The 121,896-nt window shown below is 50.5% G+C and overlaps 7 protein-coding genes across 8 annotated transcripts; 3 read left to right on the top strand and 4 right to left on the bottom strand.

Moving 5' to 3' along the window:
- The first annotated feature begins 28,975 nt into the window (after positions 1-28,975).
- On the top strand, positions 28,976-54,418 carry MASP1 (MBL associated serine protease 1). The gene is made up of 11 exons (XM_009903497.2): positions 28,976-29,206; positions 31,802-32,027; positions 39,941-40,118; positions 40,368-40,499; positions 40,752-40,948; positions 41,272-41,419; positions 41,925-42,043; positions 42,893-42,971; positions 48,422-48,559; positions 49,577-49,651; positions 53,061-54,418. The coding sequence occupies exons 1-11, from the start codon at positions 28,998-29,000 to the stop codon at positions 53,954-53,956; spliced, it is 2,397 nt and encodes a 798-aa protein (XP_009901799.1). The 5' UTR covers positions 28,976-28,997; the 3' UTR covers positions 53,957-54,418.
- Positions 54,419-57,859: 3,441 nt separating this feature from the next.
- On the bottom strand, positions 57,860-63,599 carry LOC104303001 (receptor-transporting protein 3). Its single transcript, XM_054166561.1, has 4 exons — positions 63,457-63,599; positions 62,101-62,419; positions 59,857-59,901; positions 57,860-58,021 (listed from the first exon to the last, which is right to left on the bottom strand). The coding sequence occupies exons 1-4, from the start codon at positions 63,597-63,599 to the stop codon at positions 57,860-57,862; spliced, it is 669 nt and encodes a 222-aa protein (XP_054022536.1).
- A 9,654-nt stretch (positions 63,600-73,253) lies between these two features.
- Positions 73,254-84,447, bottom strand: PDCD1 (programmed cell death 1). The gene is made up of 8 exons (XM_054166562.1): positions 84,386-84,447; positions 82,586-82,782; positions 80,375-80,483; positions 78,648-78,895; positions 76,061-76,390; positions 75,335-75,490; positions 74,692-74,726; positions 73,254-73,472 (listed from the first exon to the last, which is right to left on the bottom strand). The coding sequence occupies exons 1-8, from the start codon at positions 84,445-84,447 to the stop codon at positions 73,254-73,256; spliced, it is 1,356 nt and encodes a 451-aa protein (XP_054022537.1).
- DYNLT2B (dynein light chain Tctex-type 2B) lies at positions 84,410-89,503 on the top strand. Its single transcript, XM_009903577.2, has 5 exons — positions 84,410-84,513; positions 85,095-85,228; positions 86,825-86,894; positions 88,258-88,321; positions 88,933-89,503. Exons 1-5 carry the CDS (start codon positions 84,446-84,448, stop codon positions 88,978-88,980), a joined length of 384 nt encoding a protein of 127 aa, XP_009901879.2. The 5' UTR covers positions 84,410-84,445; the 3' UTR covers positions 88,981-89,503.
- Positions 89,504-90,698: 1,195 nt separating this feature from the next.
- Positions 90,699-91,344, bottom strand: LOC128897669 (basic proline-rich protein-like). The gene is made up of 2 exons (XM_054166563.1): positions 91,282-91,344; positions 90,699-91,208 (listed from the first exon to the last, which is right to left on the bottom strand). Exons 1-2 carry the CDS (start codon positions 91,342-91,344, stop codon positions 90,699-90,701), a joined length of 573 nt encoding a protein of 190 aa, XP_054022538.1.
- PCYT1A (phosphate cytidylyltransferase 1A, choline) lies at positions 90,906-111,623 on the top strand. Of its 2 annotated transcripts, XM_054166437.1 has the most exons (9): positions 90,906-90,999; positions 97,931-98,071; positions 100,990-101,089; positions 103,010-103,126; positions 105,273-105,424; positions 106,223-106,301; positions 107,045-107,187; positions 108,214-108,402; positions 109,116-111,623. In XM_054166437.1, the coding sequence occupies exons 2-9, from the start codon at positions 97,955-97,957 to the stop codon at positions 109,320-109,322; spliced, it is 1,104 nt and encodes a 367-aa protein (XP_054022412.1). In that variant the 5' UTR covers positions 90,906-90,999; positions 97,931-97,954; the 3' UTR covers positions 109,323-111,623. The 2 variants fall into 2 exon arrangements, with proteins under 2 accessions (XP_054022412.1, XP_009901800.2); XM_009903498.2 differs by lacking the exons at positions 90,906-90,999; positions 97,931-98,071; positions 100,990-101,089 and having other exon boundaries at positions 102,611-103,126.
- A 1,471-nt stretch (positions 111,624-113,094) lies between these two features.
- SLC51A (solute carrier family 51 subunit alpha) lies at positions 113,095-115,826 on the bottom strand. The gene is made up of 9 exons (XM_009903499.2): positions 115,583-115,826; positions 115,291-115,385; positions 114,727-114,881; positions 114,538-114,611; positions 114,304-114,462; positions 114,064-114,175; positions 113,827-113,973; positions 113,549-113,654; positions 113,095-113,424 (listed from the first exon to the last, which is right to left on the bottom strand). Exons 1-9 carry the CDS (start codon positions 115,615-115,617, stop codon positions 113,288-113,290), a joined length of 1,020 nt encoding a protein of 339 aa, XP_009901801.1. The 5' UTR covers positions 115,618-115,826; the 3' UTR covers positions 113,095-113,287.
- Between the last annotated feature and the right edge of the window lie 6,070 nt (positions 115,827-121,896).

The raw sequence follows: 121,896 nt of genomic DNA on the forward strand, positions 1-121,896 counted from the left end.
CTATGGAGGGGGACAGACATTGCTGTCAGCCAAGAGCACAGCCCAGGGATGGGGGCAGAGGCAGAATCACAAATATTCAGATTAATTACCCTAGCTGGTGGGGAAGCCTGCAGCCCTGTGGGGTCCTGGCACCTCCAGAGCACTCGGAGAGCACCCCGTGGGCGGTCTCCGGAGCGGAGCTGGGCAACACTTTTTTTTGGTGAATCAAAAAGGCTGGTTTTGTTGCAAAGCAGACTTCCAGGAGGGCTGGAGCTATTTGAGAATTCAGGTCAAATGCAGCAAGGAGTCTTAGTGGAGACAAAAGGAGGGCGTTTTGAGAGAGAATGTCAAAACATTTTCTCTCTTTTTTCCCCCTGTAACAAAGTAATTTTTATTTTTTTTTTTCCCTTCAAAAATTGCCCTAATTTTCTGGAGACACTGATACAAAACACAAACAAACCCATCTGCACTAGAAGATAGGGGCTGATTGGAAAGCACATTCTCCTATCTTTGTTTTCACTTGGGGAGTGCATGGGGGCTCATGGAGGGGGAGCAGCTCTCATAAAGAGGGAAAAAAAACCTCCCCTGTTTAGCTCACCCAAATCATTCTCCACAGCCAAACACTGACCTGACCACTCTGATAGCGAGTCAGCTCCTGTCCTGGGTTAGATTGGACAGAGTAGGTAAGAAAATGTTTTGTCAAAGTTTGGAGGCTCTGATTCATCAGTTTTTCAGCAAAAATAGGTAGAACTGCCACCTTTGCTGTGGACTGGCTGTGCCTGCTGAGCCAGCTGCCCGGGGAGCAATGCTTCTGCTGTCCCTGTCCCCACGATGTGGTGAGGGAGAGACTTTCAGTCCTCCCTTGCTATCACCTCAGCACCATCCACCCCTGCTAGAGACTGGGAAATTAAAATAATAAACAAAGCAAGCAATGCTGTGTGCAGAGGCTAATGTACCATAATGCTCTGAAACACAAGCAGCCACTACCTCACGCTGAGCACAGAGAATGCACTTGGAAAATGTATCTTCCTCTGACAGCAGTTATTTCAGCATTATCTTTCTTTTTTTAACTTCAAATAAGACATTTACTTTCCCCCAGCTCATCATCTCCTCACAGAGAAGAGTGGAGGGGGGTGGGGAAGGGCAGAACAATTACACTTTTTAACACAGTCAAGGTTGGCGGGATCGAAGTCATGGGAAAACAAACAGGATTTAACTGCCTGTCTAAAGTTGCATTCATGTTGTGGGCATCTATGGCAATAGTCACTGACAATGGGAGGAGATTAGATTGCTAAGAGCCTGAGTGCTGACTGAGGAGCAGGGGCTCCCTGCCCATGAGAGCTTTAAAGCAAGGATCCATGGGTGTGCATGTGCACACAACATCCCTCTGTGTGCCCAGGACTGTGTGGTTCTGGTTTGCCAAGGGTGATCCTCCTTCAGCAGCCACCCCATAAGCCAGGTGAGCACAAAGCACCCCTCAACATGTGTCTGTTGGCATATGCAGTCTGGAATGGGTCAAGACCCAGCTTTTTTGTTTGTTTGTTTTCTTTCCATGCAATGCAGAATTGTTAAGAGACACCTAAATGAATTTATTGCTGGAAGGAGGCAGCCTGGACACCTTTCCCTGTGGTTTAGATGGAGTGAGTGTGGCCAGAACCAATGATTCTGCAACCTCTAAATACCAACTGCTCACTTTCCTGAGCATCTCCCCTCAGCCAGCTGAGCAGAGTCCTAATGGGTCAGTTCCCCAGCAAAGGAATCTCATCTCCTCTCCAGGTAAATAAACCTCATGCAGTCAGAACCACTGAATTGTTTCAAAGGATAAAATCCACTTAGAAATCCCCCTTCTCCAAAACCCAAACAAACAATGCCCATGTTAATAAAGCAAAGTGCTCTCACCCAGAACAGTTCTGGCAGGGGAAAGTGTTTTAATGCACTGAGCAGGAGGGAAAATCAATTTTCAAGAACAGCAGCTCCGGCTGGGTCCCCTGGGCCTGTGCAGGGGCACAGTTTAGAGACCTGTTTTAATCAAATTGTTCTTAAAAAGCAGAAAGGGAAAAGCTCTCTGCTAAGTGTAACCCTTGGGCACCTCAAAAATGAGGGCACAAAACTGTATGATATACTGAATCAGAGGAAAGAAAACAGGTGGAAACGGCCTGGGTTTCATTTTGCAGGTGGAAAGTTAAGGAGGGAACAGGACAAATAGATCATCTGCTGGCTGGTGGAGTGGGATTCAAATCCATCTCAAGGAAGGTCTCTTCCAACCTGGTTTATTCTATGTATTCTATTCTATGTATTCTATGTATGATGGCTCCAAGGGGGGCCCATAAGTCATGCCCAGCTGTCAGCTAGACCTCAGCATCCCTTTAGTCAGCCCCCTGCTGTGGTCATACTCCACGCTTGAGTTTGTGTTGGAGGCTCTGCAAGGAAGGAAGAACGTGAGAACATAGTGCACCTGAAGAACCAGCCAAAATAATTAGCAACAACATCAGTGAAAATAAATTATACATGCACCAAAGGAATGGGAAATCTCCATCCCCAGCCTCCACCCTCTGAACAACACTCTGCAGATTGGAGACAGAGGCTGATGTATAAAACTATCTGTTGCAATGTGAGTATTGAATTTCCAGAGGCACCAAGCACATCTGCACAGATGGGAAAATTACAGTCACTGTGCTTGGGTGGTATGACAAGTAATTTTTTTGCACCCCCCAAAAAAAAACCCCCACCCAACTCAAGGGTGGGAGGAATGTGTCAGTTGCAATTCCATAACTTAATGAAATAAATCAAGCAGATAGAAGGAAGAGATGAAGATGAGCCCACGCAGTCTCATGGGAACACAAAGGCCACATGAAGCCAGCTGCTGAGAAGCTGAGATCTTGTCTGGAAGATTTCAGAGCCACCCTTGGGGTGATGACAACAGATTCCCCAAGTGAGGAAGAATCTTTGCATTTTCTCCAGCTTCTGGGGCTGAGGTTTCAGGAATGAATGGCAGAAGAGTTGGAGAAAGGCTTGGCAAATTTCGCCCTGTCATGTAAAGGAGGCAGAAAATGTATGGCAGGTAAACCAGGGGCATCTCTCCCTAGCAGAATACCAAGGCAGCACATTCTTTGCCCAAGAATACATAACACTGCCTGCCTAAAATATTGCCCAAAGGCCCGCAGCACCCAGCTCTCCAGAAAGGAAATTTTGCAGCAGGAAATTGATTTCCAGAGGCTCTCTCATTAATTTTTATGGCACCCACAGTGTGGTTTTAGAACAAGCAGAATTCTTAATGTTCAAAGTTACCCAAGCACTGTCGGGAACACAAGAGTCTTCAAGAGTCAAAGCAGGGCTGACAAATTAGGGAAGAAAAAGTCAGAATTGAACCCCCTTCATGGCTTAGCTGGGCCTGTCCTGGGAGGCAAGCAGAAGGGGAAAAGCTGAAACTTTGGAGAAGTCCCATGCCCTCTTAATGGCTCTTCTCTTTGGAAGGAAAAAAATTGCATAGAGCTTTAGCTTTTGAAAGGGGAGAAAATTGTCTAATTGCACTAGTTCAGGGCTGCCCTGCTGCTGGGTTACTCCAGGCATCCAGGGAGCAAGACAGCAGGCAATTAGGAAAGGCTAAATCTTCACAAGGGGTAGCACTCACCACTGACTGGCAACGCTGCTCTTGCCCTCAAAATCACATCTGAACTTTGATGATGTCTCAGCCAATTAATGTGAATGCCAACCCAATTCTCCCAGGCTGCAATGTTAGTCCTGGTCAGACATCAGCCAGAAAGGAGGATCAGAGCCCAATAGTTGCAAAGGCACCTCTGTCTAGACCTCCTCCATCTGTCTTTGCACAAACAGCCTCATTTAGGGAGCTGGGGTTGCTCAGCCTGGAGAAGTGGAGGCTCAGAGGAGGCCTTATTGCTGTCTACAACTACCTGAAGGGAGGCTGTAGACGAGTGGGGGTTGGTCTCTTTCTCCTGGGTGGCCAGCACCAGAACAAGAGGACACAGTCTCAAGCTGCACCAGGGGAGGTTTAGGCTGGATGCTAGGAAGAAGTTCTTCACAGAAGGAGTGATTGGCCATTGGAATGGGCTGCCCAGGGAGGTGGTGGAGTCACCGTCACCGAAGGTGTTTAGGAAGAGACTGGATGGGGTGCTTGGTGCCATGGTTTAGTTGTTAGATAGTGTTGGGTGATAGGTTGGACTCAATGATCTCAGAGGTCTTTTCCAACCTGGTTAATTCTATTCTATTCTATTCTATTCTATTCTATTCTATTCTATTCTATTCTATTCCTGAGTACCTTGGTGGTTTGGGGTGGTTTGGGGCTGTCCCACACCCTCAGCCTGCTCCTGCCTGCCTCCAGCTATCCCCAAAAGCCAGCCACTTCTTTGTATCTCCAAACACAAGAACCAGCCACTGCAAACTGGAGGATTTTGCTTTGCAGGGGGTACTTGTTGGCTCACACCATAAAGCCTGTGATCTTCTCCATCAGAGTAAGACTGAAAAAAAAAAGAAGAAGAAAAAAAAAGAAAGAAAGAAAGAGAGAAGAAAGCAGCCCCATTTGTTAACATGCCAGTCCTTCTTTACACTGCCTGATTAAAAAATAATTACCCACAGCCATTATTGAGCACTCTTGCAAATGAGCTGTGGGAAGCTGTGACCATACACTTAGCACACAGTGTGTCTTGCTTGTTTCAATATTATTTTAATTAAGTGTCTGGGTAAAAGGCCCTTCTAATGTAACTTTCTTTTCACAAGCAGAGAGCAGGGCTCCACGCTTGGCTGAGCAGTGCCGGACTGCTACAACCTAGCATCGCTCCAGGCTGCTTCCAGTGTGGTGGCACAGCAGGACCCACTGCTTATTCAAATTCAAGGGCTAATCTTAGGCAAAGAGAGCTCATCTGCACCCAAGGGACATGGCCATAGCAGATATCTGGAAGGCATCACTGCCTTTGGACAGATCAGCTGGAGCCACCTCATTCAGGCTGGGATAAAAACAGGGCAGAGGAGGTGGCTAAGGACATCCCTTATGGCTGGGGGTGCTTTGGGCTGGTTCTGCAGGCACATGGGACCAGCACCGTCAAGGCAGGCTGGCCCTCCTGGCTAGGGGAGAGGAGAGGGCATCAGGCAAAAGAGCTCCAGAAGAGATTCATCCAACTGCAGGACCACAGACCCCCAGCGCAGCTTCACTTGTCATAGACTGGGTTTGTTCTTACCACAAAACACTTTGCAAAAGAAAGCGCAGGAGAGGTAGGGGGGAGCTCAGATGTGCTGGTCACCCATCCACCTCCCACAGCTGCCTTTGTGCATAACTCAAAGCAGTCACATCAGGCAATCCCTTTATTTACACGTTTCTCCTTTGTTGCATCCCAGGCGGGGCTGTGTTTAGCAGAACACACAGCCACTGTCCTTTATTCTGGCTGGGTGCTTGCCCTTTCACATGTGCTTACATTCTCTCACGTAGCATTTAAGCTGCAGCGTTGGTTTCAATTATCTCTTGTTTGCAACCGAATTAACTCAGCAAACACACTTCAGATCCTCAGCTGGTGTAAAATTAACATTGCACTGGAAAACCTTCTCAGATTCAAGCAGTACAAAACCGCCCCCAGAGGTTCCTCTTCATCTCTCGGCTCTCCTGTCGCTCAAAGGGTGACAAAGAAGGGCAACAAAGCTGGGGAGGGGTTTGGAGCGCAAGCCCTATGAGGAGAGGCTGAGGGAGCTGGGGTTGCTTCTCCCAGATCTCTTCTCCCAGGCAACCACCAACAGAACAAGAGGACACAGTCTCAAGCTGTACCAGGAAAAGTTTAGGGTCGAGGTGGGGAGTAAGTTCTTCACAGAAAGAGTAATTGGCCACTGGAATGTGCTGCCCAGGGAGGAGGTGGAGTCCCTGTCCCTGGAAGTGTTCAAAAAAGGGATTGTATGTAGCACATGGAGCCATGGTTTAGTTGTCATGAGGTGTTAGTTATTAGGTAATAGGTTGGACTTGATGATCTCTAAGGTCTTTTCCAACCTGGTTGACTCTATGATTCTATGCTCTTCTATGATTCTAAAAATCCACTTCCAGTTATTCCTGTGGGGGTGAAAAAGCCCTTCAGCAGATGAACCCTGAAATCTCTTTCAGATCTGACAACAGGGAATTGCAGCTGGGCTGGGGCTTGGTGCCGAGCCCTGGGGTGAGTCTCTGCCACAACCTCTGTCCTGAGTGATGCAAAACCTGGGGGAGAATAAGATTATTTGACACAAGGAGAAATTTTCAAGATGAGAAAAAAAATAAGCCTTCAGAATAATCTCACCCAGAGAAGTGATAGATTCTCCATCACTGGACACTTCTAAGCTCCAGCTGGTCAGGGCACTGGGCCATCTCAGCTAGACTATGCTTTTGCAAAGAAAGGTTGGACCAGATGATTCTTCCAACCTGGCATTCTGTGCTTCGATGAAGACCGCAAGAAAGGTGCAGCCATAACAGGCCATGAGTTCACAAAGAACTTGCAGCAGTGTGGATGAATGATCTCAGACTTTTTATCTGGCAGAGTCAGGCTGGTTGTGCTCTACTCCTCCAGCAGTGCAGAAATGACAGGTTTTTGATCAAATGGACACTTAACATTTCCCCTGACTATTCCTCTTTAGGAGTAGAGAAATGTGCCAATTCCAATAGACACTGCAGAAACTTGAAACCCTGGGCTTCAGACTTTGAGCAGACAGAAATAAACAAAAATCAGAGGGGTTTTCCCTTGCCTCAACAAAAACATATGTTCTCACCAGACTCTTTTTGACAGAAAATAACACATCTCCCAAACAGCTCTAGCTACTGCAGGCAACTTCGTTTCAGACACCGCCGTGGCAGGAATGTAGAAAGCAGAAATTATTAGACCAGCTTAGATCAAATAGGAAGCCTGGTGATGAAGAGCTGCTGCTGATCTCTCCCTACCAGTTGGGGGCTGTTAGCAGCCTCCTTTCCCCTCAGCCAGGGATGCTCTCCCATTGTTGAATTGTGCTCTAAGCAGCTGCCCCACATCTGAATTTTCTCCCGGCAGCATGGTTTTCAAGCACTTTTTTTTTTCCCCTGGTGTGTGCTTTCCCCATTGGAGGTGGAGCTCCAGAAAAACAGGAGGGAGTTGTTGTATGCATAGTTTGGCATCCCTTTGGGATCCTTTGGGATCAAGCTTTCTGGATCAGTGCACTTTAGCATTACAAGGTTGCCGGTGACCAGCCTGCTCTCCCCTGAAAGCCAAGCTAGCAGATTCCAAAGCCTCTTCTATTTTATTTTTGTTTAATGCAATAACACTTCCCTGTAGCTTCCCCAAGGTAATCATTGTTTCCAGCGTAGCTTCTCACTAGGTCACCCAGATAGCCTGGAAAGAGCCATTTGCCAGCCCCTCCTGCCTTCAGCATAAACCTGCTGTATCTTACTCGCCATTGCATTAAGCTGGCCGAGATGGGAGCAGGGTTGTGGATGCAGCACAGTTTGTTCTAACAGTCTCTTTTTTCCCCTTGGATAATTTCATGGTCCATTAGTTTGCTGTAGCAGCTCCTTGCAGATACAGACATACTGGCATGGTGTATGAGCTTCCCTTTTGCTCACACAGGCACTGGGCAGGCTACATGAGTAGTGGTCACACTTGCTCTGGGGGCACAGGAAAAGCAGCTCACCTGTGTCCAGGCTGGTACAAAACAGGATTCCCTGGGATGCTGACATCCATCACAATCAGCACACACCAATTGCAGGCATGCAAGTGCCACAGAGTCTTTCACTTGCACAGAGAGCAGCTGAAGCCTCATATGAGAGCCCTGTACTGGAATGGATGGTACAACATGTCCCTTATTTTTAAATCAGCTAGGAGGGGGGGAGGGGGAAGAAGAAAAGAAAATCTGTGCATAAAGATTTTGCAGCTGCATTACAATGTTCAGTTCCAAAACCTGCAGAACCAGGGGAGCACCTGCCCAACAGCAAGGTTGGGGCAAACCCTGCGGACAGGCATAGTGTGGGTGGAGGGGACAGATACGACTGAGGTCTCTCCCAAATGACAGCTTTGCTTGGAGTTTGCTTGCTCTCTCTGGCAATGGAAATTTGGTGGGGAAAACAGAAAGAAAAAAGGAAAACAAATAAAGTCAGAGCTGAATGTGAGTCCTGGCTGAAAAGGTAAAAACAAACCCCGACAAAACCTCAGTGAAACAAAGGCGGGAGGGGGGCGGGAGGGAGGGGAAAGGGAGGAGAGAGACTTGGTAGATCTAGACCACAAAGAAATGTTATTCATGGGCATTATTGATTAAGTTTTTCTCACCAACACAGACGTAAATACTTATCTCTCAAATGAATAAGAGGCTCTGTAATGCCAGAGGGAAGAAGGGAAAAGATTATTGAAAACGTGAGGGTCAGAGCAGCATCCGGCTGCAACGGATGCACCGAGAAGATAAACGAAGACATCTTTGTCAACACACTGGTCTGCCAAAGACCAAATGTGACAGAAGGCAGTGATTTTCAGGCACTAGAAGCAGTGCTTGGGCTTTGATAACAATGAAATAGAGATTAGGGAACAGATCCTGACTTAGGCTAATTCAGTGCCAGGGCCCCAGTCACAGAGCAGCTACATTGATTTATATCACCTGAGGACCCTGGTCACTCTGGACAAAGCAGCCCATTAGCAAAGGGAAGAAGCAGATATTTATGACCACCCCTGTAAGGCAGGGAGGAAAGGGAAGAACAGCAATGAGTGGGATCAGAGGGCAAAGAGTAGAAAGGGAGCCTCTGACCCATGAGCAGCACCAAACATGTCTGATGCCCCAGGTACTACCCCATGCCCAGCACTGCCTTGCCTTCTGCCACAGCAATGATGCCCACAGGTACTTGTCTAGAAACAGCTCTGTATGGGACACCAAATAAAGGTGCCAAATCCAATGAGGCAAGGTCTAGCCCATGAGCTAAACCAAGTAGCTCATGTAGCACCATGTGAAGTGGCTTTGGCAAGCAGAACTGGACACCACCCTCACGCTCTGTGAAAGGAATGGAGCAGACAGGAAGGTTTGGTGCTGAGCATTTGGTGATCCCAGACCAGAAGCACTTGAGCCATCTGAAGGCTGTGAGGGAACATCAGGGTAATCTGTTTTGGTATCCAGCATCCCAATGGGATCAGCTCTTGCATCCTACCTGTAATATATGATTCACCATGTAACAGCTTAACCCACCTGTTTCCCTCCAATAGGGAAGTGAGGAAAAAGGAGCACAAAAAAGGAGACCAAACCACCTTCCCTGTTAAGATAAAGAGTTGTACTGAGAATAAATAGATAATACAATGTGCAATTACCTCAGGGCAGCAGGACTGTCTCAGGGATGTATGCAGCCTGCTCAGCACAGCTCAAGTCTTAACTTTGTATATCTACATCTGTACATCTGCCACCATGTGGGGAGCAAATGCTCCGCACCATGCAGGCAGGATTTCCCTTGAATAGAACACTGCCGTTGGTGTGCTGGCAGTGAACACCTACCAAGTTAAGAGGCATCAAAGCTCCCCCCAGCATGGAGAGACTTAGCAAACACCAACATGGTCTTTGGGCTTGCAGAGGTGTATGAGTGCAGGACTGAAGGTAGATGTGTGCTAGGAGACACTGCAGTTCCCCAGAGAAGCTCTGCTACTTCAAACCTGTTGCATGCCATCAGATCTGTCTGGTTGTACCCATAATCAGCAGATGTATGGATTTTAAGATAGGATAGGATAGGATAGGATAGGATAGGATAGGATAAGGATAGTGATAGAATTAGAATCAAATTGAATCGAATTGAATTGAATTGAATTGAATTGAATTGAATTGAATTGACCAGATTGGAAAAGACCACTGAGATCATCGAGTCCAACCTATCATCCAACACTATCTAATCAACTAAACCATGGCACCAAGCACCCCATCCAGTCTCTTCCTAAACACCTCCAGTGATGGTGACTCCACCACCTCCCTGGGCAGCACATTCCAATGTCCAATCACTCTTTCTGTGAAGAATTTCTTCCTAGCATCCACCCTAAACCTCCCCTGGTGCAGCTTGAGACTGTGTCCTCTTGTTCTGGTGCTGGCCACCCAGGAGAAAGAGACCAACCCCCACTCGTCTACAGCCTCCCTTCAGGTAGTTGTAGACAGCAATAAGGCCTCCTCTGAGCCTCCACTTCTCCACACACAGCATTTATTCCTGTCCCCTCCTGTGTCAGCAGCCAGAGCCAAGTGCTGGGCTTGCCCTGCGTTAACGATCCCCTCTCCCTGATCTGCTTACTATAAGCTAGGCCTGACATTTCAACCCAGCTTCTTGTGCCTCAGTTTCTTTGAGAAGGGGCACTACTACATCCTTGAAGGTCCAGCTTTGTTGTGACACCTGCTCAATCCATTCAAGAAAGAAAGAAAAGAAAGAAAGAAAGAGAAAGAGAGAAAGAAAAAAAAAGAAAAAAAAAAAGAAAGAGAGAAAGAGAAAGAAAGAAAGAGAGAAAAAAAAAGAGAGAAAGAGAGAAAGAAAGAGAGAGAAAGAAAAAGAAAAGAAAAGAAAAAAGAAAAGAAAAGAAAAGAAAAGAAAAGAAAAGAAAAGAAAAGAAAAGAAAAGAAAAGAAAAGAAAAGAAAAGAAAAGAAAAGAAAAGAGAAGAAAAGAAAAGAAAAGAAAAGAAAAAAGAAAAGAAAAGAAAAGAAAAGAGAAGAAAGAAAAGAAAAGAAAAATAAAATACTTCAGGGCTCTTTTCAGGGCTCTTCCTACCTCCTTTTCCCAGTGTCCAAAATACAGGCAGCACCGCTGCTGTCAGCCCCAAGGAGCAAAGGCTTAGGTGCTGGAGCAGGGCAGCCTCTAGTGGCTGCCAGCCAGGAAATACTGGTCCCCAAAACTGTTCAGGAAATATTTGCTCTCCAAAGCAGCCAGCCAGAACAAACCACAGCCTGTACTGTTACCTTGCCCCACAACCCATAAATATTGTAGTCCTTGGACTCCCCTTCCCTGGTTTACATCTTGTCCTCACTGCTGCTGCTGCCATCTCTCACACACTGCTTCCATTTGCTCACCCAAAAACCTCTGACCCTGTAGGCTTCTGCTCTGCCCATGCAGCCACAGGTACCAAGAGACACATATCTCAGGGCTCATTAGCAACCCTGAAAATGGGCCCAGCCTCAGCACAGATTATTTATCCGGCCAGCTGACTGTGGTTAGTCACTGGACCTGCAGTCTCTAATTGCTGGAGCTGACTATTGGCAGTGGATCCATCCAAATGTCTTGATGCCCCTTTTGGAGATGCACAGCCTTTTCTGCTGCTGGCCCTGAGAAATGCACAGTAGCCTCTATTGCATGGAGAAGAAGGCTCCCCAGGCATGCCCTGGGAAGAGACTGTCAGGAACTGAGAAAACTAGTCCTATTCCAAACATTGCATCTATGGCCAGAACCACCAATGGCTCCTTTGCTGTCCTGACTGCACCTCTGCCAACAAAACTTTGTCTCCTATATCAAAAGCTCATGCTCTGCAGCTATCCTACATCTCTGTCACAGGCCTTCAGCTTCCCCTCCTACAGAACATAAAAATGAGTAGGACAAGCCAAGTGAGACCGAAAAATCCCCCTGGCTGACTCCAAGAGTCATTTGGCTTCATTGCAGCACATCCCCATTCCCTGCCTCATCCCAGTTTTACTGGTGAGTCACAGCTCTCCAGCTAACAGTTGAGCATCAGGGTAAGAAAAGCAACCAGGGACCAGCTGTTTGTGGGACATAGAGGACAGACACCTAGACAGACAGACAGTCAGGTAGCAGATCAATCAGAAGATGAGCTCTTCACACAGCAGTGTGTGATGGTTACTTGCCATGAGTTGGTGCAATGTTTTCCTGCCCATGTTTCAAGGGCAATGACCAGTAACAGAGCACAGCATCAGCATCAGCATGAGGGGATGGCTAACCTCTGGCTGCTGCTTTTGTCAATACAAGCAATTTAAACACAGTTTATGTCAATAATTCAAGCAGCAGCTTTGCATTTAGAACATCCTAGAATGAAAAAGAGGTGGGGCAAGAACTCATGCAAAGAGGTCTCTGCAGCAAGAGGCCCCATCCTTCACCTTAAGTTGCACCCAGGGAGCCAGCATTCATCCTCCTGCCATGCTGCCACTGCAGCTGCTGTGGAACCCTCATCTGTCACCAACCTGCCCCACTACATCTTTCTTGGAGAGCTCAGGTTGTACCATAAAATTCATGGAGAGAGCAAGGGCACATCCAAAAGCAAAAAGAAGGAAATGCCTCGAGGACTGGAAATATGGCAGACAAATCCCATTCATGACTGCAAGGTTTCCTTCCACACATTTGGCTTTGGCCATTGCACTATGAGATGCAAGTTTCCTAACTAAGCAGCACTGGCCCTTTAACGTACCAAACTGATCACATCTGCCCTTCACTCCTGTTCCTCAAAGCCACAGTAGGTCCAGGTATTTGGTTTCTCAAGAGCATGGAAAGATTATGTTGGACCCACATCTTCCCTGGAGTTGCACAGCTTTTCAGATCATACACAGATTACCTGATCTGTCCCCAAAATTTGCAAGACTCCTTCCAAGACTGGGTTCAGCTGTTTGAATGTATAGAAAAAATTATCTTGATCAAAACAGGAAAGAGAGCAACACAATTTTGTTCCCATCCAAGAGGTTGTCAAAGCTGTTCAGAAGAGGAGCAGAAGCTGCATCCAACTCATTCTATTCACCTGACAACAGCATCAAGGCAGAATAAATGCAGAAGGCTGATGGTCATAGGGTTTGGCAGCTCCCACAATGTCTTCCCATGCTACCAGGGCCAACTCTTTCCCCAGCAGAGAAACAAATCACCCAAACACCCCCTCCCACAACTCCCAGTAAGCTCAACCTGCAGAGATGCTGCAGGCAAACAAGCTCCCCAGAAGCTTGGTTCTGTCACAATCAATTCACATAGCCAATAACTAGATATCCCCAGACACCGAGACACGGCATATTTGGCTCTGTGTTAATTATCTCTACTGCACTGTGGGCAGAGGTGTTCAAAAAGCAGATCTCATGGTCCAAACCAGAGGAAGTGTGCCCTCTGTGTCTCCTAGCTTTCTGGCTGCTGAATTTCTGGAGTTAATCTCAGGCCATGATTTGCAAGCTTTTGTTCCATGATTATGAAGCATAAAATATCCTTTGGTTTTTTTGTGGTGGTTTGTTGTTTTTTTTTACTAAAAGCCTAGAATCACAAGAATTCATCTGAATCCAGAATCCAAAGCTTTAGAACAAATGCCCATTCTTACAGACATCACAATGAAATTATGTGAGCCAGCGATACTCGAAATGACGCCCAATTTATCTTCCTGCTTCCCCTGGATGATTATGGCTTTCATTTTGCTGGGGTAGGAAACCTTGAAAACAAATGAGTCACTTGGATTTTTTTTGTTTGTTTCATGGAAAAGTTCCTTTCCTGGCTCCTTCACTTGCTCACAACATTCAGCTGGTGGTCTGAAAGACTTTTGCAACTTGGGGCTTTGTGGGCCAGGAGGGCAAATTCCTCCTGCCGTGTGGGCTCCAGGTTTGCATTGGCATCCCAGCGCCTGTGGTACTCAGAGCGCAGGAATTTTCTCCTGGCCTTCCACCAGGCTCACAGCTTTCCTTCTCATAACCTTCCCACTGCTGAGCCCAACACAGCAGGTGAGTGACACGCTGAAAGTTTGGCAAAATTCAGCCAAGACATTTGAAATACAATTAGCATCACACAAGCCTGTGCTATGGTGGTATGAGCGGAGGCTTGTGAGCCCTTCCTCCTGTTGTGTAACCATGACCGCTGCCAGAACACAACTACAGAGCACCATTCTCCCCCTGGAAATCAGTGGGGACAGACCCTTTTGCCCCATCCTGAGGAAAAGCTTTTTCAAGGTGACTCTGCCAGGGGATGGAACATTCCAAGCAATCCTGAACCCTACCCTTCTCCAGATCTTTGCATTCTACAACTACCTGAAGGGAGGTTGTAGCCAGGAGGGAGTTGGTATCTTCTCCCAGGAAATCAGCACCAGAACAAGAGGACACAGTCTCAAACTGCACCAGGGGAAGTTTAGGCTCAAGGTGAGGAGAAAGTTCTTCACAGAGAGCGCTGTTAGCCATTGGAATGTGCTGCCCAGGGAGGTGGTGGAGTCGCCACCCCTGGAGGTGTTCAAGAGGGGACTGGATGTGGCACTTGGTGCCATGGTTTAGTAATCATGAGGTCTTGGGTGACAGGTTGGATTTGATGATCTTTGAGGTCTATTCCAATCTCATTGATTCTCTGATTTTCTGATTCTATGCCTTAGATTTGTTCTGCCAACAGGAGCCTTTCACCCTCATCAGAAGGTTAATTGTATCTCAGAGGGCATCCCAAGACTTGCATGTAGCACTGCTCACCATACCTGTGGGAGCAGACCTGCATCAGTCTAGTTAAGGAGGCCCTTGAAAATTTCAGTCTCCCCTCCTGCCTCTCCCAAGCCCTCAAGGGTTCATTTCACCCATGCAGCATCCTCCACAGCCTTGCAGTCTTCCCCAGCCTGGCGAGGAGATATGGCCAATATATCAGTATAACAAATGCATGTACAAAAAAGTTCTGATTCAAACACTTCCATTAGCTTTAGTCACTGGCTCCCAATCCAAAACGACGGTGACACCAATTCCTTCTCAGCCCGAGTGACTAATTGCAATACAGAGGCAATTAGGCTCGGCTAAATGATCCGTGTCCCTTCAAAGTAATGATGTGTCAAGCTGCATTCGCCCAAAATAATCCAGGATTCACTTGACAATCAAAATATCTGTTTCTTCAAAATTAATATAAAACCCCAGAGCTACTTGTTCTCCACCATGCAGCTGCAAAATGAAAGGGCTGCCTCACCGTGCACGGAGGAGGATGGGCCCAAGCCTGAGGGAGGTGGGAACAGGCATTAGAAGGCTAGATGCTGTTAGGTGCAGCAGCTATCACAAACTCCTTGCTACAGGCAAAAAATAGCCAGGATAGAGCTGGATAGGGTGCAAACTTTCCTTTAGTCTCTGGCTCAGGCAGATGCTGGAACAGGGGAAGAGGAGACAGGCAAGGGTCTCTGGCCAATTGCACCAGGCTGTTACCGCAGATCTCCTCCAAGCCAACAGCAGAAGCTTTGCTAGTTGCACCTTCAGGCCAATTCTCCATCTCTGGGAGCTTCCCCCTGAAGAAGTCCTGCAAACAGGTATCTGTTGCCCATGAAGTGACACTGCAAAAGCCACAGCCCCATGGGAAGCAGATGGGCCAGATCACAGAAACACTGAGTCGCCATCACTGGAGGTGTTTAAGAAGAGACTGGATGGGACACTTGGTGCCATGGTTTAGTTGATTAGATAGTGTTGGGTGATAGGTTGAACTTGATGATCTTGAAGGTCTTTTCCAACTTGGTTAATTCTATTCCATTCTAACACAGTGCTCACAGGGATTGTATGACCCTGTCCACCTTTGGGACAGGGACACTGAGGAGATGGGAGCTGAGTTTCTCTTACAGTTCACACAGCAGATTCCACAGTACTCTGTGCTTCCCCATCCAATATCCTAACCCAGAGTTAATAAGGATCAGTCCTCAAGTCTGTTACCTAGTTATCTGCCTCCACAGGGAGCTTCTGCTAATTAAGCACAGTGGGTTAATTGGAAGAACCCACACAGACATCCCTAAGGAGCAAGCCCCAGGAATGAGCTTCTCCAATCCTTGCTGCCCCATCCCTCCTCACAATCTGCAACCCCCCGAGGGTTCATTACCTCTTGCTGCACACCCACAACAGTGGAGGGCACCCAACTTCAAGGGACCCCATCAAAGGATGCTCTGGCACCTTTGTTAATTTCTACATCACTCTGCCAATGCAGTTACCATCCACTCTGCACAACTCACTGAACCTATCTGTGAAAAGGGAAACACAAAGCAATTATCCACGTTAATGGAAGCATATTCTCCATCCTTCTCTCTCTCTACCCCCAAGAAGGTGCCACAGAGCTAGGCGCAGCTTCTGACCTGCTTGCATCTGCATCCCTCATTTACATCCATTCTCCCACAGGCAGCAGAACCCACAGAGGTGGTTTTTCAAGAGCTTTGCCAAGTGGATTCTCATGTTTGATCTGGCAAGCTCACTTCTTAGAGACACCAGTTTTGGTCATTCTCTCCCCTTTCATCTAACTGAAGGGAAACTTAGAATATTTGAGGCTCTGTTCCATGACAGCTTTGGCTGAAACGGGACAACTGGCCCAAAGTGCCTGAGGCTGGGGTGAGAGATGAGGAGCCAAGCTCCTCATTTCATTTCAGGCATATAAAACTGGAAAATGAAAGCTTTCACATCTAGAGAAAATTACCAGCTGGGAAACAAGAAGTGGCACTGCCCCATCCCAAAACCATGGTCCATCCCACACAATTTCTTCCTCCATGCAACTACTTGCATCAGTGCAGACTGAGGGCAAAGGTCCAGAGGGAGGCTGAGCCTCATATCTGCACACTAGATGAGCCCTTGCCACCAGCAAAAAGTGAAGGAGGGATCCCCAAAATCTGTGATGTGCATGTGGCTAAAGCAGATCACAGCTGATGATGCCTCAGATCTCTCACCCCTGCGCTCCACAGTGAACTCAGCAGCACAGTCAGTAACAGACAGAAATAGCAACTTACTACTGGGAGAGATTTTTCAAGCTGTCATTTCATCCGTGACTCGCTGGGCTGATCTGCAAAGAAACTGTAAAATATTTCCAAAATGATAAGGGAATAAAAATAGTTATAGAATCATAGAATTGTTTCAGTTGGAAGAGACCCTTTAAGACTGAGTCCAGCCATTATTGAATTAGTTCTACCAAATCTGGGGCTAAATCAAGTCCCCTGGCACCACCTGTGCTCCTTGTCCTCCACTGCAAAACTACAGACCCCTGACCCTTCTAAGTGATAGTGGTTTATTCATGCTAGTGGTCTTAGCATGTTGTAATCTCTCTTCCCCCAGCATCTTCTCCATGTTTTAAAGAGATTTATTTCTTGTATCCCTCATTTTCCAATGCAGAAAACTGGCCTATTGCTTCTGCTCTGGCTAAGCCTTTCTGCTCCACAGGTACCAGTGGCTTCAGCTCTTAGGCTAAATGGATCAACATGCCCTCTTAGGATCAAGATGGTTGCTTTCAATTTATTCACAACTTTAAGGCTTCCTTCTGCCAGATAGCGACCCAGCCAAGGCTCCTAGTGCTGGATCTCCATCCTCTGACACCCTGGGGCTCCTAATTGCTCCCAGATACCAGAAGGGAGAACCACAACCCTAGGCACAGCCGGAGGTGGGCAGGAAGGTGTTAAGCCTGGAGCTGCACTAGCTCTTCCCCTCCTGCAGTGGAGGCTTCATTCTTTATTTATGGGCCAGCCTCCTCTGGATAGGAGACATTTAAATTTTTCACAAAGGTCCATGTCCCATCACCCAGGGCAGTTTAAATTCTCACTCATTTTACCATGCACAGACATTGGTGCAGGCGTCAACGGGTGGATAGTAATTACAGCAGGGAAAGGATGGAAAGAAAGAATCATTTCTGCAATAATGATCCCCTATGTAAAATAGAATGATGTATATTTTACAGGATGAAAATGCACTGCTCAGCCCTACCCACACAGAGCAGAACAGAGACAGTAAAAGAGCATCTCACTAAGGTGTTGTCTCAGCCAAAGGACATCTCTGCTGAAAACAACCACTGATGTGACAAAGGCACTTGGCTTCTTTGAGCACTACGTGACTAATAATGCTCATCAAAAGGCAGCTCAAGAAACAAAAGTTGTTTGACACAGGAGTCTCCAGAGTTTGTAAACTTGGGATGTCGCTGTGTAGGGTGCTGACATCTTAACTCTAAGGGGTCCCATTTTCAAAGACTTGGGAAAACCCAACTCAGTGACAGCAGGAGAGTCATTGTGAATCCATGGGAAGTCCCCCAGCCTTGCTGCCTCCTGTCACCTACCGCAGAAAGAGCAGAAGCCACCACTGCCCCAGCTGCCAAAAAGATGCTGATAGGGAACATCTCATCTCTTCACCAGACTGAGTTTGATCAGACACGCTCAGACAGATTGGGTTTGTGTGTCTGTGAAGGTTCAGGCTCCCAGCAGAAGCTCCTGGGCAATTTGCACAGCTCAATATAACAATTTGCTTGTGGATAATGCTAGGGAAGGGAGAAACAACACTGCCTGAGTGCTAAAAAGGAGAAGTGGTCATTGTCTCACCATCAAAGCATCACACCCTAATCATTTTGCCAGATTGGATTTAAATGGCTAATTACTACTGCAGGAGAACAGACAGACTCTCCGTGCTGTATAAGCAGGAAGACTTCATTCAGTCAAACAGGAGGCCAGGCAGCACGAGAGGCCAAATTCTTCATCATTGCTGAGGAAACTGAGGCACAGAGCAACAGTGATTTGTTTGCATGGGGAGGCTGCTCCAAGGGGCAGAAATAGAAATCCCATCCCACAAACCTCATCTAGGAACCCAAACTATTTTTGTTAATTCCTATCCAAGCCATCTATCCCCACCTGCTGGACCTGTTGCATTACATAGAAAAAGAAAATCTTTTAAATTGGAAAAGTCATTTAAGATGAACCAGGTCCAACCATTAACCCAACACAGCCAAGACAAATGTGTCACTAAGCACCACATTTACACATCTTTTTACCACCTCCAGGGATGGTGACTCCACCACTTCCCTAAGCAGCCTGTGCAAGTGCTTGATAACCTTTTCTGCAAAGAATGTTCTTCTAATGTCCACCTTCTCAGGCATAGCTTGAGGCTTTTTCCTCTAGTCCTATTGCTTATTACCTGCTGGCAGACACTGACCCTTACCTCACTACAGCCTCCTTCCAGGGAGTTGTAGAGAGCACAAAGGTTTCCCCTGAGCTTCCTTTCCTCCAGACAAAACAAGCCCAGGGTCCCTCCCTCATAAGACTTGTGCTCTAGACCCTTCACTACCTTTGTTACCCTTCTTTGACACCTTAAGGTCCTTCTTGTAGTGAAGGGCCCAAAACTGAACCTTGTATTCAAGATGTGCTAGTGCAGAGTACAGGGGAACCATCACTGCCCTTAGTTCTGGTCACACTATTGCTAATACAATCCAGCTGGCTTCTGACTGACATCCCCAGATCCTTTTCTGCCAGGCAGCTTTCCAGCCACTCTTCTCCAAGCCTGTAGCGCAGCAATTTGCACTCTTCTCATACCACCAGGCCACATCAGAGGGCTGCAGATGGTCACCAAGCTTTGTAGACTTGGGCTTGCTATTAACACAGCAGGTAGGTGGCACAGCCCACAGGAATACAGAAGGTGCTGTTTCCATGCCATCACAACAGCAGGAAAGGGGATGCCCATGGGAACCCTACTTGGCACTTCTGGAAGTGGAGGCAGAGTTTGCTTGGTTTTCTTTCATGAACTGGCAGGTCTCTAATTGTACTAGGCTGTTTCCTGGAGAAGGGTGTAATTAAAAAAGAATGGCTCCAAGTCCTTTATTATCATGAATATTGAAGAAAGATAAACATTATGTCAATATTCATGTAAGGAGAAACAGCAAACAAAAGGCAGAACTCCATCCCAGCTGAGACTTCAGCAGTTTATCACACAGCTAGAATCACAGAATGATAGGGGTTGGAAGGGACCTCCAGAGATCATCTAGTCCAGCCCCACTGCCAGACCAGATTCACCTAGAATAGGTTGCACAAAATGGCATCCAGGAAGGTCTTGAATGACTCCAGAGATAGAGAGCAACCTGACAGCCTGTTCCAGTACTCCGCCACCCAAGGCAAAGCCTGACGCAGTGCTACTGCAGGGCTGACTGCTCCCTCGATGTCACACCCAGCCCAGCCTTGCTCTCCTCACTGCTTACTGCAAACTTTAGAGTCACACTTCCAAATCAGTACCTTGGGGTCAGCATCTACTGCCTCCTACAGCCCAGCACAGCCATGCGTGTGGCTCATGGGCAGCGTGCGGCTGGTGCATGAGCAAAGGTCTGTAGGTCCCAGCTCAGTCCCTACAAGCACTAGACAGGAGAAAAGAAACATAGGTAGCTTGCAAGAAAATCCCCCATGTCAAGACCAACTTTCTCCTTCAGGAGGTCCCAGGTGCCCCCACCCACACCACCAGGCTTTCCTAAGGCACATCACACTTCACCCAGACTGCACCCATCCATTTTCCAAGCAGCTACTCATTCTCCTGCATGCTCTGACTCTCATAGAACAACAGAGGGGAAGAAAGAGCAGAGGGATCACGAAGAAAGGAAAGCCTTCCCAAGGCTCAGCATGACAACACAAGCCATGGCTTCACTGTAGCTATTTATGCAATTTCAAGGCTTTCTCTAACTGGTCCCAAGACAAATTCAGTGCACATGAGTCAGACCAATGAGCAGCACTAACCCCTGGTTTCCAGCCACCCTCAGCACCCAGCTCTGTAACAGCAGCACAGTCCTGAGCCATGCCCCGAGGCTCTGTCTGAGGTGTAAACCTAATGTTTAAATTTCTTCTATCTGTAAGCAAGGGTGCAAGTGTGTCTGGGACACTGGCAGATGATGCTTCAGACTTCACCATTGTGTGCTCACTTTGTTTCTGGACTGGACAGGTGCTCTCAGTACCTGTACTCTGCCCAGAAGTGGCTGCATCCTGACAGAGAGTGAAATCACCTGCATGCAAATTACTTTGTGATGCTAGAAATATCAGCATCGATTTCTGCTGCTCTAACACACCCCCAAAGGTCGTGTTTGTGAATGGATAATGCAGAAATTGCTCTCCACAAATACAGCCCCGGGCACTACCCCTCTCTGCCCACTGCTGCCCTCCGGAATAACAGTCTTCTGCTTCTTGCAAATACATGGCTCATCATCAGCTGAGAATTTTGTGTCTTGGAGGGCTTGACTGGGGCATGAGTAAGATCCAAGACATGACTGGAATGACACTGTAAATATGGTTGTGCATAAAAAGTCAAGCCATAGCAGATTTTGAAGATAACTAATGGCCCATTGCTGGGTCTCACAAATGTGGGTGGATTGTTAAAATCCATCCAGCACTCCTTCAGCTATAGGATCTAGAAGCTGTGCTCCCCCTCCAGCCTACAGAACGTGTTACACGTGTCCTGCCATTAGCTGGGTCTCTGCACGCCTCCTAACGACAGGTGGCAGATGATTAACAGGTTGCTAATGGGAGCAGAGCTGATGTTAGTCGATAATGCTCCACAGCGAGACTCACACAGACCACATAAAGAATGACTGCTGCTGGGCTGGTTTGGAGTACTGCACAGAGGCAGGCAAACTGCTGGCAGTCCTATCCCTCCCTGTCCCCTGCATCGAGCCCACTCCTACTCCCCTGTCTGTGGCTTGCCACAAGTTTCCAGTTTTCAATTTGCTGCTCCAAGGGATGGACAGTGGAAGAGTTAAATGTCCAGCCCTTCCTTGGATGGGGGTGCTGGAAGGCTGGAACAGTTGGCCCTGCAGCTGACCTCATTAAAGGCAGCAGCTCTGTGAAGCATACTTACCAGTGAGAAGAGCAATGACTTCAACCTTGGTATTGCTATCATGACTAATGGCTTGGCCCTTCCAACATCAAAGCATCTCACATAGAATCATAGAATTACAGAATTGTTAGGGCTGGAAGGGACCTCAAAGATCATCTGGTTCCAACACCCCTGCCATGGGCAGGGAATCCTCACACTACATCAGGTTGCCCAGAGCCACATCCAGCCTGGCCTTAAAAACCTCCAGGAATGGGGCTTCTACCACCTCCCTGGGCAACCTGTTCCAGTGTCACACCACCCTCATGGTGAAGAACTTCTTCCTAATATCCAATCTTAATCTACCCATTTCTAATTTTTTCCCATTCCCCCTAGTCCTATCATTGCCTGACACTGCTAAAAGTCCCTCCCCAGCTTTCTTGTAGCCCTCATTCAGATACTGGAAGGTCACAGTTAGGTCTCCTTGGAGCCTTCTCTTCTCCAGACTGAACAGCCCCAACTCCCTCAGTCTGTCCTCATAGGAGAGGAGCTCCAACCCTCTAATAATCCTTGTGGCCCTTCTCTGGACATGTTCCAGCACCTCCAGATCCTTTCTGTAATAGGGACTGCAGAACTGGACACAGTGCTCCAGGTGGGGTCTCACCACAGCGGAGTAAAGGGGGAGAATCACGTCCCTCAACCTCACACCTCGACAGTCTTCCTCACCATGAGAAGGTGACACTGAGGAAAACTGATGTAGGGGAAATTGGGCCCCCAGTGTGGATGCCACACTGTGTATGAGGTACAGCTTTCTTATGCAAGGTACACATCTAGCCATGGCTTTGGGGACCTGGAGGTCTCTTCATCAGTAACAGGTTGTGCACTGCCATCAATGATTGAAGGACTCAGCTGAGACACCACCTTCTTGACATGCCCCCCCCACACACACACTCCCAGCCTTAGCAGATCTACAGCAAATCAGCTGCCATATGCTTTGCTTTGTTGGACCTTATGATATTCTCCTCAGCCCACCTCTCCAGCCTGTCCAGGTCCCTCTAGATGACATCTCTCTGGATGGCATCCTGATCCTGTCCCCAGCTCTGGTGACACACAGCAAATTGCCTGCCTGCCCCAGCTCCACCGTGGACAAAATGGCAACACCAGGAGCCACTGATCATGGTAAATTGCGCCTTGGCATCATCCTTCCTGTTGCCACCATAACATAGACCCCAGCAAGCAGACAGTTCCAACTCACCAGCAGCAGGGATGGGATTGTTCATCACTGAGCTAGCAAAGAACAGCAGGCTTCAACATTTATCACAGCCTCATCACCACCACCTCTAGAAATTATGGCTCAGTTAAGCTCAGTTAAGCTCAGTTAAGAGGGCATCCCCTTTTGTGGGAGCTTGGAACATCATCTGATACTAAGAGAAGATGGACGTCCATCTTCTTCAGTAGAAGGAAGTCAGGTTCCCAAGGCTTCCCAAGACAAGAACTCAGGGCAGAGTTACTCACCCAGAACAGGGGCTGCAGACCCAAATACAGGGAGCTACAAGCTACGGTGAACCCTGGGCATGTGAGCAGAGGCTGGAGGTGTCAGGCCCAGCAATGACACACGTCATGGCCCAGCACCCACCAGCTTCAGCCAGACCAAGCTTTAGGAAATGGAAAAAAACCAAAGCAAAACAAAACAAAAACACAAAGAGAGAAGGAAACAACGTTAGGATATTTTTCTGGGTCTTATTTCTGGTTTATTTTGCCCAGGGAAGCAAGGTCCTGCAAACAAACTGTTGATTGAGTTCAGCTGTCTCACGTTATCTGTGCTAAGGAGCGCGGCACAGCGAGCAGTCCCCTCCAACCTCGCGGATTTGCTATCATCCCCTGCCACCAGCGTAATCGCTTCAGTCACGCCACACTCAGCCCCTGCTGCAATTTCACGGCTGCTCAGTCAGGGGGAAATCTCAGTGATTTGGGCTTGCCTGAAAGCATTAAAGCCGTGCACTGCGTTTTTAGTCGACGCTGGTTTGCGCAGAGAGGGATTTGACACAGTGGGACCCTTACAGGGTCTAGAGCTCCCCAGTGACTCAGTTGCAACTGAGAAAAGGGTTTGACCCAGCTAATGGTGCTGGGTCAGGATCTTTGTGGATGCAAAACAGAGCCCTGCCCTTGCCAAAAGCTCCCCCGGGCTAGGGAGGATGTGGAGGATCAGGCAGGACTGTAGGATTCAAATGCTGTTCCTGCCCCAGGAATACTAATTGTTGCCCTAACCCAAACCCTAACTCTAAACCTAAACCTAACTCTGACCCTAGCCCTAACTTTAACACCCAAACCTAACCCTAACAGTACCTCTAACACTAACCCTGATGCCCTAACCCAAACAACTCTAACAATAAAGCTATTTCCAGCCCTAAACCTAACACAAACACTAATAGCCTAACCCTAAATTTAATGGCCTAAATCTAACCCTAACTGTACCGCTAATCCTAACCCTAAGTCCAATGGCCTAACACTAAACCTAACCCTAACTGTGACCCTAATCCCTAAATCTAACTTTAAACCTGACCCTAAAACTAATCCCTGAACCCTAAAACTAATCCCTAACCCTAATTCTAACCCTGACCCAGACCCTAACCCTAACCATAACACTGACCCTAATCCTAACCCTAACTCCTAACCCTTAACCCTAACTCTAACCAAAAATAAATTCAGAGGTCTTTTTCTCTAAAAGGTGTGCAAGGGATCCTGGGCTGCCTAAGTCCTTCACAAGTTTTGTGCCTGACTTCCAAAAGTAGCCTGGGCACATCCATGCCGGCATCCCATCATGGTGGATGATGCTTCAGCACCTTGAATCTCATACACTCAAAAGCATTTTGGGAGGGGGGGAAATGAAATCCAAGTCAGAGCCAACACACATGGTTAAATCCCAGCACAAAGTCACAGCTCTGCAAGTTGTCAGGTGTGATGCAGTGTTTGGGACCCAGGAGTAGAAGAAGATATATTTGACTGGGCCAATGTATGACACAAAATCCTGATTTCTCTGATTCTTTTCAGTGTTATATGCATTTTTTCCCCCATATAAAGCCTTTTGGGTTCCCTCAGTCTCAGCAGAGGAGGGAATGCCAGGCTGGTGAAACCATCCCAACCATCGCATATCTGTTGTGAACCTGCTCTCATAGTCAGGGTGCATCTCATGACCTGTGGTGCATGATGGGGCTGAGAAGGGGAAAAAACAGGGCTCAATATTTCCATCCACAGTGTTATGGATCTGATTTTTCTCTTGCAGCAAAGCAAAGCATCGATTTATTGCAAAAAGCCACTGGGCTGTGCTGACAGTGCACTAAATTATTTTTCTAGGTACCTTCTAGTCGATGCCGTGTGCTCCCTGTCACCTCTGTGCCTGGAACGCGGCGCCCTCCGAGCTGCCCCGGGATACCCCACAGAGCGCCGTGCTCCGGGCGCTGTCCCCAAGCAGAGATTCAAGTGCCATCTAGTGGCGTGCGGGCCCCCTGGGACACACGCACTGTCCCCCCTCTCCGTCAGGGAGCCTTTCCGTACCCACCTGTGAGGGTTGCCTCCGGGCGTCAGTCCCCTCGTCTTCGCAGAGCCACCCTTTGCCTCCCCGCCCAGCCTCTGTGCATCCTCACTTCCCCCTCTACTTCTTCAGTGTCATCTATCCCCGCTCCATGCCCGTACATCTTTCCTCTCCATGCTTCCAGGTCAGGGACACCTTCGCTTGGGACCGCGCAGCAGACTCCAGAGGGCAAGGACAGCAAAGCCTCCAAAGGACCTGTCTCATGCGTAGCTCGCAATGCAGGGCTTCGCAATGGGGCTATGGGCCCTGTTCAGAACCCTGAATGTCTCGGTTGTCACCTCTGTGTCCTGTCCCCCAGTGAAATACACAAGGTGGGTTTTGCTGCCACCCTAGCACGGGCTTGAAAAGAGAATCTTCGGCAGGACGCTGGGGCAGGGAGCGGGAGGTGGGGAATGCTGGCTTTGGTGGAAACCGGTCAGCGATAAGGGCCACGAGGGGGCTCCAGGAAGCCATCTGAGCTGGAGGAGAGATGCCAGGAGCAAAGCTTTCGTCTCCTGGAGGAAGGAGGGGAGATGATAGAAACACTGCTCACATCTTCCAGAGGATGGAGTCTTTTCCAGCACGCGGGGGGAGTAGGACAGGAGAGATGGCACAGCTCTGTCAAGGAGCTGGATCTGCCAGAACCTTTGTTCTTGTCACATACATCATGCCAAGGAGCAAGCATGTCTCAATGCATGCAACACCTAGGACTGAGAGAGGCTGTAGCATGGTCTGTGTTGGACTAATCCAGTGGTCAACAGGGCCACAAGGTCTTGCAGAACACTGGTGTCTGTTATAGGACCACTTACACTAGCTGTGGATTCACCCCAAACTCTTCTTACTGCAGGTCCCCATTCATCCCTCAGAACTATTCTATCCCTGTCTAACCCCACCTGTTGTAAGGCTATTATTTCCAGGAGATTACTCTGACACCATCACTAAAGAAATGCTTTGGATAACACTGCTGAGCTCAGTTCTCAGCAAGCATCGTGGAAACACAGAATTCTAGGGGTGACTTTTTTAAGGATGGGAGGCACTGGTGAGAAAGCAGATCCAGGACTGTCTCCACAGGTTTGTCACAATCTAACTCCACTGTCCCATCTGAACCTGGGGAAGAACACACTCCTCATTAAAGACTCATCACACCCACTCCTGTTACTGTATGGTGAGGCCTCAGATAACATTTTCACAAGTCTTCCAGTAAGGTGGGGACAAGACTCAACACCTCTGGCATGACTGATACAGCTCTGTGTTGCTGGATGTTTGAGGCAAAGGGCAAGTAACAACACAAATGAGACAGAGGCATCCTTGCCCAGCATTCTGCCTGGCCAATACTAGGTCCTGCTCTCAGTGACCTCTTTTTTTCCTTTGCCCTTGGTGAGCACTTCACATTGTCAGATCTGGTCACAGCAGACCCTCCACTCAGACAGGTGAGGAGCAATGCTGGAGAAGGTGGTGGAGCCAAAGCAGATTCTCCACCACCTTCCATTTGCAAGCCCTTTTTTGTCTCCTCAGTAGCAAACTGCAGCACTGGGTTTATATTGCTACAGAGGCTGGATACAACTTGGAGTAACAAGTCCACGTGGCTGTGGCATGGCACCATGGCTTAATGGGTAGAGCTCAGCCCAGCAGCCCCAGATGCACAGCAGCAGTGAGGTGCAGAGTCCATCAGGACTGATCTGCTATAACTGAAGAAAGCAGAGCAATTACCCAGACCAGGTAATTAGGCACGGAGCACTGTGCCACTTAGCAGCGGAGTGCAGGGGCAGGGATTTGAAGCAGGAAGGAATGAGGATGCATGAAGCTGCAGGTAGCTTTAGGCACTTGGGGACAGCAGAAATGGAGCTGTGACCATTCAGCTACTGCCTCTAAACCTTCTGTAGGAGCCCACAATTCCTCAGGTTAGATTGGGCCAGGAAAACCTTGATCCCTGAGATGGTCAGAGTAAGCATGCAGGGAGCTACAGTTCTGCTCACCAAGGTGTTTTGGAGGCTGGTGGATAGGGGCAACCACCAGGATAAGGAAGTTCCCCAGGATAGGCAGTCTGGTAGGGGAATAAGCTTGGGGAGTTGCTGATGTGATTTACAGTGATACCTTGTGAGCATCCTCTCCTGCAGGCATCCTCTCCTCCTTGTGGGCATCCTCTCCTGCCCTCCAGGGCCTACAGGGTCAGTGTGGATGCTTTAAAACCATGTTACACATAGCAATATGGCCCAAATCATGTTAAGCTTGTTCTGCTGCCTTACAACAGTCCAGTCCAGTGTAAACTGAGACTTTGACCCTCAATGGTCTGGCTTGAAAGAAGCACCAGAAGGCAAAGAAAATTTCATTTTAGAATTAAAGGTGCCCCTGACTTAGAAGAGCTGCTCCAAAAAGGCTATAGAAAGATGTTGTGATGGAAAAATGAGTGTTTGAAGGACCCACCCTGCAGAACAGGCAGGGGAAAAAATAGATCACAATGTATTCCAGGCTCAGACAAGACCACACTTGTCTGCAAAAATAAAGCCTTGCTTTTGACACATTGCTTACATATTAATTAGTTTGATCAGCTTGCCTGGGTGTGTTAGCATGAGTGAGAGCTTGTGTCTGTACAGTGATGAGCTGTTAAAACTTCACAAATGGAGCTACAAATAATGGCACACTGAGATCTTTCCTTTGCCTAGAGTGTTTCTGCTGGTTTCCTAATGCTTTTCCACTCATGTTTTTTCTGTTTTACTTGATGAAGTCTCCTAGGTACCATTTATTCCCCAGTGCAGAAGCAGAGACCCACAGGAGCAAGAGAAGTGGCTTCAGCCAAGGAACCATCACCACCCAGAGCCAAAAGACAAGCAATTGGAAAGGAGGCAAACCCTATTTTCTCCCATCTATCCCCTCCCCTCCCAGCTTCTGCGGGATGGCTGAGATGCAGAGGACTGAGTTAACATCGCCCCTTTAACAGCAGTGCCGCAGCCTGACATCAGCGAGCTGGGGAGTCCGGGGAGGGCTGGGAGCTGCTGCTCCAGGAGTGCTGCCAGCACATCCCTGTCTCCCTGCCTCTTCCCCGCTCTTGTTTGTGTGCTCCTTTTAACACGCCGCACATGTATCCGTGCCTGCCAGGGGATGTCTGCAGGGTTTACATTAATGAGCTCAAGCTGAAGCTGGTAAACAGCTATTAAAGTTTTGTTCTTCGTGTGTCTCCAAGGCTGTCATTTCTGGACAAGGGACTCACTTGCATCCTTTTACTTCCTATGGGCAGTCCAAATTGATCTTCTTCCTTGTTTGCAGTCCTAATAGATCTTCTTCCCACTTAGCTATGCAGACAAGAAGGGTTGGGGTTGGTTCGTGCCTGGCACAGGAAGGGGAAGGAATCTCCTGTGGCTTAGTAAGAAGTGTTTATGTTTTTACCTGTTTCCTCAACAGGAGGCAGTCAGGATCAAAACCTGTAACTTTAGTGTTCAAAGTTTCCCCTCCTGCGCAGAGTCCACATCTAAAGCCACTCTTTTGCCCTGGGACAAAATGATGAACCCAGCAGCTCCTCAGTTCTGCAAGTTCTGCAGGCGCTGCAAATGAGGTCTTGATTTTTTCTTTGAACTGTCACAACTCGAAAGTTTCTTGGAAACCAGATTCCCATCCCAGACGCTGCCTGGCACTGAGCTGCAACCAAGTCCCAAACACGGCTCCCAACTGCAGCACCACCACTAAAGCTCTTTATCCCTGCACAGGTTTTGTTGGTTTTGTTTTGGGTTTTGGTTTTTTGTGGGTTTTTCCTTCACACTTTCTTGCCTTCTGTTTTTGCTGGAGCCTCCGACCCTATTGAGAAGCAAATTTAGCCATCTGGCAAAGCAGGCTGGGGGGGGGGGGGGGGGGGAGAAGAAAGGGAGAGAAAACACAGCGTGCATGGGCACACACACACACACAAAACTCTGGAGATTAGGGAAGACAAAAACTTCCCTGAATGCCACGGCGCTTGCCGGAGCGGCGGGAGAGGCGGGAGCGGCGGCGGGCGGCAGCGGGGAGGACGGTTCCAATGCGGGCAGGTCTGCATGCGTGCCTGTGGGGATGTGGGGAACGGTTGCAGGCAGGGGAAGGCGTGACCTGCATGGAAAATGCCAGACAACTCCAGACGCACACACACATAGGCACACACACGCTCACAAAGCTCCGGACAGAGATAAGGCGGACAGCGGAGCGTTTGGAAGGAGGCAAAGCCGTCCCCCGCAAACCAACCAGCGATTCCGTGCGTCAAAGTCTCCCAGCAGCAACATGAGGTGAGTACCTCCGCTACGGGCGGACCCCGGGGTCTCGCACGTGATGGTCTGGGGGCACGGCCGGGCAGGGGACCATCTGGCTGGGGAAGGTTTCCCTCTGATGACCGTGGCTTCGGTTTCCCCACCCGCGAGCAAACGAGGCGTTACCCATGCCTCGGCTTTGTGTTGCAGTCCGGCTTGTGTGCAGGCATCCCGGCTCGTATGCTGGAATCCCGGCAGAGCCCCGGGGAGCCCCGGGTGATGAGCATGCAGCCTGGGCGTATGCTCCGCCATGGTGCATGGGTGAAAGGTGCGAGAGAGGCTGGACACGCTGCATGGGCTTCAGGTTTCTATGCACACCATGGTAGTTTATCACTTTACATGAGGCCAAGACATTCCTGGCATGGGAAAGAAGTTTTGATGTTTTCCTCCCATGTTTAAAAGGAAAGCAGAGAGCTGCACTGGCAAATGGCCTGTTCTGCTCAAGGAGGTTATGCCCATTTACACCCAACTGAGCATCCAGCCCTGTACATGTACTCTGACCAGAGGAGAAACAGATTTTCCCTTCACACATTTTTGTGGTTTCAGACAAGCTGTCAGAAAAGGGCATGTTCAACCTCACTCTGCTTGAAAGAAAAATCTATCCAAATTTCTCAGCTCCTATTAACTTGGCTTTGTAATGAAGAGCTGGGAAAAGTGATGGCACTACACAAATGAACCTCAGAAATCTGCCACCCTGGATTTGAGACAACACAGACAGGTTAAAAATTATCTACTTATATAGCTTCAATTTCTTCACCCACATACCTAAATCAAGCCCTGATTTTGAAACCAGGTATATGTGTGCATGTGAGCAGTTCCAATGCCTGAAATACACACCTACAAGCCTTTGCCAGGCCTTAGTGCCTGATTTAGAAAATGGAAATTTTTTGTCTCTAATGGCTCCAGTTTCCTGCACGTTTCCTTTGCTTTGTGCACTGCACTGGGCGTAAAGAGCCTGAGGTCTGCTTCTCTTTCTGGGTCCCCCACAATGGCACAGGATTTTCCACTTGCACCTCCAGCACAGGCAGTGTTCTCCCCTTGTACAGAGAAGTATTCCATTTGTGCTCACTTTCATGCTCAAATGGAACTCGAGGCTGGTGTGAGGTCAGATGGGCTGCCACTGATTTACCTGTACTCTCTGTCCTCCTCTGGGACAAACAAGCTGGTAACAAGTTTGGGCAAACTCTATAGGCTGAGGTTTTTCTAAAGGCTGACTGATGACAAAAGATCTCAACCTCTGTGTGCTTCTCCATATGGGGCAAGTGATACCCTAAGACTGGAGAGAAAAAAAAAGAAAATAAGAAAAGAGATGAGAAGAAAAGAGAAAAAAAGAAAGATGAGAAAAGAGGAGAGGAGAGAAGAAAAGAAAAGAGGAGAAAAGAAAAGAGAAGAAAAGAGAGGAAAAGAGGAGAAAAGAGAAGAAAAGAGAGGAAAAGAGAAGAAAATAGAAGAAAAGAGAAGAAAGAAGAAAAGAAAAAAAAAAATAAAAGAAAAGAAATTAAAAGATAAGACAAGAAAAGAAAATAAAATAAAAGAAAAGAAAAGAAAAGAAAAGAGAATGAAAATAAAGGAAAAGGGAAATAAAGTAAATAAAAGAAAAGGGGGAAAAAGAGAAGAAAAGAAAAGAAAAGAAAAGAAAAGAAAAGAAAAGAAAGAAAGAAAAGAAAAGAAAAGAAAAGAAAAGAAAAGAAAAGAAAAGAAAAGAAAAGAAAAGAAAAGAAAAGAAAAAATAAAAGAAGGAAAATAAAGGAAAAGGGAAATAAAGAAAAGAAAAGAAAAGGGGGAAGAGAAGAGAAGAGAAGAGAAGAGAAGAGAAGAGAAGAGAAGAGAAGAGAAGAGAAGAGAAGAGAAGAGAAGAGAAGAGAGGAGAGAAGAGGAGAGAAGAGGAGAGAAGAGGAGAGAAGAGGAGAGAAGAGGAGAGAAGAGAAGAGAGAAGAGAAGAGAAGAGAAGAGAAGAAGAGAAGAGTAACATGCTGGGTTATGCTGCTGAGCCTGCTGTCCATCTTTGCCCAGCTGCAATGATGTGTGCCATGTATTGAGAGGCAACAATCCCAATTTGGCAGGATGAGGCTAAGCAGTATTAATCGTAATGATACTTCCCAGTTGTTGTTGTGATGCTTTCATTAAACTGGTTTAGAAAGTGTCATTATTTTATTAAGCATCCTTATGTTTATTCTTCCATTAAATGAAGATTTGCCCATCAGAGCCCCATTAGTTAAAGGATGTATTGCCAGCAGCTGTTGCTACCAGAAGAATGAGAAGTGCCAGGCTCCTGATAGTGCCTGGAGCTGTCTGGGAGCTGTGAAGATGGTTTTGCATCACACATGGAGCCTGCATCACCCACATTTCAAAGGGGCTTTCACCTCCTGAGAGCCACAGACAGCTCCCACCCTCATCTCCACCTCTCTGTGGCTTGGCAGGGGGATCACTCGTGGTGACAATCCGTTGCACCTCCTCTCCCAGCCTTTTCACAACGTGTGACCTTACACGACCCACTTGGGAAAAGAGACTGAGTCCTCACCAGGTTGTAGCATTGCCAGAGTTTCATTCCATTTCCTCCTGTATGTTTTCCAGGTATCCCTTGACCTGGTCCTTTTGTGCCTTGCTGCTCTGTGCAGCAGATGCTATTGAGCTGACAGACATGTTTGGAGAGATCCAGTCTCCCAACTTCCCCGACTCCTATCCCAGCGACTCAGAAGTGACATGGAACATCTCTGTGCCTGATGGATTTAAAATTAAGCTGTACTTCATGCATTTTGACTTGGAGTCATCCTACCTCTGTGAATACGACTATGTGAAGGTGAGCTGTGGTATTATGGGGCAGGTGGTGGGGTAAACAGCAGACCTGTTTGGCCAACTGAGAGAGGATGGTGCTGGAAAAGCTGGGGAGAAGCTGTTCTTCATTTATTGGGCACATGGGTTGTCAGTCCAGTGGACAACAGGGAGAGCACAGGTAAGCTGACAGCATCCATTGGACTGACAGTGAGTGGGACACAGATTCAGAACTTACCCACTGAGGATCTGGAGGTAATTTGGTACCTAATTCTCAATGGACCCAACAGGATTTACACATCTATGGGCTGATGAACCTGCCATGACTAAACTCCCACTCTGCCACTCTGATGCAAAGAGAGCCTCTGTATTAGACAAAAATCAGGGCATGGCCACAGGTGCACCTTGCAGACAGCGTGGATCCCTGGCCATGGCTTTGCAGACTTTTGGGACACCCTGTCCAGACCCCAGGGAAGCAAAAAGGAAAGCCTAAGCCTGAGCTCAAGGCTGCAGGTTGAGGTCTCCAAGCAGAGCCTCCCACAGGCTGCAGGCCACAGACGCAAAGGCTCCTTTGGGTTCCAGGCAAACCCATTTCACAGCTGGGATGCAAATTCTGGGGCTACTGCTGGCAAATACCTGAAGCACAAACAAGCTATGGAGATTCCCGGGAAGCTCCATGGCCAAACCCACAAAATATTTCAATGATGGCCATTAACCCATCAAAAATGGTGGTAGGCCAGACACTGCAGTGCCTCTTGCCTCTTGCACCACAGATCTCGCTAAGCAAGGCTCTCCTTAACATGCAGGACAAGCTGGATTTGAACTTGCTCTGGTTTGGTGCTTCCTAGCAGCCCAGAAGTAGCAAGCAGGTGCTTTCTATGTTTGCATGGCTGAGCAAGCCATAACTCATTGCCCAGCACAAGACCCACCCTGCCCCTCCACACAGAGGCAGGTGGAGGTTGCACACAGGTCTGGAAAAGCAAAACTCAGTTGCCAGCTATTTGAAATTATTATTTTATTCTTGCCCTAAGAAAACAAAGCAAACATTTGTATTTTTTTTTCCCCTCTAGGATCTGTTGTTCACTGCTTTAATTTCCCCTTTGTGCTGGCACCCATTCTGCAACTAACAGCTCTCATTGAGGTTTGATTAGTTCTTTCTGCTTCTCCTGGATCTTCTCCAAGCACAAGGGCCAGGAGCATGTATAGAGATATATTGCTTTAAAAACCCAGCAAGCACAAGGAGCAAATTTCTTGGAAACTTTCCCCATTCCACACTTTACCCCTCCTCCTCCTGCCCTTCACCCTCTGCTCAGTTTTCCTTTTTCATAAGGCTCCTGTTATTTGGCTGTGGTGCCAACTTGGCACCATGTTGCTCTCTGCCTCTGGATTTCCATAAGAAGGTGGTATTTTCCACAGGGATTTAGATCTCAGCTGTATAAATTTGCTCGGGGCTGTAACTCAGCTTGCAAAGCCTCCACCACAGAATTACATTTGAAAAGTGCTGAAAATGGATGAGAGCTCCATAGGCTGCCCTGCTGGGTAGGGGTGCAATCTTGATGCTGCTAAACCACCAGCTTAAAAGATGTTAAGGAGATGAGCAAATGACTCCATAGCTATTTTCCTCCCTGTGTCCAGTCTCTGTCTGCCTCAAGACAAGATGTAGAAATAGCACCAGCCCTCTCCCTGACAGAGGCTCACAGTGCATGGCTATAGGATATAACCATAGAGGCAGCACAGAAAAATGCTCCTCTGTAATAGTCTGTCAACAAAGATGTTCAGAAAGCCACAGGTGGTACTTCTGCATTTGATGGATTCCCATGCTTTATGAACTCATGGGTGACTTTAATCTCTGCAAGCATCCTGTGGCAGAGAGTTGCACAGGTTAAACCAATGATTATATGTCTCTATGTGCACAAAGGAACACTTTGTTCTGACCATGGCTCTGACTGGGCTCTCCACCAGGGTTCTTCATCATTCTTACAGCCATAAGAAGAAGGTCAAAATGGAGCCTGAGCAAGTCTGATGCAAGGTGGAGACACAGCTCAGAACAGGCAGAGAGCCACCATGACCTGACCTTCGCTTGCCTTACCCACATGCCTGAGCTCTCCAGCAGTGCAGTCACCCTGAGTGGAAAGCTCAGGGGGAGCCAAGCTATAAACCCGCACAGACCTCTGCCTTCGGGGTGGTCTTCAGAAGGGAACAATTTCCAGATCTCTGAAACAATGGCTAATTAAAACAATAGCTGTTTATTTATATATATGCACACACATGCTTGTCTCTCTCTGTGTGTGTGTGTGTATATATATGAAAAGAAAATGGCTTCTAGAGAAATGCTCACAGGCCAGGAGGCTCGTTTGTGCAAGCAGGGATGGCAGAAAGGGGAGATGGTACTTCAGTAAGGAAGTGAGCCAGGAGGAATGTGAGGAAGAGCCACCCTCAAAATAGCCACTCAAAGAACCCCCATGCATGTAGGAAATGCTGGATGCCTTGGGAAGCCAAGCTCCAGGTCCCAATGCATTGGAGACAGCCTCTCCCCAGCTTTTGGATGACCACCTTCAGCTACCTGCCATGTCTAGGGGAATGGGGAAGGAGCAGCCATCCGCTTTCAGGTCCTGCCCTCAGCAGTGCTCCTTCCTCCTCAGGCTCATTGCTGTCCCTGATTTAGGGGTTCCTCATTCGTGGAAGGTCTCACTGCAGTTTGCTCAGCTCCTTGAAGTCACCCAGCACTGCACACAAGCCTCCAGCACTGACATCAAGGGCTCCTTGAAGGCCACAACCATGACTGGGCAATCAGGTTAAGAAATTTTGACTAGTGTCACTGAGGAGCACTGCAGCAGGGATGGGGAGATGGAAGATGAAATCCCAGTGGAGGGACAGAGAGGATAATCCTGACTTCTGAGGAGCCTTCACAAGTAAATCCTTGAGCTTATTAAGGAGATGTTAGCCTACAGTCCTGTCCATGTGGTCAAGCCCTGGAATGAAATCAGGCCCTGAAGGCTTAGGCTCTAGCTTAGGATCAGATCCTTGACTGTAGTGAAGATGAAGCCTGTGGTGAGAAGAGATTATTTCCCCCAAGGGAGCCCATGGCAAGTCCTTGCTGGCTCACAGTCCTCATGGGGTTACATCTCTTCTGCAATCCCTGCCACCGGGTCCTGATCCAGGATGGCACATGCTTGAGACCTGGCAGGTTTCAGCACACGATGCAGGGATTTGCCTTCACTCTCAAGTGCAGGGGCTGTCTGTGATGGGTCTTTGCAACTGTATGTGAAGGCAGGAGGGCAGAGGGGTCTGTGACACTTTGTGGGTCTGCAGGTCCCGTCTCTCTTGATGCACCCCAAGTCTCCTTTGGATATACCTCTTCATGATATGTTCAGACTTCTGGCCACACATGGCACTTGAGACACTTCTCTGCAACTGCTACTTACATCTGTGTCTCCAGGGAGGATCTGTGCCATTTGACTGCTCACCCAGGCAGAACTCCTACTAACCCCACATGTGGGTGCTCAGGAGGTATCTCAAGCAAAAACAAGGGCTGAAAATAAATTTGCTTGAGGGTGGCCCAACCAAGCACAGGAGTCTGTCTTAGCTGTCCCCAGTGAGGGGCTGGTGAGGGGTATGGGCCAGGCTGGTGAGCAGTGTGGGCCAAGCTGGTGAGGCAGAGCTGCAGCAGGTGCCACCTCCCTGAGAAGTGGCATTTGGCAGGGGGATTATGAAAGATTCACGATGTGACAGAGACACGTTCCCCCAAGGGTTTGCACAGTGCTTAAGGTGTGTAGCAGATCAACCTTGCAATGCCACATCCTAGGCTCACAGGGGGTGTGGGACACATTTACCCCTTTCTCTGCTCAAAAGAGAGGTAAAAGCACAAATCAGGGCTCAGCATGAACTGGAGGTTCAGAAGAGCATCCTCTTCTGGAGCTCTCAGATAGCCTCAGCCAGGGTATAATGCATACCCTGAGGCTGTGTGAGCTCAAGAACACCACTTCAAATTCTGAGAGGCAGATTGGAGGAGGGGAGAACCCAAGGCTTTGTTGCTCACTTTTCCCATCCTGCTGGCTCTTCACAGAGAAGTCTGGTGGCACCAGACACCTTCTGCTTCACTGGGGACCACAGTTACTCCCCATGCAGGGAAGGGAGAAGGATCAGGCATGGGTGTGAGCCATCAGTTTCCTCAGTGCCCCAGCATCCCATCTGGACTCTCCTTGCACCTTCAGCCTTCCCAGGGAACAGGCCTGGTCCAGAAATATGTCATGTGGATGCAACAGTCCATGGAAGGGGACAGTCCCCAGACACCAAGCCAACTCCACAGCAGCAGAAGCCGTTCTTCCCTTTCCCCCACTGCACAGCTGCTTCCATGCATGTTCCTGTGGAAATTCAGTTGCATGTTTGTACACAAAGGGATTTTTAACTTATACTGGGAACAAATCACATTCATTTTGGGGAGAGGATCTCCAGGAGACCTGGAGTGAGGCTCCTGCTGGGAATGTTCCATACCTGCCTCATTTCCAACAGGCAGCAGCAGCATGTCATTTTGCAGAAAAACCCCAAACAACCCATGTTCATCTGAGTGTTGCCTTCTTGTGTGCACTTGAACTGCAAGGGTGCTTGGCAAGGGCTGTTTCATGCCCTTCCCTGTCTCTGATCATCTCCTCATCTTGTGTTCCCAGTGCCTTCAGCCCAGCACTGAGATTTCTCTGCCTAATGAGCCAGTTATATATATTACGAGTGGTATGTTTGGCCTTCATCAATCCAATTAGTGCATTCCTGAAGGGCTGGAGGGGGGGTTGGCTGCTGCATTTCCGTATTGCTGGCTGCCTGCTCCTCTCCAGCAGCAGATACTGAACTGCAGGGCCAAATTCCCCTCGACGTTCCTGGTGTTTCTTTAACCCACCCACCGCAGGAGGGAACCTCTGGAGCATCACTGCTCTGGCATCCCCAGTAGCCCACGCCCTGGGGCAACATTTATTTGCTGCCTAGCTGGGGCTCCCCCAGCCTCCTGCCCTGAAAGCCCAAATCAATAAGGGGCAGCAGGAGGACACACAGCTTGGGTCACCACTTTTCTTAGCCAAAATGTGGGGGGGACAGAGCCACAGCCGAGAAGGACACACACACACACACACACCCCATTTGCCTCCATCCAGGAGGGCAGAAACCTCCAGGAGGGCATGAGGAGGCAAGCAGAAGGAGGGAAGAGAGCGGGAGGCAGCAGCAAGAGTAAATTGAGAGGCAGAGGAGTGTGGCTGTGTTTTACTTTTCAAAGGCAGATTCTTTCAGCGTATTTTTATAGGGCATTTCTCCGCGGCGATTGATATTTCCCTTAGGGACACATCTTCTCTAGTGAAAACGTCGACATCGTGACCCGAGAGGGAGAAACTCCAAACAAACAACCAGGATTTAATTACCAGCCTGCTCACTGGATGTAAATGATCTACGAAAAAGTATACAGTCCTCAGCAGAAGCAGCAAATATTAACCAGGGAGGATGACCTCTCTGTTTAGTTTACTGCCGGAGGGCTGTCTCTGCTCCCTGTGGCTCGGGGCATGGGACCCGTCACAGATAAGGGGCCGTGGATACCTTTGGTGAGGAGAACTCAGCTCTCCCGGGCCTCATCCTGCCACTCTGGGGCTCTATCCAGGGATACTGTGGGCGGTTTGGGGGCTGGACCCATGGCAGGAGCATCCTTGGGCCAAGACGTAGGGCGCTGGGAAGGTCTTCTGTGCTGCAGGTCCTGCCCTAGCTGGGACTGGAGGAGAGGGATGGGAACTCATGTGGTGGCTTGTGTCTCCCTGCAGAGGTGACAGCTACCAGCCCTGCACAGAGGAGCTGGCTCCTTCCCACAACTTTCCCTTCAAAAAAGCAGTTTCTACAGAACAGGCTGCGTGCCACACAGCCAAGGCTATGTCGGGGCCAAAGTGTCGCTTTCCTTCTCCTTTGGTGATGCTGCTCCCAGTTTTCAGTCTGAAACACTCTTTCATCTCAAAACAATCTCTTTCAGATTTAAAAGAGATTCTAAAGCACCACAGTATATTTCAAAGGGATTGAAAACAGATGGATCCCAAATGACTTGTTTTCCTTTCCCCCCCCCTCCCCCCAAATGCTTTGTCACACGCACACAAATAATTCCATTGAGTTTTTGTCCCAGTGCTGGGCTCATGATTTTTCCTCCAAATTCTCAAAATTTATCATCAGAAAGTCTCTCTCTTTTCTGGCCAGCTCCAGTTTGCATGAGAGGATGGAAAATATCTGGAGGCAATGTCAAGGCATGCTGAGCTGCCATTTCCACGTTGGCTTTCCCTGGTGTGAGTGAGTTTCCGCCTGCTTGCCCGGCCCTGGGAAATTTCCCTTTCAGCTCCAGGCTCTCTCCAGATGATGCATCCTGAGGGTCTCCAGAAAGCAGGGGTGCAGCCAGAGGAGAGCTTTGCCTCATGGAGGCCATGCAAGCCAGGGATGGCATTGCAATGCCTCTGGGTCCCCATGGGTCCCTGAGCAGGCGACAGGCGTCCTCAGGCATGGGCTGGGGGACTGCACGCTTCATCAGGCCCTCAATAGCGCTGGTTTGGCATGAGCGGTGCAGGGCTGGCCTGGTGGTGTTCCTCACATTCCTCAGCCGAGGGGTTATTCATATTTAAATCTCCTGGGGGAAAGCTGGCAGGGTGCTGGGAATGAGCTGGGAGAGGTTGTGGTCGAGACAGGGGCTAGGGGTGGGATTTGCAGGAGATGGAGTCAGCACAGAAACAGTCCTGGGGAAAACATCGAGGAAAAAGGAAGGGAGGGGGGGTTCCGGGGAAACCCAGAGGGCTTTCTGCAGGGCGTACGGTGCTTGAAGGCATGGGCACGGCTGTGCTTTAAAGGGACACACAGAGACTAGTGAGCCTGCTGACAGGACCCATATGTCCCCTGCTGTAGCTCTCTAGGTGCATGGCTCCAAGCCTGGTACTGCAGCTCTGGAACCAGACAGGAACTCTGGGTGGTTGGGACAGGACCAAGCTCATCCAAGCAAGTCCAGGGAACAGAAACACTGTCCAAACTACAGATGCTGTTCTGATCTGATGCAAAATCAATGGGCAGAGGCTTCTCTGGTGCCCCAGTGCCCTCTGAGCAGCACAGCCCTCACACAGATGCTGTCACCCTGATCAACACTTGGGCTGAGGGAGGAGACAAGGGGGAAGCATTTCACATACCGGCAGATCTGACTGGGAACAACATAGCCCCCGGGCTGATTTTCACAGCCCTTCTTCAGAGACACCTGCCTATGTCCTCACCCCACATCCCAAACAGGCTCCTGCCCTGCATCCTCTCCTTACACCTCCCAGCCCCTCCTCACATCCCACATGTTACCTGCTCTCTCAGCATCTGCTTCAGAGGGTCAGCACAGGCAGGAGCAGGCAGACCTGAGTCCCTCTGCTCATACTGAAGAAACTATTTAATTGCTTTACTGCAGTAACAGCACCTCAGAGAGCCAGAGCAGTGGGAGTCAGGGCTGACATGCTCTGTCCTCTGCAGGTGGGTAGATGCAGCAGGAATGGCTGGAAATTGATTTTTAGGACCAAGGCAACACAGTGCTGAGCAGGACTGGGCACCCAGGGTTACAGAGCTGCATCCTTAGGCAGTGGCCATCACAGGCTTCCAGATGGGCCAGCCTGCCCCGTGGAGACACTGCTGAGCCCTGTCAGGGGACAGGCTGGGCAGGAACAAGCAGAGATCTGAGCTCTCAGGTGCAGAGCATAACTCCAAGCTCAGCCTGACCTCCCCTAGGAAAGTGCCATGGGCTCTCCATGATCACAGACATGCACAGCCATATGCAGAGAAAATTCAGAGGTGACCAGCACTGGGGAGCACCCCAGGGGCATGTTAAACTCCCACACTGTCCAAGTGCTCAGAAGAATCCAGGAGGTAAGTCCCAAACTCTGCCAAGCACTCACCCACTCTTTCTGCTAACAGATTGAAGCTGAGGACCAGGAGCTGGCAACCTTCTGCGGCAGGGAGACAACAGACACAGAGCAGGCTCCTGGCCAGCAAGTGATCCTGTCCCCAGGGCCTTACATGGGGCTCACATTCAGGTCTGACTTCTCCAATGAGGAACGCTTCACTGGTTTCGATGCCCATTACACCGCTGTGGGTAAGCAGCAGTTAACCCTGCAGGACCATTTTGCTAGGCCAGCATAAAAGAGTTGCTAGGACCACATCTCAGGACAGCCTTGGGGACCCCAGCAAGAAAAGTCCTTGTGTGCAGCCCTTGGACCTCATGGGATTTGCTGATGTGTCCCACCATGTGGGACAACTCTCAGTGCTGCAGCAAATGTTCCCACAAGAAGTGGTGCATGGGGGGCTTCCAGGTGACCTCCCTTCATTGTTTTCTCCTTCCTAGATGTGGATGAGTGCCTGGAGAAAAGTGATGAGGAGCTGGCATGTGACCACTACTGCCACAACTACATTGGAGGCTACTACTGCTCCTGCAGGTTCGGCTACATCCTCCACTCCGACAACAGGACCTGCAAAGGTACCACCCAGACAAATTAAAAGGTTTAGTCTCTGAAGCTGCATCATATAGATTAGCCTGGATTAGCTCTCAGACCAGGACCCTCTAAGCCACAGGCATATTTGGAGGTTGCTGTGGGAGGTTCTCCTTGCATGGACCCATGTGTTCCATGGACCACCCAGCAGACCGCACTCCACTGGAAGGGGCTCCTCAGCATGGTCAGGGCTAGGATGTGGCTGGCAGGGCCCTGAGAGAGCCATGGCTGTGTTTCAGTGGAGTGCAGTGACAACCTCTACACCCAGAGAAGTGGAGTGATCACCAGTGCTGACTTCCCCAGCCCCTACCCCAAGAGCTCAGACTGCCTGTACCGCATCGAGCTGGAAGAAGGTTTCTTCATCACCCTGAGCTTTGATGACAGCTTTGATGTGGAAGACCACCCTGAGGTGACCTGTCCCTATGACTACATCAAGGTGAGCTGGATTTTCCACACTCTTCCTGTCCCAGCCTCCTGCCATTTCCCCAATGTCCTCACGATGGGGCCAAAATTTCCCTGTTCTAAACAGAGGTGAAGAAACCAACAAGAGCCCTGTGCTCAGTCACTCCCATCTCTCTCACCACATTTGATTTTGACCCTTTCAGCCAACTGTGACCCTCTTTCACTTCATATCCCCCCAACACATGTTGCTTAAGCCCCACTGACCCCACTGCAGCACCATCCATCAGCCTCAGGGTGAAGCAATCCTCAGGGATCAAAGATCTCCCTCAAACTGCTCATTCTTCTTTGCCTTGGCAGATCAAAGCTGGTCAAAGAGAGTTTGGCCCTTTCTGTGGAGAGAAGTCCCCAGGACCCATTGAAACCCAGACCAACAGCGTACAGATCCTCTTCCACAGTGACAACTCAGGAGAGAACAGAGGCTGGAAGCTGTCATACACAGCAATTGGTAACTCCTGCTGCTTTCCTCTGTTTACTGGTTTGGGCTAATGTGAAAGGCTTCCTAAACCCTTCAAGTGGAGCCCACGAGTTTGGTGGTCCATGATCCTGTCTCCAGAAAGAGCCTATTCCAGAAATCAAAAGAAAAGGATAAAATAACATGGAGTCCTCCCTTCAGCAGCAGCTTTTTTCCCCTGTGCCAGATGGGCCCTGAGACAAGACCACATGGCAAAGCAGAGCAGTTTTGGGCAGGATAATCACACAACCTGTTGTTATTAGCTCCCAGCTTCGTGATGTTCAAAGCAAGAGTAGTACAGACTGGAGGTAAGTGAGCCCTGCAGCCTTTACTCCTAGGAGAAGACCAGGGCTGAGCCATCCCAGTATAGGCTAATAGCAGGAGCAGGAACAAGATTCTCAAACTGTGGTATGTGGTCTGGATTTCAGAGCTAGGATTCTGCATCTCCTCCATTTATTCTTCTGAGTTTTGCTTTGCTTCACTTGTTTTTTATTCAAAGGAAACCCGTGCCCACTGGTGCAACCACCACTCAATGGGAAAATCGAGCCTTCCCAAGCCAAGTATACCTTCAAAGACCAGGTTGTCATCAGCTGCAACACTGGATACAAAGTACTGAAGGTATGGGGTGACAGCGTAGAGCTGGGCATCTGGGTAGGAAAGGGGGAATCCTTCCTCCCAAAGCCATGGCATCTCTGGGAAAGGGAAGACAACCTACATGCTATCCTTACCCTATTCCCAGAGGCAAGGAAAAGTCTCCTCTGAGAGCCACAAAGTTCCCTTTCCAAAGGCACAGAGGAAGAGAGGAGATGGCACTTTCCTGAGTGCCAGACCTGGCACCTTGGCCAGAGGTAAAGTCAGCAAAAGCCCTGGGTGCAGCTGCCAGGGCTCTGCCTGCTCGCCACCTCAGTGGGCGAGAGCTCAGTTTCCCAGGCAGCCCCACAGAGGCCAGCCTCCAGAGACCAAGCTGTCCTCAGAGACTTTGGAACAGCTTTGGCAAGCCAGGAGGATTTTGGAAGTCAAGAAGATTTGGGATTTTGGCAGGCTCTTTCCAGGAAACAGCTGAGAACTAGAGGGAGTACAAGTGATTCACAGGGTGGCTGTCTTCCCTCCAAACTGGTAGCCTGCTTTGACTTCCAACATGGAGCTGGCTATTTCCCTGATGTCCTTCCAGACTCATCCTCCATGCAGAGCTGCCTCTTTAACCAGCCCAGCACCTAGAAACAGGAATAAGTTGTTCCAATTCTTTTGCATTCAGCACTCCACTGAGTTGCTGCAAACAAGAAAATTCTTCCAAGTTCTTCATTATGACTGCATTGCAATTTTTAGCTGGAAAAGTCCTCTCCCAGGGGGGTCTGGATATGTTTTGACTAAATTACTGAGAAATTTCCTTTTATTGAGAGGTTAATTTCCATGGCTTGCACACTGATGGTAGATTTTTTTTTTCTTTTGCTGGCATCTTCTGCACAGGATGACCTGGAAAGTGACTCCTTCCAGATCGAATGCCTAAAGGATGGGACATGGAGTAACAAGGTTCCTACCTGCAAAAGTAAGGACACTCTTCCCTACCCTGCCCGTGTCCTTTTCCTGCTGAAATAATTTCATGCTAAAGGGAGCTTCCCTGCCAGAGTGGAATTCCTTACTCAGCAACACAAGCCCAGAGAGAGGCTATGTAACCCTGCAAAACTCTTTTGGCTTGTTCTTGGATAACATTACGGGGCTCACGCCAAATGCCACAAGCAGGAGATTGGTGCTTTTGTTTAGATTACTCATACAACTTGATTTGCCAGCCACTTTGCTGTTCCTCTGTCAAGGAAAGAGCAAGCCTGGCTGTTGAGAACTGGCTCAGCTGGACAAATCTTAGACATGTTGGGATATTCTAGATCCTGGTCCAAGTTTCCTTACCAACAGAGGCTACTAAGACATAGGGCACTAGAGAGAATAGGATAGGATAGGATAGGATAGGATAGGATAGGATAGGAATAGAATAGGATAGAATAGAATAGAATAGAATAGAATAGAATAGAATAGAATAGAATAGAATAGAATAGAATAGAATAGAAATTAATTGAAATTAATTGAAATTAATTGAAATGAATTGAAATGAATTGAATTGAATTGAATTGAATTGAATTGAATTGGAATTGAATTGAAATGAATTGAATTGAATTGAATTGGAATTGAATTGAATTGAATTGAATTGAATTGAATTGAATTGAATTGAATTGAATTGAATTGAATTAACCAGGTTGGACGAGACCTTTGAGATCAAGTCCAACCTATCATCCAACACTATCTAATCAACTAAACCATGGCACCAAGCCCACATCCAGTCTCTTCCTAGACACCTCCAGTGATGGTGACTCCACCACCTCCCCAGACAGCCCATTCTAATGTCCGATCACTCTTTCTATGAAGAACTTCTTCCTAACATCCTGCCTAAACCTCCCCTGGCACAGCTTGAGACTGTGTCCTCTTGTTCTGGTGCTGGTTGCCTGGGAGAAGAGACCAGCCCCCACCTGGCTACAACCTCCCTTCAGGTAGTTGTAGAGGTTCCAGGTACTAGCCTGAACCATGCTCAGCTAAGTGATAAGGGAGAGGAAAGTTACCCAAACATTTACAAACCTTGAAACAGGAGAAAAGGGGAAAAGAGAGGAGATACCTTTTGAAAGGCTGGGTGACTATTTGCATCATCTCTTCTTTCATCTAAACCAGCTCGTCTTTCAGCTCAGGCATGGGACATGTACCTGATGATATCTTTTCCCCAAACACCCTTAGTCTTCAGGATGGCTCTCATTGCTGCTCAGTCTACTGTAAGGCTGGCCCAGAGAGGAGAAAAACAGCAAACAGGCTCAGAAAAAGACCCTTTCAGGGGAGGCAGGACAAGATATCTGCTCTTGAGGGATGTTGGGATTCAAGCCCTTCTCATCTGGGCAGATGCTTTTTCTGTTAGAGATATTGTGGCTCTTACCTTAGAGTCTTAATACCTGTTTGCTCACTCAAAATGGAAACTGGGAGGCTCTCAGACCTACTAAATAGATCTGTATCTGAAAGGGCTCCGTAGAAAGCGTGGGGTTTGTGATACCAGATGTGGGTTAGTGATACCAGGTGTGGGTTAGCCCTAGCGAGGAACTCCCCATTCCTATAGCTTTCACTACCACAGTCACTGATTTTATCCAGCTTGAACAGTGACCAGACACAAACTGGCATTGGGGGTGGGGGGGGGTGGGGAAACAACCCAAAACAACCTAGATAAATATTTTTAGCACTTCCCAGATTTTATTTTATTTCTTTTTTAGAAAATTGAAGTGATTGTCTGCATTGTACCAGCTGGGCTGGAACTGATCCTTTCATGTGTGATGTGACTCACTACACACGACATGGCCAAGACATTTTTTTTTTGGAAAGCCCAGAAGCCCCTAAATGGGCAAATCAGGCCTCCAAACTGCAATGCCTCCCACCTCCTCGGGATGTCTGGGAGTATCAGGGCACGAGCTAAAATGGTTTTAGAAAGCAATGCAGAAAATAGAACACTTCTCAGCCAAGGTGGATGAAATCCAGCTCCGTGGCCTGGCGAGGCCAAGCGCAACCCCGTGACGGCTTCTCCCAGCCACTGTCCCCAGGTTGCCCCGGCCAAGCGGAGTGAGCAGGTCCTCAGCATGGCTGTGTCTCCGCAGTATACCCAGCACCCTGGCATGGCTCACGGGGCGCTCATTAACGATTTCTGGTGGTTTGGGGGCTGGGTTTCCTGCATGCCTCTCTCTGCTCATCTACTAATTGGGCTTTCTCTCTCTGCTCTCCTCCTTCTCCTCTGCTTTCGGTGCAGCAGCTGCAGATAGAGCCGACAACCAGACAGAGGGAAGAGCTGGCTCCGAGCAAGTGGCTGCGTGAGGCCCTGACGAGCAGCCTGTCTCAATGTCCCTTTCTGATCTGTCCAGTACCAAGGGCAGGTCCCTTCTGCCCCTGGCCCTAATGCCAACTCCATCTCCATGGCTTGTCTAACTGGCATGGCACTGTTAACCCTCCTGCTCCTGGTGCTTTCTGAGCGGTGCCTGCCTGGCCCTGGCACCACTGCCTGGGGACTGTGTGCTGCCATCGGCTCCCGTCACGTCCTCCCCATCCCTCCCTCTCTGCCCAGAGGCCTCGGCCTGGATCAGCTCCAAGGCGGTGGTTGCGCAAGGAGCGCAGCATGGCCGCCTGGTTGTTTGTTTGTTTGTTTGTTTGTTTGGATTCAGCTTCCCACTGCCCTTCCTCCCTGGCCCAGTGTCACAAATAAGAAACACTCCTTCCTCTCCTCTCTCCAAGAGTCCTGGTGCCTTTCAGATCTTCCGGGCAATGAGGCCTGGAGGATGGGTGGGCATCACCGGCCTTGTCCTGCAGGCACCAACCCCTGGCACTGGCACGAGAGCTTGGATCCTCCTCTGTCTCCCCTTTGCTTCCCGCTGCTGGCCCTGTGGAGGGGAGGACAGGCTGGCCTCAGGCTGAAGGAGGTCACAGCCTGGTGTCTGGCTGCATTCATGTCCCTGGAAGCCCACAGCATTCACCCTGGACTCCCTGAGGCATCAGAGGCTTTGCTGGGAGGATGCTGAGCTGTGGACCAGATTGGGAGAGGAGGAAGAATACATGTTGGGGAGCTTGGGCCACCTCCGATCCAAGGATGACAGAGATGCTAAATGGTCCCTTTCCCAAGGGAAAAGTCTGGAAAGGCTCACAGCACGAACTCCCTCTCCTCACCCTTTTGGCTGGACCTAGGACACTGGGAAACACCTCTGTGCAAGAGCTAGCCATCAGGTCTGCCCCAGGCCTGGCAGACACACAGGGAGGGGACGGGCTGTATGGGCCAATGGGTGCTTCCTTGTAGCCATAAACAACCCCAGAGCAGCTGTGCAAGCCAGGCAGATCTATCAACATCCATTTCATCTCCCCTGAGAGCCCTAGCATCCTCCAGTGCCTTATAAAGGTCCCACCATTGGTCATACCCTGACACAGAAATAGTGAGCACTGAAGCAGCATGGGAAGTGAGCAGGAAAGCTCAGGCTGGCTGGGGTTCTGAGGGGCTGGTGAGAGGGATCTGTGTCCCCTCCTCTTCCCCTCTGCAAGGTACAGATACCCCCAAGAACTTCCTCCTGATCTGGTAGTACCCACATACCCATTCCATCACCTGCTATCCTTACCAGGCAGGTGGAGGGAATCCTGGTGAACAGTGAACTGCAGCATATTGCCACAAACCATGGTTTTTTTCAACCAAGCATGTGGCTAAACCTGGGCATTGCACATGTCCCTGGTGCCAGCTACTGGTTCTAGTGAATTCTCTCTTTATTATCCTGGATCATTGCATAAGGAGTTAGGGCTCCTGTCCTTGCTCCTTTCCCATCCTGGAGCAGAAGACTCCCAGAGCCCAAGTCTTCCCTGACCCACAGGACTTGCTTTCTGCCAAGCCATTCATGTCCTACTTACCTCTCATAAATGTTATAGAATACATCTCCACAAAAGTGCACTTGCTTGCACAATCAGATGCTTGCTTCTGCCCTTCTCTGGCTCAGGTGCCCAAGGATGGGGCTGGAGAAGGCTGCACAGCATCCCCCAAGTGTGCTGTGAACTGCCTGCATGATGGGGAGACACAGGTCCCATGAGGCCACTCCTGGATTTGGAGAATGAACCAGCTTGCAACTCGAGGTCCTTCCTGGGGTGCACAGCACAGGCCCAGTGAAGGGGACAAGCTGGGGAGAAGAGGTTGGGTAGGGCACTGCAAGGAATGCAGGGAAGAAAGGGGATTATGGACAGGCCATCCTGAAAATCCTTCTCCCTTCACCAAACCCCAAGCCCACACCAAGGATAGATGAAGCAGAGCCAAAATTGCCCATGATGGAGCAGGTGAGATCTGCAGACCAGCTAAGCCACACTCTCAATATCTCATCTCCTGCCATCACAGGACACCCAGGACCTAGGATTGCTCAGCCTCATCTGTAAATGCTTATCAGCACTGTTGGATGAGCGAGACTCAGAGTAGGAAGGATGGGGGCAGGCTCTCAGCAAAGCCTTGTGCACAGAGGGGATGCATGGCATAGGTTGGTGAATCGCTGCCTGCTTTTTTCCTGGCTGCTCCTAAGGGAAAGCCACTGAGGTGTGGGAGTGGGTCCAGAGAAGGGCAATGAAGCTGGTGAAGGGCCTGGAAAACAAGTCCTATAAAGAGCAGCTGAGGGAACTGAGGTTTTTAAGTCTGCAGCAGAGGAGGCTGAGGGCAGACCTTCTCTACAACTACCTGAAAGGAGGTTGTAGGGAGGTGGGGGTCGGTCTGTTCTCCCCAGTACCAAGTAACAGGGCAAGAGGAAATGGCCTCAAGTTGCACCAGGGGAGGCTTAGGTTGGACATTGGGAAAAATTTCTTCACTGAAAGGGTTGTCAAGTACTGAAACAGGTTGCCTGGAGGGATTTAAAAGACATGAAGATGTGATGCACAAAGACATGGTTTAGCAACGGACTCGGGTTAATGGTTGGACTCAATGATCTCACAGGTCTCTTCCAGCCTAAACAGTTGTATGATTTTGTGATGCTAAGACATACCCTAGGACCATCTCTCAAAAGATGCAGAGCAGGTTTCTTCCCTTCACAAAGGTATAGCACTAGCTGAAGTGCACAAGAGGAGCTGTAGGACTGGGGTCTCCACCCGTGCAGTGGTGCTGACTGTACAGCTGTGGGTGAACTGTGCTGCTGGTGTGCAGCAGTGCCACCAATGTGCCCTGTAAAAACACCAGGGTGGCTGTGGTGGAGTTTCACAGGGTCAGTCAATCTTGCCTGGGGACAGCCTCCTGCTGCTATCTAAGACTGCATCAGGCTGTGCCTCCTGCAGTGCCCTGGAGAAAGTGTATACAGGACTGTACGGCCACTCGCTCTGCCCCACAGGGCCATGTGCCAAAGCCCAGCATCACCTGTTCACTGCCTAGCTGGACACCCCATGAGACAGCACAGAGCTCAACCCACCTTCTCTGTTGGCTTTCAGTTGCTGACTGCAAAGCACCACCAGAGCTGGAGCATGGCTTTATCACCTACTCCTCCAGGAACAACCTGACCACCTACCGAGCAGCCATCCAGTACCACTGCCAGCATCCCTACTACCACATGGCCCCCAACAGCACCGGTGAGCAGTGGGGCTGGGCTACATCCCCGTGGCACAGTCTGGGTGGGTGAATGGCCATGCATGTGTGCACATTTGGAAGTGGGGGGAGCTTGGGATGGCCACTCTGGGACATTCTGCAAGCAGCAGGCTGTGGATGTAGCCTGCACACATCATAACCTGCATCTGCCCTGCTTGGACTATCAGATTGGCCACATTCTGCTCTACAGTGAGGTAGGATGGAGTTAGCACTGACAATTGCTTTGTCTGTGTGTTTCACAACCTTGGCAGAGCAGTGTGGTGGTTCTTCAGCACTCTGCCTTCTCACTCTGCAATCCGCTCCCTGCAGCATATGAAATTTTCTGTGTCTCTATGAAAGAAGGTGCTGCTGAAAAGAGCATCAGGTCCAGCAGTCTCAGAAAGGTCTCCCCAAGGCTCCCCATCCCAGCACTCAAATGTCCAGCATAGCCAAAGCTGAAGAGCTGGCAGTGGCATCATGGCAGAGTGAGTTTCCCCTTGATCCACATGGTCCACAACCAGAGACACCATAAGGTGCCAAGCACCACAGGTCTCTGCACTCTTTAGACCCTGCTCAGGGCTACAGAAGGGCTGTGCACACACCTCAGACCTTCTTCCTTCTCCACCCTCAGTAAGCAAAGCCAAATGATTTCCTCACATTCCTGTCTCCCTGCTCATATCCCTCTGCACACCCTCTGGCCCCATGCATCTGGTCCCAGCATTCTGCATGCATTTGCAGAATAGGCACTGGCAGCATGAACAGGGCAGCAGCTGCCAGCTGAGGCTGAGGGAGCAGCACAGCCCTCCCAACAGCCCAAGGCAAGGAAATTGAGGACAGTGGCATGTCCCCTTCATGGGGACAGGGCTGCCCCTCTCACCAGGGAATGAAGTACAGGGAGCATAAAAGAGAGATTACCTCCTGCTCTGGAGGTGGAAAAGGTCCTGGCAGCTGTGCAACATCTCCTTGCTGCAAATGACAGCCCCCCAAGCCCACAGCCCAGCTAATGCTTTGCTCTCTTCCAGCCACCTACACGTGTGATGCATCAGGAGCATGGAGGAGCGAGGAGCTGGGGACAAAACTGCCCTCCTGCAGACCAGGTACTAGCAGCGGGGTGGTTGGCTCCTGCAGGAGGGGGTGTGGAGCAGGAACACCTCCATGCCCGACCTGACCTGCTGCTGCCCTAGGCAGGGACTCTGCTTCCTGGTGACAGTGCCATGTGCCCTGGTCATAGGTATCAGAGAATCATAGAATGTTTTGAGTTGCTTTGGATTGTGTAGTCCAACACTCCTGCAATGAGCAGGGACAGCTGGAGCTGAGAGCCCCATCATCCAGCCTCACCTTGAATGTCTCCAGGGGAGGCATTTCTACCACCTCTCTGGGTAGCCTGTGTCAGTGTTTCACCGTGCTCACTGTAAAAACTTTTTTCTTTTATCTAGTCTAAATCTCCCCTCTTGGAATTTGAAACCCTCACCCCTTGTCCTGCCACAACAGGCCTGGCTAAAAACACTCTTCCCATCTTTCCTACAGGCCCTTTATCAATATTCTAAGGCCATAATGAGGTCTCCCTTGGGCCTTCTCTTCTCCAGGCTGAATGACCTCAAAGCAATAGCCAGCTGCTTGAGCACTGGGGACAGAGCCCTCCTGCCCTCCTGGCTGGCCCAGCTGCTCAGGGTGCAGTGGTGGCACTGGGCAGCAGTGAAAGGGGCATGTCTCCCTGTCTTTATAAAGTGGCAGTGGGGTCACAGTAATCCTGGCTGTCAGTGCTCCCTGAGCTACCTACACCAGCAGACAAGGAAACCAGCAGCCCCAGCATCATTCAGCCCTTAGCATCACCACAGATGGCTCCAGCCAAGAGCAAAACGTTACCTACCAAGCACAGCTGGCTGCCAACTCCAGTTAGCAGTATGTCCACATGCAGGAGCAATTAGCATCTCTCTAAGCCTTTCAGAAACACCCAGCTGGTTTGTAGGGAAGGAAAAGCCCCAGGCCTTTGAGCAGCAGCAGCAATGTTTGCAGCCAGCAAGTTTCCAGGCCAGGTGCCCACTCAGGATTAAACAAAAGTCCCTGGGATGTTGGCTGGCCATGGCCAAGCCTGGGGTCAGGTCTTGCTGCTTGGAGGGGGGACTGGAGACAATCCCAGCTGCAGGCTGTGGTCAGATGTGCAGGGATAGCTCTCCAGAGAGGGGCAGGGATGTGGCTGCCATATAGCAGCTACAGCTGCAACCATGAGGGGCTTGGGAGCTGGCTCATGTCCATGGAGGGTATCTGCTCTCCAGCTATGCTGAGCAACTGCAAGGCCCAAGGAGGGACTGCCTGGGATTGTCTGCATCCCATGGAGCTCCAAGACCAGGGCTATGGCTGCTTTGTTGCGATGGCTGCCCCCTGCATCTCTCCTCGATGTTTCAGTCTGAACTAATTTGACCTGGGAGCATATGGGGACATTTTTTTGGGGCCATAGCTGCTTTCATGGGCCACTTCCAGGCCTCCTGATTAGTGACAGAAGCCAGAGAGGCTTCAGGAAAATGGAAAATCCCAGAGAGAGGGTGACACTCTCCTGAGATCAGGATCTGCAGGCAGCATCTGGCCAGCTGTTCCTCAGATTTTCCCCCACGTCTCACGCCACATCCCCATCACCAGCAGCTCCTCTTCCAGGCCACTCCACGCCTGCCTCTGCCATTAGTGGGAGCATTTGCAGCCTGGTCAGCATTTTTGATATGTAATTTAATAGAATACATTTTTGGCTGGATGTACTTCCTCTGAAAGCCTCTCGCTGGGACAGCTGCCCGGCAGACCCGCCGGCCTGGGACGCAGCAGTGACTTGCCTCAGGACAGTTGCTGCTCCTTGCAGCACTGGGAAAGGCAGGGGAGCGAAGCGCAGGTAGAAACACTCACCATGCTCCCCCACTGCCAGAGCCACAGTTTTTCTAACCTCAGACCCTGGCTGCAACAATGCCATGTTAGCAGATCCTGGGGTTCCTATCCTGGTTGCACGACTGACTGTCAGCCTCAATCCTATCATCCTGGGGGGGAGTCAGACCCTCTTTCTGTGAGGGGTGCATAGATGGGGTGATAGTGTCACAGGGAGCATCAGGGAAGAGTCTTAGCATTTTCCACAGAGCATGTGGGTTTCCTTTGAAGGCTTGGGGGGATGAGACCAGCATCTGAGCTTCTGTTATTCAGGACTTTGCCAGCTGTAGAAGCACAAGCCCAAATTGGCTCCCACAACCTACCAGTGACATCAGGACCCTCAGGCAACCTGGGAGTCCCTCTCCACAGTGCTGCCATAGGTGTGAGTCAGCCCCACAACCCACAATCATGTCCCAAGGTGTAAGTTCCTCAGAGACAGTATTGTCCCTGCCCACCCTGTCCAAACTTCTCAGAGTGACCTTCAGCATGATGAACCTCTCTTCTTCCTCACACCATATGACAGTGCAGGGATAAAGGTCCTGGAGACAAACCAGGCAGCACAATAGGTCTCTTCAGACATTAATTCCAGGTCTGTAGAGGAGATGAGCAGAGGAATGCTGGTTTGGCTGCCAGTATTGTGGTGAGGAATAAAGCCCATGGTGCTAGGCAACATACCACAGCTGAGCCTTCTCCAGCCATAGTCCCTCCAGGAGGGAAAATGCTATGGCCATGAGACCACAGAGCTCAGGATGGGTCTCAGAGAGAGGGGTGAGGCTGGGCTGATGTCAGGCTCCAGCCCTCCTGCCTGTGTTCCCTGGGGTTTCTTGGCACACTAAGCATGAGCTGAGCAATAGGGGGGATGCTCTGGGAAGGGCTGAGTGAGCTCACAGGGCACAGTGAGGCTGCAGGATTACTCATTTGGCCCTTCTGCTTCTGAAGTGATGTGGATCCAGCCAAATCTTTCCAGAAAGTGAACTGCAAAGTGAGGAATTGCAAAGTGCAGGATAGCCTTCAAGCCATTTTCTTGTCCCACCTACCAGCTCAGCTGTACAACCACCCTTTAAGTCACAGCCCTGTTTTACTGCAGTCCAAGCTTGGCAGAAATCATATCACCTGCCAGGTCTTTAAGATAGCAGAAGATTCCTCTACTTGCCCTTCCCTAAGAAATCTGTTAACATCATGGTCCCTATCTGGAGCACAGATCACATAGATGTAAACCAAGACTAAGGTCTGATACTGTTTAAAGTGGTCAAAGTCCCACCCTGGCTCACATATTTTGCCGAGTCCATTCCTTCAGTGTCAGAAGATTTCATAGAGCTTCAGTGTAGCTAACCCTGGATGAAAGCCTCCACAGCCCAGCATCCAGCAGTGTGCCATACACAATTCTGATTGTCCATATTCGTGCACAGTGGGCCATAGCTCACTCTTGACTACAGATGAGCTCACAATTTGCAGGGTAAATCCTCCTCTCTGGAGCAGAGGTCCAGCACACAGGACATTGGCAAGAGCCTATCCTTTTCACTGAGGGCTCTCCAGCTTCCTTCATGTCATATGGGCCATATGTGGTGGGAGTAACTGTCCTGTGCCTTTTGTCTCCAGTGTGCGGCCGTCCAGCTCGTCCTCTGCCCGGCATCATCAAGCGCATCATTGGCGGCCGGAACGCAGAGCCTGGCTTCTTTCCCTGGCAGGCCCTGATTGTGGTGGAGGACATGTCCCGGGTGCCCAATGACAAATGGTTTGGCAGCGGGGCCCTGCTCTCAGACTCTTGGGTGCTGACAGCTGCCCACGTGCTCCGCTCTCAGAGGCGAGACCAGACCGTCATCCCCGTCTCTAAGGAGCACGTCACTGTCTACCTGGCCCTGCACGATGTGAGAAACAAGATGGAGGCTGTGAACCGGACGGTGGAGAGGATCATCCTCCATGAGGACTTTGACATCCAGAACTACAACCATGACATTGCTCTGGTGAAGCTGAAGGAGAAAGTGACCATGGGAAAGTACGTGATGCCTGTCTGCCTGCCCCAGTTTGAGCACGAGCTGGAGGGGCCCCACCCCAACACTTTGGGGCTGGTGGCTGGCTGGGGCATCTCTAACCCCAACATCACGGTGGATGAGATCATCAGCTCGGGCATGAGGACACTGTCTGATATCCTGCAGTATGTCAAGCTGCCAGTGGTGCTGCACGCAGAGTGCAAGACCAGCTACGAGTCACGGTCAGGGAACTACAGCGTGACCGAGAACATGTTCTGCGCTGGCTACTACGAAGGAGGGAAGGACACCTGCTTGGGAGACAGTGGGGGAGCGTTTGTCATCCAGGACCCGGCAACTCGGAGGTGGGTGGCCCAAGGGCTGGTCTCCTGGGGTGGCCCAGAGGAATGTGGCAGCAAGCAGGTGTATGGTGTGTACACCAAAGTCTCCAACTACGTGGACTGGGTGGAGAAGAAAACAGGCTCCTCGGAGAGGTGGACTTTTCTGGAGCCGGAGCTGGAGAGATGAGTGACTAAGCAGCCTGCTGCCACAGATCCCTTTCTTCTTTTTGTTGCTGTTTAATGTGCTCCAGACTCTGGTCTTTCGCAAGCAGTAGCCACGATGCTCAGCGCACGTCAGGCCTTTGCCAGCCCTCCACCACGTCATTCGCTTCACTTGGTCCCACACCCCTTTGCTTGTGCTCTTAGGAAACGCTTGCTAGGAAGCTGGGGGAAGGGAGCAAAGGGCAAGATCTCAGCTGGCATCCTCAGCTTGTGCTGCCCATCTCCAAACCTCACCCAAACTCCCAGGGAGCATCCCTCCAAGCCAGGACAAAGGCACAGTAATGGAGACAGCATTTCCTGGCCAACAAAGCTTTGGGCTGCGCACAGGGAATCGCCCGCATCCTCCGGGCTCTCCCTCCACATCTTCCCATCAGATGGCACATCTGCAGGAGCTGCAGAGGTTATAGACAGTGCAGGACACCCAGCTGAGCAGGGCTGGGCCTCAGAAGTCCTTCATGCTGTGGAACACCTTTTCTGTGTAAGAAGTAGGGAGTGAGCCCTGGAGGTTTGCTCATATTTCTATTTGCAAACAAACGTCCCTACCTGATAATATCTCAAGTGATGTCCACCTGGCCCTGGGGATGTGAACATGCATCCACATTTTCCCTAAGCTTCAGCCATGTCTGGAAAGCTAGTGGCTGCCAAACTGGCACCACCCCCACCATGTAGGATGGATGCCCCACAGAGGACACAAGGACAGGGAACAGGGTCTGGATTTAGTGTTACCCTCACCTATGGCCCTTAAACTTCTCCAACCCTCCATCACCCAAACCCCTCTCTAGTACTCCCCTCAGACTAACTCTTGGAATGGTTTCTGGCCACAGCAGACCTCTGAAGGCAAGGTTTCCACACACAAGGCTGTATCATATCTACTGTTCTTAAGCAATACTTGTTTTCAGCAGACTCCTTCCAGATAAAATGCCTTTCCTTGGGGTTTCACCTTTTAAGGGCCTGGGTAGTCCTGCATGGCAGTGCACTCATCCTTGCAACAACCTAGTGCCTTTTAACTGTGTTTAAAGGTATTGATTTGATTGATTTACAGGTTACTGATAGTGTTCAGTGTTTGTTCATGACACTTCTGGTCTATTGCAAGTGTCCAAGTCATTCTAAATGGGCCACAACTCACCTAACACACCAGAAGCATTCATATCTCCCCAGCCTCTTCCATGGCCCATGTAGACAGATCAGCCCCACCAAGGAACAAGGTTAGGTGAGCTTACCTTCCTTCAGCAGGGACATCATCTCCTTCACTTTTCAGCAAAGCCCTCCTATAGCTGTAAGCCACATGCAAAAATTGCCTGCTGCCCTCTCTGAGTGCCTGTAGCCTCCTTTGAGCCTGTCTTCCTCCTCTTCCTTTGGTTTTGCCAAGTCAACAGTGAATTGAATCATTCTGCCATTTTGTTGTCATCCAAAAAGCTATTTGTAGAACATGCAGAGGAACAGAAGGCCTAAGGAAGGTCCAGCTTTCAGAAGAACTGTACTCTTGGCTATGTCATGTAACTACAAGCTATTTATATACATACACACACATATATATATGAAAAAATATATATATTTCTTTTTTTGATACTACATTCTGTAAAGTAGCTGATGTCATGGAAGGATGGTTCTGTGTAACCTTCCTCCTGAGAACAAAATAAAACTTTGATATGTACTGAGTTCTGCCCTGAAGTTCTTACACATGATCAAGGCTAGTCACTTGTCTTCACCACACACACCTGCACAGCCCAGGGGATTCTCACACTGTCCCTCACCCCAACATCTGCACAACCATGGCCTCCCCAGCCTCATGGGCAGAGACAGACCCTGGCCAGCCTTAAATACAAATTGCAAAAGCCAGCAGCAGATGAGATCCTGCCCTTCAGCTACCTCTCACTTCAGCACATCACTGAAGAGGGGGGCAGTAGCAGGAGCAGGGTGCAGCAACCTGTATGCTGGTAACAGCACTTAAATCCGGGTTCAACACACGGAAGAAAATAACAGGTATGTGACTTTTGCTTTAGGAGGGGTGAAAAATCAGCCCATCCCTGCTAGCTGTTGGACTGAGAAAGCACAGCTTCACAGCAGATGCTCTGCAGCAGGCACAGATGGGTTTGAGGGAGAACATAGCTCTGCCGGGCATCTCTTCTCTGCATCACAGGGTGTGAAAATCCAGCCTTTGGGAAGAGCTTAAAATCATGAGCGCTGTTTCCTACCACGTGCCTGGATCCAGGGCTGAGGGGTGGCTTATTGATTCCTGTTTTCCTGTGACACAGAACAGAAATAACAGCATTGGGCTCCTCTGGGCTGAAAGCAAGGAGGAAGGTGGTGGGTCTGCCTCTCTCGCTCATGGGTTTGCTAACACGTCCACTAACATCAGAGGGATGAAGGGGAGGAGAGAGAAAAAGCAAAACCAAGGCATGGTCCCCTGAGCATTAAACCATCAGCTGTAGGATCTGAGGCTAGACAGCTCTGGGACAAGTTAAAAAATATTGCTGTGTGATAATAGATCAGTCGTAAATACGGAGCCTCCTCCGCCTCCCGTCGATAGCTCTGCTGGGAAATCCCAACGCAATTCAGCCCTCACCGCCGGCTCACCAAGCTGCCGGGCTGCCAAGCGCCAGCCCCTTGAGCCCCGCGGCTGCTGTGGCTGCCTGCTGGGAGGGCTGGGAACAGGCAGCGGAGAAGAACAGCAACATCAGGCTTTGCATTTGCTGGCACCTTGTGACCTGCTGAAGTGGTGAGAGCTTCTCTCCAGGGAGACAGGCGCAGAGACGGCAATTTATCAGTCTGGCTGCGGTGAAAGGCCAGCAAAAATGTCTCTGGGTGAGGTTTGCCCATTCTTGGCTGTGTGTGAGTGTCAGGCATGAGATGTGAGTTGGCTGCAGCAGAGCCCAGCCCAAGATGGACAAGGAGGGCAGCCAGGACCTGTCCAAGACCCACGAGGACAGAGAGCATCCTTTCTCCCTCAGCTACCTTCCCTGGGATCAGTTTGCTGCCCCCATGCCAGCTGAGGGCTGGCCACAGCTCACCATCCCTAGGGGCTGAGCTCAGCCATGAGGGCTTGCTCTGGGCTCCAAAAGTGTCAAGAGCCATGAAAAGCAGCACTTTGGGGAATATTTGCTCAGAAAGAAATGGGGGATGGGCACAGCTGCATGTCAGTGAGGGGTGTCCTGGAAGGACTCCAAAACCTGGGCTGGAGTCCATGTATGCATGGGTGTCTCAGAGTAATGGGGAGGGGATGGAGGGGATGGAGAGGATGAAGGGTGGAGGGAACATGCATGCACGGCACAAGGAGACAGGCAGGCAAGCAGGCTGCAGCAAAGAGAAGACAAGGGTAAAAGCAGTGTATGCACACAAAGCCATGGGTAGGGAGGACTGGGTGTGTGCAGAAGGCATTGCAGGGAAGCAAGAGATGGCTCTGCCCTTGTAAGAGTGGAGAGATGCAAGAAAGAAAATAAGGACCCCCACAGGGATGTGGTCTCCACCAGAGCTGTCTTCTCAGGCGGAGGCAAGGGAGTTTCCCCTTAGTAGCTGGGTGGCTGGGGAGGCTGCAGACAGCTAGACATGATGACTAGAGCTGGGAAAACCTCAGCATGGAAAGAAGAGGGCTACAATGGCAATGGCAGCAAGAAACTTGGCCACATCTCTTGTTCATGACATAACACCAGTGGGGAGAGGGTGGACTGCTCCCAGCACAGGAAGAGCCACAAAGGATGGAAGAGAGATCATCGAGGCTGCAGAACCAGCCTTCTCCTTTGCAGCCAAGCCACTTACCCCAGGCCACCCCAGACAAGGAGAGACATACTCATTCAAACACAAGCCCCAAGCACTTCCTCAGACACTGTCCCCTTGACAAAAAGCCTTGGGACATCACTGATACTCCCTCCTAGGAGGACAGGTCGTAGTGGCTCTCTTTCTTCAGGATGTTCTTACTGATGACACCTAGCCCTGCTGCCATGGCACCATTGCCCTCCACACGAAGATGGGTACCAGCAGGGCTTTGAGAGCCTGCACTTTGCATCATGTGTGCTTCTCTAGTGCTCTGAGACTGGAAAACCACAGCAAGAGAGCAGTTCATCCACAGACCATGGTCGTACCCATGAAGGATATGGTTTAGGGGGATCGCGCTGCAGGAAAACAGCTGGACACAGGGTGTAGCGGAGGGTATCCCCTATCTGGGGAAGCTGGGCCGTCCCGGTGAGTTGACAGAGATCTCACAGCTCCATCTGCTGGTTCCACGGTTAGGGCTGCAGAAGCTGCAGAAGAGGGAAGGATCTGAAGAAAGGGGGTAATTTGTGCAGGACAGAGTGCTAAAGAAGAAAAAGCCACACGGTCCCTGGATCACACATGGTTTTCTTGTTATTTTGGGGGTTTTAACCAATAGCCTGCAGGTTGCCTTCATGAAAATAAAGGAGAGGCTTAAACCAGCAAATAAAAATTCCAAGCCCACAGTAAGCAGCGTAATAGGCTTTTCAGGACACAGCAAGGATGAGACCACCTGAGAAGCTTTGTAGCCAGGGCTTGATGCTATGAAAGCTGTTCTGGCAATGCTGGTTTTGGTGACTGCCTTTTCTTCAGCCCATCTTTCTTATATCAGTTCAGTTGGGAAATATTTTCTATCACATCCACCTGCAGCACCAAATCATTTGCAGAGTCAGGAGGCAACAGAAATAGCTGCCTTGGCAGCTCTGCAGGTCTGGCCCTCATTGGGCTTGTCTGACAGCTTGAAAAACAATTTCAGCAACTCTCCAGCTTGCCCTCAGGCTTACTTCCTCCAACCAGACAGAGGAGTTTGGTTGCAGCACTCACCACACTTCATCCCCCTCCTTTTATGGCGACTCTCCAGTGGGGAATTAGGCCCAGTTCTCCACCTCCTGCAGGATGAAGCCCTCTGTATACTGGGGATGGACTCAGGTTGCCACTGCTCAGTTCTGTGGTGTTTCTCACCTAGCACAGAAACCTGACCTGCTTCCACCCTCCTTCCAAAATAGTCCCCCACAGGACTACCCCAGAGAATCTGAATCAGTAGCCTTGGTGGACCAGTGTCAGTCAAACTCCAGTCCCACTGCAGGTGCCCTGGGCTGACTGCCTTGGCAGTGGAGGAAGAGTCAAAGTTCAAGCACGAGAAATGAAACCAAAATTAGTTGCCCACTGTGCCCAAATGGTTCTTCTCTGGCTCATACATGTCTTTTTTCACCTACAGGAGCAGCAAGGGACAAGAAGTCCCTGGCCCTGTTCACAGAGTATCATCCAGCAAGGACTGAAGAGAGTGCTAGTCCTGCCCAACACAAAACCTCAGTCAGCCACCACACACAAAGAAGAAGGAACAAAAAGAAGCATTTCAGCAATAAAGTTACCCTGGGGGACTCCCTGTCACAGGAAAACTGGGATTCACAGTGGCAACAGGAGAGCAATCAGGCTGTTGACATGAAAAAAGGAAAAGCAGGAAAAGTTTTTGAACTTCAGGTCAGGGGAAGATGATCCCAGAGGAGTCCCAGCCTCAGCTACCTCACTTCTGATTTTCCCCACCGTTTGCCTGCATCAGGGCAGATGGATCTCAATAGGCAGGGTTGGATTTGAGGCTTAGGATGTGAAGGCAATTTCAAAGGCTTTTACAAGTGTTTACAAACCAGTTTCACCTTGGTTTTCTGCACCAGGACATGCTGTCCCCATGGGCAAGTCCAGCAGCTCCCCTGTAGGAAAAGTAAGAAGCTAAAAGGGTACAGGGTGCAGGAGTTTTTCTCCTGACTCTATGATACCTATTAGGTCCTCTGAGCTCTGCAAGAGGCAAGAATCAGAATCCTCCTCTTCACCCAGACCTTGTAGCTCAGTAAATGCAATTTCCCCATGAGTGACCTAACAGAGGAGAGACTTGGGACTTACTGTCACAGTCTTCTTGCACTTGCCAATCTTGGGCACTGTCTCAGTCTGGAGAGGGAAAGAGACTCAGTTCTTTTGAATATTCCCGTGTTGTGAAATGAGAGGCACAAACGAGGCCAAAATATCAACAGCTAGACTATTTATTACATAAATAAAATGGAAATAAGAAGGGGAGAGGGAGAAGATAGAGAGGGAGAGAGAGAAGAGAGAGAGAAGAAGAAAGGAATTCTATTACTACGCCCCTCACCCCCCCAAGACAGTTTGAGTCTGTGGAGGAAAGGTGCTGCAGGAGATGCTGGGTTTGTAGAGAAACGGTGCTGAAGCTTTGGCTGGAGAAGAGATGTGATCCCTCTGGGCAGCCTGGGTCTGTAAAGAAAGGGTGCTGAGGCTTTGGCTGGAGAATAGATGAGGTCCACTGGGCAGCCTGGGTCAGCTCCATGAGTTGCAGTAGACGGGACTTAGGACACGGAGAGAGGGTTCAGTCTGCTTCCTTCCTCCTCAGCGGCATGGTCCTTCTTCTGTGTTTTTCTTCTTCTTAAGCCAGTAGTGGTCAAGTCTTTTATACAGTTTTTAGTCCTTAGGTATGTGTCCAAGCACTGTCCCTCAGGAATTCAGGAGCCAGGAAATCCTCCTTAGGTAAATATCCAGGTATCGTTCCCCAGGAAATCTTTCTGTGTATTCCTGTGTGTTTAGGCAGGGGTCTAGATGGAGGGGGGGAGGGCCTCCACCTTCCCCTTCTCCACCTAACCTGCCCACACACCCATTACACCCATTGTCTCGCCATCCTCCCTTCCTGGAAATGACCTTGTCCTGAAGGCGTGATGGCTGGGTCCTCGGGCCACTGTTGTAGGCCAGCTGCAGTCAGTGTTATCACGATGCAATCGCAAGGTGATTTGCATCCAGGATTGGTCTTTGCACCTTCTTTCCAGTGGCTCTGCCCAACAACATATTGTCTGGGCAAGCAGCACGTGATTTTATCTTTGTTGAGTCATACAAGGAATTTAGACTCTCACAGGCACCCTTTGCTCCCATCACTGGTGCCCAGCCAGCTGGGAGGGGTTTGTCTTTGCCAGAGTGTTTTTCAGAACCATAGTCACAGAATCATAGAATGGTTTGGGTTGGGAAGGACTTTCAAAGATCACCTAGTATCAACCCCATGCCATGGCCAGAGACATCTTCCACAAGACCAGGCTGCTCAAAGCCCCAGTCAGCCTGGCCTTGAACACTTCCAGGGAGGGACCATCCACAGCTTCTCTGAGCAACCTATTCCAGTGCCACACCACTCTGGCAGTGAAGAGTTTCTTCCTAATATCTAATCCAAATCTATCCTTTTTCATCCTATCACTACAGTCCCTGATAAAGAATCTTCTTGTGAAATCTCAGTACCCAGATGTTTCTGGAGGACAACACAACATCCAGGTCCCTGGTAACACAAGGGACATGCAATGGTGCACAGGGCCAGAGCAGATGCTACTGCATACAGCTCACAGGAGACAATGCCAATGTCCACTGGCATCATCTTCCCATGACTTTGCTGCAAGCCTCCAGCTCTATGGGCCCCTCAGCTGTTTGGGTGCCCAATTCCATCAAAACCAAAGGCAGGGGAAAATAAGGATGCATCTGCCTATGAACCCAGCTGGTGGATAAAGGCAGTCCTCAGCTTCCCTCCAAGCTGCTCACATGTACCTAGAAAAGGCTTTGAAGAAATTAAAAAGCACAAATGCATCCTTGGGCTGAAGAGAAAGGACCTGGTTTATTCTCATAAACACACTCATCCTTTGCATGGCCAGCTGAGGGTTGTCCTCATGAAGAATTTGTCCCATAAGAAACCCCAGCAGGCTCCCCAAGGCTGTGGGCACCCCAATGTGTCCCTGTGCTCCTAGGAGCCAAGGAAGCTTTGCCATGACACGAGCAAGAACTGACCTTGAGCACCCAGCTTTCCAGGTGCTCCATCAGCTCTCCCCAGTCATCACCCCAGTTCCTCTTTGTGGTCCTCAGCCCCCACTACTACATAGTGAAATAAAACAGGATGAAAAGGAGCACTCCCAAAACAAAAAGCAAAGAGCTGCCAATGCAGCAGCACCATTTCCAGGAGAATCTGCTATTGGAGAGGGAAGGGAGGTGGGTTGGGATAGTGTGGAGCCTCATGCCATGGCTTTTCAGGGTGTGGTGGGTCCTGGGCTTGCCCACATCCACCAAGGGCTTCCTGTCATCTGATGCTGGGGCCAGCTGTGCCTTGCTGCAAACGCCAAGCTGGCAGCCCTCACAGCGGGTGCTGTCGTGTGGCCCTGACACTGGTACATCCACCACAACTTCCAGGAAATCGGAGGCCTGGATGCTCACATGGTAGAAGTAATTGAGAATCGTTAGCACCAGGTTGTGCAGAACCTTCTTTATAGTCTCCTGGCTGAAGTCAGGCTCCTCCAGCTGGGGGTGAGGGCACTGTCTGCATGACTGGCGGAAGACTCTCATCCGCACCTTGCCTCGGCCCTTGTGCAAGCACATGTGGAACAGGATGTGCACTTTGGCTGAAGACCACTCATGAAAGCACTGGGAGCACTGAAACCTGTCAGGGCACAGAGGAGATCGGCTCATTCCAGGCTCCCTGTGCTAAGCCAGTGGCTCTCTGCACAGTCAGAAGGGACCAGGGCAGCTGCAGGCCTGATGGGTTAACCTCATGCATGAAAGCTCTACACAAAACTGTCCTTGCTCTAACAGCATCATGCCAGTCTGGGGATGTAAACTCAGGGCTGGCTCCAGAATTAAAAGATTTTGGGAGCCAGGCTGTCTTCTGGGCCCACCCTAGTCCCTATTCCCAGACCCACTGACAGGAGCAGAGGTCCTTGGGGAGGGAAGCATCAAGTCCCAGCTCCATTTGGGGCTTCAGGCCCTTGCCTGTGCTGGCTCATCACAGCTCAGCAGAAAGCCAACATCAAGCCAAGGTTTGGGGAAGTCAAGAAAAAAAAAAAGAAGAAAAATAGAAGGAAGGTGTGGGTAGAGGCTGCAGGGCAGGTGAGGACATGTCTTGAGGAGTGAAAAGACACATAACCCACAGCTCTGTGTCTTGCACAATCTGTATGGGGGCTGGCAGCCAAAGTCTTTGTTTGCTGTCGCCCAGGCAGGATGTCTGGCTGATGCCCAAGGTCCTGCCTGGGTTGGAAATGGTTAAGATGGGGCCTCTCATCAGTTATGCAGAGCCACAAGTGCTCCATTCTCCAAGATCCCACAGCCTAGGGCAGGAGAAGGAATAGTGAGATGCTAGTCCATGTCCCAGTAGACAGCAGCTTCTCATCCTCGGGTGTGTTACAACTACCCCTGCTTGCTGAAGAAGCCTTTTGTATCTTGACACCAACAAAGAGAAAAGATGTTCTTTGGCCCTGTGGAGTTGCCACACTCTCCTCCAACTATCATGACTTTTTTCTTTCAGTTTGGAAATAACCCACCAAGCTTGGAAGAAAATGGGAAAACCCCTCCCAACCTCATCCGCCTCCAGACTGCCCTTTTCAGACCCAAAGCTGTTTCCTACAAGCTAACTTTGAGAAAGTGAACTGGCAGCCCATTGTCCCTGGTCCCATTCCAAAGACCAAGCCAGCAGCCCCCTACCTCCCAGGAGCACAGCGTGGCACAAACTCCTTCCAGCCAGGCTTGAGGTCATGGACCTGCAGGCTATCATCCTCCCGAAGTTTCCATGGCTCTTTTAAGTGCTTAGCTGCAATCTCTGCAAAAATATCCTGCCAGGTCTTCATGGTCCCACCTGGAGCTGGGGAAGAGGGAGCTGCCTTTTCCTCAAACTCTTCCTCTGGGCACAACACCTCTGCACTTGGAGAGGAGAACCTTTGCTCCTGTGTGAGCAGCAGTGCCCCACCCCAATCCCTATAGTAACAGGCTCTGCTGACGCTGCACCGTGTCCTAGCTGGGTGAAATGTCCCCGAAATCAAGGACAAGGTGGGTTTCCCAGTTACACACATGAAGCCCTGACCATGCTGAAGCTGTGCTTTCATGATGCTCTTCTGTCCATAGGCAGAGGGGTTGGAATTGAAACCTCCTGCCGGGCTGCCTGTGCCCATCACGGCATCTAGGGTGAAGAAGCAGAGATTGTGTAGGAGTAACGGAAGCAAAACCCACTGAAAGCACAGGACTCAGCAGCTGATAAGGCCCCATATGACCTTATCTGTCTCGATGGCTGCCACCAAGCACAGGGTGTTTTTCACAGCTTTCAGCCGACTCAAGCACAAAAAGGCCCTGACGTGAAACCGCAAGGTGCAAAGTCGGGCAGGACAGCACCGCACCTGAAACCAAAGCAGACGAACTGTGCCCTCAGCTGAAAGCACCCAGGGAAGCTATGAACAGTGGGGGTGGGTGCTGCTGAAGCCCTCTGCCCCTCAGCTCGCTCCTATCCGGGTGTGCAGGTTGCCCAGGGCATCCCATGGAGAGTGATGAAGGATGAAGAACAGGTTAGATAAGATGCCAGATAACAGCTGCTCTTGAGATAGGGGAAGATCTGCAGCTTGATAAAGCAAGCTCAGCTTGCCACTTAAATAAAACCATCTCATTTCATGTGAAGCTGCCAGAGGAGACCATCCTGTGCACAGAAAGGGCACAAAACACCCCAAAATGCCCAGCCTGGGAGAAAATGTGCTGGGTGGCTGATGAGGATGAAGCCACCAGGGAAACTCACAGCAGCTCCTCATGCTGAGTGCCCAGAGCAGCACCCAGGCTCCCAGAAGCAGAGGTGGTTTAATGCAAAGACTGTAGGACATTAAAGAATGAAGTAGGACAGACCTCTGCTTAAAAAAAGGGCAGAAGAGCCTTGAGATCAGCCTTAAAATACTTCATATTAGTTTCAAATAATCTATGTTCCCACAGCAGCCCTTCTGGCTTTAACAGTCCAGGCACAGGCCCCCAGAGCTGGCTGGGGCAATGGGGATTGCTGAGAATGTAGGTGACAGCAACTGTGGTCTCACAAGAGTGGCGCCATGGCTGCTGGCAGTAAGTGCAGCAGCTGTAAGGTCTTAAGAGGCACTAGCACACCAGGCTCATCCTCCAGATCTCTAAACGGGGGACAGGTGACATAGGTAAGTCCCAGTAACCACAGGCTGGCAGGGAGCCTCTGATCTTTGCTGCTGGAAGGGAAAAGTCAGTGAGTCATTTGTATAAAGAGCCCTCTAGCACCTTCCTAACGTGTACTGCCCCTCCTGCAAGAGTGGAGGGAGGTAAATGAGGTCCTGAGGCAGATCCTATCTTCAGCTTCAGCATTCTTCCCTGCTTTGAGATCCTTCCACCTTTAATTATGCCTTGATGCTATGATCTGGAGCAAGATTAGAAGGAAGGAAAGGAGGTTTCCTGGAAGCCAAAATAAGGCCCACAGGATTTTTATGGAAAGCTAACAAAGTCCTAACCCATGGATAGGAGCTGAGTCACTCCCTGCCTGAGAGCTTTGCCACGGGGACACAGGGTTCCTCTTGGGCTGGGGCAGCAACCTACAAGCAGGACAGTGAAAGAGGAGTCATCCCACCAGTGCTTCCATTGCAGACAAGTGAGGACTGGGGCATATCCTTGGCTCTGATTTGGTGCACTGGGAGGAAGAAAGGGAGCAGGAGATATCCCTGGCCCCCTTCTCACTCCTTTCTCAGAGCACTGGGGCTGCATTCCTATGGGTTCTGTATAGAAGACTCCTTTGTGCAGCCTGCCACAGATGGGTCTCCAGGGCTGCAAGCTTCACAGTGTGCAAAGCAGGAGCTAAGTGGGAGCAGGGCTGGCCTCATAGCTGGCACCATGCAGTGCCCAGCAATACTGTGACCCAGCATGGCATAATGAGCCACCAGCAACAGGGTGATCAGGATGGGGCTACCACCCTGCAGTATCTACCTGTCCTCTTGGACACCTCTGTTAGCAGCTGAGATTTACCCTTAAGGGCTTTAAGGTAGGAAAAACCTAAAGGTTTTGACGTCTCCCTTCTAGGGCATCCATGCCTGTGTTACCTGAAGCTATTTTGAAGAGGAGTTGTCCCCTGGGGAGGCAGCTCTCTCTACTGGTACTCTGATATTCACCAGAAAAACCCAATCCCTTCATCTGGGGGACCTGTGGTTTCAGCACAGTTGTTCCTCCCCAGGGCTGCAGCCATGAGGCAGAGGGCTGTTCCCACCAGGCAGACACTGCTCCCCATGATCCTCACCCCAGGGGATAAAATGCTGCCCCTCAGGCACACTGCTCAGTGAGAAGTCCCTGCCTCCAAAACACAGCTCTAATGGAAAGCAGCCCCCTGTTACATCATGGCAACACAGCTCAAATCATGATTCACAATGTGCTGAGCCCTCACAGTCGTCTCTGAGAAGGAGCCCAGTGCAGGTCCCCCCATTAAAAGCCTTTGACTTGCTCTTACTAAAGGGACTTTCCCAGAACCACCCACAGAGCTGAAACTATCTTGACGTGCTGTTCCACTTCACACACCTCCCAGCGCTGCCCAAGCACCTTGCCACTTACTGGTACCTGTGTGGAAACAAAACCTTCTCCTGCAGGTCCCCCGCAGCCCGGCCTTGACAGGGACCGGGGTTGAGCCCTGTCTTGGCCCCGTGGTCCTGCTGGGCTAGCTAGCTCCTGCCAGGAACGTCCCTTGCCGGTCCTCTCCATCCCAGCATGCTGGCTGTGACTCCTCCATAAGATACGTGAAGGAGACAAACACGAGGTGGAGCCTGACAGCAATTTCCCAGACACTTTCTCGCAGTCTGAAATAATTTTTTACTTCAGCTCCCACTCCCAGGTGAGCCACCCAGGCAAAAGGAGAAAGGTTATTTCCCAAAGTTCTTTCTCCACTTCTCCATCTCTCATGTGTCAGCCTCCTCATCCCTTATGCCTCTAGACTGAGGAAAAAGTGCCCACACTGCCCATCAGGACCTTGCTTCGCTCACGTGTGCCCCATCCCTGCTGGGACATCCATCCCTTCCCTTTGGGGTCACCCCATTCCCAGGTGGCTTCATACTGCCAGCAGTCCTCAGAAGGACTAAAAGGGGACCCGAGGCAGGATCACAGAGCAGGGCATCCCTTCAGCAGTGGGCACGGCAAGGCTTACAAGACAGACAGGCTGCTTCTGGGAAGCAGAATATCACCCTAAACACTTCTCTGTTTTTCACTGTTTGCTTTCTACTGGGGCTTTTTTCCTTGCTCTGAAAACTTCCTTCATCTTTTCCTGCACTAAACATGCCCAATTCTTCTCCCCCAGTCATTTTTCTCAGGGCATTTTTGCTCTTTTCTCCAGGTCATCAGGGTGAGTTTGACTTCTCTCTCTCCTTCTAAATGGCCCCTACACTCTCCCTCAACAGCATATTGCCTTCATTTCATCCATGCTTCCTCAAAAAAAAAACCCCAAACAAACATTTGCTAGCTTGCCTGTCATTGCAAGCTATTGATAACTGCTCATGGGATATAATTTCTTGGGTAGCCATCCACCCCCAGTGGCAGAATTTCCCATTCCCTTGATTTGTTTGTGAGAAAATCATGTGAGACAGCACAAAGATAGCATTGCTCCTGGTTCCCCTGTGGCCCCCAGTCCATTGCCCTAATGAAGAGAAAATGAGGTTGGTTTGAGACAGCATGCAACATGTTCCTGCTAAAGCTGCCTTCTCGGCCCCAGCACTGCCCTCCCGGTGTTTACCACTTGGTGGCCTTACTAATTTGTTCCAGTGGCTCTCTGGGTACAGGGGCAGGCTGACTCACCTAGACTTTACTGCATCCTGCAGATGATGAATTGGTTATCCATATCCTCCTAGGACACAGCTCTATGCCCCTGTACCCCACTAACCTTACTTACGGTCGTGGTGAATGGTTGTCATTCTGTCATGGTGAAACTCGCCACCTGTAGGGACAAGAAAAGGCTGTAGGTTCTCTTCCAAGCTTTGTAGTTGAGTTCTCAGAGCAGGATTGGTCCACCTGTCCAGGGCTGATTTGAAGCAAGGGGGATCAGGTCCTCTGGAAATGGGGACATGCCCAGGGTCATCTCTAGAGAGATGATGTTGCCCCATCACCCTGTACTGGGATGGAGAGGTATGCTGAGTGATGGGAAGAGATTTAAGGGAGGAAGTGGATGTGAAGGTGTGGGCAGGTACCACCATACATAGATTTGGGCTCCCTGTTTGTCTACTCAGCCTTGTGATGGTGTCTCAAGCTATAAGGAGAGCGCTTGGCCCCCTCTGACAAGGCTCTGCCCTGGTGCCATGAGCAAGGGGGGTGGTTTTGGGGGTGGTGAAGAAGGCAGGTTCAGGGCTTCTGCTAGGCCCCATGCAGCAGGATCTGGCCTGCTGGTATCCTCCTTAAGCAGCACTTTTTGACAAAGGGAGGAAGAGAGAGAAGGAGAAACCCTGGAGCAGACTCAAAGCAAAACTAGAGAAAGCAAAATCAGGGCAGTGGGAGGAAACACAGATGCTCTGCAAGCCTACAGCAGGCTTAGTGACAGACAGGGCAAGGTTTTCAGTGGGACAGGATGGAGGAGATGCTGTGAGACAAGAAGCTTCAGGACACACCAGGGCTATGCAAACTGGCTGTGGTTAGGGGTTCAGACAACCTGTCCAGCAGCCCATCCCTCCTACCACCAACCACAGCACCCACCAGCACACTCCACCCGGTTTCTTCCAGGACAAATAACCACTTCTCAGCAATTTAAGGTCAGGAGACACTTCCAAACCATAGGGCTTGACAGACCAGTCACACCCACAGATCACCCAGGGGACAGATAACCCTCACACACCACTGCAACACCTCCTGCCCAACCTATCCCAAACCTGAGACCTTCCAGTGCCCAGGACAGTGCTCACTTGTAAGAGACCTTACTGACACACGATCTGACCACTCCTCCCCTTGCCATCTGCAGGGTCCCATTTTGCAGGAATGGTGCTCTGCTGCTCCATGCTAATTCAAGCAGCAAGGGGAGGACTTCCTCTCCATCTTCACCTGTCTACCCACTTTTCGTGAGACTCAGTTTTTGGGCTCACAATGTTTCTTTGAGGGTTGCTTATTCACACATTTCTGATCACCTCCAATCAAGGCTGGTATATATAAGGAGCCAGGCTGGCTCACGAGCATCTGTCTAGGGGGCTTTGTTTGCTTAGATATAGCTCAGGAATATTTAAGTCACACATCCAACTTCCTGCAGATGCTGACTGGGATCATTTCCAGCTCTCTGAGGTCTCCAGTGGGACCTGGCCATTACCCATGAGCAAGAACCCAGCGTGGGACCCAGCAGGGATGAGAGCTGCTCTCTGAAGGTCCTAGCTGACGCACAGTCCCATGGAGCTGACAAAGCACTTTGTCACCAGTGGTGGTGGCAGCCACCCCTCGGGGAAGTGCTGGGTGTCCGTGGTCGGAAGTGGTTGTTCTAACTGCCAGACCAGGGTGTGCAGGAAACGGCAGCTTCAGCACCTGCAGCCACCCCCGGGGCTGCACCCAGGTCCCGGCACCGGAGGAGCTGCAGCACAGACTGGGGGGTTCTGAGTCTGCAGGGGGTGAGTTTGTTTGGAGCATAGCAGGCATGCAGTCTGGGGGGGTGCCTGCAGACTTACCAGGGAAGTTCTGTGCACATTTGTGTGCTCATGAGCATCTGTGTGTGCTGGGGATGCATGCGCTGGGCTGATACAGGGAAAACAAATCGGAACACCTCCCCAGTTTGGCTGCTGTGCCCTTGTGAGCACAAAGCACAGGGAAGGGGTTGTCAGGAGCATCCTCCATCATTCACATCACAGTGTGGGTAGGAATGAGGCAGGCAAACCCAAACCTACTCCTTGTCCTCCCTGGCCTTTCAGCAGTGATTCTCAGTGATGGCACATCCTGAGAGCACAGGAGTAAAGTCTAGGTACTATTTAATTTTATAGGACCTTGTTCTGCTACTACCACTGCTGTAAGTCTCAGTTTCCCCAAAATGGGATGCTGAGTACAAGGCTAGGACCTTGTTCTTCCTCTATTGGTGGCAGGTGGCTCCAAGGCTCAGAGAGAAGTGAAAAATCAGAGCCAGGTGGTAGAGTCTGCCTAACCACTTTGCAGCGAACCTCCTCTCCACAACTTGAACCAAAGTCCACTGAAACCTTGCCACCTATGGCCCTCTATAGCCACCAAAGCAGCTGTGGCAGAAAGGGTGTACCCCAAAATCATACCAGGCCCATCACAGCTCAGCCTTTTCTTGGTGCAGGCAGGAAAAGCCTAAGAACTTGAGGATGTCACCTCAGCCTCCTCAGAAAACCTGATGTAAGCCTTAGCATGACAGGCGGAAATGAGTTTGCTTGGGTGTCTGCTTAACTTGGGAGTGGAGAAAAGGGGCATAAACCTGCCAGCTGGCACAAATAGTGGGGAGCCAGCGGGTATGGGTGCTGTAGTGTGCAAAAGTAGGAAGACCATGATGCAGAGTGAGGGGCAGGGGAAGGAGGGATGTGGGATGGGAAAGTCAAAACTAGGGAATTCTCAGGCCAGGAGGTAAGCCAGCTTTTTCCAGATCCCATGCAGTGACTCCAGAAAGACTGGACTACTATTCCCACACTGGAGGAAGAGTCACAAACATGGGTGAATGCTTTCCTGGCTTGCATGGAAAGACAAGAGCAGTTCCTGTATATGAACACACTTGGCACCCCGTACCCAAGCAGGATGCTGGGACATAGGGGCTGACACCCATCTCAGGGCACTGCTTGGTTCAGGGGTGCTCAGCTGTAGGGCTTGAAACCTGCATGCTGCCTGGAGCTCATCCCAGCTTTGATCCTTCTCTGGCCAGCACAGCTAGTGCCATGCCCAGTGCAGGGAATGTAGCTCAGGTCTCTGCCAGGCACCCTGTCCTCCAAACAGTATGGGAGATGCTGCATGGCATCCTGGAGCATCCCTCCAACTCACTGCACACATTCCCAGGCCCTGCAAAGGGTAGGAGGATTGCAGTCAGGCTGCTGGGTGACCAGGGGGGCACAAGCACTGCTGCTGAATGAGTGCTCTCCCATTCCAAAGGGCAGTGGGAGATACTTTTGCTACACTTCCAATTCCATTAGGTTGGTTGGGAGCTGCAGACCACCATCTACAGAGAGAGGAAGGGACTCCATCCAAACTGCTCCTGGAGGAGCCATGGCTGCAACCCAGAGATACAGGCAGGGCTGAAGAGAAGGCACCTGTGCTGCCCAAGAGGCAGGACAGAAAATATGAAGCAAGGCCCTGCTCACCCTCTCGCTGGTGTCGCATCTGACAGGAAAGCCAAAAGCAAAACTGCTGACTGAGCTCCTGCTTCTCACATGCTGTAGCTGCCTCCTGCCTTGGCTTTCCGGACATGCAGAGCCTGGTCAGCCACAGCAGGTCTCTGCCATGGCAAGCAGCAAGGCTGAAGCTTGCAAAAAGCCTCAAAGGGCTTGCAGTGAGTGAATGTTGTGGAAGTTACAGCACTGCCCATGGTGGCTACTGGAAGCCTTCAGCAGTACTAAGGGGGTCACCACATCGACTGTCCTGCCCTGAGGAAGAGTGAAAGCCATCCCAGAAGGATATTCACCCCATCTGGACCCTCTGGAGATTTCTCAGGGGCTTTCCAGCCCCTGCAGTGGACAAACTGTGGTGTCTGGCATGCCTCACCCTTTTCCCCCAGCACCCAGGCTGGCTCCTGCAAGGCTGCACTGGTTTTAGTTGGAGAAAAAGAAAAATGGTGATGGTGCCACCAAAGTGTGAGATGCAAGTGACTCTGTCCTGTTTCTGGGGGGTTTCATGGTCTTCTTGTAGGTTTCTTCTCCCTCCAAAGCCACTTGCTCCCAGGGTTTCTTCCCTCTTGTGCAGCTGTCACTTCTTCCTGTTGTGGTTCCAGTACTGTGTCCACTTCTGGGCTCCTCAATTTAAGAAGGACATTGAGATACTTAAACGTGTCCAGAGAAGGGCAGCAAGGCTGGGGAGAGGTCTGAAGCACAAGCCCTGTGAGGAGAGGCTGAGGGAGCTGGGATTGTTTAGCCTGGAGAAGAGGCTCAGGGGAGACCTTATTGCTCTCTACAACTACCTGAAGGGTGGTTGTAGCCAGGAGGGAGTTGGTCTCTCCTCCCAGGCAGCCAGCAACAGAACAAGAGAACATGGTCTCAAGCTGTGTAGGGGGAAGTTTAGGCTCTAGGTGAGGAGAAAGTTCGTCACAGAAAGGGTTATAGGCCATTGGAATGGGCTGCCCAAGGAGGTGGTGGAGTCACTGTCCCTGGTGTTCAAAAAAGGATTGGATGTGGCACTTGGAGCCATGGTTTAGTTGTCATGAGGTGTTAGGTATTAAGTAGTAGATTGGACTTGATGATCTCTGAGGTCTTTTCCAACCTGGTTGACTCTGTGATTCTGTGGTTTCTGGAAGGTAGCACATCCTGGCAAGACTTTCAAGAGGCAAAATGGAAATTTGGAACCAGAAAGCTGCAGCAAGCACCACGCTGTGAGCTCTGCCACAGCTGATGGGAGCCAGGCCCCCATTGGCGCAGGCATGGTCTCCCAAATGGCCTGGGCAAGCTGAGCCTGCCAAGGTGGGGGCTTGGCTCGCACTTGCACCTAGGTAACCACCTTAGGATTGAAAAGAGAAAGCCTGTTGGCTTTTCTAAATAATTAAGAGAAGTTTGATGGAAGAGCAGCTTGAGATATGCACAGAGAGGCCCAGGAACCACAACAGAGGCTGCTGCCTCCCAGGTCTCGCCTGCAGGCTGCCAGGAGCCGTTATTTGTCTGCCCACGCACGTGTGATCACCAGTCAACAGACTCCCCAGAAGGGAAACCATTTATTCACAGCCCCCAAGGTCAGAGCCATCTCCCCCCTGCGAAGGGAGGGACACAGGGGTGGATTTCCCTTCTTGCAGAGGAGGGAAGTACCTGGGGACAGGAGGAAAACCAGCCACCTGCTTCCCAGGGGTTCATTAAATAGTGGCACACAAGGCAGTCTCTGCCCCAGGTGAAGAGAACTCCTAAGCCCTGGGCTTCCAAGAGCAGCATCTCCCAGGATCCACTCCAGCTCTGGCCTCCAGCATTTCCTTCCACAGTCATGCTTTGCTGGCTGGGTAAGACCTGAACGAGGGAAGCAGCGAGGCCACTCCAGATCGCTCCAGGTGGAGGTAGAAAACTGAGGCATGATATAAAATACCTTTGAGACAGACCTGTCCATCACTGTTCTGTCCCAGCCTATCCTCCCTATGATGAGCAAAAAGGTGGCATGTGGAGCCCAGCAGGGACCTCCCTCATCCTGTGGTACCCATCCCACAGCCACACTCCCACCATGGCCAGCACTGTCCAATACCAACTCCAGCAGTGTTGACTCTGTCACTCTGGTCCCAGCGTGCTGGATTTTTCCCAACTGCAAACTGCGGTGGGAGTGAGAGGCTGGGCCAGCCTGTCCCTGCCCACACTGCCTGGTGAGGAGGCACCTCAGGAAGGAGGGACCTCACTCACTCAGCAAGGCTGCAAGTGGAGCTGCCGAGTCCTCTCGTCCTGGCGTTTCTTGCCCCGTTCCGGTGTGACAGGTTTCTCCTCCGGGAAGATGATGGTGGCGTATTCGGTGTGGGTGATCAGATAGGTCTCAAAGGGCACCTGGGCATGCTGATCCACCTGAAACTCCAGCACGCCATAGTCCACAGTGGGCACGGGCACCACGGTGGGCTTCTCTTCCTTCTGCAAGGAAACCAAATCAGGGTGATTAATCACCTGGAGATACCTCCCATCGTAACACCAGCTCCCTTTTCACAGCAAGTGCTGAAACCAGCTCTGAAGCATCCCAGAATGGCAAAGACACACAGACCTGGGATAGCATTTGCTCAGACCATGAGCTTTTGGGTCACTGATGAAGCCATGTGGGTCTCAGCTCTCTGCCTCTGCAGGCACATTTGGCTTCCTGCCTGCCCAGCTGCACAAAGCAGGGTGTGGTGGTTTGAGCTTTAACTGGGGCTTAAAAACTCAGATGGGGGCAAGGCTGAGAATCCTTCCCCCATTTCCATCCTCCTCTTCCCTAATAGAGAGAGGAAAAAAAAGGGAGGGGAGCAAATCCACCAAGAAATAATTTGGGTTCGGCTTGGAAGTACAGAGGCAAAGAATTTTCCTTTAAACAGGGTCACAAGGGCAGGGAACAAGGATGGATGGGAGAAGGAAAGGAAAAGAAAAAAAATGTGAGATACAGAACCAGTCCTCTGCAAAGTGTGGAAGCACCAGGAAGAGAGCAATGGCTGCAATTCTCCTCCCTCTTATACCCCTGCTGGACAAGGAGGGGGGGAAAGTGGAACAGACAAAGTCAGTTTCCCAGGGGAGAAAAACACCCCCCAGGGAGGGCAAAAAATATCTCAGGAGCCCTCCCCCCCCGTTTTCTTTTCCAGGATGGGCATAGCCCACCACCCAGGGTTATGCTAGAACCCTTTTTCCCTCCTTTGGGCTCTGAGCTAGTACAGATTGCACAAGGAAAGGGGTGAGCAAAGAGGAACCTGCTTGCTACCTTCAGCTGCCTAAAGGGGTTGGAGAGAAGGTGGAGGCAGACTCTTCCCAGTGGTGCCCAGTGAAAGGAGGAGAGGAAACAGGTGTTAGCTGTGGCACAAGAAATTGTATCTTAATATAGTGGGGGGAAGCATTTCCTCCTATTTTCTACATCAACACAACCCACTGGCAAAGATAACCACCCTTTGAGCACAGGTTGGGCTACAAATGCTGTCTCAGACAGGTTTTTTGATTTTGTGATGGGGCTGTGTTGCAGGTTGCTGTGCAGAAAAGATCAAGCAGCATCAAGGACAGGAAAAGTGAGAAGCTTGTGAAGGGCTGATAATGGGAGGCTCTGCACCCTCCACACCCCAGCGATGCCACAATGCTCCCTTGCAGCACAACAGAACATCAGAGACAGAAAACTCACCTCTGGTGCCATTTCACTCGGTGGTTTCTGTACACCTGCAAAGTAACACACTTGGTTAGAAGATGCTTGTGTTCCAAGACACCCTGAGCATCTGGGGCTCGGGCTGAACCAGCCAGGACCGCAACAACTGCCCCGCGTTCACTCCCTCTCCACCTTGAGTATTACAAGGACAAGTGAGACACCAGCCCACAGACTACAGTTTAACTGGGGTTAGTGGGGTGCAATTTTTCAGGGCTCCCCTCTGGGACAGACCCACTGGGTGCCTGCATCATGGCTGAGGCTGCAGCGAGAAGATGATGAGGTGCCTCAAAGGTGCCCAGGCCAGATAATCTGGGAAGGACTCACATGTAGCATTAAGGCACCACACTAAAGAGCAGTGCAAAGACACAGCATGTGGTCTGAGGGCTCTAGAGTGGGGAAGCAGTGCCCAAAGCACCTTTCTCCCCTAGGCATGGAGATACCTGTCCCAGGGGCATGCAACAACTGAGTTTATCGTGTTGAACCAGCTTTTGTAGCCCGGGGAGCTGCAGGCAGCTGGCTGTCTGCAGGTCCCAGATAGGTTTGCTGGATGAGCATTCACCCATCAGGTGCCCTGGCAGACCCCAGCCCCTCAGCACAGCACGGCCGCCACAGGGGATTGTACCTCCTCTCCTGTGCATAACAGTGATGTAGCCAAAGACCAGCAGAACAACCAACCCTGCCAGCAGCAGGATGCTCAGGAGCACAGCCTTGATGTGGTCTGGGGGGTTGCCTTCCTCCAACTCAGGCTCCTCGGTGGGATTTGTATTCTCAGGGGCTGCTGCCATAGCCATCCACAAAAAGGGGAACAAAAGAGCAGGTCAGAAGTGTAAAATGGCCTCTATAGACCTTGTGAAAGGCAACAGGGGAACACGGGGGCTGTCCCCAGAAAGCGTTCAGTCCCAGGCAGGCTGCCACAGGCTTTGCAACAGTATCTGTACCAGCACTGGGTATACATGGGGCTGAGCCTGGATCATTACCCCAAACATAATCTCTCCTTCAGAGTAGCTGCTCAGCCATGAAGGCAGCTTCCTACACTGGTCTCCTGCTTCCACCCATGGGGAAGGCTTCACTCATCCCTACAGCATCACTGGGGACACAGACACAGCAAGATGGAAACCTGCCTCAAGACCAGATCCAACCACGGTATGCATGTGTGGGAAGACAGCCTGTGTCCCTGGGCCTCAACCCTGAGTGCAAAGGAGAGGGGAAAGGGCTCTCCTGACACACACCTGGGCTTCTCCCAGCAAGGTACTGCCTGCCTTGTGCCCTGGAGCTGCAAGGAACTTGGGAGCCATAGGACCACCGGCTGACACCAGCCTCTCCCCATTAGCTCAGCCCCGACACTGACCTGTGACCACTAGGTGGGACCGGTTGCTCTCTATCACTTTATTGGGTGTAAAGGTGATCAGTCCACAGTAGTAGGAGCCTGAGTCGCTCTGGTGGAGGTTCAGGATCTCCATCTTGAAGGCAGACGTGTGGTTGGTGAGCACATACTTCTCTGTCTTCGTCTGCAGGCTGTTACGGCTGATCTCTGCAATTTTTTGGCCTTGGCTGTGGTTGGACTCCTTGTACCAGTTGAGGCTGTACTCCAGTTCAGAGTCATTCTCCACAGAGACATTGCAGAAGAAGGTGGCTGAGCTGCCTGCAGGAAGGCTTAACACTGCTGGGAAGAAGGTCACTGTTTGGGAGAAAGGAAACAAGGAACAGACATGGTTACAGCAGGCACAGATCTCAGACACAGATGTACCTCCTGGGCAGGAACCAGGGATGCAAAGAGGACTGGAGCCTACCATTGTCCCTGCTAGTGCCCCACTGCTCCACTTCCACATAAACATGAGGAAAAATTCTTCACTTCGAGGGTGGCAGAGCAATGGAATAGGTTCCCCCAGAGAAGGTGTGGAGTCTCTGTCTCTGGAGGCATTCAAAACCTGCCTGGAAGTGTTCCTGGGGGATTTACTCTAGGTGATCCTGCTCTAGCAGGGGGGTTGGACTAGTTGATGTTCAAAGGTCCCTTTCAGCCCCTACCACTCTGTGTATCATAAGCTCAGTGTCTAAATACATTCAAATGTTATGGAAAGTAAGTTTTACATTTGTGAATGGAAGTCAGAGGGACTAGTGAGCATGTGCATGTTTATCCTGTGGCCAATGCATGGTTGCTTCCTCCACAATCTTTCTTCTTGGCTTCATGTCACTATCTAGGTACACCTCCTGATATCACTGAAATAATTCCCATCCTTGGAAAGCAAACAGGGTGCTACCATGAATAGGTAGCTGGGGGTTTTGTCCTTTCCAGATGCTTGTCCCCTCCTTGCATGTCCATGGGCAGCCAGGAACCCACCCTGAGGGGTTTTCCCTGAGCTTGCCAGACTACTCCCAGCACAGTGAGCAGTTGGCCATGGCTGCAGCCTCTCCAACCATTCACAGCATCCATGCTGCTTTGTCACATTTCACTGCTGATGATCCCAGTGGGTTCATCCTTCCCCTGGACAGCTGGGGTGCTGGGAACATAGGCCAGGCTCAGCCAGCCCTCTCCAGTAGGACGAGGCAGCTGCTGCATTAACTTTTGTTGGGAGCAATAAAAAGCAGGAAGAAGCATTTTTCACATGGGAAGAAACTCTGTACAACAAGGGTGGGGATACTCTGACACAGGTTTCCCAGAGAGGTGGTAGATGCTCCATTCCTGGAAACATTCAAGGTCAGGTTGGGGCAAGTTCTAAGCAACCTAATCTAGTTGAAGATGTCCCTGCTCACAGGAGGGCTAGACTAGATGACCTTCAAAAGTCCCTTCCAAACATTTTATGTTTCTTTGAGTCCTTGATCCTATGACCAAGCAATTCCAAGCACCACTGCTTTGAAAAATCCCTGTCATTAAGAATTTTATCTTCCCTCTTCAGAAATCTCCAAAGATAGCAGCCCCAGGGCTTGCAAGCAGTTAGAAAGTCCCTCCCATCCCTCCAGCACTGGTCTGAGGCTGTAGGACCATGATCTCTGTATCATCAACCACAAAAGGAACCAGGACAATTCCTTGAATAGATAGAAGATTAAATGGAAAACTGGGCTGAGGAATGAGAGATGAGACTGAGCAGGAGGAGGGAGGGAGGGAGGGAGGGAAGCACCCTGGCTCCCACAGGCAGGACTGGCTGTGGCAGTGCCCACTCCAAGAGATGTAATTTTTCCAGTGTTCTGGATTTCTTGTGTTTTACAGGAAACATTTGGCAGGCTTGGGGCTTTTCTTCCAACCCAGTGCTGCTACTAGCAGTGAATGAGGCACACAGAGGATTTCCAAAAGCAGAGGGTTGGGTTTCCCCATTTCCCTGCATCTTCCCACCACCAGAGATAACATCTACCCAAAGGGATGTCCACTCCAGTGCCCACCTTCAGGGCAGAAAACACCTAAAGCCACCAAAGAAAGAGCCGAGTTGGGAGGGTGGGGGAATGTAGCTTCATTAGGGCTCTCACTCACCCTGCCCAGACTCACACCTTGCCCTCCACCTCCCTTTCTCTCCCAGATTTCACCCGGAGCAAACCCGCAGGCAGGACTCTGGCTCCCTCAGGTTCAAAACCAGGAGACACAACCCAAGGGTGCAGCCCGAAGCCATGAGAGTCAGAGTAGAAAACTCCAGACTCTGCATGACGCTGGCAAACCCAGAGGCTCAACACCAAACCCCAACTGCAGCCAGTCTGCCCATAACACAGCTCCAGTCCTGGCACCACAGGCTGGGGACCTGTCCCCATCTCTATCCTTCAATGCCATTTCTACCCCAAGCATCTCCATTTCCCTTCCTTCAGCCACTGGCATCTAGAAGCTTTAGGGTTTTTTGCCTTCTTGAGGCCAAAGCTATTTTTAACTACAAAGCTCCCAGCCCTTAGACATTTTCCACTGACTGTGTTTAACACAGGCTGTGCCAGCAAGCATGCCATGCTCTGGTACCTACCTTGGTGACAGCTGGCCAGCACAGGGCCACAACAGAGCAGGATGGTGCAGAGACCAGTCAGGGCCACCTCCATGTTGCCCCACGTTGTCTTCAAGGCACCTGGAGCCATGGTGAGCCAACCAGTCCCCTGCCTAGGCAGGCATGCTGTGCTCTGTAGTGCTGTGCTCTGTCGTGCTGTGCTACCACCAGCTCGCTCTGTGCTTCCTTTCTCACAGGAGTGGCTTTTTCCCCAGTGCGCATCACAAGGGCTGGGGTGGAAATGAAACGTGCCCATCTCTGCCTCAGAGGGAAACCCGGGCTGTCTCCCACCCCCAGCTTCCCCCCTGCAGAGGCAGGGATCAGCTGAGCTGTGCTTGGCCCCTTCCCCTCCCAACACACTCCTGGCACGCTCCCATGCAGGCACCCAGCTGCCAAGCAGTGAGGATGAGCGCTGCAAAACCCACACCCCTGCTGGTGGTGGAGCAGGTGACATGTCCTCAGCTCCAAGCTTGGCCCATAAGTGATTTAGGTTCCCAGGCACCCATGGGGGTGCCATGGGGGACATGTGGCACTGGGCAGCCAGGCAGTGTCTAAACAGCCATGGGGCACCTATTGGTGTGTTGCTGCCACTGGGAAGGGATGGGAGAAGAGAAGGAAGAGATGGAGAGATGGAGAAGGAGAAGGAGGAGGAGAAGGAGGAGGAGGAGGAGAAGGAGGAGGAGAAGGAGAAGGAGAAGGAGAAGGAGAAGGAGAAGGAGAAGGAGAAGGAGAAGGAGAAGGAGAAGGAGAAGGAGAAGGAGAAGGAGAAGGAGAAGGAGAAGGAGAAGGAGAAGGAGAAGGAGAAGGAGAAGGAGAAGGAGAAGGAGAAGGAGGAGGAGAAGGAGGAGGAGAAGGAGGAGGAGAAGGAGGAGGAGAAGGAGGAGGAGAAGGAGGAGGAGAAGGAGGAGGAGAAGGAGGAGGAGAAGGAGGAGGAGGAGAAGGAGGAGGAGAAGGAGGAGGAGGAGAAGGAGTTTTACCTCCTTATATGTGCTTCTCCATAGACAGATTGGGAGGTGATCAGGGCCAGGGTGCTGTTATTGGGGTGACCTTTGCAGCACATTTGATTTCTCCACTGGTGATGTTCCCCACTCACCTTGCTGACTAATACTTGCATAGGAAATAAGCAGCAGTGAAAACTCGCTGCGGATGGCTCCTCCGCTTCTCTCAAACACAGCCTCAGCACCCCGCAGCTTTGGAAAGTATCAGGGGACATGATCATCATCATGAGTTCATTATTTTCCAGGCTTTCAACAACAAGCTGTGGGGCTGGGGCTTGCTCACCATCCATTTTCAAACATGGCCCTGGCAAGTGAGTGGGCTGGGGGAGTGTTCAGGATGACCAAGGAGAGGATCCTGAGCCACAGCAAGCAGGTGTCACACTGCTTTGGTGGCTCAATCTAGCCTGCCCTCTGTTGTCTTTTCCAGCCTCCTCCTGGCATTGCAGCATCACTCCTTTCTCATGAGCTTCTGGCCATGTTTGGGCTGCAGAGCAAGTCTGAGGGGCTGTCCCCTCCTTGTCATCTTTCCATGTAACCCGGCCAGAGGTCACCACACTGCCTGGCTGGATGACAAGGGGAGCACTCTCCACCATGTGGACGGTGCTGATGGGCTACAAGGTGGACATCACATCTTCCTTCACCATTTCCTGCATTCTCATTAAAACTAACTAAACAAAACTAAACTGAATCCCAGAAAATTTGGAAGCTCACAGCAAAGAGGCTTTTCCACCTGAAAGCTTTGTGTCTCCAGACAGTGACACTAGGTATCTGGGCCAGTTGCGAGAAGGCTTGTTGGGCACTTTGCAACATGTCTGGGTTTCTAGAGGTGGAAGATGTGACAGGTGTCACCACCAAGATGGCAACTCACCAAGCCAGGGATCAGAAGGAAAAACTGGTTCATCCTCCCTACCCTGAGCAGCAGCAGGGGGCTCTGATTAAAGCTGTAGTATGAATTGCTCAGACTTTGTGATGCACACTTGCAATAGGGTGTAAGCTGGTACTCAGGGCAGGGAGGCTGCCACATCCATTAGAAGCCAGTGTGGCTAGATGCAGACCACACAGCTATTTTCTCCATGTTGCTTTGGAAACCCATGTCTCAGTGTCCCCCTCTACACTCTGGCAGGATGGGGACCAGCACTGGAGCCTTTCCAAGCTGCTTGGGGTGCAGGATGAGACTATGTGTGACCAGGAAGCACCAGGTTGCTCATGGAGCCACACAGTGCACAGCAGAAACGACAGGGCAGTGTGACTCGAGAGCTCCCTGGCAACGTGGTGATGGAAGAAAGAGAACAGAAAAAAGTACTATCTGATTTTTGTTGAAAAAATACTTTTAAGGGATGGAAAGAATACAAGAAACTATCAGTCTCACCATGAGAAAGCTGCTGCTGGGGAAGCAAAGCAAGCAGCGGTGCCATGCCGCAGCCCAGCCCGTGTCAGCATCAGAGGAGCCCAGCCCCACTGCAGCCCCTGGGCTCTGGGCAAGCTTTGCACTCTGCCTGCACCCTGCCAGACCAGCACAACTCCTGCTGGCTCTTGCACCATCTTCTCCAGCATCAAGGCAAACAGCCTGACTCCAGCCATGCTGCAACCCCCACTTATAGCTGTAAATCCCCTCCAGCCCAGCAGAGTCTATGGCACATCTTGGGGTTGGCTGAGGGGGGCCTGAAAAGGTCATTTAAAGTTAAAAAAAAACCCAACAGATTCTCATTCTCTGAGATGGAATATGATGAATTCCATGAGGCAGTGCTCTTCTACTTGGCCACCAAAAGAGCAAATGAAGAGCTAAAAGAGAAGAAGAAATAGGAGGGGAAAAAACAGTTTACTCTTGAAAACTAAGATAAAGGAACTTCAGCAAGCATGTCACACCACTTCATCAAAGCACAAATGTCCTCTTCCTCTCCAAGAAGTTGTCCCAATGTGTCCAAAAGGGTCTCACCAACATGGCTAGCACCCATATGCAGTCTCAGTCTTCTGCAGCCATCACTGTCAAGGCACACAGCCTATTACTCCGAGCAGTCACCTCAAAGGACCGAGGGTCAGTTTCAAAATGGCTTAAGTGCATCTAGGGTATTAAAGGAGCACTGAAAATGTGAAAGATGAAGAAGAAAGCAATGACCAAACATTTCAGATGGAGCCAAATTAAACCCAGAGCTGAATGCCCCCGAAGCCCAGGAGAAGCAAAACTTCCTAAACGAGGAACAAAAATTACCACCAAAACAAGATGCTGAGGAAGAGAAATCCACAGGTTCCCGAAGATCTTTCCCACTTTGGTTTAATCAATTTCATGTCTGTGGGTCTGACACAGGCAGGAGGCAAGAAGAGGAAATCGTTAACAGTGTTTGCAAATAAATACAGTGAGTGCCTGAGGTCTTTCAGGTACTTCTCAGAAATTAGGTGGCCACCACCAACGATCTGCATGAGAAACGGCTGACCCTGTAGGGAAAGGCAGCAGCCCAGGGGGTGGGGAGGTGTGGGCGTAGTGATGAGTAAGCATCAAGTATGAAGAGTGGTGGAGCAAAGATACAAAACTGTTCCCAAAACAAGCAGAAATTTGCAGGGCCTGGGCAGGGCAATGGTAACAGTGATGCAAAGGTACCTCATGGGTACAGCATGGGGCTGCCGCCACCTTCTACACAGCAGCACGCTGCTGCTCTTGTCAGTGGGCAAAGCTGATGCTCATCCCGGCAGTACTAAGGGCTCTGATGGATCATCTCTAGTGAGCAAAGCTGCTAAATCAGGAGCTGCTGCTGCTGCTGCTGTTCAGTCTCAGCAACCCACTTGTGCTCAGAGCAGGCTGGAGTAGCACCTGGCGTCAGCTGGGATGCGTCTGTGCATCCTGAGCAGCACCCTGGCAGAGGCACCTCCTGCCTCCTGGTGCAAACTCACAGCCTCCTGCACCTGAGGGGTACCCACAGGCCGCACCTTGCCTGCAGAGCTCAAATCCCATGCGCCTGCCAGCCCTGCTGCATGCAGTGGCCCACTTCAGCCATGCAGCAGCAGCAGCAGGCGGCTCAGCACGGGGACTGCGTGTGTCTTCACAGTATTTCCATTTGAAGCACCCAGGGACCTTTCTCATATGCGTCACGCACTGCACGTAGGAAGCAAGATCATGGAGATTGCTGCATCAAGATAAACAGCAAAGGAAGCAGGATGTCAGCCTCTCAGGAGGGGGCTGTGTCATACACTAACTGTCATTCACATCTTCCTTGAGACAGACAGCAGCTGTGGAAATGGAAAAAAAGATAAGGGTGCAATGGGCCTTTCCAGAAGATGTAAGAATTTCCTGGAGGAAAGGAGCAAGTCCATGATGACAGTTGGGATGCATGGGCCAGAGGCCGGGAGGGACCACACAGTTTGGCAGCAACACATGGGCAGTATTTGCACACTTGAATCTGTGCAAAGCATTTGCCACTGTTCTGCAGCATCTCTAAATGGGAGACACGTGGACTTAATGGATGCACTGCTCAGTGGATAAGTAATTGGATGGATGGTCACCATTGAAGATTTGCACTCAATGGTTTGATGTCCAAGTGGAGACTCATGGTGTTCCTCAAAGGGAGGTGATCCTCCCCCTCTATTCCACTCGCAATTGCAAGGCCCCACTTGGAGCACTGCATTCAACTCTGGACCCCCAGTGTAAGGAGAATAGAACTGTTGGAACAAGTCCACAGAAAGGCCATGAAGATGACTGAGAGCCTTGGGGTTCTTCAGCCTGGAGAAAACTCTGGGGAGACCTTGTCCTTAAAGGGAACCTACAGGAAAGAGGGGGATCCATTATCAGGGACTGCAGTGGTATGATGGTAATGGTTTCAAACTGAAAGAGGGTAGATTTAGCTTATGTATTAGGAAGGAATTGCTCTCTGTAAGGGTGGTGAGGCACTGCCATACATTGCCCAGAGAAGTTGTAGCTGGCCTCTCCCTGGAAGTGCTCCAGGCCAGGTTTGGATGGAGCTTTGAGCAACCTTTGATCTGGTGGAAGGTGTCCCTACCCGCAGCAAGGGGGTTGGAACTAGATGATCATACTGAGTCTACGAAGTGGGGCTGGGATTGTTTAGCCTGGAGAAGGCTCAGGGGAGACCTCATTGCTGTCTGCAACTACCTGAAGGGAAGTTGCAGCCAGGAAGGGGTTGGTCTCTCATCCCAAGCCATCAGTGCCAGAAAACGGGACACAGTTTCAAGCTGCACCAGGGTAAGTTTAGGCTCAATGTGAGGAGAAAGTTCTTCACAGAGAGAGTTGCTAGCCGTTGGAATGTGCTGCCCAGGGAGGTGGTGGAGTCACCGTCACTGGAAGGTGTTCAAGAGGGGATTGGACGTGGCACTTGGTGCCATGGTTTAGTAATCATGAGGTCTTGGGTGACAGGTTGGACTTGATGATCTTTGAGGTCTTTTCCAATCTTACTGATTCTATGATTCTATGATTGTGCTTTGTAATGGTGATCAATTCAAGCTGCCCTCTCTTCTGTCTTGTTTGCCCAGAGCTGCACCAACTGCCCCCACCGCAGCCAGCAGCTCCCAGTAAGGCTCTGGGGCCAGAGCCGAGGGCTGGGACACCACCACAACCCCCACAGAGAGAAGCCAGAGGCTTGTAGAGTCTCTGGGGGCGGGAACCCCGCTGGCACCTGCCCGCACCCCTCTGCGGGGCCGCAGCCGCCAGCAGCACCCCGCGGCCAGCTGCGAGCGCTGCCGGAAGCGCGGAACGTCACCGGAAGCGCGGGACGTCACCGGAAGCGCTGGGCGTTGCCGGAAGCGCGGGACGTTGCCGCGGCAACCAACGCTGCGGCCATGGGCGAGCTGGGTTCCGATGATGCCGCCGGGAACACGTACAGCTTGCGACCCAGCCTCCAGCGCCGGTGAGCCGGAGGAGGCCTGGGACGCAGCGTGGTACTGGTTCTGGAGCTGGAAGTTGCGGGAAGGGAAGGGGCTGCTCTGTGAGGCTGGGACCTTGGGGATAGGGGAACCGCGGTGGGATTGTTGGGGAGTGGGTCCATGGGCACAGGGGGCTGGCATGGGGCTATCAGGGCTGGGAAGACGATGCTGGGAATGAGGGAGCCCCGAGGGTTTGGGGACTAAAGGGGCACTGGGCTCCCAGACCAACCTTGACATGGGATGTAGGGGGACAGGGACGGCAGGAGGCAAGGAAAGCACAGCTGGGAACACGGCTGGCAGGGCAGCCTCTGATGGGACTCGTTTTGCACCTGTGTTTACAGGTGTTTGGCTGTTGGCAAGGCTGGTTAAGTATCATCATTTTAGCTGGGCTTGCCCCTCCCCCCCATGTTTTTTTATTGTGTTTTTTGGTTGGTTGTTTTGTTTTTTCAGTGGTGTGGGGGGCTTTAATATATGAAAGCTCATTTTTCCCAGCTGGGGTTGTGTGTCTTTCTACATGTTGTGTGATCTTTATGGGCCTTCTGTTGCTGTTTTTTCACTCTGATAGATTTAAATCATCCACAGTAAAAGAATGCATCCACGCAATACTGAAGGAAAAGCTGGCCAATGTACAGTACATACCAGAAGACATGCCTCAGCTTACAGTGTCCTTATCAGAGACAATAAAAGACAGACTGAAAGGTAAGGAGGTTTACTGGAGAAGCCACTTTTGTTACCATGTGTCCTCCCTTTTGACAAAATCCCCTTTTCCACCTTTATTCTTGAAATCTTCTTCCCCCATTAACTAACTCAAGTGTACTGTTATGAAATAATCTGGCCTATATACACATGTTCCTTGCCTGCAGCACTAGAAACCTAATTCAAGCACACAAGGTTTGTTTTTGTATAGACTGGCTGGTGTGGGATGTCAGACCTGGAGGGGCTATGGGGAATAAAAAAAGCTGCATTAGGGAGAAGAATGAAGTGATGCTCATTGCTTCAATAAAAGAAGCATTCCTTCTTTATGTTTGTTTCTGCTGCAAGTTACATCAGAGTTGGGGCAGAGTGGAGTAGGAGGCAGATCAGAATGAGGCCCAGTAGGAGAAACAAAGTGGGAGAGAGTTAGGAGCACAGTAGCCAAGGAAGGATGTGACTACAGCACTGGAAAAAGATCATGGTGGTGCTGTGCCAGATGCCCTCCAGCATTTTTAAGAACTAAACTTCAGGCTTCAGCAGGTGCTTCCTGTCTTTGCTGCTGGAACAAGTACACAGATAGGAGCTGGCACGGTCACTTTTTTTTGCCTCCTTCCTGCGGACAGGCTGGTGCTCCATCTGCTGGGCTGGCCTGACATGGTGGCACAGATGTACTGCCACCCTTGGCAGAAACTGTGGATGTATGCTTCTGCCAGAGTTAGGCATCTGCTTTAAATCTAGCAGCAGCTGTACTCGCAGCATGTGTTTGTGCCGAGAGAACGTGCACAGGGCTTAGCTTCAGTCATCTGTAAACACAGTCATGGTAGCCTGAGGCCAGGCTGGCCCAGTGTGACCCTTCTATCAGCTGGCATCTCTGATAAGCATTGACATGGTGCATGTTCCCAGACTCAGCATGCTGTGTTCAATTCTCCAGTGGAAACAGTGAGTCCAAGTCGTCCTGGGACACTGCTTTGTAGAAAGCAGGCAATAGGATCTATATTTCATTTTAAGCATGGTTGTTCTCGTTTGGCTTCTGGAACTTTGCCATGGCCTGATTGGATCTGGCCTGTGCCCCAAAGGTATTTCTTTACTATTGTAAAACAACTCCATCTTTGCAGACATATAACCCAGACTTTCATGTGTTTTTATGTGGCCTTTTGTCATAGCTTAGATGCACAGGAAACACCTCCGTGGCAGAAAAATCTCTGCAGTACCTTTGCATCAGAACAGGTTTTAAATAAGGTTTGTTTTTTTAATTCAAATTGGATTTTGTCCATCAGCTGCCTTGTTGACATTCTTACCCTGTGTTCAGTTCTTGAAAGCTGTCCAAGTGGAATGCTGACACAGTGTGGCTGATCAGGGGTGTCTTCTGCCTTAGATCCATCTTTTGACAGGTGCCAAATACCTTGTTCGAGTTTTAACTCCGGTCAGACCGAGGCGTACTGTACCTAGGAAAACAAAGCTGCAAGGAAGTCTGTCCACTTTGCCAGCTGCAGACTTGTAGAGAACACTTGCTTTGTATCTAGAAAGCTTTAGGCTTCTGGCTTGGGCTCATGTTCTAAACAAGTTGTTGCTCTCGCTGTCACTTTTTTCCTTTTTCTGCAGAGGAGGGATTTGACAGGTACAAAATGGTGGTGCAGGTTGTGATTGGAGAGCAGAGAGGAGAAGGAGTAAAGTAAGTCTTTCATCTTCCAGTTCCATTCCTATCATTGTTTGGGCTTGTGTGTTGTTTTTTTTCCCCTTTGGAAGCTTCTTCCACCTTTCCTAAGTTCTAGGAAACAGCTGTAGGACAGTAAGGCATATGTGTGGGTACTAGGAGCAACATGCTGTGCCATTAAGAGGGATCCCGTCTGCTGAGACTGACAGAGACAGGCAGGGATCTGGGCATTTGCAGCAGGGAAAGGAGAATTTCAAGCACATCAGCAGTAGCAAGGTGTCATTTCTAATACCACTTACAGTCTGGTTTCTTGTCTTCAGGGTAAGGTTTGGACTGAAGCAGGTGTAGAAAAAGGCCAGCAGGATGGTCAGGGAACAGAACATAGAGATATGAAAGAACAAGGAGAGCTTAGCTTGTGGTCTAGTAACACAGTGTCTGCCAAGGAATATGATAGCTCCCTATAAATAACTTGAGAGTATGTACCACAAAGTGCAGGAGGTGAAGGACAAGAACAAATAAGCTAATTTAGCCACAGATATGCATAGGCCAGAAGTCAAAGATTCTTAAGCACCACAGCAATGAGATTTTAAGCCCTGCTGCACAGTGGAGATGGCAGAGTTGGTAGCTGATGAGTTTGAAGATGGTGCTTGATCCACATACAGAGGGGGTAACAGCATGTGATGGAATTCAGTAGTGGGGATCTAGGCTCAGGATTCAGGAGAATGCTATTTCCTTTATCTTTAAAGGAATCATAGAATTATTTCAGTTGGACAAGATCTTTACATCATTGAGTCTAACCATCAGCACCACCATGGCCATTAAACCATGTCCCACATGATTTAACACCTCCACCACCTCCCTGGGCAGCCTGTTCCAATGCCTGACTATCCTTTCTTTAAAGAAATTTGTCCTGATATCCAATCTAAACCTCCCCTGGTGCAACTTGAGGCCACTTCCTCTCATTCTGTCACCTGATACTAGGGAGATGAGACCGACCCCCACCTCACTGCAACCTCTTTTTCAGTGGTTGCAGAGAGCAATAAGGTCTCTGCTCAGCCTCCACAAGACTAAACAACCCAAATTCCCTCAGCCACTCCTCATAAGACTTTTTCTCCAGACCCTTCACCTTTGTTGCCCTCCTCTGGACATGCTCCAGCAATTCAATGTCCTTCTTTTAGTGAGGGGCCCAAAAATGGACACCGTACTGAGGTGTGACCTCACCAGTCCTGAGTACAGGGGCACAATCACTTCCCTACTCCTGCTGGCCACGCTGTTCCTGACACAGACCAGGATGTTCAGTTTCCTTTTGAGGAACATATCTGTGATTGCTTAGGTCCTTACAGGTGAACTTTGTTGGTAATGGCTCTGTCTCCTTTTCTAGTATGGGTGCACGATGTTTCTGGGATGCTGACACTGACAGCTATGCTCATGATGTGTTCATGAATGTAAGTATCAGCTGGTTTACCAGGGGAAAGTGTAATGCCTCTTGCTTTTGTATGAGAGGCAGGGTGACCTGAAATGTGAAGCAGAAAAAAACCAATCACCACTAGAAGGAAGGAACCAAGACTCTACTGAAACAATATGATTTATGTCCTTGTTCACAAAACAGAAATAATACCCAACATAGTAAAACTTTGAAAACAAAGTAAGTCATGCAGCACTGTGCAAAAGTTGTTACAGTCACATCATTTTGCAGGTGGGCACAGGAAGCACAAGAGGTAAAATCCTTTCTTAAATGCTTTGCTTATCTGCTCCCCTGGAGTATGGCTGGAATCCAGGAATGAGCAAAAGTCAAAGGTTTATTATTCTTTTTATTGTATTTTAAACTGACACTTATACACCTTCAGGGTGTAGATGGGAGTAAACTGGGGCATTTCTGGCATTCTGACACACTGAGCTGGGTTACACCACAACTAAGGTGAAAAGAAACCAAAAGACAGAAAATTGCAATCTAAAAGAATTATGTTTTGGTCTAAACCTTCCCTTAGGTTTGCCCTTTCAGTTAGGCTAGCAAAAACTTTGCCTTTACTAACACAGAGTCTTTCTGTTTCCCCAGGACAGCCTGTTTTGTGTGGTAGCTGCCTTTGGCTGCTACTACTACTGAAGGTGGTAAATGCTGAACAGAAGGACAGAGGTGGTGGAGAACACTTTAGGGTGGGTTTTGTTAACAGACACAAAAGCATCATGTTCTTCCTTCACTGCCTAACAAAACAACAGCTCTACAAAGCATGTCCTGCATCTGTTCCTACACACTACAATGTTCCTTATTCCTTGTAGATATTTATACAGCTTTAAGCACAATATTTTTATGTCCTTTATTTAAATTGTCCTTTGGTTTTATATAGTGTTGGGATGTCCTAAAAGGGTATTGCCCAGAGCTGTTTCTTCTAAGGCAAACTCAACTTGCCCCTTGAAAGGGTTGTGTTGCTTTTGGTTTTATTATTGTTTTCTGAAATGAATGAAATCTTTATAAGAAATGTAACATAATAAATCTATGTATTTAATATTTCCTCCCCTGGGGGTTGCCCCTTGCCATTTCCACTGTTGGTCCTTTTCCTTTGCTTTAAAAGGGGCAGTAGCCTCAGGAGCTTCTCTGTGCTTCTCAGATGAGCATTTTATGAGCATTCTTTGTAAAGTAACCCATCTTTAGGTGACCTCTTATTCTGGCTATCCAGATGTGTTCCTGTGACTCCCTTAACAATTGGGTTGTGGATCCCAGCAGTGTCACATGAGATGGTATTAACTGATAGGAAGACAAGGTATTTAGGACACTATGTCAGGCCAGCAGCCTGCACACCCCATGACTGCCCAAACTCCTCCCTGCTGTAACTCCTCAGTGATTTGGTGCAGTTTGGCACCTGTGGGCACTGAGTGATCACTGCTCATTGCCCTCTTCAGCAGATACTACAGTGCTTGCCCAATCCCTGCCTCTCTGTAATTGTTTTGGGATAGGAGAGTGGAGAGTGGGCATTTGGAGCAAAAATTAGGACTCCAGCATTGGAAAAGAGCAATAGAAAAGGCTGCTGTAGATCTGAAAAGGAATGCTAAAGCCTCTCATCTCCCTAAACGTAGGAGGACCAGCTTAGTTCCTGCGAGAGTGTGTGCCCTCCATGAGCATCTCAGCTGTTGATCAGGAAATTGGAAGAGTTGCTCTGTGGTGATGCCTGCTCTGTCTGTGCTGATGTGTATTCTCTTTGTGCTGATCAAGGAGCAATCACAGCTAACAATTTCAGTGGATAAACACCTTTTGGAGCGCTGAATTGGGTGAGGTGAGTCTTAAATCCCACCCTCACCAACTGTGAGAGCAGAACATGTGCTGCCCATCCAGCTCTTGGAAAGAGGGGAGGTAACAAATTACAGTGCATCTTCTAGAATCATTCCTTGGGCCGCAGCCCTGGAGGCAGCATGCTCCTGTTTCTCTATTATGTTTGCTTGAAAGTGGTTTGCTCCCATTTTGTTCTGACGGGAAGCAGAGGGTGACTTCACCTTTGCTTGGTCGCTACCTGTGGCTGTTGTTCCATACTGGAGCTGCAGAGATGAGGCAATGGTGCATGTAAACCTGTGAGTGCAAGTTTTGGGGCACAGTGAACCCCTCCATGTAAACACACTTGCCAGGGGATGATATATACCCTCCCTTGTTTTGACCATTTTACCAAATCATGGTGGTTAAATCCGATCTAGTCAAAGATGTCCCTGCTCACTGCAGGGGGGTTGGACTAGGTGACCTTTGCAGGTGCCTCCCAACCCAATGCGTTCTATGATTCTAAATCAGGATTTTCCCCCTTGCACTCACTCTGATTCTGGAGGTGTTTAGCGGCAGCTTCACGAAGGGCCGTACAAAGCAGGACTGAGCCTGCGCCCGTCCAGCTCCAGCAGTCCTTGGCGGGGACACCGAGGCACTGGCGCCGGGAAGGGAGCCGGACCCGTTGCGAGCCGGAACGCAGGTTCCGGGCGCAGTTTCCCGGGGTGCGGCCGGCCCTTTCCTGCCGCCCGGGCCCGACACGCAACGGCTCCGCCCGCCGCCCCGTTGGCGTTGGCGGGAGAGGGGCGGGGCAGGCGCCGGGAGCAGCGGCGGCGAGGCTGGGTCGGGCAGGGCGGCGGAGCTGCGGGCAGCGGTGCGCTGGTAGGGGCACTGCAGTGGGGCTGCTGCTGAGGGGGCTCGGGGAGGGGTCTGTCACTGGCAGGTGGCGGGGGGCTGAGGGGTCTGTCACTGGCGGGACGTGGGGAGACCTGCCACGTCCGTGCGGGGCTGTGCTGTGCCACCGGGCACAGATTTCCCCTTGGAGTGCGGCGTGGGGTAGCGTGCAGCGGGACGGGGCACTCGTTGTAGGGCTGGGGGTGCCCGCCACGGAGGCTAGAGGCAGGTGGGTGGGTTGCGGTTGGAGGCACCTGAGGAGCTCCTCACCTTGCCCCTGAGGGGTCCCACCCCGGCACCTTTCTCCGAGCGGGGTGGCCGTGGAACAGGCATGGGCCAGCCTTGCTAGGAGGCAGGGGGCCTCTGGGAGGTGCTGGCTGGCAGGGACGTGGGGCTCATTGGGTAAGGGGGCAGTGTCCGCTGTGGAGCGGCATGGTGCGCTGCTTCCCCTTTGATGGGACCTGGAGAGAGGCTGGGGCTTGGGAACAATGCTCGGGGGATGGTGAGACTGGCAGCAGTGGGGGCAGGCTGAAAGGAGACAGCAGCAGATGTTTTGGGAGTATGCCCCAGGGCTTGGAACATGAGGCTTTGGAGAACATCTTCCCACCTGGGGGATGCAGCCAAGGCCTTGGGAGAGAGGAGAAGAACAAGGAGGTGGCCCTGGCTGCCGAGAAGGAAGGTGTGACCTAGCTGCTGCACATTGGCTCTAACCTGCTTTTTGTGCCCACCAGAGTCCTGGCTGCATTGATTAGTGGTTGTGTAATTAAAGTCTGCAGGAATTCTGAGAACTGTGATGCTTCCCAGTAGCCCTCGCTCACTGTGGAGGGAGGTACATGACACTGCAGGTGACCTTCCCTCCCTCTGTCCCAGCCCTGTGCTGTTGCAGCCCGAGGTCTCCCTGCCTGGGGCTGGTAAGGACTGGTGTGGTCAGAAGCAAATACTGGTGGGAGGTTCCATCTCCAGGCCCTGTGAACTACAGCCACTCTATTTGCTTCTGAAATTCAGTTGGCAAATGTCTGTTGGTTAGTTCCTGAAGAAATTCCCTTTGTATACAGAATTATTAAAATTCATGACTCAGTTTCTTGGTCCATGATCTGGCTTGTAATTGTCTTGAGATTACTCTAGGATGAGCCAAAAACAACAACTGTTGAAGAAAGGATTTGGTACTGATGTGTCAACCTGTGAGAGGAGGTTGCATTCTGGAGTCTTGAAAGGCTCTCTTGTTGAGACCTTAAAAGCAATGCAATGCAACGCAACTCAAAAGTCAGGACGGAATGACCACCTATCCTTGTACTTTATTGTCCCTGGGCAGGCTCCAAACCTTCTGACATTCTGCACAGAGCCAACTCTGGCTGCTTTGCTCACCACAGCAGAGACTTTGTCGCATGCTAGGACTCTCAGTGCCTCAGGGTTATGGTGTACCCAGAAGGACCATGAATTCCTGAAGGTCTTGCCAGCAGTTTTTCTCTCTGTGTATTCCATAGAAGTGCTGCCTAGGTGATTGTGCTACACTGTTTTCAGTTGGGGTGATGTTAGAATTATCTTGAACCATTTGGGACTTGGTTGGTGAAAAGCAGCATCTTTTCATTGGTTGCAGGGCACAGGTGCCAGATTTTTTTTGCATGCTTCAGTCTGCTCAAGAAAATGTTACCAGTCTGCTTGTAGCAGATGCAAGGCCAGGGGTTTGGGTTGCTTGTATACAAAGATCTGGGTGCTGTTGGACCAGTGTGTGGCACTGGCTGAACTGGAATCCCTTTCATGCATTCATGCAGCACTGCAGGAGTAGGTGAAGCAGCCTGTGTTTTAGATGTAGGCAGGACTCTGCTTGTGAGGTCCTGCAGTAACCTTTTTGGGGGACTTGAGGGCTTAGACTGTCTGGATGGAGCAGATGCTGACTGTGGTGGGAGCAGCCATGGGGAGCAACCTACTGGGGAGAGTTGCAGTCTTCTCTGGAGGTGAGCAGGCTGGGTTGCAACCGTTATCACTCAGTTTTTAAGCAGATGCTCTCAGTCTGGAGATTGGGGCAGAGCTGAGCCTTGCAAGCCTCAGCTGGGAATGAAGTTGCCTTGGAGATTGGGCAGGACTTTTACACACAGATTGAGGAGAGATCTTGATCTCTCCCAGTAATCACGTACAGGCTAACCCTCATCTTGTAAATAGACTTTTGTCAGTTTCCCACTGCAATGAGTCTTCTGTCATTAACATCTTCCTGCCTGCAAGCCATTCCTACAGGGAAACACACCAGGAAGGTTAATTGCCAACTGGGGGTTGGAAGTTGGGAAGGATGGGGAAGTGGATTCTCTTTGCCCTATGACTGATGAATGCATGGTCGTTTGTGTACTTTACAGCCTGCCAGGGAAATTATCTGAAGTGACAGGACTTATTCCTTTTCCCTGGGGCTGTAGCTTAGGTGCTGTCCATGTGTCAAGGCAATTCTCTGCAGACAGCTGTCAGAGTGCAAAGTTTAGTAGTAGTTTCCTGCAGATGAGTCAGCAGAAGAGAAATAGCTTGCTGCTGTGGAGTGCAACGATCTTGTGGGCAAAGCAGCGCATGACAGTCACATCTGACTGCCAATGCCTTCCAAGTTCAGAGGGACAATAGGGGAGCCCAGGAGCAGGCAGTGCCACTGGGTAGCCTGGCAGGTCTGGATGTCTGAGAGGCCTTCCTAGTTCATTCTACCTGCTAGTTTTGTGCTGGCTCAGATCTCAGGTGGCAAATGCAGCAGCCTTGGGCTGGAGCATTTACTGGGCTGTTGCAGTCATCTGTTGTTTCACATAGGCTTTAAGTAGCAGGATTTATTTTGTCATGGTGCGTAAATCTGCAGGAGAAAAGCAGTGGAAGTGACAGACCCAGCCCTGTAGATTTGCAGATAATGTTTTCTAATAAATTCCTTGGGACATCAAAACACAAAGAATGGAGACAGGTCAGGACCTCATGCCATCAGTGTGCTTAGGATGCAGAAATAGCTGATCCAATTCTCCAGTGTAATGCAAGGCACCAGTTCTGTGACACCACCAAGCCTAAACAAAACATCTCTACTGTCCGTGGCATCTTGCCTAAGCAAGGTTTATTGTGCCTGTTCTGACCTAGTTCGTCTGCCAGAGGTGTTAGCTTCAGTGTTGTGGTTAAATTCCAGCTCAGATCGTGGTGCAGTTAACTCACACTGAGGGAGAAGTTTTTAATTCCTTCCCCACCTATTTTTCTTTTTTTTGTCTTCCTTTGTGGTAATCAACACTTGTCCTTCTTCCCTCTCAGAAGTAGCTATGTTTCAGTGGGATTCAGTGATTCCCTGATGGGAAGAGCAACTCTTCTCCAGTCTGGAGGTTCCAATCTCCTTGGAGAGCCTGTACAACTCTTGAGGTGAGCTAGCTGGCAGGCCATGCAAGGTGCTTCTTTGGTACAGGGCACACGCCAGAGAAAGAAGTTTCAGAAACAAAGCCCTGGGTGCTTTGTATAGTGGCACAGGGATGGTTTGATTTGCCCATGGCTTGCCCCAGTGGGGGCACTTCTAACTTTGTTCCTTGCAAGCAGTTCCTGATATTCAGCACAGACTCTGAAACACAGGAGGGTGACTAACTAGCACAGTGCTAACATTATACAGCAGGGCTTTTCGTTTGGTTATGCCTGGGCTTTATCTTGGAGGTTTTCAGAAAGAGCTTTGAGAGCTATCTTCTCCTTCCCCTTCCCCATCTGCTGCAAACATAATCAACATTGGAACAGTCAGTGTTGTACACATTTGGGGAAGCAAAGCTGTGTTCTCAAGTGTTAAGCTCAGCTACAGATGCTGGATCCCATTGTTAGTAAGTCATTGTTTGAGATGCTATTTCAGTCCTTTGGGGTCAAAATGAAGCATTCTAAGATTAGTCTCTTTATCACAGCAAATCATGGCTTGTTTTTCAAAACAGTGTGTTCCCATGTTTTAATGATGTGTTTGGTGCTAAGAGGACTTCCCAGGAACACACCAGCCACAGGACAGAGGTTTCAAAGCTCTGAAGAGTGGTAAAATTATTGTGTAATTCCTGCATTAATTTGAGTAATTAGCAGAGCTGCGTCGCTCGTGAGGTGCCCAGGCCAGCTCTCTGGACACTGCAGAGGCTCCTTCAGTAACATCTAGCCTGTAACATCAGAGCAGACAGAGCATATTTACAGCATCCTCAAAGCTGATCTCTCCCATGGTATGTCAGGTGGAGCTGCTGCTGCTGGGCAGCTGGTGCTGTCCGACTGCTGCTGCTTACTTAATGCAAAGCAAATCCATTCACTTAAGCCTTTGTTTGCCATCATTTGACTACACCCTGAGAAGCAGAAATGTGAGTTAGGGTGGAGGAAAGCAGATGGTTTAGTGTGGGAGGGCTTGGAAGAAGCTGTTGGAGATTTCTCCTGGGCTTGGACAGTGCCTCTGTACCACAGTGTCCAAAGTGCAGTGTTGCCCTATGCTGTAACCTGCAGTTCTCTGTCTGACCCTGAGCTCTGCACCCAGCAGCAGCATGCTGGCAGTAACTCAGCAGGGACTGTACTGGTGTGCAGAGAAGTCTGGTTGCTCTGATAGGCTGAGCTAACGTGGGAAGAGCTTCACCTGTTTGCGTGGAGCCTGCCATGTCCATACTTCAGCAGCAAAGCCTCTGCCAGTGCTTTGTGATGTTTTGCTGGGCAGTGGTTCAGAATGATTCATTCAGCCTGTTAACAGATCTTGTAATTCTTCCCAAAGGGAAGGAAAGCAAGTGTCAGAGACCAACAGGTGACTTGAAGCACAGTGAAATTGTTCTGACCAAATAACAAGAAGATCTACTGTTATTTACCCCCATGGTTTCCATGAACACTGGGGGCTACTTGAACCAGAGACAGAGGTCTGCTGGGTTTTGTAAAGTGGGTATTTTCTTCCAGGACCACAGTGGTGAAGTGAATAACTGATACAGAGTGTGCTTGCAAGATGGCACCTTGCAAAACTGGAGGACTATTTGTGTCATACCCTGTGTTCTCACAGAGGCACTCTGGAAGCTGCTGCATTTATAGCACAGATCTTGCTTGAAAGTTAAATGTGTGCCTAAGTAGTTGAAGACTTGGGAGCTCAGGGTTGCAACCTCATTTTGCAATATGTTTATTTGTTGTTAGGAAACAGTAAATTAATTACTGGAATAGGAGGAAACTCAGCAAATGTGACTCACAGGCATGAACGAGGGAGAGAGTGCTGGGTGGCTGATGTGGTTCTGAAATGTCCTTGTGGCTGCTCTTCATTATCAATTTTGTCTTCTCCCCAATAGTTTTTTTGGCTCCCTGCTCAACTGAGATTCTCTTTTCCTGTTCTTAGTGCAGTGTTATGTGTTCCAGAGTAGCCTGGGATATTTATATGCGTGTAGCCCAAAACCAGTTCAGCTGTGTTTGGCCCTAACACTGTTGGTAAGGTATTATCTTGTTGATGCTAGGTGGGGAGAGCAGTAAGTTCACATGTTATTAAACTACATCTGACTCCTTACTTTAGAGCATTCCTTAACCTGGAGTCATTTGTGCTTGAGTAAGTCTGATCATTGAATCTGCTTCATAAAAGCTCTTTCCCAAAGCCCACTCTTGTTCTGTGCTGAACAGCAGGGCTTTGCCCGGTGGCCTTATCTGAGGACAGCCTCAGCTCGTGCCAAGCAGGAGCACTCAGGAGAGACCCTCTGCCAAGGACAGGGGGTAACATTCAGAAGGACATCTGCCCTTCCATGTGCTTCGTGCTTGCCCCACCTAAGGTGTTCCAGCAGACTCACTGCATGTGGGTGGGGAGACGTTTTAAATTCCGCCCGGCTTTTGTTACTAGGGTGTTGAGGCACTCAAGTAAGCATCATTCCTGGGTGGAGGGGTCATGCTGCTCCCAGGAATGGCAGGTCAGAAGTGCCATTTGCTGCGCTGGAGAGCACACTGCGAGTGAGTGAGAGAGAATGCTGCTCCTCAGTTATACATTTTGTAAACCCAGCACCAGTTTCCAGCTCCTGCAGCAGCTGAAAAGGGAATGTTTGCTGCCACACCTTTCCCAAAATCCCTAGCTTTGCTTCAGTTATGTGAGGTGCTGGGCTTCCTAATGCCCCAGGGCCCTTTTGGGAAGGTACAATGACTCCAGCTCACAAGCACAAATAGCTTACTTCCAGATAGCTGTCATGATTTCTGTCCAAAACTGGCTCTGTTCATCGCAGAAGCAGTTCAGCTGAACAACCATTAATTGCAACCTGGTGCATAAAGTGTGCCCTAATGTGGTGTCAGCAGCTGCTTCACCATCGGCTGAGTCACCACTGCAGTGGGAGCAGAGGACAAACAGGGAGCATCCCAAGGTGTCCCCACTGAGGAGATGCAGCTTGGTCTTACACAAAAAACAAAGCAAACATCAAGCCCACTAGTTAAAGTTATGACCATGAGTCGCAGCCCTTCCCTCACCATTACCCTTCTGCTTAAACCTGCTTCTTCCTCTCCAGGATTTCACAGGGGTGCAGCACACTCACCAGCTGTCTTGGGGAGGAGAGACAGAAGAGTAGTGTTTACGTTCATCAGAATGAGAGCTGGGGGAGGGCTGAATGTAGATTGGGCATGCCTTCATCCTTAGTTTGCTTTCCAGATGCTAAAATAGCATAATTATTCTTGTAGTAATGATTTATGACTTGCATTGCAACTCTTGTGTGAGCTTCTCTCCAGCCAGCTGATTGCTGCACACTTCTCTCTGCAGAACAGCCCCGAGTTACAGTGATTCAGTATTCCCACCAGGCACTGTTTGTCAAGCCTTGGCAGCTGATGCCAAATACAACTGGCTAAGCCCCTTGTTAGGTGGCTGTGTCTTTGCACTGACCTTCTGTGCACTGTGCTGCTGTTGACTAACTCTGCTTTGGAAGAGCTGAGAAATCTCTCCTTTTTCTACTTCTTTTTGATTCCCCCCCTCTCCTTCGTTTTGTTGCAGGTCTTACTGGTCGTGCTTGGCAAGATGGAGCCTCCGACATCCTCCAGGCTGAATTCCCGGAAGAGAAGAAAAGATGGATCTGGCCCCAACGGAGCCACGGAGCTGGATGGAATCCCGACCAAAATGTCCAGACGCTCACTCGTAAGCAAGCAGAGACGGGAGCTTTGGGTGCTTGTGAGATTAGGACATCCAGACCTAACAGCAGAAAGAGAAATGTGGTGGTTTTAATGTGGACACAGAAAGCAAGTGGTGGGTGGGAAGAAGCAAATGACAGCAGTTACCGTTCTTGTAAAGCCAGTTCAGAGTCTTCCTTTGTTCAATACCAGTAATGTACTTACAACATGGGCTTAAATTAGGTCTGAGGCAAGCATGCTAAGCTGCTTTTGTGGTGTGTGTGGCTTGTTTGTAGCCATTTAAGCTGAACCCAAACACGAGGTTCCAGCATGCACAGAGATAGCCATGCAGAAGTAAGCATTAGTTTCTCACAGGTGGGTTTACTGACGTGACCCAGCAGGAGGGAGAAGTACTCCAAACAAGCATGTAACAACTCGGGCACCTTGCAGTCCTGTTCAAGTCAGGGGAACTGCAGGAGGGTCTGAAGTCTATAAAGCATCTGCAGAAGCAATCTATTGATCTATTGAACCTGTGCTGTGAAACAGTGGGAGGATAATGGTTAGTTTGATTCTCTTTGGCAGGAGATTGCATTTATGTTGCTGATACTTTGGGGATGTTAAAGGGGGGAAAGAAGCAACCCAAAAAAGCCAAGACTAAAACAAAGAAGGGGAAAAAAGAAAATAAAAAACAAAGAAAGGTTTTCTTCTTCTAGATCAACATTGGGATGGCTTTAGGAAGCTGAAAGCAGCAGAGTCTCTTTTCAGAGCCAGTGTCTAACTGGCTCTGTGCCAGTTAATGCTAGTGTAAAGAGCTGACTTTAACTTGTCCTTGCTGATACATTGCGATGATTGGCTTTTTTACAGCCCTTCTCTGCCTCTTCCTTTTGCTCTCCTGCATATCACGTGTGCTGTGGTTGCTCTTCCCTTATCTCTGTCAAAAGCCACTTAGGATCCCTGCCACACCATGCTGGGGTCATAGTCCTTGGCAGAATGTGGTGATGTGTTGCCGCCTTCGCTGTGATACAAACGTTCTGCTCTTCAGGAGTGCTTCAGTCCAGGCCCAGAGCATTTGGCAGATAGTGTAACAAACTGAGAGCAACACCAGCAGTGGGAACTGGGGAGGCAAGTGTTGGGAATGGAGACTGGAGCTGTTGTGTGACTTATCCCACAGAGCCTTTATATCCTTGTCTGCTGCCAGAAATCCACCCTGTCCCTTTTAAAGACCCCATATGTTTCAGTAAGGAAAGAGAAGTGGTCAGGTTATTCTATGGAAATCACTTGCTCTTCATGTTGGTATCTGTCCTGCTAGAATCATAGAATCAGTCAGGGATGGAAGGGACCACAAGGATCATCTAGTTCCACCCCCCTGCCGTGGGCAGGAACACCTCTCTCTGAGCAGCACAAGCTACTTTCTACACTTCCAGGCCACATTTATTTTAGTCACAGACCTCGTGATGAAAGGTTTCTTTTCTCTTTCTTCTGTGGAAGTGTTATTTATTGTGGCAAAAGTAATAGTGTGGCCAAACTGTGACATTACCTTGGAGTCTTTACCACTCCTGGCTAAGCAGCTGGCTGGCAGAGTGCTCCTGAAGCAGCAGGGCTCAGCAGCAGAGGGTGGTAATGAAACTGCTGAACGTTAGCCTGTTGTATTGTGCACATCAGGTTGAGTCCTGACCCTCACACACCCTGCAGAGCAAGGACAGGACTCTGGCAGGTGCTTTTAAGGACATTTCTCAGTGATCCTCTGATAATTTTGATAGTTGGGGTTTTTTTTTAATGCTTTTATTCCTAACTTCATATCAGATGTATGCTCACTAAGCTACAAATAATTTGGTTTTCCTCACAAGTCTCTGATATAATGGCAGTGATGACAGCAAAGACCTACTGGCCTTACCTGACAGTAAGGATCCTGATAGAGGAGGAGGTGTATGAAATGCAGGTACTACAGCCTCAGTAAGTTAAAGGAGATTGTCAGCAGCATCACTTTGGTTGAGTGTCCTGGTCAGTGGTTGCTTTCCTGTGCACTTCACTTTTAGCACTCTAATAAGGAATGACATAAACAATTATAGAAGCTGTCTTTCTGGTCGCAGTGGTGCTGGGCACCATGGCAAGATGCTGCAGTGGGCAGGAAAGCCAGAGAGGAAACTGCTGATTAGCTTTCTGCAGCATGAAGGTATTATTATAAAGATCTTGTGGCTTAGGAAAGAAACATCCATTGCTGCCCCACACCTTCCTGCCAGAAGGAAACCGGACTGTTTGTGCTGTTAGGGGAAGGGCAGATGTTTTGTTGCCATTCAGAGGAGTCCAGAGGCATACCTGGACTTCAGCTGTTGATTATCATACTCCTGTGGTCAAGGTAGTAGATTGGAGGGAGGCAATTTCCTGCAGCATTTGGAGATAATCTGCCACAAATCAAGGTCAGTCTCTCACTATGGCTCAGAAGTGGGTGATGACACACAGATACCCTTGGGAAATTGTTCTGCTGTTAGTATTGCTCTTCTGCTCCTCCATACTGAAATTGAGGAGCTGTTACAATTTGTACAGCACAGCAGGAGCACTCAGACACAGAGAGTGATGGTCTTGCCCAGGTGGACATAGCTGGAGCTGCAGCAGTGAGGTGTGATGAAGCTTGGCTTGTGCTGCTGTGAACTGCTGTTTATCAAGTCTGGCTTTACCAGCTGCACAGTTGAGCCTCCATTTCTCTTGGGTGCAGTGTGACTACCAGCATCTTAACTCTGCATTTCTCTCTCTTCCCCTATAAACTCAGGCTAACCACCTCACAGGGCTGGTTTGAGGTTTATAACTTATTAGTCTTTTAGTACATGTGTTTGAATCATGCTGAGGCACAGTGAATCACTGAGTGCCTAAGACACTGCAGTGGAAGTGCTGCTGTTAGGTTCTGCTCTCAGCCTTGTATTCTCACAGCTAACTTCTCTGGCTCTGCAGGGGCTGCGGGAACCGGCTCCTTTCTCAGATGAAGTGGAAATCGATTACAGCAAGCCATACATCAGAGTCACCTATGAAGAAGCAATGAGAGGAACCCCTTGTGAGTGGAAAAAAAAGCAGATTGGAAGGGGATTGTATAAATGGGACAGGGTGGGGAGGCATGATTGTGATAGCTTCAAGACCAAACCAACCTTGTGCGTGTCAGACCAGGTTTGCAGCCAATGACTGACTTAATGCTTCGGTGATTAGATAACTGTTCCCATCAGAAACTGAGCCTGCCAGTACGACTGAAATTGGAGCTCGTGTGTGTGAGGAGCTGTACTTTCACCAGTAAGGCTATTTGAGGCAAATAGATGTTTGTGGTTTAGCTTTTCCTCTGTTGCTGACAGCTATGGAGTAGTAGCAGAGCTGAACATTTATCTGTACTACTTGGTCTGAGGCATCTTTAAGTTAAGCACTTTAAAAGTCATCTTTTCTGAGACTTGAAATGGGCAAGTAAAACCAACATATGTATTTTTCCAGAACATCCTGTTCTAGTCTGGATTTGAATTAAAGACAGTGTCATTCAACACAGTAGGCCAGCCCCATGACTAAAATGTGTCCTTTTATTCTCTAAAATCAGGCTGTAAGAAGCACTCTGTTCTCTGCAGGTCCAAAGGGGAGGCAGAGACAGGATTGATGCCTGCAAGATAGCTGCCCTCACTTGCCAAACAGAGTGTGCAGATAGTGCTTGGCCTCCTACTTGGCCTCTGTGTTATGGCTACAAAGACAATCTAAATGCTGTACTAATACCTACCTGACTGCTGCTGAGAGATGAACCAGCTGAGGCTGAGACCTAGGCAGTGCTTTCCTGCCAGAGGTTCTGGAAATCCAGTGCATTTCACAGTCTGCATTAACTTCCCAGCTGAAAGTCTCCATAACCTGCACAAAAGTCTCTGATTTCAATGGTGATGGCCCTCCTGCCAGCTAAGGCTAAAATTCATTGCCTGCTTTCTTGTTGCTGTTTGTGTCTGTGCTCACACACCGTAGCTGCTGCAGCTACGGAGGAAAAGGGAAGGGTGTCCCAGACAATTCCCAGAACATGACTGTATTTTAATAAGGGCCTGCTAGGACCAGCTCTCTTCTGGCAGCTTTGGTGGGCCTCTAGTCACACCACTTTCTATCTGCCTGAATTTAGCCAGGAAGCAGCAGGCCGTACCCAAGTGTGTCATATACCTAGAATGTGTGGCTTTCTCTTACCAGCAGCAAGAGGACTGCTGACCTGTATGGTTCCAGAAGATCAGAAATGAGGGAGCCTCCTACTGTTGTGTGGCATTGCTGGACTGTGTCACTTCACCTCAGAGATCTAAGCTGTAATTTCTCCAGGCCAAGATGGCCTGACAAAAGTTTTGTTCCTACTTATTTATCTGTAGATCGAGCTGATAGTGCCAGCGCTTCAGCAGAATTGTATCAGCTTTTCTTTTAGCAGTCCAATTGTTGTTTGGATAGAGCCACATACTCATTGGTCTGGAGGAGCTGATTATGCTGGTGGGGAACTGGAAGTCTGGTCCCTCATCTAGACTTAAATCTTTGGCAGCAGGAAGCAGAGGAGGATGCCAAGAAGGTCTCAAGAAGCCATTTGGGCTGTCAGGGGGAAATGGGGCACCTGTGAAACATTTGGGCCAGTCGCTCTCTAGTAGCTTACTGACTGTGCAAAAAGTTAATGCTGCATTTGGACTTCTGTGGGAGGGGGATGTTCAGAGTTTGCTTTCTGCTTGGTTTCCCTTCATCTTGTGTTCAGTGGATGTGCCTTTGAACATGGTTGTATTTCAGCTCTGTTCTCAGCTGCATTTGATTCCGTGTGGGAAGGCAGAGCGCCAGCCGTTTCTCTTCCCAAATCTTTCCTGGCTATGGCTCTGCGTTCTGCCAGTTTTCTGCAACATCCTCACGAGTTTCAGAAGGTCCCCAAATGCAGACATGAGCAGCAGCTGCTTCTCCAGGAAGGCATCTTCACAAATGTCTCTCTGTCCCTTTGGCACAGTGGATCGCCCCGTCAGAGTTTATGCCGATGGAATATTTGATTTGTTTCATTCCGGACACGCCCGAGCCCTGATGCAAGCCAAGAACCTCTTCCCAAACACATACCTCATTGTTGGAGGTAAGGAGTGACCTGGTTGACTTTGACTGTTGTAGGAGTACAGTTCACCTTCATCTATGGCTGTGCATACAGATGGCACAGCAGGGATTTTGTCCTTATGGTCTCAGTGGTTCTCGCTGCAAACGTTTGTCCCAAATGTTGTTGGAGTCTTACCGCAGTACGTTGGATGTGTCTGCAGAAAGATGTCCTGTACCAAATGGGAGCTGAAGGAAAAGACTTTTGATCACACTGTTCTAATTTGACCTCTCTGTTTAGTTTAGGCAGATAATGGTGAGTTGCACATATAAAAATAGATGTGGGACAGTTAAGCATCTGCCTGTTGAATGAGACAGATGATGAATATGTAACAGCCCTTCTGCGACAGGTTGAGCTTTGTGTTACCTTTATTGCCCTCCAAGTCACTCCCCTGTTCCAGCTCTCTGCTGCGAATTGCTTATGGCTGATTCCAAAGAGGTACCTGCTGGGAGCACAGAGGTCACAGCACTTCTTGGGCATGTGCCTGGCACATGAAAGTCAGTGAGGCCTCATTTCTCCAAATAAAAGTTCCCAGGTGTCTGTTAGGCTCAGTAGTCTTTAGCTGATGCCAGGAATATCCTGCTGACTGAGGGGATCTGGAAGAAGTCTTTCAATCAGGCCTTCTTCAGGAATATAAAACAGAAAAAAAGAAATCCTTTATTCTGGCTCCTGCAATGCCCTGTCCAGGCAGTGCCTCTGTGCCTGTACCTTCACCCACCTTAAAGACATGTCAGGTTCTGCACATTGTCCATCAGGAGGTGACCTCTGCTCAGGCTCCATAACAACGTTAAGGTATCAGAGCTGAGAATACCTTGAACTAGTTTTCTTAACTGCCCTTATCTTCCTGAAGCAAAATGAAACTCTGATGCTGTGATAGAACAATCATGATGTCGTTGTGTGGTTTGTTTCCTTACCACAGTTTCACTCACTGCTGAGGGCATTTTTGTAGTGATACTTTTTGTGTGCTACAGCAGTGTCTAGAACGGGAAGGGAGTGGTGAGAGCTGAAATAGCTGTTCCAACCTACAACACATTCTGAGTTTAGGAATCTTGCAGGGGGAAAGACATCCCTGTGTCCATAAACATACACCAAACAGGAAATTAACTTCAGATCAAGCTATTACCAGGTTAATGTAGCAAGGTGTGTATCCTTGCTCCTTGCCTCTGATAGTCTGGTGAGGAGGTGAGGGCAATGAACTGCTCTGCTTGCACCAGGAACTGAGATGAGAGGCCACAGCCCAAGTGAGCATTAGCTCCAAGCTGGGAGCAATCTCACTCACTTTTTATCATGTTTGTTTAGAACATAAATACATCCAATACCAGTGAGCCTGGTAATGCCTTGTTTACTTTTGAGTCTGATAGCCAAATGAAACTCCCTCTTTCTCAATGTCTTACATTGCAGATTATGAAGAGCTGTTTGTTTACTTTCTCATAGAACATAATTAAGCTAACTTGATTTGCTGTGAACTTACCCTTTGTTTTAATGCAGCTCTCCAAGAACTAGACTGTGGAATGACATTTTATGAAGTTGGAAGCTTAAGCAGTGGGTTGTTTTTTTTTCTTATGGGCTTCAGTTTCCAAGACAAGGATTAAAAGAAGATTTTTACCTGATAGGCCCCCAGATGCCATCTCACAGGATGCCAGGGGCTGGAAGGGAACTCCAGAGGTCATTGAGTCCAACCCCCCTGCCAGAGCCAGGACCATAGAATCTAGCACAGGTCCCACAGGAATGCATCCAGATGGGTCTTGAAAGTCTCCAGAGAAGGAGACTCCACGACCTCTCTGGGGAGTCTGTTCCAGCGCTCCTGGACCAGGAGAATCTCCTACATGAGAGCTCTCTTCTGTATTAGCTGGGCTTCTTGATAAGCTTTGTAGGATCTAGAAACCTTGAGGGCTTGGGGTGTAGCTTGGTCAGAAATCTCCCAAACAGCCTGCCTAGAACTGAGTTCAGTGCCCTGCGGACTCCCTGTTCCTGGAGCTTTGTGGCTGGAAGAGCTGGGTTTGGAAGCGCCAGCACCGGCCACTGTCAGCAGCTGGCATTGCCTGGTTTAGCAAGGATGTGCGCAAGGCCTTTTTACTGTAAAGCACTGGCTAAGTATCTCAGGCTCATTCTTCTCTGCCTGTTTCTTCAGTCTGCAGTGATGAGCTAACCCATAACTTCAAGGGCTTCACGGTAATGAACGAGAACGAGCGGTATGATGCTGTGCAGCACTGTCGTTACGTGGATGAAGTGGTGAGAAACGCGCCGTGGACGCTCACTCCTGAGTTCCTGGCAGAGCACAGGGTAATTTGTGACAGCTGATCTGTTATGCATTTTGATGAGCCTCTGCCTCTGCTTCCTGTTTACAGCAAGAATTCACCCATGGGGTGACCTCTGCCTGAGGAGCCCCATTTCTGTTGAAACTCCTGGAGTAGAGGATGAGCTGGGTTATGGGTATTGAGTGGGTTTCTTGGGATGCTGGAAGTGTTTGGGGAGCTGGAAGGTAATGTTAAAAAAAGGCTGAGACTGTGACATGGTGAAAAACCCTGAGAGAGTTCTCACTGTTCCTGCTGCTTACAGACTGGTGTGAAATGCAGTAGGAAGGGGATAACACAGGTTGCAGGGGATTTCTGGAGGGCGTCTGGTTCAACCCCCTACTTACAGTGAGAGCAGCTTAGATTTCCATCAGCTTCCCTGCAGCAGGAGACCAAGCAAGCTGTCTTGAGAGGCTTTTATCAGTTGGTAACGTGAAATGCAAGGAGTCTCTAACATCTGTTGAACTGCTTTAGGAGGGGAAGGAGTCCTCAGGGGCGTTTTAGTTCAGCCTTGTTGCCATTAACAAGACCTGTCTCTGTGGAGCTCCAGACAACTGTGTCCTTAGTCCCAGCCTTTCCTCTCTGCGGTGTGCTTACAATTGATACGCTATTGTCAGCGAGAACTTGGAACTGCTCTGTGCTGCTTTATAATACAGGAAAGTGCCTTGCTGTGCTCTGTGACACCTCTGTGTGGAGGTGTTGAGCAAAAGTTCATCCTTTGACAGAAGGCAGGAGGCCTGCACATTCAAGATAAAACGTTGACTCATGTTGCTTTCTTAATTTCCAGATCGACTTTGTTGCTCACGATGATATCCCCTATTCTTCTGCTGGCAGTGATGATGTTTATAAACATATAAAAGAAGCAGGTGGGTCTGGATCAGATTCTCCAAGGCTTCCTCTCAAAGTCTGCTGTAGTTTCTCCTGTGCTCCTGTATTGCAGGAGTACACCTGGGAAGTGGTGGTGCCTCTCTGGGAGCCTAGGAGGCTCTGAGGGCAGAATGAGGCACAGCTTGGGGCCATACTTTGTAAGGCTAGGACTGTACCATATCCCAGGCCAAGCACTGCCCAGCTTCCAGTCTAGTTATTGTGACTGAATTAACAGCCACCTTTTGAAAAAAAATCCTATGGTGTGCCTTAAAGATTGTCACAAATTAAGAATCTCACGGGCTTAGCAAAGCAGCTCCTCTAGCTATCTGCTGTAAAGTTCAGTGGGGGTGCAGCTGATTTAAATGTGTCCAAACCCAGCCACCAGAGTTTGTTATATTTCCACCCAATAAACTGTAATGACCCCTTGTCCTGTCCTTATCACTATACTACTCTATGTGCTGTGGATTATAGTCGAGTCTTTAAGCCAGCTGCAGTGAAGAGCTTTTCACTGGAAGACATAGTAGTTTGATGCGATTGTGCCATGGTTTGATCTTACTTAGGTCTTCCTTACACTCCAGAAAGGAGGACACTGGTGGTGTACATTCAAAGACAAAGATGTGGTAGTGTGAGGGCAGTTAGGAAATGAGCTCTTGGCAGGAGAGGGCGTTTCCTAAGAGAGGCAGGAGCAGCTTTTTGCCATATCTTGCTTACAGCTGTCCTGGATCCTGTTGCCCAACTTTAGGCATGTTTGCACCAACTCAGAGAACTGAGGGGATCTCGACGTCAGACATCATCACGCGGATCGTGCGGGACTACGATGTCTATGCCAGGCGGAACCTGCAGCGCGGCTACACAGCTAAAGAGCTCAACGTCAGCTTCATCAACGTGAGTTGAAGTGTGCCTGTCCACAGGCTGCCGAGGCAGAATCTCACAGGGTGTGGAGGTGTAGAGTCCTGATAGCATGGTCCTGACATATGCCAGTAAAAGGCCAGTCTGCAGAGCTAAGGAGTTGCACCGAACTGGTGTCTTTGGAGTAGCAATTAGACGACTTCTGCCCCTGCCTCTGGGACCTAGCCAGAGGAACTGAGGTTTTGCTCATAGTGCTCTGCTGTCAGAAGTGGCTGTGGGTGACATTTTGCCTGTTGAAAGAGCTGGAGACAGAGCATGTGGCAAATCGTGTGTTTTCGTGAATTGAATGAACTGTGGGTTGTCGTTGGGAGCAGCTGCTGTGCCTCACCACTCTCCTCTTTCCTCAGCCACCTTCTTAAGGTAGAGTCATTTGTTAGGATAAAATCTGATCCTGGTCTCACCGTACTGTCCCCTTTGGGGAGCTGCAGGAGCAGCAGTGCTTGGGTGGGAGAGAAGGACATGCTGTGATCCTGTGCCGAGTAGCTCTATCCCATGAGCAGAATACATGGCAAAAGGCACTTCTGATGTTGGGAGCAGTAAACATTCGGACTGTTGTCACTGAGATACCGTGCCTGCTTTTTAAAATGCTATCAAATACAAAAATAAGAGAAGTCGCAGCTGCTTGATCTCTGGCATGTAATGCTGCCTCTGTTTAAAAACACCCCAGAGAAAGACTTGTGCAATTGTGATAAAGCAAAGAGGCCTTCAGCAGGTTGCTCAAATCTAATCTGCATATTATATAAATATTTCCCTCCTGTTAGATAGTGCTTTTCTCTGGGCTTAGTCTGGCTCTGCGTGCTCTGCCAGTGCCTGTCAGGAAGTATCTTACAGCCCCACTGTGTCTGCCATTCAGTCTAGAGAAGGAGTGTCACTGAAGTGAAGGAGAAGTGTCACAAGACTAATGGACTTGCTGGGTCTTAAGTTCAGTATAATAACACAAAGCCGAGGCGATCGTCACTCAGATCTGGGGAGCTGTGTTCTCATCCACCACTTACTCTACAGGAGAAGAAATACCACCTCCAGGAGCGTGTGGATAAGGTGAAAAAGAGAGTGAAGGATGTAGAGGAGAAGTCAAAGGAATTTGTCCAGAAAGTGGAGGAGAAGAGTATCGATCTCATTCAGAAGTGGGAAGAAAAGTCCCGGGAGTTCATCGGCAATTTCCTGGAAATGTTTGGCCCGGAAGGCGCATTGGTAAGAAGCCACTCTGGGAAAGGGGGAAAGAGGATTTTGGAGAGCTCAGCAGGCATTGTAGGGCTTCTGCAACCTGTGGTTTGCAGAGCAAAGGTTTACAGTTTGTTGTAGTGCTTGATGTGCCACCAGCCTCCAGATTCATAGAATGGTTTGGGTTGGGAAGGACCTTAAAGATCATCTAGTTCAAATACGCCTGGAATTGGCAGGGACAACCTCCACTAGAGCAAGTTGCTCAAGGCCTTATCCAGCCTGGCCTTGAACACCCCCAGGGAGGGGGCATCCATGGCCTCCCTGGGCAACATGTTCCAGTATCTTGCCACCCTTCTCCCAGGCTTGGGCAGCCTGTTTCCAGGGAGCCCTCACCCTTGCCAACTGGCCTGTAAACTGCAGCTTGTGTCCTGCAGGTCACTGAGCAATGGAGAGACTGGCAATAACTGTCACCAGCTTGGGATGAGTCTGAAGCTAGTTTTTGCCAGGGTCTCCTGTGCTGTGGGTAAATACCACAGGCATTTGGTGTTAGAAGTGCTTGAAAATGAGTGATGATTGCTCTAGGCTTTGGGAACTACATGCAGTGCAATGTCTGGGCTTTTTCTGCTCCTGTATTGCCCAAAGCATTGAAGGGACACAACTCAAAATGCTGCCCAAGCTGTAAGTAGTATCCATTTCCACCGCTGTTTGAGCCATGCTGACTGTCTTCCTGCTTCCATTGCTAGAAACACATGCTGAAGGAGGGCAAGGGCCGGATGCTGCAGGCCATCAGCCCAAAGCAGAGTCCCAGCAGTAGCCCCACGCACGACCGCTCCCCATCTCCCTCCTTCCGCTGGCCCTTTTCAACCAAGACTCCTCCTTCCTCACCTGCCAACCGCTCCAGGAACGAGTCTGCGGTCACCTATGACATCAGTGAAGATGAAGAGGATTAAGCTACCGGCTGGGATTTACTGCGAACCGCTAATCGCCGAATCCTAAGTCTGGATCCACTGGGGAACTCTAAATGAGCAAGGGAGCCATAGAGCAGGGCTGATGGTGAGCACAGGGCCTTGGAGGCACCCATTGCTCTTAGCAAGGGCTGCTGCCTGGAAGCACATTCAAACCTCCTCTCCCTCCTCCTCCCTCAAACCCCTTTTTGTTGTTTACGTTCTGGTGGTTCCCAGGGGGCAGATGGGGTTTTTATATTTTAAGAAAATACCCTTTTAAAAAGTGTAAAGAATAGCACTGGAGTGTGGCTTTTGTTTAGGTTTCTTTTCCCTTGTTAAACCTCCAGGCAGGAGGGAGAGTGGGAAGACCCATCTGTCTCTCTCTTTCCTTCAGCCCCTCTGTCTTATTCCCCCCACCTCCAGGCAGTGTCCATACCTCTACCAAACAAAAGACCCCCCTCGGTTCCGCAACCAGCGTGACCTCAAGAGCACACAGCAAGCGATAGTGTAAAGAGGCTTCTAGGAAATAGAGACATCTCTGCTGCACCAGAGCTGATAGCAGCCTGTTCAGCAGAGTCTCTAGTACTCATGCCCCTCGTAGCTGAGCTCCCCAGTGTGTGGCTGTGAGGACGTGCTGGGCGGAAGGCTGCTGGCTTAGCACGCAGGAGCTACGCCCTGGAAGAACTCCTAGCACCGTAGAGGCGCACAGCCAGCATTCACAGGTCCAGGTTGTGTGGCAGCTGCAGGGGAAAGGCCTTCCCAGCTAACCATAAGAAGAATGCTACATCTTGAGCTAAATTCAGTCCTCAGTTGCTGTTGGAGAGAAGAGAATGAATCTTTGCTTCAGGGCACTTGTTTGTGCATTTCCTTGGGCATGGGAGAGTCCAGGTAGAAAGAAGCTCCTTGTCCCAGTCTCTGGTCTGTACTAGGTTTTGCTGTCTGTCCAAATGGCCCCTCAACACTGTGCTCTGTGCGTGTTTGTGTTTCAGTTGCTGTGCTCCCAAGGGGCTGGAGCAGGCCTTTGCACTGGTACCATGAAGTTGCTGCTGTAAGGACAGAATGTGAATTGGTACAGCCAGTTTGCTGTCTGTGTTTGTGTCTGCAACTGGAAGGGTTCTTGTCCCATATGACAGTTACCTGCCCTGGGCAATGTCAGTACCCACTTACAGTGCCCCTTGAGGCAGGCCAGGAATTGCTCAGAGTGCTGCAGCTTTTTAAGATGTTAACCATCTAACCTGATCATTTGAAACCATGGTCCAAGTCGTGCCTGCTGCTGTGTCTGTAACCGACACTTTGGAGCTTTGCAGCCTGCAGCTTCCTGTGGGCAGTTGCCCTCCCCATGCTGCCTGTGTCTGCACAGAGCAGGCCAGGGCACTGCTCTGTGCACAGGTCCCAGCAGCCAGCGCTGGAGGGACAAGCTGTGAAGCTCCCACTTGCTTTTCTGCTTGGGTTTGCCTGGGATGCCTGTTGTCTCTGGGTGGAGCTGCTGGGCTGAGCTGCCTGTATCCTGCAATGCTGGGAGCAGAGAGGACGACTTGGAGTCTGGTCAGCAATACTGCAGGGGGATCTGCAGAGCGAGGTGCAAGGTTCAGGGAGCTGTGGGTGCAAAGGAGGCAAAGCATCGGTGCTGCCACGGGTTCTGCACAGTGCAGTGCTTCCAGGGGATACAGGGATCCTGCGGTAGGAGCAGGCTGCCACTTCTTTCCAGCTTTTATCTTGCTAATCCTTTGTCACCATGCCCAAAGGGCTTGAGAGAACTCTGTGTTTCTGCTGAGGCCAGAGCCAGTACGGGAAAGGGCATCTTGGGGTTTCCTCATCTGCCACTTGGACATCTCAGCAGGAATGTGCAGTGGCTCTGGGAGTGTGGCCTGGCTGCTAGGAATTTTAATCTGTAAGGAACAAATAATGGTCACTTGGTACAGTTTTTGATCCCCTGGTTTATGAGTGGTAGAGCACTTACTTTGTATCACCCACATTCCCTCTTCCCTCATCTTCCCCACCTCCCCTTCCTCACCCTTCCCTTGGTGTGAATGTTGTGTTGCTTTCCCGATCACAAAGACCAGGCTCCTTTCGAGCCTGACTACTGTTTCAAACACAAGTTATGCAACAGTGTTCTGTGAGTGTGGATAACAAATGGTGGTTTGTTCTGGAGAGACCTTAATGTACTTCTCGGGCTCTCTGCAAAACCTGGGGTGCTTGGTAAGAAGTCAGCTGTGGTTTTACATGTAGCTTGGAATAACAGAGCTGTATCTTGTAACCAGTAATCCTTGCTTCCTCCTTGCACTTAAATTAAATTGAACACTCAGATCCCAAACTACTCTTTGTTGTTTTGGTTTGTGATTTTTCTTGTTTCTTCCTGGATTGCTGGACCAGCTTCATCTCCAGCACTGCCTTGTCCTGTCAGGAGTAGGACAGAGCTTGATTTTGGGGCAAAACATGTGAGCCAAATTCTCCAGGAATGTCACGTTTCCTGAAGATGTACCCAGTGCTGCTGCTTCAAGGCAGTCCTGCACACTCTGAACACATCCTGCACTCTACAGGAAAAGCATCCAAAAGAGAGATGCTTGAATCAAGCCCAGAGAGAGTGGGAAAAAGAAACCTTCACTAGCATGCATTGAAGAATCCAGAGGCATCAACGCCTGCAATAGCCTTTATTCCATTCCTCTGTAGATCTGGGGTGTGAGGCTGCTGGCCACCAGCAGCCAGACCCTAGGAGAGGAATTTGTGATGGCAAAGAATAGCAGCAGCAGAGCAAAGCTGAAATGTGCCAAGGATGCTGGTAAAAGTAAGACATAAAGACTGTGGCACATAACCAGCATATTGCTCAGAGCGGTACAAAAGAAGCTCTTTAATCTCTTGAGAAAATCCTGGCACACACCTGCACTGACATGATTTTGTGTGTTTTACAGGGAGTTGGGACTTTGTGTGGCACAGTTCTTGTAACCAGAGGCAGATAAGTACTGGAGCAGCAAATACACTTGGCGGTAGCAGTGACCTTAGTGGGACTGATCCCTGTGCCTTGCCCTCAGGGTGGACATCTCATTGCTAAGGGCTCTCTGGTGTAAAGGTGTGGGTTTGCTGCCTGCTGCAGGTAAGCAGGGTCTGGTAGTCTGATGTAGGGGAAATGAATCCTGTATTTTGCTGCTTGCTTGGGTGTTGCCTCTTGGCAAAGCCATGAGATCACAGGGCACCTGTGCTTCTGCTGGTGCCTAGAAAACCATGTTGGTAATAACCATGTGCTGTTGCCAGGAATCTGTCAAATTTGGCTATCTCATAATGAATCACCAGTGTATCTTCTGGCTCAGCAATTTCACTTTGAACACAGCCCTCTGAAAAAAGCTCTGTGTCAATTATCTCCCCTCCTCGTGGTAAAGGAAACCTGGGGAGTTTTCCCAATAGAGAGCATTAACCAATTGTGTTATGGTGCTTCAAGGCTCCTTGCTTTGCCTGGCCCCAGGCTGGCACGTGTGGACAATCCTCCTGCACTCTCAGGAGCAACCACTGCTGTAAAGGATGTGCAGCAGGGATGGGCAAGACCTATCCAGAGGTCTTGAGAGAAAATGATGCTGCCCTGGCATTGTCTTAGCTGTCAGACCCCAGTCAGCAGCACCCAGCGGTCGGTGTCATGGATGGCTCCATTCCATGGTTCTGCTGGTCTGGCCTCCCATCTTACTTCATCTGCATGAAGTCATCTCCCACTCAGCCTGGGCAGGTGACAGTCTGAGCCCAGTCACTCACACAAGACTCAAGTACAAATGTATCTTTATTCAATGCCAGGTAAGAGCCCCCTGGCCTGGGGGTGGCTTCACAAATCGCTTTGACTTGTGGCTTTCAGGTTTCAGACCGTTTCACCCCCCACCAAGATGCTCTTTCCCCCTCTGCCTGCTCTGCTGCTGGCAGCTCCCCAGGGCCAGGGAAGGAGATAGTTGACCAGGCCCTCACCTCACTCTGCTCCTTGGCTCCCCAATTGCTCACACCTTGCCATCAGTGTCTGTGGACACGAAGCTGACAGGCTGGTAGCCTGGCTTATCATCTTGCTTGCGGTAGTATATCCGCGTCACCACTACCAAGATGAAGGTTTGTGGGATCAACAGCTGCATGTTCATCTCTGGAAGAGGAGAAGGGTCATTTGAAGCTGCCTTCAACCACCACATCCATTCCCCACTTGATGCCACACGATGGAGGAGATCAGCTGGGAGCACCTGACGCTGCTCCCCTGTTTCCCAACTTACGTTGTGACCTGGCCTTGGAGGAGAAGGGTGGTGAGCAGGCTATGTTGCCATTGTTGGCCAGGATGCTGAAGATGGCAGGCTGCAGTGCGGTCAGGATGAGGAGGATCTGCAACCATCAACACTTGAGGTGGTAGTGGGTGTGGTGTTGCTAAGCTCCTATCCTTTGTCTTCCCCACTGTCCTGCAACCACACCTGGCTGCTGCCCCATCACCCTCTCATCCTGTTTGTGCTGGAGGAGCCTCTCCCCTAAGGGGTAGCCAGGCAGAACAGGAGCTCACCTGGAAGCAGAAGAACTTGGCACTGATGTTCTGCTCGCTCAGGTGCAGCCGGGCCTGCCGGAAGAGGATGGCCAGAGCCCACAGCCCAAAGAGGGTGGAAGCACCAACCAGAGTGTTGATCCAGAGGGCCACGCTTTCTGCTGAGATCTGGAGGGGACACACAAACACACCTGGATCGACAAAGCTGCTCTGCAAAGCAAGAACTTCATCCTGCCATCCCCATGCCCAGGCACTCACATCAGCAGGATTGTAGTTCCCATCAGCAGCCAGGACCAGCCCTAGGAAGACGGCAACCGCCCTGAAGAAGGGGTACTGGAGTGTCCCCAGCATCATCAGTCGAAGTTTCCTCCTGGCGCAGTAAGAATGATCAGTAGCACCCTGAGGTCCCTAAGCTCAAGGCCTTCTCTTCCACCCCCAGCAGAAACAGGGTGTGAAAGTCCTCCCCAGGGGAAGGGGGTTAACCTGGCTCTTCCTCACCTGCTCATAGTGATTGGGGGCAGGCAGGGGCAGCAGCAGCAGCAGGGGCCAGTGCTGATCACCATGGGCACGTCCTTCAGGGTGCTGAGCACTGCCTCCTTTCCCCCAAAGCCCTCCACCATGACCAGCATCATGAGGTAGAAGCAGACAGCAAAGTACCTGGGGAGGAGGTGGAAGTTACATCAGGTGCCATGGGGTCCCTAATGCCCCTGCCTCTGGGTAGGTGATACTCACGCTGTGGTAGCCATCTCCACCACCATCATGGAGCGTGGGATCCACAGCCCAAAGCAGCTGACCACAGACACAACCTGGGGAAGACACAAACTTGGCACACTGACACTCCCCCTCCCTGAGGACTAGCACCCCTTGGGTGGCCCTGGGCCTTTAGGGTGATGCCCCCAACCACCCCACACCCCAGCTCACTGCAGGGGCTGAGCTAGTCCAGCAGAGGGTCTTCATCTTGATGGGGCAGCGGATCTTGCGGGTGAGATAGAAAGCCTCTTCCACGTAGATCACGACTGACAGCAGTGTCATGATAGTGGCAAGGCCCAGGATGGCTAGTTGTGCCAGGTCCAGCTCTGCAAGGGAGGGGTAAGTAGCCAGCTCCATTCTGTCCTCTCTCCTCTGGAGCCACCAGGACAGGGAGCTGCCACCTGACCCACCACTACACAGGTTAGAGAAGCCTCTTGCCATATCCTCAACATGTCTGGTCATGCCAGAACTGATGCTTCTGCCCCTTTGTTCCAGTGTTCTATGTCACCTGCCCCAGTGCTGGCCCTCCCTGGGCTGCCCCTATCCCTGCAGGCCAGGCTGTGTGGTGAGAGGCTGAGAATCCAGCAGCACCTTGCTGCCTCCCCCTTTCCTCGGGGCTGCTCCCTCCCTGCACCTACCACAGACACCCTCCCTCCTTCATCTCTGTCCTGCTCCCACCAGTGGCAAGACGAGGGTGCCCCCTCCCAGGTCCCCCTACCCAGTCCCCCAACCTACGGTGCAGCAGCTGCCAGGAGGTTGGCGGCAGGGAGAAGCAGGCTGCGGGCACGCTGAAGTTCCTGATCAGCATCTCCACCAACGGGCGGGAGAACCTGCCGAGAAGGGTAGCGGTGCGCAGGGCTGGCAGGGCCGTGGGGACACCCAGCCCCACGGAGTCCGCAGAGTCCGCCGGCTGGCTTGCCTCATCCCTAAACGTCTGCCTTCCTTACAGAAGGAATAACCCAAAGTCCTGCTCCAAAAGGTTCGATTTGCCCGGCTGCAAAGCAGTATGGGGGTCCCGATCACGCACCTGGGGTCCTCTGCCAACTCTATGGTGGGATCCATCCTGCTCTGCTTCTCCCCAGCTCTGTCCCAGCGGCTGCAGGGCTGCTCAGCACTCCCCTCGCCGGCCCACGGGGTCAGAGTCCCCAGGGCAGGGACTGCAAGGAGGCCGCCGCGCCTCGTTCCAGTTTAACCAGCAGCCTCCAGCGCTCCCCTCCCTTTCCCGCCGCTGCCTTGCCCACCAGGTTATCGACCCGAGGTGCTGGGAGAGGCTGCTGGTACCCGCGCCTGCGCGGCCCCGAGGCTCGGCGAGCAGGGCACCTGTGCTGGGCTGCCGCTGCCTGCGCTCCCCCTGCGCCAGCCCGCAGGTGGGCTTGCGGTGCCCGGGGTCCCCGCGGTGCCGTGCGGGCATCCGCACGTCCCCTCAGCGGCGCAGGCCGGGTGGGAGGTGATGCAGCGGGGCTGTGAGAAGCCCGCACGACCCTGTGGGCCATGCAAGCAGTTTGCTCAGGTCCCGGCAGCTCCAGTGACACTAGAGGGCAGGGCGGGCCCAGTGCTCAGCACCCCGGGCTCGGACAAATACAGAGCCCAGGACTGGAAAGGGGGCAGCGGGCTGGAGAGGACGTACGAAGCAGGGAATTGGGCTGGTAGGCACGGGGAGCAGTGTGTCGTTGCTGTAGGTGGATGGCAGCATCACGGGTTCCAGGGGTGCCTGTGGCTCCTGGTGTCCTTCCAGCACCCCAAAGAAAACAAAAAGCCCTGTCCCATGGGGCCTTCAAGCAACCAGGCTTTGCCCCACTGACACAGCCTGAGTGACACCAGCACCCCAAATGGATCCCCTGCACCCTGCCATGTGAGCAGGGTATTGGAGTTGTCATGGGAATGGGGTAAAGGGTGGGGGCCAGGGCAGAGGTGGAATGCTACAGTTGCCAGGGAGGAGGGGGATGGTGTGGCTGCCATGGGAATGGACTAGGGGGATTTGTTACCTATGGCTGCAGTGGGAGTAGGATGCCATCTGTCCTGCAGAGGCCAGGGCCCCGCAGCTGCCCAGCCCACCATGGAGCTTCTTATCATTCTTCCTTTCAGCACCCTCACCTGCCTAAGCTGGCTGATTTTAGGCCATGACCTGACCCCCATCCCAGGGACACAGGGCAACAGAGCAGCTGTTGCACACCAGTGTGTTTGAGACATCAGAGCCAAACATTCATCAGCACAAATGGTCTGGACCTGCATCTTCTTCCCCACCAGCTCCCACAGCCCCTGAAGCTGAGCAACCCAAGGCTTGCTTCCCACTCTCCACCTTTCCCCCCTCAGCCCCTACAGCATCTGCTGCATCCACCTTTGTCCGCCTCTTCATCCCCCTCTTCATCCCCCAGCATCACTGCACTCAAGCCCACCCCATCCCATCTCATGTGGGGGCAGGACACATCCATCACACCATCCTGCTGTGTACAGCACACTGTGGGGCTGGGAGTCACCATCCCAGAGCTGCCTCCAGGGGACAAAGAAGGCTCTCACCCCTGCAGCCCACAGCCAGAGCCCTCCCTGCACTGACAGGACAGGACAGGACATGCTTGCCCTGGCCTGCCCCAGGAGCTGGCAGAGATGAATGTGGAGAGGGAAATGCAGTGGGATGGGGTTCCCTCAACTCCTCTCCTTATTCCAGCCCCTGTCCATGCTTGGGATGGGACATCTTGTGGCTACCAGGTCCAAGGCCATTCTTCTCCCCCAGCCACCCTTCTGCATGCAGGCTGCTATCATGGCAGGGCAGGCAGGAGCCGAGGGAGGGCAAGCATCCCTTGCCATGGGCAGGACAGGGAGGCCATGCAAGGCTCTGGGCAAGCCTCACTAGCTCAACCTCACCCACAGACCCCCATGATACTCCAGGGCAGAGCAGCACCAGGCATGGGGAGTCCCTTCCCTGTTAAAAATCAGCAGACAAGGAAAATGGAGCACCAAGATGGGAGTCACACACCCACCAGCCCAGGGCGGGGATGGTTTGAAGGCTGATGGCCCCCTTGGCATCAGGATGGCTGTTTTGCCCCAAGTTGCTGGCAGGGGGGGCAGTGGCAGTGCTGTCATTTGCTTGGTTAGCTTTCTTTATTTAAAAAAATAATAATAAATGTTTGACTATTGAAATCCTGCCCAAAAATAATAAGCCAAGTGGACTCTCCCAGAGTGCCTGCATCACCTACGCTGCTGCACTGTCAGCATTCCCCAGTGCTTGGAAAAGTACTCCTGGGCCCCTCAGCGGTCACCCTGCAACAGTCAGTGTGAGGCCATGGCAAAGACCTCAGCCCTGGTTCCAGTGTGGCAGAGATGGGGCTAGCTTCCCCCAGCCCCAGGCCTGGAGCCACCCTGCTGATAGGGATGTCAGGGAGCCCTACCCACGGCTGGCCTGCAGATAAAGCCTGTGTGGTCCCTACCGATTGCCCTGGGAGGCAGCCGGTGGGGTGGGAGCTGCTGTCTCTGGGAGATATGGTGGGGAGGGCCCAGCAAGGAAGGCAGGCTGCTGCAAGGGCATGAGACATCAGGTGCCTGCAGATCCCCTTTTCTAGGTAGGAGAAGGCTCCTTGGGTCTCCCAAGAGCAGAGCTGTGGTGGCACAAGACGTGAACCCCTTAGCAAAGAAATAGCCCCCCTCGAATCCTCCCTTCCCAGTGGGGAGCCACTGGAAAACAGCTCCCAGTGCCTTGCAAACCCACAGGGCTACATCATGGGCTCACTATGAGGTAGGATCAAGGACCCCACAGTGCTTCAGTTTCCCCATCTGTAAATTGGAGCAAGAGCCCTGTGGCAGAAGGGCAGAGACAGCTCTGCTTCTCATCGCTCTGATGCCCAGGGTCAGACTCATGCCAGGTGTTACTTATAGACCACACTGGCACTTCAGCTGGGGACACACTGCCTTGGATACAGTTGGCTACCTCCAGTTTGCCTCAAGGTCATCACGAGAAACACAGGCCTCAGAGGAACTCAGCAGAGCAGCCCTGCTGGCCTCAGCCTCTTAGCCTGGGCGGGGAAAATCCCCCTTCTTCCAGCACAAGGGGATAAGAATTGGTCCTGCCAGAGACACCAGCCTCGAGCCTCCTGCCCAGCCACAGGTAATGGGACACACTGATGGAGTGGCCCTGAAGCAGCAATGGCAGGGCGAGGCTGAAGGCATGCAGCATACTGACGGTGTCCCCCCCCAGCAAGGGCTGTGTCACCCATGTCCCCCCGGGCTGGAGTGCAAGGGAGAGCTGGTGAATTTTGCTAACCAGAGCAGCATGCTGCTTCATGGAAATGACAGCCCCTGGATGTCTTATCATCCTCTCCCTTGCCCCAAGGCAGAAGGCCTCCCTGCCCCAAGGCAGAAGTGGTGCAGAGGGTGTGTGAGCAAAATCCTTTCCGTACTCTGCTCTCCACCAGCCCCAGCTCTCAGAAATGCTGCTCAGCTGTGGTCACAGGGCCAACCTCTGCACAAAGTCCTGGTGACATCCCCAGGGACCCTCCTGCACCCCACCCCAGGTAGGTCTGGGTGTCACCATGGTTTCTACCACCTTGACCATGCTCCTATGCCACAGGGCCAGGCTGGAAAGAGAAGTGAGATGCTGGCACAACCCAGGGGCATCACCACATCAGTCCCAGAGTACCTCAGAGGCCCAACTGCAATTTATGTCAGCAAACTGCTTCTTCCCAAAACTGCTGAGACTGTTCAGCCATAGATTTCATGGAAAAGCCATACACAACATACACATCTATACCTATGTATATGTTTTTATGTACTGCACAGGATCCTAAAGAGTGTATACCAGCTGCAGTGAGCTGGGATGGGTGTGCCCTCAAGAGTGGAACAGCTCATCCTTACAGACTTGCTTATCACTTGAGCAGTAACCTCAATCACATCTCCAAACCACTGTTCCCAGGAGACTCCTGCCCAAGGATTCCCCTAGTCCTAAAGGGGATGCCTGCACAGGGTGCTGCCCCTTGCAGTGCCCAGCACCCCATTACTCTCACTCTGAGGGTCTGTCTTAAAGACAGAGGAGGAGGATGGTGAATCTTGTCCTTGGTGTGGGAGGAAGGAGAGCCCACTGTGAGCAGGAAGAAGCCCAGCAGAAGCTGAATGAAACCCTTCTCATCTGGACTGAAGCCATGGAACAAGCTTTGATGGCTCTAGCCTTCTTCTCCCCTTTGAACAGAACCTCACAGATGTGGCACCTGATAACAGCCCCTTCTTCTGTCCAGCCCCTCTGGCCTCCTTTCTGTTTGCTTTTCTTCCCAGCAGCCCCACGTCCGACCGTGCCGCGCTTGGACAGCAAGAAAGCAACCAAGGCATGGAGCTTGGTGTGGCCAGAGCTTTGTCTCCCTCAAAGGGGAAGAACAAACAGTCGGCGGTCCCCAACCTGGCCTGGGGGGATCCTGAGGAAATAACGCGGTCACCACCCTCAGGCGCCACTTCCTCCCTGCTCCGAGGCTTCAGACACAAAGAAGCATGGGGCTGCTGGAAGGCAAGGTCTGCACTTCCAGCGGGCGGCCCGGTGAAACGCTGAGCTGCTGCCAACCTCTGAATGAAAGGCACCTTCTTCGAAAAACAGAGCGCTTTGTTATGCCACGGCCACCTAAACATTTACTTTTCTGAGAATGAGGTAAAAACGCACTTGGTGTGGGCCGAGGGTGTTTGCTTTGGTCTGGAGTTTATTTTCGTACTTGTCTGTTTCCTGAAAGAAGCTTGCAGGTGAAAATTCTGAAGCTTTTAAAAAGCCCTGCCTCAGACAGACAAATATTTTCCCAGAGAGCCAGCAGAGACACAGTCTGTTTGGAGAAGGGGGTGCTGCTTCCCTGATGGCCCTGAGCCCTCCCAGCTCTACAGCACATGGCCACCAGCTTTGGCCACCCCATGGGGACACCCACAACGGCCATGGCTCAGTCTCACTCACAGAGGGAAAGTTCTCAGCCCTCTGTGGATCTTCTTCGGCAGGACAAGGCTGTCCCTGAGCGATGCTGCCTCACATCGCAGGTGGGAGGTGGAAAGCATCCTGAGCACAGCTCAGTTGGAACCCAAAAGGACACCTCCCTTCCTCGCCTGTCGCCTCTGCTGGTGCCAGATCCACACCAGGGAGCCAGGCAAGCGCTCCCGCCCCGCTGCCTGCTCCCTCTTGCTTTGGCAGGCAGCAGGCAGCAAGGCGGGAGGGGGTGGATACACCCAGAGAGGTGTGGGCACACACGTGGGTGCCTGTGTCAGGTACACATGGGGATAGGGTTGTTGAAGTGTATGTCCATGTGCGTGTGTGTGCCCATACTTGAGGCAAAGATGAGTGGGTGCCTGTGGTTTTGTCCACCTGGCTGAAGTCATATCCTATGACCACAGTATCATACAGCACCCTACTGGGTGCAGGGAGCTGATTGTGGGGCCCAGCGTCACCAGGTCTGGCTCACTGGCAGCAAAGCAAAGCTCTGCCCAGGCCAAGCCTCTCTGCTAGGTCTCATTGCCACATGCCTCTTTGCCCCTTTTGCATCATGAGGTAATAAAACCTCCAAATTCACATCTGGAGGAAGCTGTAAAAGATGTGCACAGTCAAAGAAAAGTGCATCTTCAGAGAGGGATGATCACACCAAACAAAACCCTCAGCTGCACTTGAATGAGGCTGGAGCCAGGGAGGGTGCCTACACCAGCACAGGGAGCTCAGCAGCCCCGGGGGCAGTTCTTGTGCACAGAGTGAGCAAGCAGAGCTAGAGGAGAGGCCGATGCTGGAAACAGACCCTGCTGAGCATTCCTATATGGGCCCTGAAAGGAGGGTGTAGTGAGGTGGGTTTCAGTCTCTCTCCCAAGTAAGCAGTGATAGGATGAGAGGAGATGGGCTCAATTTTTACCAGGGGAGCTTTAGATCTGATATTAGGAAAAAATTATTTACTGAAAGAGTAGTCAGGCACTGGAACAGGCTGCCCAGAGAGGTAGTGGAGTCGCCATCCCTGGAGGTGTTCAGAAAACCTGCAGACATGGTTTGAAACACAGTTTAGTGGGGATGGTGGTGTTGGGTTGAGTTGGACTTGATGATCTTAGAGGTCTTTTCCAAACAAAATGATTTTATGATTGTAAAAGTCAGGAGGTAAGAGCATATACCAGCCCACTTGTCACTGGGGAAGTAGGGAAAGGGGAAGGAGAAGGCTGGTTTTTTTTCGGATTGACCAGAGAGATTTCTAGCAGCAGGGAAGACTTTGACTTTCAGGCCACATCAAGACAAAAGTACAAACTGATTGCTCTTTTTCCCCTAGCATAAAGCGAGCTTTTCCCAGCTAGCAGGGGCCCAGCCCTGCCATGTGAGCATCCCAAAGGACACCTGCTGAAAGAAGGCAAGGATTGGCA

The sequence above is a fragment of the Dryobates pubescens genome, chromosome 13 (genome assembly GCF_014839835.1).
Source record: "Dryobates pubescens isolate bDryPub1 chromosome 13, bDryPub1.pri, whole genome shotgun sequence".
Taxonomy (NCBI): Eukaryota; Metazoa; Chordata; class Aves; order Piciformes; family Picidae; genus Dryobates; species Dryobates pubescens.

Bases quoted from the DNA above. Each gene is read 5' to 3' on its own strand.
- MASP1 (XM_009903497.2), top strand. From the start codon at position 28,998: ATGTGGGGAACGGTTGCAGGCAGGGGAAGGCGTGACCTGCATGGAAAA. The intron at 29,207-31,801 runs GTGAGTACCTCC...TATGTTTTCCAG, and splicing joins TCTCCCAGCAGCAACATGAG to GTATCCCTTGACCTGGTCCT. The intron at 42,044-42,892 runs GTATGGGGTGAC...TCTTCTGCACAG, and splicing joins CTGGATACAAAGTACTGAAG to GATGACCTGGAAAGTGACTC.
- LOC104303001 (XM_054166561.1), bottom strand. From the start codon at position 63,599: ATGAAGACCTGGCAGGATATTTTTGCAGAGATTGCAGCTAAGCACTTA. The intron at 62,420-63,456 runs GTAGGGGGCTGC...GTGCCCTGACAG, and splicing joins CCACGCTGTGCTCCTGGGAG to GTTTCAGTGCTCCCAGTGCT. The intron at 59,902-62,100 runs GTTTGCAGCAAG...TTCCCTCTCCAG, and splicing joins GTGAGGGCTGCCAGCTTGGC to ACTGAGACAGTGCCCAAGAT.
- DYNLT2B (XM_009903577.2), top strand. From the start codon at position 84,446: ATGGGCGAGCTGGGTTCCGATGATGCCGCCGGGAACACGTACAGCTTG. The intron at 86,895-88,257 runs GTAAGTCTTTCA...CTCCTTTTCTAG, and splicing joins CAGAGAGGAGAAGGAGTAAA to TATGGGTGCACGATGTTTCT. The intron at 88,322-88,932 runs GTAAGTATCAGC...CTGTTTCCCCAG, and splicing joins CTCATGATGTGTTCATGAAT to GACAGCCTGTTTTGTGTGGT.
- PDCD1 (XM_054166562.1), bottom strand. From the start codon at position 84,447: ATGGCCGCAGCGTTGGTTGCCGCGGCAACGTCCCGCGCTTCCGGCAAC. The intron at 82,783-84,385 runs GTGACGTCCCGC...ATCTTGATGCAG, and splicing joins GGCAACGCCCAGCGCTTCCG to CAATCTCCATGATCTTGCTT. The intron at 74,727-75,334 runs GTACAATCCCCT...GTTACTTTGCAG, and splicing joins TGTTATGCACAGGAGAGGAG to GTGTACAGAAACCACCGAGT.
- LOC128897669 (XM_054166563.1), bottom strand. From the start codon at position 91,344: ATGCCTGTTCCACGGCCACCCCGCTCGGAGAAAGGTGCCGGGGTGGGA. The intron at 91,209-91,281 runs GTGAGGAGCTCC...GGGCACCCCCAG, and splicing joins TGGGACCCCTCAGGGGCAAG to CCCTACAACGAGTGCCCCGT.
- PCYT1A (XM_009903498.2), top strand. From the start codon at position 102,787: ATGGTTGTATTTCAGCTCTGTTCTCAGCTGCATTTGATTCCGTGTGGG. The intron at 103,127-105,272 runs GTAAGGAGTGAC...CTGTTTCTTCAG, and splicing joins CACATACCTCATTGTTGGAG to TCTGCAGTGATGAGCTAACC. The intron at 107,188-108,213 runs GTGAGTTGAAGT...CTTACTCTACAG, and splicing joins TCAACGTCAGCTTCATCAAC to GAGAAGAAATACCACCTCCA.
- SLC51A (XM_009903499.2), bottom strand. From the start codon at position 115,617: ATGGATCCCACCATAGAGTTGGCAGAGGACCCCAG. The intron at 113,974-114,063 runs GTGAGTGCCTGG...TGTCCCCTCCAG, and splicing joins GGAACTACAATCCTGCTGAT to ATCTCAGCAGAAAGCGTGGC. The intron at 113,655-113,826 runs GTGAGCTCCTGT...TGATGGTTGCAG, and splicing joins CCAAGTTCTTCTGCTTCCAG to ATCCTCCTCATCCTGACCGC.